Source organism: Maylandia zebra, linkage group LG20 (assembly GCF_041146795.1).
Source record: "Maylandia zebra isolate NMK-2024a linkage group LG20, Mzebra_GT3a, whole genome shotgun sequence".
Lineage (NCBI taxonomy): Eukaryota > Metazoa > Chordata > Actinopteri > Cichliformes > Cichlidae > Maylandia > Maylandia zebra.
In genome coordinates, this window is record NC_135186.1 from 25379154 (window position 1) to 25493337 (window position 114184).

Genomic DNA, 114184 nt, shown 5'->3' on the forward strand with positions numbered 1-114184 from the left:
GTGTGATAATATCTATGCGTAATGTAATAAATCAAACTCTACTAAGTCAACTCAATGCATAACAAGGATGTGTGCTCTGAGCTAGCAAGACTTGCATCATATTGGTGGTCTACTCCACTTCCACCGACACGGTTACATAACGGGCTCTAAACGTGAGCTCATGGTAATTCTCCCAGAGCAAAGAGGGGAAACGTCTCTGCTGCAGAATCCCACGTCTTTCATGTCAAGTGCTGCTTCAAGGGCTTCCACGCAAACACGGTGGATGCACAAGCACCCTCCTTTAATGTCCGGATGCAGTTAGATGAATTAAGAAATGAGCAATAAAGCAAGTGCTTCCTCTTCATTGATTTCTGTCTTTGCGTTGGAGTATGTTAATCTAATCATGGTGATCACGGCCTACAGCATAGAGCACCACTATCATGTAAGAAAAAAATACTGATAATACTGCTGTTACAGTTATAGCAGATTAAGTCAGTAGTTCATTTAATTGAAATTAGTATCTAAAATCTCTGATTTTACAGTTGTGCCATGCTGTGAGCTGTGTGGAAGTGTGTTTGTCGGATTTTAATACAACCAATGTGATCTCACGTGTTATCTAGATGGGAAACACAATATCCTGTTTTCTGCTGATACCCTCTAGTGGTTCATTACAAAAGCTGCTGCACCAGTTATGAGTCATCTGCAAAGGGAGGTGGTGTCTGATGTCACTGCCTCACAGCTGCAAAGAGAAGGCCCAGTGTGCCTCCATGTGGTGAAGCCATGAATGTCACAAAGGGCATTTCATGAATGAAAAACCAGATGACCACAAATCTTCCCTTAAGATCATTTTGCATGCAGAAGACTACTAAATTGAACATCTGTATCTGTTGTTTCATATGTTTCGCATTAAAAATGAAAACAGAAGAATATTTTAACAGTAAACATTTTTTTGCTTATGCTATTTATTTTATTTCCTAATCTGTAAAACGGAATTGCAATCACCCTTTAGCATGCCTTAGTTGCAACAGATATATCTCTGTCAGGAGTAAAGCATGTAATAAAATTCCTCATATATCAGTACAGCACATATGCACCACAGATACCCTAACTGTCATATAAATGTATGAAAATAAAACTGGATGAGCCCACGAAGGCATAAAACAGGATCTGATCGGAGATCATTTTGGGCTGCTGGATAACTGTGTATCAGAGTTCAGGATATTTCATACCATGGGGTTGATATATGTAACAAACCCAGCACCAGCACACAGCAACCTTACTTACTGGAATAAATGAAAAATGAACATGTGAGCCTTTGGAAATATGGAACAATACAGAAGACCATTAGTAGGCTACTGAATTTAAGCTGAAACAGAAGGTCAGCCACAGTAAAAGAAGATGTGTTAGAAAGCATAGTGGCCACCTTGGATTAAAAAAAGTCACACCATGCACAATTTGTGTTGGAAATTGTGCATACCTTGCACTGAAAGCAGACGTATGCTTTTTGTTTAGCACAAGAGGCTGAATGTCTGAAGAACACAGTATGAAGTAGTCCTTTGAATACAATGTCCAAGAAAAACAATGATTTTTAAATGGCACAAAATTATAAGATTAAACGTAACCAAAGAAAAAGATTTGAAGCTTGAGAAATATCGGCAGCAAATCATTGGCCAGATAAAATGAAAACAAATTTGTTAGGATGACATGAGATTGACATGGCCATGGACTACACTGCCTGCATACAGCTGAATCTGATGTGCACAATGTATGTATGAGTGAAAACAGTAGATGGAAGTAGGGGTAAAGGTTTCTACACTCCAAGAATGACAGAAGATTTGAAAACTATGGCCTGGTCATAATTGGATTCACAGTTCAAGACTGAAGTGAAAGGTAGAGTAACAAAACTCTTCCAACAAACAGCAGCTGAAAAGATTAATCTGAGAAGAACGCAAGAACATCTGTCCACATATTTGTCCACTGCTGTCATCCTTTTCCCAGAATACTCAAATATATTATTAAAAAAGAAATACAATTAAAAATATTAGAAAATCAAAGAAATCCAGTAGACTAGGAACACGGATCATTTATTTAAATATATGTGAACATAAAAACCTCTGATGGAAACTATGTTCAGTATTTTTAAAGTTTAAGTTCAGTACCTCTGAAACAAAAAAAAGGACATTTTGCACATACATGTAACAGCTAATTCATGTAAAAGCTGTAGTTTTTAAAAAATGTAAAAGAGTTCATTCATGCTTTAACCACACACAGACCGCATGTTTATTTAAAATAAAATAAAAACCCAATACAGCTTTAATATCATGAGAATTCAGTGCTTTTGGTGATGTCAGGCAACTGCTGATATCATGGGACTGAGGCCTTTGCAGTAAGACTTCTCTCTCACACTCATCTTTCAAAGTGAACAAGTTGCTGGCAGAAGTTGCACTCTGCTAAGGCGGGCGACCTCAGGTCCAAACCCACTTCCTTTCATGTTTCATCAGCCGATCTGTGAAGACAAAGCAACACAACAGATGCACTGACGACTGAGAATTACAGATGCTGGATAACCTTAACGGCTTAAATACTGACCAAATAATCCTATCATAAGCGAGTTTTTTAAACCATTAGCTGGTTCACTATCTGATGAAGCTATAAAGTAATGCCTTTCATCATCTTTGTTACTTAATGGCCAGGCATATTATTGAGCATAAAAGTCAACTTTTCTGCATTTTACACTTCAATATGGTGAGGAGAACTCAACAAAAACAGGATTGGCAACTGAATTGTTAAACTGACACTAAAAAAGTAGTCCATCATCTGGGGAGTGTGGTCTGGCAATGCGCAGCAGCTCCTCTCCTTTACCCACGGCGGGGTAGTCAATCGCCTGAACGTTGATGTTGTCACAAGACATCATAGTGTCACAAACCACAGTGTTCTTCTCTGCATTTCCCACAGTCTTAGTCTCAAATTGAATTTTGAGTGTAAGATGGAACTCATTCTATAAGAGAGATTTACAGAATCTCTCATGGCCCGTTTATTAGGTACACCTTTTGAACTACTTGTAAATGCAAATATGAAATATAATCATATAAGTATAAAAAAAAAATCAAAAGCGAGTCCAACTTGTTACTAGCAAAGTGGGCCTAAGTGTTTAGTGAGTATACGGTAAAAAAACATTATCCAGGCATCAAATGCCTGTTTCAGAACCAACTGTCCTGTCAGCTAAAGATTCCAACAGCATAATGTGCATGAATTTTCTTACTTGGACAAGAATAATGTGGTTTGGACAGTGAACCACAGGAAAGCCAGAATCCATCAGCATCTGTCGAAGCAGCTTGACAGTCGTCTGATGTTTCCTTCTGAGCATCTGGCCTTCTTCACTTTTCAGGATCTTAATGTATTCCCCTGCCAACAGCATGAGGGGCAGAGACTTGGTAGAGAAGAAACCTGCAGCACAACAGGGCACTGTGTCCACCAGGGGCTGGTGCTGGCAATATAGCCACCTAAACAGCTGATTGCCATAGCTGGATATTAAATCCTCTATAAAACCTATGCAGCAGTTGTCAGAAAATGTTTGCTCTCACTGATGAAGTGTCCACTTACAAAGTGTACCAGAGATGATATCCATTTTTTTCATGACTTTATCTGTCTTCAATCCCTCCTCCTCTGGGGCCTTATAATCCTCTAGCATGCAATTCATCCACAAATGTAATAGCACCAAACTTGTGAGCAACGTTGCACATCCCTTCAAGTAGGCACACCGCTCCTGCAGAGAGCACGGCATTGAAAATTAAAATATTTTTATTCATACAAATCAACAGTTTGCATTTATTTATTCATTGCTGACCCTGACGTGTATTAGATGTGTGATTTCACTGAATCCACTTACACAGAGAGTAATAGAAACTTCTAGAAATCCTGTACATTCTAATTAAAAAGAATAGCTGAACATTTTAAAAGCCCAATTAAAGACATTCACACTAAAAGGAGGACCACGTACTTACCATCCATTGAACGGATGGCAACGATTTTTGAAGTGGAGGAGTCCGATTTCTCAAGTAGCTCTTGTAGGCGGTTGGCGTCATTGTGACGATATAAACTTTTTAGCCCAGCTGTTTCTTAAACCCTGAATCACTGACGCATGGTTTCCGGCTTTCGAGTAAATTTCACAACCTTGCAGAATAAACAAAAGAAAGAAAAAAATCTCTCCAATACATTTCAATCAAAATAAGAAAACGTGTAACCATTCAAAGACATTCAACTTTAGGTCACTTATTACATTAGTTTAAGCCAAAATTGAAGTAGCTGGTAGCATCTTTGACAGGGTAAACTATGTAGAGTCATTGGCTACAAAGCAGAGAGTGAACAGCTCTGCTACATCCTTCCAAGGAAGGTCAGGTAGTACATAATGAAGATCCACATGGAAGTTGCTTGTTATTGAAATGTTTGGTGCTCCTCCTGCACTAGCACCATGCTTTTGTACAGCATATCTTCAGAACAGAAGCAGAGAGAGTTTACTGTCCTGAACCCTGAATTATTTTTCTCCATATTTGGTCTAAACAAAATTAACAAGAGCTACAGATGATCAGCGTGAATACTCACATGATAGCCTTGATGATTTTGGGGTGATGGCTCATGCCTAGGTAGTTGTTGCTGCACCACACAGGAACATCTCTCTTTGTGTGAAAAAACTTTGAGTAGTTTTCTGCTATAGGAAACGAGGAGGGAGATCAGTTCATCTTCTTAAAAACTCTATATGTGTGGTCTGGTTTTTTTTGCTTTATATCTTCTTTTTAAAAAACTTGTCATACTGGAATGCAACAGCCGAAAACAAATTGTGGAAGAAGGGTTTTAAACTTCAGATCAGTTTTATTCCCTTTGAAAATAATTGTGCAATAGAAGAATCAGCTTACATCCAGGTAGTGTCAGGTGTGACACTGGAAGATAAGGGTTTTTCTGGCTCCACTGCATTGGCCTTGTGTGCCCTGATAAGATCCACAACTGATAACTTCATGTTCGTTTTTATTATTCAAGTATGGCCCATTCAGCAGTCTTCAAATGCATGACATTCCTCGGGTATGCACATGAACTGTCACTAAACTGTGCATACTCAAAACAATGACCTTTCACCTATTGTTTTTCTGCACCATCTCTGCAGTCAGAAAAGGGTATTTAGAGCCCACAGCCTGAACAGCTGGGGGAGTAAAGTGTCCTGTGGGCAACTTCAATTTACATTTCGGATCTGGAGTCAAAATTTTTTATTACAATCAGATCACTGAACACACACAAAGCTGAAGAGGGCAAGGCTCTGGACAGAGGACTGGAGGCCATGTCAGTCATCACTGGGCAGTTTAGTGCATAACTCACCAGTGATGACCTCCCACACAAGTAGAAGAAAACATTGGGCCCAAAATTTAAGAAAGGGCTATTAGCGGATTACTGCATCCATATGAGGGAGTCTAAAAGAAGAGGTGAAAAAGAAATATTAAAACCCTTGGGGAGAGGCAGGAGGGTAACCAATATATATATATATATATATATATATATATATATATATATATATATATATATATATATATATATATATATATATATATGTGTGTGTGTGTGTGTGTGTGTGTGTGTGTGTGTTTTTTAGGGGTGCAATGATACACAAAATTCACGGTTCGGTTCGATACTTTGGTGTCACAGTTCGATATTTTTTCGATACAAAAAAAAAAAATGTTCATGCCTTTTTAATTTGTCATTTATTAAATTTTCATGGCACATTCTGCACCACATCTCTGTGCGTTCATCATTTGTTTGAAGCCAGCTCACCTCCTGCAACTACCTTTTCGAGAATACGCGCTTCTTTTGTGGTTCGCACTCCTGACATTTCTTTGGAGGTGGAGGAACATCACAGTAATTGCTTAAAGGAGCTTGCTTCTTCGACATCTTTAAGAGTTCTAAACAAATGTCTGTCCTCCTCCTGAAAATCTTATGTACGCAAACACTCGTTGCAACTTCTTATCTTGTGCGCGTTTTTTATTTTGACAGCGAATGCGCACCCGCGGACCACTTATGTGCACCCCTGGTTATATAGCTCGTCATATTGCAGCCACAGAAATTCTTTTGTCCATGAAACCATAAAGCTGCACTTTCTTTTTGCCTTTCAGTCTGATTTGTCATAACGTTTTGTGGTAAGCTTTTCTTTGGCTGTCACTTCTTCACCCTGACCTGTCTTATTTGGCTCAGCAGAACTAAAATATATATCCTGCTGATTTTACACACGCACACATAATGGTCAGCGATTCTCTGCGCGATCAACCTCTCACATGTTTAAGCTTGCTGCGGGAGATTTCACTTGTCATGTTTGCACAGTAAGCTAACGATTGATAAGACCATGTCAGAGGAATTGGTGCGCAAATTATCATCACTCACCAATCAGTGCTGTCGCTCTCTATACACAGTTCGCGCGATTGCAAAGTGAAAGCAAAAAAACAAGCGCAAATTCAAACGCGATTGCAATATGTCACATATTGACAGTGGCTCATCGATGCCAATGACATAATTACCCAGCTACATTTCTGAAAGAATGCAAAAGCATTGACATATATTTTGATTCCTACAATAGCCCGACGGGCAGGGCAGAGATAGATTTTGGTAGCCCGACTGGAAAAATCGCTAGCCCCGGGACGTCGGGCTAGCGATTTTGCGAGCCCTGTATCTGATTGAGGAATCACTCATCTTTGGAAAAGAGAGTTTATTACAGAGAAATGGCTCTTTCCAAAATAAAAGCTATACTATACGCTTCTTCTGGGCTATATTCTCAGCAGCATATTGTAGCGGGTCAGGGCTGTTCGGGGTTCTGTTTGTACAGTTATGTTTTGTTTATGTTGCCATAGTGACAGGTGACGCCCTCTCGCTGCGACGGTGTGTCCTTCCGGGGTCAGGGGGCGCCCTGTGTGTTGTTGCTGTGCGGTTGCCGCGCTGAGCAGTTAGCTAGCGGCAGTGTTCTTCTGCAGATGTCAATAAACGGCTGTGCTCCCTGGCTAGCTCACGGGAAGCAAGCCCAAACGACACCTCCGTCTCCTCCTTGTCTGAGCTCGCCACAATATTAAACATATTAGGTCCCCATAAGGAGAATCATGTGCTAACGGCTGTCTAAATGACTCGGGTAAAGTTTGTAGCATGCATGTTTGTTGTATTTGTCTACTTCCACTTGTCTTTGCACTAGGATGATGTCGGCGTAAATGTGCAGTCATATTCGTTGTGTTCCCACTAGTGCTGTCAGCGTTAATATCGTTGAAATGACCTTGACGCCACAACACGGCAAATCTCCGTTAACGAGCTACCCCTGATCGCGCCGTGCGTGGGGCTAGACGGCCAACACGTTAACGAGCTAACTGCGCTAACACACTAGTTCCCACCCATGTAATTGAGCATTGCGTGGCACATCCAACATACTGTTTTACTTTAGTCCATGACGCGCTTACCTTCAGGGTTATATCGTTATCGGGACAATATAACGATATATTGTTCAGATGAATGCAGATACATATCTGCAACAGCCGGAGTTTCCCACAAAACAGGGTCTTTCATATTGTAAGAGCCATAAAAGGCTCTAGGCTTTAGGCAAATTTTAAAGTTGACTAAAACTGAAAGTAGCTACTGATAAAAACTCCCGTTATCCCACCTTTCAGTTACTTTGATCTTACAAAAATCTGGTTTATCCTGTTGAATTAAAATGGTGTTCTACCAAAATCCAACCACTGACATTACAGGTTAGGTAGCTACAGTGTGTGTGTGGCAAAAGCATGCCCTCTAACAGTCACTCAACAAGTGGAAGATAGTCCTGCAGCCCAATCAGAGGACGTTACGTTTGCTGACGTTTTTTTTAAAGAACGAATAATAGCACACCACAAAAAACGTGGAAAATAATTACGAAAAAATAAGGCAACAGTGTAATATATTCAGAAGAGTTTCAGATATTTTGCTATTTACATTTCTTAACGACAGCACATAGACGCAGCCATATTGGTGCTGGAAAGTCTTGTCTCTAGATGGCCTGGGAATGCAAAGACAGGATTCCATGTGTTATTAAAGCACTCATAATATTTTCATCTGTTTGGTTCGTTTAACAGAACACTTTGTAGGCACTATGAATGATACTTTGTCAAATTAAAAATATGTTCATTACAAAATATGTACGTATCTTTATTTTTTGTTAATTGCTTTTTTTTTTCTATTGGTCTAACATAAGACTATACTTGTTTTAGTAAACTAGTATAATATTTTGTTTAAATTTGTGGAAATAGAGAGCTGAATACATACACACATGACTGTAACGAACACCAAAAACCACAAAACTTTAGGAAGTCTCGCGGTTCCACATTTCAAGCAAAATCGCCTCGTTGCTTGCACTGAACGTAGATCAGCAGTTGTAAAAATCACACACATACGTCAGCAGAATTACATCAGCAGCTGCGCATGTAAATATAAACAAATACTCCAGATTTTGTACAGTATGTATTAGCATAACGGAAAATAATGTTTGCCACTTCATGAAACCTGCAACACTGTGCAGGCTAGAAATATTATTTCTAATTGTCGAAATTAAAACACAGACGGTTAAATATTGTAAGATAAGTACCTACATGATAAATGTTACCGTCTCTGGTCATCCAGTTTGAATTTGCTCAGAAACACCGCTGCAATATGGCGGCGACGAACTCGCGTCTCATAAGGGTGTAGTGATTCGTAGTGCCAGCAGGTGGGGCTATTGCCTTTGGCTTCAATTTACGTCTGTTAAACCAAACGCACTTTTACTAGATTTTGGGTATGAATACTTTTCGTGTGCCTTGAATTAATGTCGTCCTTGAATTCTCACATTTTTCTTTTTTTATATTTTCTTTTATTTTGTCATAACCCTAATAATTTTGAGTTTATGCAAATATGACACACTTCTATGTATCAATCTAAATGTACACAAAGTTACTGTTAGACACAGACCTCACCAAATGGTGTTTCTCTATACGAGATACTCTGCCAGGTCTTTACTGCTGCTTGTTTCGCAGTCTTGCTGTGTTCACTTTGTGTCTTCAATAACTGAAATGCATCCTTTGTTAGGTTGAGATGAAGTGACTGACTTGGTCATTTAAAAACATCACACTTCTTTGGTAGCTTTTGGGTTTCTTTTGTAGTATGCTTCGGATCATTATCTGTTTGCACTGCTCACAGGGTCAGTGTGATCAGCTTTGCAGCATTCGACTGAATCTGAACAGAGTAAAGCCGTGAACAATTGAGAATTCATGCCGCTCCTATCAGCGGTCACATCATCAATAAACAGTGTAGGCCCAATTCTATCACCAGCCATGCCATAAAACTGTCCACCACAGCAAACGTATGATATGGTATGCTTCAGATCTCTTCTAATCATTCGTAGTTGGTTTCATCTATTCACTTTTTTTCCCCAAACTGCAGTTTCTTTTAGTGTCTTTTTTTCCTGGTAAAATCTATTCTGGCCTTGTTTTTGAGTGGAGCCATGAGTTTGCACCTTGTTGTAAACCATTTTTATTTACATTCATGAAGGTCTCTCTCGTAGACATCAACAATGGCTCGGCTACATCCTCATTAGCGTCACTTGGCAAAATGCTGTGACGTTGTTTTTCTTAACCAAGCAAATGATTCAGGGTCATCCACTTTAGTTTTTTTCTGTGGCACTTTTTTTGTTGTTGTGGAGTTCGTCAGTCCATTCATTTTTAATGCATCAGATTGGTCCGCCCTGCATTTTACTTGTATTTAACTTTGTGCTTTTTCAGTTTCATGATTCACATAGATCAACATGTCTTTGAATCTAAGTTCTAGTGAACAGCTACCAAATGAGAGTTCAACCCTTGGAAAAAAAATATCCAGACCTTTTATCTGATAAATTTGCCAGTGGATAATGAAAACAAACAGGCCTTGCCTGGCTGTGAAACTGCTCACCAGTTAATTTTCTAATTACCCTGAAAACAGGGGACTATGTATAAAAGATGGCTGTAATCCATAAACAGCTAATGCATTGCTGTTTTTGAACATCATGAATTAAAGTCTGCACTTTAATCACATCTTGATGGTTAAAAGTCACTGTATTGGTGTAGAGGGAAAGTTACAAAAATAACAATGTTATTGACCACTTACAGAGCTAACTACCAGTTACTACCTCTCAGCAAGAAATCATATCCTTCACAAAAAAAAAAAAAAAGAAGAAAAGAAAAGTAGTGTGTCTGTGAAACTGATTGACCAAAGTCAAGCAGAGAACTGCAAGTTTATTTACATCTTCTTTCTCTGGTGAAGCTCATGACATGAGTGGATTTGAATTTTAATGCACACCATCTACAACAGCTGGAAAGCAGATTATAGGGCAGCAGCATGATTTGCTGTGCCTTTATGAATGAACATCCTCAGATACTGTGCTGCAATTACAAACCACCAAATTGTTTTGAGCACACTTGTGGTTTTTGCATCAGAAGCCTAAGACGTCAGTGGCTATGACGTCCGCAAAGCCTTGCTGGAGAGGGGGGGGGGGGGGGGGGGGGGGGAGGGAGGAATCTACTGTACCACAGTGTGGTTTCACTTTGGAAGTACACACAAACATCTTGGGAATATCAGCAATGCTAATGAAGACAAAGTGGAAACACTCATCAGTGGGATCATGGAGGTTTTAATTACACTTCTCAAACAACTGCATCCAATATACACAAAGAAAGGTGAATAACTATCCAAACACTACAAACTAACAAACTGAAGTTAATACTTTCATTTCTCTGACAATTTACATCTAATACCACTCTTCAGGCTTCAAAGCAACTTCAGCAGTTCACTTACTCATCCACTAAGTGGCAGCATTGAGCTCATATCCAGCCTCCATAGCGCAGCTTGTTGGGCAGGTAGATTTGTGTGAGGAAGTCAGGAGCTATAGCTGTCAAAGACTGTATTTCAGCCTTTACTTTACTTTGCTGCATCAGTTTCATCTACAAAAACAGCAACACACAGTTTTAGTGGGATCAGACAGGAAGCTGTGCAAACAGACAAATCATAGATGCATAACAGACACTCAGCAATGGAAAATAGCTGTTACAAACTTCCAGGAAGCTAACAGTCCTCTCACAAACATTCCTCTACTGTGCGGCACAATATCAAAATGTTCAGTGCGACAGGTTTGCTCTGTGCTTATGGAGAAAATTCAAGGCCTGACCTTTTTATTTATTTATTTTTTAAATTAACAAGTTATATTCATTCATCCAATCAACTTTTTTCTTATTGCTACAACAGAACTGCCAAAAAACATCTCACAGGGTTGGATGAATGTACTGAGGGAGACAAGAGGCAAAGCTTTGAGTTTTGTGGTCAAAGTGGGACAATTTTGTTTGACCAGATCCGGATTCTTGCTCACCAAATTCCGCTTTGCCCTGTCAAAGTTAATCTTTGGTAAGTTGGCTTTCCAAGGTTGAGTTCCACTTAAATTTGCTAGTGTATTTTTTACACACACACACACACACACACACACACACACACACACACACACACACACACACACACACACACACACACACACACACACACACACACACACACACACACACACACACACACACTGTTATAAGTTGGATGCTGTAGGATCCTAAGGCCATGGGCACTGATCTGAACACTTGGAAAGTTGTAGTATCACAACAATCAGCTTATAGAAACTTCAGCTCATAAAGGCATCCAAATGTGTGCAAAGAATTTCAGGAGAAAGATCTCAACAGTTGCAGAGACCAGCGTCAGACTACACTTGGGTTCACAGTGAGAAAGACCTCCACTCCCGTATCTGCCTGTCCAGTTGCAGTACCGCCACAAAGAGTGCAGCTCCACAGTCTCGCAAGACACACAGCGATAACAAACCTGTATTGTGCTCAACTGCTTCTTATTTGTTATGTTTTTGTATTTTTTTTTTGTTGCTCATTTTGTTGTCTGATAAAATAATCAGGCTGCCCACGTGCTCAGTGACCTTGTGGTTTCCCTTAAATGTTTGGGCTCAGTAACACGTAGAGGATCTTGTGGGAATTGTAAGGTGCCATTACGTAAATGCTCATTTGGATAAACAGCTTTTTTTTTTTTTTTCCTCCATTCAGCTAATCAACATGTGGAATTCCTTAGCTGCAGAACTCAAACAGGAACCCTAAAACTGAAGCAGTTATTTAAAAGTATATCAGTCCTGCAGTCACGAAGAATTGTCTGCTTCTTGTCTTACAGTGCTTTATTGTTCTAAAATTGATTACTTTTTAGTTTAACTCTCATGCATGTGTTGCTCAGTATTCTGTGTTTTAAAGAGCGTTTTAGGGACGGGGATTGCAAATTAACTTAACTATAACTATAAATGCTGTGGTGTGTGGCATGGTTCATGTTACATTCTTTCAAATAAACAATAAGCAAACTAAACCCAGAGACTGTAACTAACTGCACCGAAATGTTGTTCTAATTGGGAGAGGAAATGTTTCAGACTTTGGACTGCTTCAGCTTGCTTCTCCCACAAATTAGACCTCTCATTCCTCCAGATTCCTCCAGTCTAAAAATGAGACTTTGTAATATTTTTTTATTTAATGTCATTAATTCTTTTAGTAGTACCATGAGCTTTGGAAGCTTTTGTATATTTGGCTCTTGACAGGCAAGAAACCCCCCCCCCCTAGAAAAAACTGGTTTTTTAAAGAGAATAAAATGTATTGATGTCACACAGGACCATATCTAGATAGAAAAATCCTTCAAAGCTCAGTACCTTTCAGATACCTTTCCTTCCCATCCCACAAATTTCTACAAACAGTTTCATCTATCCTCCTACATAAACTGCAGCACTTTCCTCTTTGGCGTCCTCTTTCACTCACCTCTTTCTGCCACTCTGGTTGGCTGGTTAAATACGGCCTTTCAAGGAGGCTGCAGAGTTTGCTTTCATCTCTCTTGGTAAGTGGGATCAGAGCGTCCTTGGGAACCCGCAACCTAAAAAATAAAATTTAGATTTAAAAACATATATATAAGAGACTTCAGTTCATGGATGTTATCCCTGAAGAATGTTTCGTTCCCTTTTTTTAAACAGACTCCCAGAAAGGAGGTTATGTGTAGGTTCAGCCAAGTAAAAAAAGAAGAAAACAAAAAGAAAGAAAAACCGAATAGACTACAATTTAATGTATGTCAGAAATTTTCTTTCGGCCCAAATTTGTTCAAGGGGGTGTATACTTAAAACTCAATATGTTTTTGCAAAGAGCTCCATGAAGGGGGGAAAAAAAGTGATGGCAACAGCAACAGAAACCAAAACAAACAATCTAAACTTCCCCAGAATATAATCCCAATTAGAGGCAGGAGGAGGAAGTAGGAAGTAGCGAATGCTCAGTCCAAACCTCTGTAGGTCAGAGGGGAGGAGGCCTAGCCACATAACGCTGGGGACGGTCAGACTGTGGGCCTCAAACGACATTGCCTGCGGATAAACCGACGCATACACACCCAGTCACATACACACACATCAAATACACATAGCATGCTTATACAGAAAACAAACACACTGTTAATCAGTGCTGTACTCTCATACCACAGCAAACCCCAACACATGTTTACAATGAAGTTAATGAAACAAGAATGACTACAAAAGCCTCACAAAGGTCAAAAGTGATGCGATTGTCACACAATCGCATAACAGTTTCACTTCATAGCGTGTCTGTTTAATTTTCTAACATGCATGACTGATTCTTTTTATGTAAAGAGGTGCATGATTATAACGTGCTAACACAGAGACACTCAACAGGCTACAGTGGATAATGCAGAGTACAGGAATAACGGCATAACAGGACTCACCACTGATCCATACTTGTAGATGCACATGATTTCAATGCCTGGGAAAATCAGAGGGAGGGACAGAGAGACGCTGCAATCACTTGCATACCAGAGCAATTATCCTCTGTGATGTGATCTTAGAACAAAGTAAAGCATTACATATGTGTCTCGCCACGCAGCGCCAAAAAACTTAGTGGTATGGAGGCTGATGGAAACCGAGCCAACTCCCCCTGGACGACATCACACCAACGGGAATAATAGCTAGACTAGGCACCATGACACAGTGGACAGGTGCTAACTTTTGTTGGCTTAGCGAGACATGCAACCCAGCTGTGTGTGTGTCTGTGTGTGGATCTGAAATGCTGTTAAATGTGTGGGAAAATGCAAAGTATGTCTGACAGCTTAAGTATTCAAGCAGATGAATTATACCATGAGGATCAGCATCCACGAGGGCAAAGATGGGGATGTGCAGCTCATCCCAAAGCCTTTTCACCATCAGCCTGCTGTTCACATCTGGCACACCTTTACCCTGATTCACACAAACACAATGATTAAGTACACAGATTACTAAGACTGCTCTTTCTGAAAGAAGACAACATTCAGATCAAAAGCAGACACAGAAAAATACTGTGATAATGATGCAAGGGGAGATCTTTGTGCAGAAGTCATCATCCAGAAGTCTCTGGAACGTCGCATCCTTCTCGATGATCATGACAAATTTTGCAGATGATACAATATCTGAAAAAGGACAAGGATGACAGCTGCAATGATAGACTTACAATCATGGGACAAAACATGAAAGTAGATTCTTAAATAGATTACAAAGCATACTTTTAATTCCACTGATGTTCGATGAAACTGAGACAGCCTGAAAGCAAAAAAAAAAAGATAAAAAAGAAAATAAATAAAAAAAATTGCACTACTACATGGCATTTAAAAAAAAAAAAGTTTGAGTTTTTCCCCTGCAAAGCAGTCTAAGTGCTTTGTATTGCTAGCTGAATTTACTGTTCATCTTTTTCTTGGAAGAAAACGGTTGTCGTTATGCTGTCTACAATGAAAATTAACCCTTTGGATCTACTGATGGGAATCACATACAGGTTATCTATATTATGGATTTATATTTAGAATTTATTTTAGATTAAATCTTTTAATACTAATAAATGCTAGACAGTGATGTGCAACACTGGGCTTCAGTAGATCAGCTGAAATGTTTTTTTGTGGGACAATGGTTGCCTGTGCCTCTGTGATGCCCATCTCTCATTCAGTGACATTATTGACATAGTGGCTCTAGCTGCTCACAACCCTAGCAGAATAGCGGCAAACAAAGTGTTGACTATCAGTCTGTGGTGCACGTGGCAGGCTTGAGTCATTACTCAATGAGATAATTTCCTGTAATTACTGGCTTTACATTCTATCACTGTAATAAAAAGTTTTAACCCAGTGAGCACGAGGTCGTTAGGATGGCTTTGCTAAATAAGCCAAATGTTTCTCACATTTCCAAAGCTGTAACGTCGAACTAAGCATAGTCCATTTCATGCCTGTCCATCGAGCAACCAGAACCTCATCTTAGTCCTAGTTTAATGAAGGCTTTTAGCCGTATCAAGCATCTATGGCAACATTTCATCCTCGGAGGGCCAGACTATTTTAGAAAAAAGGAAAAGGCTACTATGATTAAATTACATTTTTCTTTGACACACAAATGCAAAGCATTACTGTACTAAATTCCGTAATCACATTACTCTTAAAATTATATTATTGCCTACATTATACAGCTTCTTCAATTATGTGCACAATGGGTGGATAGAAATTAAAACAATGATAGATCAATAAACATTTTTCCTGTGCACTGCAATCAGCTGAGATCAGTTATTAAGCAGAGAGGAGAAAAACAAAATTAAATACAGAGCAGAGAAGGACAGACATTTAGCCATCAGTAAAACAGTAAAAGTCTGTTTGCACGTACAGTATAAACTGAATGCCCTCTGTTGGAATCGACTTAAATAGCAGCTCAGATTTAGTACAGATTCATTAACATAATGCTGCCTTTTACTGACATTTGAGGGGTTATTTAGATTTCACTTTTAAGGGCTGGTTCTGTTCCCTGAGCTGTATTTTGACTATATTTGGTGTATGGTCAGATAATGTCAATATTTTAAAGGCCCCTGGAGAAATTTCATGTATGGTGGTATTAACCTATATAAATAAAAAAGGACACCTGGCTTCCGTAGCTCAGACTTACAGTTACTTTCTTGGGGAGTACAGTAAACCAAAAATCCAGCTATAAATGATGTACTGTTTCTTGTTGCAGTGTCATTTAAAAACAAAAAAACAAAACTGTGGTGTGAATGGCTCAAATCGTAGGTTTGAGCCATTTTATTCAATATTTTATTCAATATTTGTCACACCACAACCCACCAACCCCTGAGTCCCCGTCTTTTTAACTAGGCGGGCGTGATTAAGGATGCCGTGCAGGTGCGTCCGCCCTCCCTGCACGGCACCACAGACCATGCCCCATGACAAAAACAAACACGAAATCAGGCGAAGAAGCATTAAAGTGGTGCTTACAGTTGAGCTGGAGTGGCAGTCAATCCTCGTGCCGTCCTCCTCCATATAACACAGGTCACCTGAGATCAATCCCTTGGATGTGGCCAACTAGCAACAAAGTTACAGATAAGTTACAGAATTTAGCACAAGCCCATATTATCACACACATACAAGGGACGAGCTATTTCAAGCACTGGGCCCTGAATTCAACTTTAATTTTATTTCTCTTTGATCAAAAGAGCTGTTTGTTTTCCACAGGTGTTTCCTGGGACAAGAAGCAGAACAAAAATAAAATACCATCCTAAACTAACATACTTCATCTGTGGGAGCTGAACTAATATCCAAAGGAATTTTTCTACAAGTTTTCAATATCAGGGGTTTGTATTTTCTACCACACAATCATATGAACCGCATCGCCTGCTAACGCAGACATGCACACTCACCACATGTAGTGATCTGCGAGGAACCTTTAGCATGCAGGAGATGTCATCTACGATACTATCAACAGCTTTCTGTGAACCAAAGAGCTTTGTGTTGTTGTAATAGATGTCTCTGTGGAGACAAACACTGTTATGTGAAAAAAAATAAATAAACTGAAATTCAAGCATTCCTATGAAAACCAAGGGTATCTATATGTTGGCTTTAGTAAAGTATGGATTATTTATAAAGAACCTTTTTGTAGCATATGAGTTGCTCTGGACAAGCCTGTAGATGACTGAGAGAATCTTGAGAATCTGGGCTTTGAAGAGAAACACAGATTTGGGGAAAAACAAAACAACTAATTAAACCTTAAACACTACATCAACATATCAGAGATTTAAACAACACATTCTGTATCCATGCCGTAAAACTGATCCCAAAAAGGCAACATGTTACGTCTCTGCCAATTTGTCACCTAAAACTACCTCTGACTTTTACTGACATTTGTGCAGTTTATGCATATGTTCACAACGAATACAAATGAAATCCATATGCACCATACAACTGTGTTAAAGAACTTCAAAAACAGATGTTGCATAACAAATAAAATGAAAAAAACAAACAAACAAACATAACAGTTCATCTTCTCACCAAATTTAGTGACAGATGAAGGGCAGTCGGCCCTAATGGTGGTGACAGACTGTCTTGAACTCATCTGAAGCCCAATGGCACTGTCAAAGCTTCAGTGGGAAGCAATCAAAAAAAGATTTATGATTTCATGATGTAAACAAAGTAACAAAAGAGCCCATTTAAAAAAAAAAAAAAAAAAAAAAAAAAAAAGCATCTGCACAGACTGTGTGCTCCGTTTACAGTAAGTGCTTTCAAACATTAGCTCCCACCTGCAAATTATCTAAAATTCCCCACACCCCGAGGGCTACCTGTAGCACTGTTCCATTTAAAATGGCTGAGCCAGAATGTGATTTAAGCTGTAGCAAGGTTTGATCTATTTGAGATCAGACAGTCCTCTTTGTTCTAAGCATAAGGTCTCCCCATCCTAGTCACATTAAAGCCTCTTGACAAATGCTGTGCTTTTCAATTCCTTATCAGTGTGTCATCTTTTTAGCAGCAGGAAGTTCTTTTAGGTTTTCTCTGAATCAAAGCAGAAGATTTTCATTTCCACCACCTGGTTGACCCCATGGTCAGCTTGAAAAACCCCCATCTAAAAATTCAAACAGAGCAAAAGTCTGCGTTTATCTCTTTAAGGGAAATTAAATAACAATGAAATAATCCTGTGTGGCTTTACACACGATTCCTTTTGGCTTGTGCTATCTCCCAAAGGTCATGTGGCTTAAAATGAATGAGCAATTATATGTGTGGAGGGAAACTTGCCATGCTACAGCATGTTTAAATCAAAATACCTTATGTTGGCCCAGCTGGATCTGTTGGGCAGCGCCAGGACAGGGGCCTCAGCTTTGGACAGACTGGTGACTATTTCCAGGATTATGCTTTCAATTCGGTTTAAAATTTCCTGGCTGGAAATAGAAATACTAAATGAAGTTATAATATCACAAGAAAACTTTTTCCAAACAGACAACCAATTCTACAATTAATGTCAAAGACCAATTGTAGTCTAGGACTGTGATTCTCTTTTATAATAATATGCAACCAGCAGAATTTAGGAAAATCAAAGAAACTGTTTCTGATTTAAATAAATACCTAAATTAGAAGCTACATCACACTGCTGTCAAATGATATAATACCATCTGGCAATGCTGTTCATTGTGAGTACCCTTGGCACCCAGCTTTGAATCACTGTAATTTCTAACCAGATTAATCTAATTGTTACTTCAACCAACTGTGTGTTTAATAATAAATCTTTAGAGGCTAAAAATTCAACTTTCTAAATTCATCATTATTACAAAATTTTACCTATAATGTGAAATGGATAAAAGAAATGTATTTATAAATGGCTAACAAATTAGAGGATAAAGCAACTTAAATTGTCTTATAGAGCCCAATATATCAATGGGGTCGATATAATTACTAATATATTGATTTTGGAATTTTAAATGACCAACTAATAAAAATGTAAAGAGGAAAGAAGAGACAGGAGAAACACCCTTCAGCCATATTATTTCTGTTGATGTTACATATTTTGTTCACCAGAGGGCACTCAGCAGCCTCCCTATTGGCAAAAAACTTGTTTGGAAAGAAACAAACCACCACCAGCTGTGCTGAGGAATTTTTGTGACAATAAAACAAGATTAATTTTAAAACACACTATCATTATTTTAGTAAGAACTATTATTATTATTATTATTAACTAGACATGACAACTGCTAGGAAAATCTGTTTGCTTTAAGTTTCTGAAAGGGGAAAAATATATACTTTTTTAAAATCACTAAATACCTTATTGGTGTTAAAAGTCCTCTAAAGTCCTTTTAAGTGCTTTGGCACTGATTCTATAACTGAACCATCATCGTAAAGTTATTCCCTCATTTGGTATTATGATGATGGTGCTGGAAATCACAATAAGCCAGATTGGTCTAAAATTTCTAGCTCTTCCATTAAGTTGAGCTCTTGTGACTGCAAAGGCCATAGTTAAGTTTGAAATCATTTTCATATTATCAAATCATTCACTGTCATTTTCAGGCTGTAAGAAACGACTCTTATCAAGATGGAAATGTTTCATCACAGGATAAAGGTGATCCCATGGGAGACTTTGGAGGCCATCCGAGTACAGAGAACTTATTGTCTTGTTCAAGCAACTAGTGTGAGATAACTGGAATGTTGTGAGATGGTGTGTTATCCTGCTCGAATCAGCCATTACAAGATAGGGACACTGTAGTCATAAAGGGATGCACATGGTCAGCAAAAATACACACTAAACATTGCTCAGTTGGTACTAACAGCCCTAAAATGTGCCAACAAGTTTTCTCCCACACTATTGCACAACCATCAGTCTGAACCACTGAAACAAGGCAAGAGGAGCGTGTGCCAGTAGCCCCAGCTTCCTCTTCTTAGCTGACAGGAGTGGCGCCCAATCTGGTCTTCTGCTGCTGTTGCCCATCAGCTTCAAGGTTGTGACATGTTGCATATACTGAGCTCCTCTTCTGCACACTTTGGTAGTAACAAGTAGTTAACTGAATTATCCCATTGGTTCAAAGCAGTTCAAAGGCTCTGACTTCTGGCATTAACAAGGTATTTACCCACAGAACTGCTGCTCACTGGATATTTACTTTTTTCAGCACCACTCTCTTTAAACCCTAAAGATGATTGTGTGAAAATATCTCAGACCTACAGACCAGCCTGTCTGACACCAACAACTACACCACATTTAAAGTCACATAATATTCTCTGCATATCCTGATGCTTGACCATGTCTCCGTGCACCACGTTGCTGCCATATCATTGGCCAACTACACATTTTCTTTAATTAGCAGTTGAACAGGTGCACCTAATAAAAGGGCAACTCAGTGTATGATTTTAATCTTGCTAGTTCAACATATTTTGTGCAAAATCTTTTTCTAACGACCACATTTTTAAATACTTCCCGGACACATAATTGTTTCTACAGTAAAGTGTTTCAAGTAGAGTACATGATAAAATCAAATTAACTAACACTACCCATGATTGGCAGACATTTTTACATGTGACTGATTACACTGGGATAATAACAGGGCATAATGACAGGCTATGGTGAATTGGTAAAGTACATAGCTAGCCAACTACGAAACACAATGTCGAGTAAACCCTAGATAAACTGCTCTTTGTGAATATATACACATCAATATGAGTTTAAATATTAAATAGAACCGCAATACCAGTTACATTAAACCGCTTTGGCTCCTCAAAACATCCACAGTCTCTGTGAATACTGTTGCACTACACAGAGAATAAGCTAACATAGCGTAACTGGCTATTAGCCGGTTGGAGTAGATCGGTGTGAACTTACTGGTTGATTTCTTTTTCAGCACGCTGCCAGTCTGTCGTGACTCCCACGTTGATCAACAGTTTTGCATGGAGCTTATCAATTTCAGAACAAAAATGAGCCGCACGGGATTCCATCACGTTACCTGTTACTAGATGTCATTTTATCTACCTGCAAGAAATTCCCGCGTAAGGATGTTTTACGGAAATCTCGCGCGTTTTTGTGTCGATCACGCAGTTCAGACCTGTAGTATTTGTTTTGAATAAATTAATTTGCAACAATTATTCTGCCCTAAGAATTTCTACATGGTATTCAAGCAAAACCGAGCTAATAAATAGATACATTGCTTAAGTAGTAACAAATAGTAATGATAAAGTGATCAATAATAATAAAAGTTTTAAATTAATATGATTTTTGAAAGTAAAATAAAGAAAGAGGTGTCTCCTAACACTGTCACGCCGTTTTTAATGACCGATACTAAAGGTTAAATTGATTGATTGATTGATTGATTGAATCTTTATTTTGAACATGTTGAAAAAGTATAAAAAAAAAATAGAATTAAAAGAGACAAATGAACAAAGCAAACAAAAGGAAAACGAGCAACCACAACTCCAAATAACGTCCATGTTCAAAAAGGAGCAGGAAGAAGCATAAGCTTATTTAATCCCACCCCTTTTCCACTATCTAGTATCAATAGACTACAGAAATACCTCCTTGCAATTACATTATATGTTATGTGTAATTTTTTTTTTTTTTTTAAATAAATAAATAAAAGTGGTGCTGCTTCAGACTAATGTGATTTTGATAAACAGGCAACACTAACATTCTTCAGACTTTTTTAAAAAAAAGTTATTTTTAAAGTGGTCTTAAGCAATAGTTCCCCAGGCTTTCTGAAGGCCTGTTTTTTGTTAGGTCACTTAACAGTGACTTATGAATCATTCAAGCATAAAAACTCACTTATGTCAAGAGGTAGAACAGTGTTGTGCTGACACCTAACAGACATCTTGGCAAAGAGACAATTTTAAACTGTATCTTTAGACACTTTAGATACTTCACACATTGTGAAGTAAATACTTTTCAATTTCTTCTGTTACATTTAGGGAAAATCCAAAAGACAACACGGTTTGAGAGACAGAAAGTACCATTTTTGGACGAACAAGGTGATTTCCAAAGAGCTATTAACTGAAAACATAGAATATCTCAGTACTGCGCGCATTGTGACCTTAATAAATCTGAAGAAACTGGACAAGTGGTGGACAAAAGAAGTGGCAGATCTAAAAATGATCTAGAGCAGAGGAACGGCATGGAGCCATATTCTTAACAAATAGGAAGAAAATAAGATAAGATAAGTCACAGCAGGAGTGGACAGTGCAAAAGTTACATAGCAAAAATTAGAATACAATAAGAATAAAATACTGTACACAAATGTACAGAATAGAATAAAATAAAATACTATATACAGTAGAATAAATAGAATAAAATATACAATAGGATAAAAATAGAATACAAATGCTGTATACAAATGCTGTAGTAAAAATACAACTTTGTCAGTTTCAACTTCTGAAAACTAATGAATCCAATTTATTTATTTATTTTTTTAAAGATGGTTCAACTCATCATCAATATGTATGGAAGAGTTGAAGTCAGAGGTGCCACAGCGCATGTCTGAAGCCATCTGCAAAACAAGGTGTTGGATATCCTGTCAAAATCAATGAAACTATGAATGCAGAAAAGTGTTGTGAGATGTTAATCAACAATGTAATCTGATCTGGAAATTGCATGACACACAAGAACTTTCTTTTTTCCACATGGCAATGATCCCAAACACTGCCAATGCAGTAAAAGCATACCTGGATAGAGAAACACACAGTGGAACACTATGAGTCATGCATTGGCCTCCCCAGAGCCTGGACCTCATCATTATTGAAGCAGTGTGGAAAAAAGGCATCATTTTGATAGAGAACAGAGCAAAAGGCAGCCAACGACCAAAAGGAGCTTCAAGAAGGTCCGTCAAGAAGCCAGAGAACTATTCCTGAATACTATAAATATCATAAGAAAGCTTGCCTAAGAGAGTTCAGGCTGTGTTGAAGAATAAAGGGGGTTGTACCAAATGTTGACTTTCACCTGGTTAGAATTGGGCAAACTATTTTTGCTTTGTAAACTGTATCTCCGTATATGTTTGCACGTTTCAATTAATCCCTTCACCTGTTTCCCATTTTCCTGCCAAAACAAAAAGAAATGAGGGGTGGCTCAGGTCTTTTTGCACATCACTACATAAGCTTAAAACTTATTCCTACCAGTCTTCCCGTTGAAGATAAAGACCAGTGATCCAGTGTGTGTGGGCCAGTTAACACCTCAGTGGTGTAAATTAGGAGGCATATCCTGGTAATCTAGAAAAATCCACATCAGCACCCTATGTGACATTCATAAAGCCGTGTCGCTGAGCTTGCTGCTTTTTGTCCAAAGGTGTGTCGTGTGTGTGTGTGGTTTCCGTAGGGTGGGTGCAAGTTTAATTGGTTGTGGTTAGCGTCTGTGAGAAGCCAAATATATATTGTTTCTGTTAGCCATGTGGAAGTGATTTTTAAATGTAATTTTGATGATGGCTGTGTGCGTAACGATAATACTGGCCAACATGTGTTTTAAGGCTCTCTTAAATGGTACAAATGCTGCTCATTCTTTTGTTAGGAGCTCAGTTTACTATATCAGACAGTTATTGCCTATTTGCAGCTGTTTTAAGCTACAAACATTAAAAAGACATTAAATAAATATGACACCCTGAGGAAATTACACATTTTGCTTCATAAACAACCTTTCAGAACCTGTTTCTGTCTCTTGGTTGCATTGTGCTGCAGTCAAGTCGCTTCATTAAAGCAGAAAAATGTGCTTGGATTTTACAACTATTAGGTCATCAAGAGTCCCCACCTTTCAGAATTGCTGGCAGGCATGCTGCGTGTGTTTGGAGAGGTGCTGTGGTCTTTTTTTTCCACAGTGTGAAGGCCTGCTCAGAGCGTGTGGGAGCCAGGATCTAAAGAGAAGAGGTCCGTGCCCCTGACCTGACCCTGAATATTTTCTAATGTGCAGCTTTACCAATGGTCCCTCTTTCCCCTGAGTGACTTTGACAAGCTGCTTCCGTAGTAATGTCTCTTAATTTCAAAGTAATTGCTATCTCTTAGTGATGAGGAACAACCCCTCACCCAAGCTGAAAAAATGTTAATATGTGGAAGACCACAGGTTGCTGGGGTCCTTTTTCTTCTGTTCCAGAAAGCCTGAGACCCCTGCTGTTCCTTTGGCCCAAGAGAGATTTGTGTCGAGTGTGAGGCCCTAACCTGAGGAGACAGAGTGCAACGAGTCATGTGCTTGTCTCGGGATGAGTGTTTGTGCTGGGCAGGAGGGGGAACATGGGGGAAGTAAGGGGCTGCAGGGTCAGAGGAAAGAAAGGGGGGGCGGCCGCTGCAGGTGAGGGGGATTAGCTGCAGCTAGAGGCCCAAAGAAACTAAATACAGATCTGTCAACCTAATCCTCACAAATAGAAAACAGAACCACCCTCCCTTCACAATCCACATTCAGCTCATCCACCTCTTGCTCTTCTACCCCCCACTACACGCCAATCCTCCCACCTCCCCTCCACTTACTACCTCAGGCTCTGCTGCTCCTCTGTTTCTCATCAATTTTTGGCCAGTCTGTCTATGCTGCCTGCTCTCTAATGGCTCCTCAGACCAGCATCCCCTAAAGAGGGGCTGACTGATCACCCAGGGTCCTCTCTGATTGACAGACCAACATAGCCTTACGGAGTGATGAAAGCAAGAGTCAAAGGGGCAAGGCCTCTCGCTACACAGACAGGAATCTTAATGGGACCTCTGTCGAGAGTTGCTGAAACTGGGTGGACATTTATCAGGCCCACACACCTCAGTAACGGATGCCGATAAGTGTGTGGCTGGATGAGGAAACCAGTGTCAAGCCTGGACTCTGTGCTGATGACACAAGTGACAGGGCGCCTGAGTGATAACATCCTATAAAGGATAAGCTCTACTAAGCTGGGTGTTATAGAAGGCTTAACTAAAACGGTATCTCTGATTGTCAGCAACACCAACTATAACTGATGGGTCTGGCTGGACTGCTGAGAGCTATAAATCAGGTTCAAGCTGCTCTGGTGATCCCAAGTGTGATATCAGCTTGCAGACAAACATGGGGTGGCAGGACATACCAGGTTGAAAGAAAGCAGTGAGTGATGGAGAGGAAAGCTGCAAGGTGCACTATTTCAAATAAGATAATCACATATTCCTCAGTGGAAAATATCTGCAGATCATTTGGATGTGTCACAGTATCATGAAGCTCATTTATACCAAATTAAAGAACGACATAAGGGTTGGGTTGCAATTGCCAGTTCCAAAGTATATGTAACCTATTTGTTATTGCTCAAGTCTAATAAAAGTCCTCTTGAATTTTTATCGCCGTCCTTTTTCATGATTTTTGTACCTGGCAAAACATTACGTTTAGTTGTTAAACATTGAGTTTTGGTTCTTTGGTTGTTGAGCTTTACAATGTGAACTAGTTTGAAGCTGTTTCATATACCCACCCCCCTCTTTTCTTCTGCCTGTCTCACAGCTGTGTCTCATATGTTCATGAGGCCCCTGGAAGTGTGAGACACCAGAAGGGGAACATTTGCAATAGCTCAGCTCCACCTGGTTAGGCTGTTTTAACAGGCCGTCGGTTTGTGCAGCGCACACAGTGGGGTTACGCCAAAAACATAGACGAAGGAGGACAGGACCAGCAGAAGAGGGAGGGGGCATGAGCAAAAAATGTGCCTCCGCCCTCTTGTGTCCTGGCACCCCAGCCCTACACTTCTTTATTTGAAGGTCAGTTTACCTTGAAAAAAAGTTTTACTGTATCGTCTGTTGGTCAACTTGGTCAGACCCCGCCCCTCTTCCACCAAACCTCATCCGCCTCACTGCATGCACAGGTCTTCAAAGGACTACTGCCTGCTGCTCTCTGAGGCAACACATGAAATAAATATTAATCTGACCTCTGACCGCATGCTTTGAGCTCCTAAGCAGTGTTAACCGGGCAGACAGAAAGAGCATCAACTCTTGTCATAGCTAAAAAGAAGTAAAAAGAAAGAAGCACAATATTTTGAAGTGTTACCTGGATGTGAAAGCATTTCCAGGTATATTTCACTGCACCGCTGTGTGGTCTTCTTTGGAGCTTTGCATCATGCTCCAACCTGTTGGAGTGTAGTGGGGAGGTGTTTATTTGCTCAGATCCCCTAAGATCATAATGGAAAGAGCGCATGTGTGTGCAGTCAAAATGCTCCAGGCCAAATGCTGGGTTTTAAAAGAAAAGACCTTTTGAGTTTACCATTATGAGCTCTAATAGAATAAGCCTTGTCATCATGGCTGCACAGCTGTTCAACTCAGCAGAGTTTTCTTCCTGAAAAGACTTACTCAGGTACACTGCATGTCTACGTTTTTCAGCAGCTAAGCAGAAATAATCTGTGCATGTTTTATTTTATTCATTTATTTTTAACATTTTCTTTTACAGGCCCAAACAGATTGTCTCACCATTTGTCCGGCTTGTGTATTTTAGCCAAAATATTCAATTTAGTGGGACACACTTGAGACAAGTTGTGGCTATTCTTTTGGAAGTTTGTATGTGTGTGTGCATTACTGACAGGATATTCAAACACTGTTTGTTCTACTTTTCTACTAGTCCCCCTTGTCAAAGGCCCCTTAGTGCAGCTTACCCTGCCTGGCCTCTGCCTGTGCCCACTGTTTACTGGGACTGTCACCAGACTCATGGAGGCCGAAACAAAGGGGGGTCTGTTCTTATTGTCCTGTCCAGGATTGTCAGCCCTTCTCTGGGCACAAACCGAACTGAGGGCTGGGGGTTGTTTGAAGAGCACTGGGGGCATCTGACCTCACCAGACTTACAGAAAGGGCATGAGAATGAGACAATGAGAAAGTCAAAAGAAAGTGAGAAAGAGAGGAAGATGTATAGCTATAACCCAGAACCTTTCAAGTCCTCTGTCGGAAACTGCTGTTATGTAAACACCTGCAGCCATTAGCTGATTCTATCTGAGGCACCGGATAGAAATGTTTATATGTTACATACTACTGAAAGGCGAGTTAAAAGCAAATAGAGTATTAGATATACAAAATGAGTAGTGGCAGGGTATGTAAGCTTTAATGCTTTAAGCAATGTTGAATTGTCATTGGAAAAAAGAGGAGTGGAACGCCTTTGAAGACAAGAACAACCACATTAAATGGGCAGGAAGGTGAGCTAAGACCCCAAGACATGCTCTACCTCCTTTCCTCCCTTTCCTCTGTTTGCAATCATAGCTTAAGCTGTCTGGCAGCCTCTCTTGCTGTGCCATTGAAGTCTAATTTTATTGTCATAAAAATCACCTGGCAGGCTGTAGCCTGAAGACCCTTTGAAACTCCTCTCTCTGTGCAGTGAGTACTCTCTAGATAAAGCAGTCATTCTCGGGCCATCTGAAGTCCCTCCGCCTGTGTCAGTGAGAGCAAAGCGCACATGAGGGTCAGGAGCGTTCTATTAAAGTGTGGTGTTTAAGAGGTGCTGGTGCCAGGGGGGCAGATGGAGGAATGAAGCAGCTGCCGAACATCTGCACCCCTCCTTTGCAGTCTGAGCCCTGTGCACTGCTGCTTTTGTCACAAACTTCCTGCTCTAGCTTTGGGGATGGAAAACTAGGATATCTTCAGAAATGCAGCGTGAAATGGCAGTTGTGAGGCTGCAGTACAGCCTCTTTGACATCAAAAGATAACAGGCTTTAGAGTCTCAGAGCCACATGACCCAAGGCATTCAGAGAGTGCACCTGCGGATCAGCCAATTAACTATTGTAATGGCAGGACTGCAACTACATGTTGCGACCTCTCCTACAGTAGGGGAGACCGGGGATAGTTGTAACATTTTTGACATTTCTGTCTGTAAATTGGAGCTTGTTTAAGGTAGTGGATTCAAAATGTAATGCAAAGTATTTACATGTCTCTGCTATTAAATAGTGCAGCTATTTTCTCTGCAGCACAATTACCCATTGCATGGTATGGTCTCAAACACGAAGAGTGAAATGTTACAATTAACCCCATAGTCTGGGTTAGTTGTAACATATCCTGGGGTAAAATGTAACACAATGAAATAAGGGTACTAACAAAACATTAACGTGTAATCTTTGTTTATTCAACACATGAATGCACTTAGAGCCATTTATGTAATTATGTGTGTGTGTGACAGAATGCAGAAATCTAACTTTTGAACATATTCCAACCCCCCAAAAAGACAAATTATGGAATTTTCTGCAACTGAATATTTCATTAATTTTGGTTGGTCTTCCTTGAGTTTGGCCTCATTGGCTCAGTGGGCATTATAACCTACAGCTCTTGCACCAATTTTGAACATAACAATGAAGCTGAAAAAATGTAGTTGTTCACCAGCATCGCAATTCCATTACTTTTTATCATGGCTTACCTTGGTGTGGTTTGCAAAGTGCTTCAGAAAGATGAGGAAATCTGTTTCTTGCACCCATCCTGATTTATTTCCACTACCAGTACTTCCTACTGGTCCATCTCTGACACAGAGGTCTGCATAATGTATGTGTGGGAACACAAACAGTGGAGGAATTGTGTTGCCAATGGCATTAACCGCATATAGAAATGCGACCAGTGAACCTCTCTCTGCTGATGTCGTTGCCCCAACTTGTTTAATATAAGTTAAAGTAATAGTGTGGTAAGTTGCAACATCTGCATTATTGTTACAAATAACCCAGACTGTTGCTGTTACAACTGACCCAGACTCCTATAGCCATGAACTAGCTAACATTACAGCCAACGGCTAAAACATTAGCACTAAAGACCTACACAGAATATATCCCCATAGACATACAAATAACATAATTTAAGTTTGATGAGTTTAACTGCAAAGCAGATAATGCTATTACAAATTGAAATAAAGTAGAAAAACTTACTTTTTGGCATACAAATCACTTTTTTTCATGTTAAATTGTCTGTGTTTGACAAAATGTGCTGATTTTTCACATGTGATAGCAGAACTGAATTGGGCATGCACAGGATGAGTCACATCATTTGAAACTTAGCCCTGATTGGAGAAATTGGAAGTGTTACAACTGACCCACGTTACAACTATCCCCGGTCTCCCCTACTGAAGTACTCACTTGCAAAGTCAAATAAGAACTCAATGATTTGAAATCAGCCTTCCATATGTACACTCACCATGAACGGTCTGTTGTGGTTGTCTTAACATCAGTCGTTAGTGAATTATCACGAGCCTACAGGTACTAGGAAATGTGGAAAGCATTGACGAAATGTGGTGTATAATAAACTGAAGCGTCATAATACAAACCCAGTCCTAATCCTTTTCTTATTTGCACATGTAGCCTCAAGGCGTTCTCCTACTGGCAACAAAGCCAGGCTAGCTCTGCTCAATAAGGCAACCATAACATTCTCGCTCTCTCTCCCCCTCCCTCTCTCTCTCTCCCTCTACTCCTCTTTGCAAATAGCGCCTCCTCAAAACTTGTTCTCGTCTCTCCTAGTGAAACCTGTCTGCCTGCAGCCTTCTCTCTGCAGTTGCAGGCTGCACTACAGCTGGTAGAGCTTGACCGCAGGTTGCGCATGAGGTCCACGCGTCCAGGAAAGCAGTCAATAAAAGGACTTTGAAGTGAAGTTGATGTTTCACTCGGCAGCACGTCCCTCAACATGAGGGACCGTAACTGATTTTGGATATTAAACACAGAGTGTCTGCTGCTAAAAGTTTACTAACCATTTTTTTTTTAGAGTTTCAGTGATCCGAATTGGGCGCAATTACGCACTGCGAGCATTATGGCACAGATTTTGGATAAGCGTGCTCCCGTTTTGCTCTTGGTTTGGAGCTACTGCGTCCTGGCAAACACTGCCTTTACGAACTTTACGTTGGACAACGAGTTTCACTCCAGTTTCATCCACCGTCGGCTGAAGAGCCAGGAGCGCAGAGAGATGCAGCGGGAGATCCTGTCGATCTTGGGGCTGCCGCACCGGCCGCGACCCCACCTCCATGGAAAACACAATGCTGCCCCGATGTTCATGCTGGACTTATACAACGCCATGTCTACAGACGGAGACGAGGACAGATACTCCTATCCTTACAAACCCGTCTTCACCACACAGGGTCCACCGATAGCCAGCCTGCAAGACAACAACTTCTTAAACGATGCAGACATGGTCATGAGCTTTGTGAATTTAGGTAGGCACTTTATTTTCTTAAGTCTCCCATCACATTCAATTTTATATAAATCCCCTCCCAGAAAAACAAGACGGTGGAGAATAATAAACACGTCGAAATATTATCAATGTAATCGTTGCTATGCGCGTCACAATAACCCAGGTCTTTTATTTGATTATTAAAATGTAGTACTAGTATGACTGCCTTTATATATTAATTATCAAACACATAGCAAGGACTTTGAAAAAAAGCTTTTTTTAAGGACACATATCTTTGGCTTGACGATTATAAGTGTTGAGAATTTTCATATGTTAATTCGCGTCGGTGTTCTTTTTTTAACAAGGAGATTTAGCACTTTTATTATTGCACTCTGCTTACATCTTACACATTGTTTTTGGGACAAATCAGGCTTTTAGTCATAAGTGTCAAAGGTGGAAGAGCAGAATGACTGTGGTGGTATTTTATCTTCTTACAGCGCTTCACGTAAAGAAACAGCACAAGTATTTTTCTGATGGTACACCTGTGTCCACACAAAGGAGACCAGCACAATAACCACGTTTACATACTGCAGTTATCTAGCTAATACCAGGAGTGGCACATTCCAGTGTCCTTCTCTGTTAAACAGCTGTGCAACCAGCTAATGTTCAGGTGCTGTTCTGTGGATGATGGACCAGCAGCAGCTAACTTGTCAGCCATGTGTTATCTAAAGAATGAGTAAGTCAACAGCAGAATGAGTTCAAAGTGCACTGGGTCCTCCCTTAACTCTAATCTGGAGACATCCCTCACATCACAAATAATGCCAGCCAGTGATGTTAGTGTAGTCACAGTGTGGTTTAATTAGATTCAGTTGTTCACAAAGTGAATAACAATCGCACAGGACATACTTCACATCAATAAAACTGCTTTGTTGAAAGTTGTTTTCTGGCCCAATGTGCTTATCTAATCAAATATGTTTATTGACCTTTTATTGCTGCCAGCAACAGTCAGAGGTTGTAAAGTGTAAATAATCAAAACATTAGCATGTGTTATCAGATTTATGGATTGATAAAAGCATCATTATAATTCAATTTACTTAACAAATTATGTAGTCACAGCAACAGCTCCATTTAGGTTCCAGAAGAGTAGCTTTTACATATCAATCTGGTACCAGACAGACATAGAAATAAATCAAATCTGTAGCAGGCATACGGGTGGTTACGGTTTTTGTCAGCCAATAGATTTTGTTTCTTGACTTTCTGCAAGCAGTGAGACATTTACATTCAATCCTGGAAAGCTCATTGTTGGAGTGTCTTGGCAAGAGAGAGGGAGGTGACACTGGCTCCTCCACTGCACTGTGTAATTACTGTGGGAGCTGCTGCATTGTGACTATTTTTGACAGGCTGTGACACAGATGGATCTGACCACAGAGACTCAAGACACAAGTCAAGGGCCTCACAAAGTCAAGGGCCAAGACGGCACTAAGATGGCGAAAAAGGAGGGAGAAGGGAGCCTTTGGCAGAGTGATAAAGTTGGTCTGTCTATTTTGCAAACATCTTTTTAGCAAAAACCTTTTGCAAGATGGCTTACATCAACTAGGGAGAACTTTTTTTATTTCCTATGTTAACAACAACAAAGTCACACTGCCCTCTTGAAATCTTGTGGCTAATGTAATCACTAATGGCATCTGCTCAGGTTGAGTCTTCCTCACAGCACATATTTAGTGTTCCCTCAAATGACACTCATTTGGATATAAACAGCGCATTCGTGATTTAATCTGCCACGTGTTAAATCTATCAGTAGGGCCTATTGTTAGGCTGGTTCCGTACTCTCATGTGATACCATCAAATAGACATCCTGGTGGCTTTATTCAAAACAGCAGATAATATGCAATTTCGTTACCCTTTACACGAGAGGAAGGGAGGGAGGGAGGGAGGGAGGGAGAGGGAATTCACAGAGAAGAAAGTGATGGCTTTCAAATGGATTGACTATTTCCTCTCCAAATTCCTTCCTTTCCACATTTGCTCGTTGTGGTTTTTGTTTTCTTATTTAGGTTGTCTGAGAGCAAAATGAGTGTAGCTTTTATTTAAAAATTGTCCCTCAAAACTGCATGTCTCCATAGCTACTGAGCCAAGGTACATTAGTCAGACTTTGTACCCTAGGCGCTGCTTCCTGAAAGGCCCGTTTTCATGCACTGTTTGCATTTAAATTTAAGGTCAAATATGTGAAAATGGATCTGATTTTAGAATTGCCATCAAAATCAAAGATCCCTGAGCCACTAGAATTGTCCATATTATGTAGAATGTAAAATAATTGTTCTAGCTCTCGCTCTTCCTTACTGATTGCCACTCAACAGAGCTGATACACTTTGTTGTCAGCTTGTTTGAGTATATGCAGAGACCAATGCAGCCAGCTAGGGTGGGTGTGGGCTTTGGGACAGACCTCAGGCCAGGGAAGTCCTCTCTCTGAGTCACTTCAGTTTAAAAGGCCAGCTGTGTAAATGACTTACAGCATGCATTCAGAATGCATACTGCTGCATGGAGCGCAGCTCACCCAGGTCCTGGGTGTGTGCCGCATATGTACATGTAGCACACCAGAAAATTAGCACACTCACACTGCTGTCATAGCTAAGTAACAATAATGAATTTTACCTGAAATGCCCATTTTCACATTCCCAACCACAGGAAAGGGCCATGACTTGGCTGTCTGCTATTTGCATCCTGGATGACTTAAAGAGAAGCAACATCGTCACCTGTGCTGTGTGTGTGCGCGTGTGTATGTGTGTGTGTGTGTGTGTGTGTGTGTGTGTGAAGAGGGAGGTGAGGGCATAGTCTATTACTGCAAGATGTTTTCATGAGGTGTGTTAGTCACAGCGTTTTTCCTGTTCTCATGCAATCACGGATTAATGTATTCTTATGGGGCTGTGAGTCAATCACAGTGCTACACTAAGGCAATCATTTAGTGGAAGCTACATTTAGCAAATTCATAAGGTTATGATATGGTAGTGTCATGTTATTACTCCAAGTTAAGACCAATTTTATCCTTTGTTTTTCTAATTGCCAGCAATTCTTAAAGTTCTGGCATGTCTCACTGAAATAGGATTTTTTGTTTCACATTTAATAGGTTATGTACCGATACCCTTGAGCTCCACACTATTAACGGGCCATAATCCTTTAATGACTACTTGAAGCCACAGATGGCGCTGTTACCATTTTACAGTTGAAGTTGCGGTAAAAGTTCCTATAATCCTTTTTTGTTTCTGCCTGTAGGGCCTCCCTTTCTCTGATCACATTTTGTTTTCCTCTACCTTCTCTTGCTCTCTCATCCCGGTCCTGTGGATCTGAGACACTTCTGCGACACCTCAGGCTTCGGAGCGGCAGCGGACAGATCTGACGGCTCGCATTAGCCCAAGTGCCTGTTCGGCACCCTCACACCCCTCAGTCCTGCTTTGCGCGCTTCCGCTACTCTGCAGGGGGTATCTCACCCCGGCACCACTCTCCCTAGAGTTAACTACCACTATTTGCACCTCCTTTAGATCCCTATAGAGCTCATTAACTCTAATAACACACCTGGTACCTAAAACCAGATATGCGTAGTCAGTCAAAAGGGGCTGAACAAACAAGACTGGAACACTGCACTAAATTATACAAATTGATACCCTGTAATGATCTGTCTTTTTCTTTATTTTTCGGTTGCTCTCACTCTAACAGTGTTTTAAACACAGAACTGGGAACAAGTAAGTCATACTTTCCGTATGCTAAAAGGAGACTGGTGATGAAAAGTGGAGTGCAAGGGAAGTGTAGCTTGCTCAAGATGTTTATCCTATAAAGAGCAAAGAGAGTTTGATCTCTTGGGTACAGAGTGACTATCCACAGTAGAGCGATTACCACGTTAGGAAACATCCTGCCCACTGGCAGCTACTGATGACATCATGCCTGCGTGATGCATTTATACTGCTGTAGGGTCTGACAGCACTGACTCTCTGGGAAAGGGTCAGCAAAGTTTCATGCTATAACTTACTCACACTTAACGATCATTAACTTGCCACAGCAGGAGTGTGTGCACGGTCACGAACACATGCCTTTGAGCCTTTGCACAAGAAGAAACAGTAACCACAGGAAGAAGAGTCTTTACATTTAAGACTTGTGGTCAAACCAGACGTCTTTTGCTTGAAGGCCATGGAGAGGTTTGAGATTATACTAACAGCAGCTTTGCTGACCTCTTACTCTCACTGCAGCCATAAAACATGTTTGCCCTCTGCACCCATAAACCTTACTTCTGGGTTCTACCTCATGCTTCACTGAGGATCACAAATCTAAGATTTATACAGAATATGTGAGAACCTCGAAGAAACACTGACTGTAAAGACTTTCTTGGTATCTTGATGCATGCTCAATCATTCAGGTAAGACAATCCCAAAAAGCCGAAGCACTACAAAGTGATAAAGTCAGTCTCCAAAGAGGCCGAAGAAGTCACTTGGATGAGTGACGAAACAGTTCTCTCACTGAAAACGTTGCGACCCATTTCCGCCAGAATAAAGTTTTTGGGACTTTCTTGGTACAGTCATTCTCACTTGCTTCTGCTGGTATAGAGCCATGCAGATGTTTTTGTTTTAAAGCAATAATTTGGCTGTTCAGTGAACACGCTTTATCACTTTGTAGTGGACTGTTGGGTAAAAAGATCAATAGCTCGCTGTGAAACATGAAGCAGCAGGGCAGCTGAGACTTGCACTAATTACACCCTGTTTGTTTAATTAATGAAAACAGTGAAGTGTAAAAGCAACATTTTGCTGAGGTTTATTTGCCAATCTATTTCTTCATTGCTCCAGTAGCTTACTGTATACTGTCATCCTCTATCTGACACAACTCCTCCTTAAAACCCTAAAGCTGTCATTTTTACATTTCTGTTTTTGTATGAATAAAACAGCTGGTGAACTTCAGAGATGCTTGTAGTTTTGATGTAGCCAGGCTAAGATGCTGCCCCGTGCTTTAAATCTTTGTACAAAGATAATTTAGCTCTGCCATGGATGTAATATTGATCTTTTTATCAAAATAAAGATGAGACAGCAAACAAATCCAGTTTAAAAAAAAAAGATTCCTTCAATTTGGCTTTGAAATACCCTATATTGAGATTTTTTTTTCTGTATGATGTATAATAGAGGTTAACTGAAATCTTTTTATGTTGCTCACTACATCAAATCACAGTTCATTTTTCAACTACTCATTAACTAAGGAGTGAATCTGAAGAACCTACTCGACAGTGACGGTTCTGAATATTGGAACGTGCAACTTGCATCAGCTCCCTTGTCAAAGGCAATCAGACATTATTGAAAGGTGACTGTGACTATAAAGCAGCCACATCCTAAATCTACAGCAGTCTTTGTTTTGATATAATGTGCTGGAAGACAGGGATAAACTGTAGGGATTAACTATAGGATAAAACAACTCAGAGATGTGGAATTGCAGCCATTCAGTTTCCCCCACTCACCCACTCTTCCCCTCATCCCCCTGTTTTTATGTTCTCTAATTTTGTGACCACAGGAGCCACACCCTCCTCATCCAGCCAAGCCACCCCTTATTATAGACCTCAGGAAAATTCACATACAATACTCATGTTGGCAGAAGGAGAAACTTCTTAAAATTGTCTCCTGCATCACAGTGCAGTGTCTTACGCACGTGCGATGGCCACATTGACACCCTGTTTTTATCAGCTTGTTGTTCATTTGGTGGAATCACAGCCCATTCCTTCTTGAAATAAATAAAATAGCTGTGAGGAAACTCAAGGGAAACTCAGCTGCTTGCCTGAAGAAATAGAAACCTGTGACAGCCAGTTCATGTTCCATGCTTCACAGGCACAATATTTCAGCACTTATCATAAAACCACTTGCGTACATTTGTTGCTTGGCTTTTACAAGCTTTGATTTGGCTGTCGGAGCCTGGTGAGGAATCTGGTCAGTATTATGGGCTTCCGCTAACGCAATCTTCTGCTAGGAGAACTAACACACATTACACAATGCAGCTGGTGACTGGGCAGGGAAGGTGGCTCTAAAATAGTGTTTGAGTTCGCACTCCTGTCACGGCTCCAACATGAAAATTCACAAGCACAAGATGTTCACACAAGGAAAGACAATAAGGAATGAAATGTGTGGCATCTATTTGCGATCCGCCTTTATCCTCATGTTTCTTCTTTCATTTCATTCCTTCTCTCTCTTTCTCTCCCCTCTGCCCTGTCAGTGCCTCAGTGCCATGCAAAGAGCGGTGCATTTGTTTTTGCATCAACAGAGCTATTGGTCCCAGGATCTTTGACTTTGCTCTCGCCCCATCTGCCCTCTCAGCTTCACTGTTTGGTACCTGCTGTCATGGAAGTGCAGGGGAGTGCAGATGCTGCTGCGCACTGATAAGGCAAGGCCAAAGTAACGCAGACGATAGAAAAGTAGGAAAATGTGTGGAAATATTTTTTATTCAGTGGATCAGGTTTTTGCATTTCAATATGCATATTGGGGTTTTAGCCAAAAAGCAAATTATTTCAGTTACTGCAGAATTAGAGCCACATATGGACAAAAGAAATATGCAAGGAAGGAGAGTAAAATTATTAGAAACACTAAAATGAGTGCAGCATTCCTGGCAATGAAGGAGGTCCGTCTATCATTGAGGCAGAGCTAGAACGCCCGCTGCTTAGTACATCTGGGCTTTTTGACCACTCGCCACATCGTCCCACCCGCAGATTGTTTCATCATCTCTCTCAGCGAGTGCCTTAGCCTGGCCAAATGCACAGAGGTTCTGTTATGTACATCCAGATATCATTTCGGACTCCTGGGTTCAACAGGTGAATTTCTTAGATAAGACATTGGGAAAAAAACATAATCTTCCTTGATCTTGTCAGCTGTGTACTCTGTGAAGCTGTTGGAAGCTTATGAGAAAAGAGATTAATTGTCTCCATTTGTGGTATTTATTTACACACTAGACCTTGGTGCAGTACATCAAATTGTGGAGTACATTAAGAGAAATTACCTGAGAGGAAGGCCGGGCTATCTGTACTAGCTATTACATTCCTTTGCTTCTGCTCACTCCCTGTCCAGCAGAAGGCAATAAAACGTGCACTCAATAACACTAATTAGCTCCAGAAACATTCTTTCTGAGCAGGAAAGTGAGCATACGTTGCTCTCCACACTTGTACACATGAAAGTAGATAAATATGCATGTGCTTTTTCATTCACTGGGAGTGTACACAGAAGCGATTACATAAATCTAGAGGAGGAAGAAAGATGTGTTACAGTCACAGTGTCAAGGACAGGCTGCATGCAAAGAGGAAAGACTGGCCTTCAACGCATACTTTGTAGGCCAGACTTTATTCTGGCCCACATGTGAGAAGCCTCCTCAAACACAGCTGGGGAAGAAGCTGTAATAAAGAAAGACAGCGACAAACAAATTCAGCAACTCAAGAATAGATGAAAGGTGGAAATCTCTCTGCTTCTCTCTGCTGTGTTTAATAGAAAAGCATGGAGAAATTAAGGGAAGAGGAAGGGAATGCTATGTTTTGCATTCAGAGAAAGTGTGTGGATGTGTGTGAAAGAGAGATGGGGAGTAGAAAAACATACAAAAGAACTTGAGAAAGTGTTGAAATGTTTTATGTCTGGGAGCACAGGAGGCCTAAACCTCTGGAGATGAGGGGCAGAGTATGAGTTTGGAGACTAAATACCACGCAGCACCTCTGGGACCATAAAACAACAAGTTAATTAATACTAGGAGGCCAGTGGTGATAATCAATACTGTTGATTCAGGAGAATAGGCAGGGAAATTTGGTATCATATGGCCCTGTGTGTAGGACATACTAAAAACTGGGCCAGACGTGATGGTGGAGGTTTAGTTCAGGGGACTTGTTGGACGCCGAAAAGATAAAGTTTCTCTGCACAGCTGCTTTGGCCTGCAGACAGCGGGAAACATCTGTATTAGCCTCAGCACCACGGGCAGCCCACTGTGAAGAGGAATGCAAGGAGCAATAGAGAGAAGGGCGGGGAGGGAATGAATGTGACATATGAGTGTGTATTTAAAAAAGAAATATTGGAGTTCTTCACTTGCTATTACCTGACTTGGCTACTAGCTATAAAACTAGAGCTGCGTGCCTCTGGTGTGACTATAGCGTGACACAACTGCTTCTGAGCGCACAAGTGTGTGACACAGTGTTGTCTGCAAGCCAGAGCCTCTTATATGTCTAAACTAATTCACCAGTTAGTCATTCCTTCCCTTCTCTGGTCTCCATTATCTTGCTCTTAACACACAATATGTGGAGAAGGAACTGTGGCAGCTCCTATGGGAACAGACAGAGGGGCATGAATGGTGCAGGGCCCGGTGGTCCCATATCAAGTCATCGAGGCAACACAGAGGAATATGTACATGGAAGTGCAGGTCTGTGTGGTACTTCTCCATCTCCACAATGAGAGAAAAATTTGTTCGTTTAGTTCTTTTCACATCTGTTTAGTGAGATGTATCACATCTGGTGCTGATTAGCAGCACTAGAACACTTAAAAATTAATATAATTTTTCATTGGCTTGGTATTTATTCACTTTGTAGATGTTTTTGCTACAGCCTCCCTTGTGACTTAGAATAAGAGCTGATTACCATTACTGCTGCTGCTTACATGTCCCGTGATCTATCAGGTTTAGTTCCCACAAAAGCAAGAGAAGAACCCAGCTAATCATATATAAGCATAAAGAATAGGACACAAGTACAGAGAAGGAAGGACAACATACACTCTAGACCTGTGTATTACTGTTCATCTCTATAATATGATAATAACAATAGAGGTCTGAGAGTACATATTTGCACCCAGGCTGAAAATTCCCTCCACATCATGCATGAGATCAGTCCCCAGATCCAGAGATGTATCTGGATCCAGATTAGTTTATAATACTTTCTTGAGAACAAAAACAAGACAGTATTTCCCACATTTTATTCAGTTTCATATGTACTATTTGTTGAAATATGATGCAACATGTCCTGTTTTGCAAAGAACAAAACAAACAAACAAAAAAGGATCTGAATGAAATTCAATCATTGCTAAATCTTTGGCAAAAAAATTCCAGGCAAATTTATTTATTATATTTGAGTAATCCTACTAACAATCAGACAAGGCTAAACTCTTTATTTGTGTTGAAAAGTAACTTTTGTGTATTAATCTTTGACTTATTAATGGACATATGTGGGTTACCCATTTTTAATGGTCAATAAATACTCCTAGTAAGCCAGTTAATATTACTTCCTAATTCAGTTGCATGAGTGCCAGGTTGACATCAGTGCTGAGCTCTCACTATTCAGACTTAAAGCAAGCCAAAGATTTACTCTTGTCCTGCCTCTTGCACAAGACTTTTCCCCCCTGCTTAGAGTTCTTAGTCAGCGTCCTCTTTGGTCTTCTTCAAGCTGTCACAAAGCTCATATTTGGTGGTTTGTGACATAGTGCCTTTGAGCAGTAAGCAGCATGCTTCTTGTGGAAAAATTGTGTCCAATCAGGCAAAGTTACGTAATGCATTTGAGGCCAGAGTGGAAATGAAAAGGGGAGTCACTCTCTTTGACATGTGTTAATGTGGCAGTTACTCATTTTGAAATTGTTATTTTATGGTTAAAAAAGTTATTGAAGTGTAAATCAACAGTGGTCGTGTCTGTTTTTGCTGTTATTAAATATGTAGGTTTTAAATGTGAGTGGGCTTTTTTAAATCCCTTTTTTCTAATGGATAAAAGTCCTTGAGCCCTATGATTTCACAGAGCAGTAATTTACTCAAATGTTAGTCTAACACAAGTAAATTAGTGAGTAAGTGCACTTTCTGGGGACTATTTCAGTTTGATTTATTTATGCAACCAGAAAGGTGTATGTGACATTAAAGCCGTGGCTTTATACAAAGTGCTGAAATAACATATTGTCCTTTTCTTGTGAGCTGGTGGTGGTGGTGGTGGTAGGGGGGCATGTAAATCTATCTCAAAAAGTGTTATAGGAGTCTATGTCTATACACACAATATCTGTTTTAACACAAAGACATGTTGGATTTTTTTTTGGTTTTTTTGATAATTCAAAAAATGTGTTCAGAATGATCCTTTTTTACATTTGATTCTTCTCTCGAGAAAGAATTGCGGTTTTGGCTTAGCACGGGCTAAGATGCTAATACAGTGTTCATGAAAAACCTTCTGGCTGCCAGGTGCATGGTAAACTGAGAGGATGGAGGACTCACTGTCCCTCTGATATCTGTGATGTGTGCTGCTGTGCACGTGTGTGGCCTGCTCTTGTTTCTTGTTAAATGATATGGGATAACCATGCATCATCAGCGTTTTTAGAAAAAGCAATCAGACGTCTTAAGACCAAATGATAAAAGCAGCTCGCTGTGTAAGAGTAAGTGCTTGTGTGTGTGTGTTTGCCTCTTTGCATTTGTGTGTTGTTGCGTCTCTAATTATGGATTACAAAAACCCATAATGATTGTGTTACCGTGCTGTGACGCACAAGACTGTTCACTTCACAGGCAATACTTTGTGATAGTTGTGCGTGTGCAATGGACTATTTTTCTGTTTGTGTGTGTGTGTGTGTCCGTGTTAAGGACTCCGACTGATTTGGACGTTGAAAACTCTGAATGAAGGGTTCACATGGCATCAGAGGGTGTGTTCGCCATGTTTGTGGTGTGTGTTTTTGCGACACAGGTGGGGTGAAGGCTACTCACTTCCTCCCAGAGGAAGTCATAAATGCACTCACTTGGCTTTAACTGTGCCTTGTCCCCTCATCTGACGACTGCTTCCTTTGGAGAGAATTAAAAGAGAGAAAACGGAAGAATTATAGCAGAGGCCTTAGCTGCACTCTGTACGCTGCGTTATATTTTTTTACAGAAATTACACAAATACCAGCACTGAAGAGTGGACATTTGATGTGAGAGGAAAATATTTAGTGTGGGAGTTTTACAGCAGCAGCATCCAACTGCTCTCATAAGCAAAGATAAAGAGCTTTTACAGTAAAGGGGCGGGGTGGCTGCTCAGGGGGGGCTCAAGAACAGGTCTGGCTTTCTCCCCAGAGGGACTGCACCTGCACTGGGCTACAGAAGGAGGGAGAGTTCCCTGGGACAGTAGAAGAATAGGCAGGCTCTAAAATTGTGTGAGAAGGTTCCAGGGTAAATTAGTAACAAGAAGTAATTGTTTCCTGGAATAATAACATTAAAGTGGTAGTCCTTACTTGTTGCATTCCTCATAATATTGCGGGCATGTCCTGTTGTGTGGGGATGTGTCCTAGAAGGTCCTGGAAGATGATACATGATAGTGATGTAGGAATATGAAAGAGAATATATATTTCTTTTTCACACTTCTTTAGAGTTACATAGGAGTCTTTGAACCTCAAATGATCAGAAATGTTAAATTCTTTTACAGCATATGCCTGCAACAAAGGCCCCAAACAGACAGACTTTGCTTTAAGTGGTCAGAGGCCAAAAGTGAGCCATCACTGTGCTGTTATCCAGTGTGCAGTAGAGTCTGAGCTTGAGGTGACCTGCAGGTGGAGAGGTATAAGCAAGCTTGTATGCATGCATGTATTGTCAAAACACAGTATAATGTTGTAATGTTTGACTTCAGGGTGGGAGCTCAATGAAGGCTCTGATGAGAAGAGATAATAAACAAGTGGCACTGCCTAGATCCACTGGTGTTGAATTGATAAAAGCATGTGGTGAAATCCACAAAACCTTGAATTTAAAAAGCTGTACAGCTTTTGAAACCAGTTCAGTGTGTGCCCATATGGAGAACAATGGGAGCCTAAAGCTGCGCCTCACTGAAGAGTAATTAGATCCTTTCTTATACCGAATCATCTCACAGTGCTGCCATTGTACGTTGTCCTTCAGCAACAGGGTTTAATAAAGATAGAAATGAAAGGGGATGTAGGAAAGAGATCCTTGTACTTGTATTATCTATATCGACAGTGTTGGGAAGGTTATTTTTAAAATGTGTTCCACTACAGATTACAGAATACATGCCCCCAAATGTATTTTATAACGTATTCCGTTACGTTACTCAATGAGAGTAACGTATTCTGAATACTTTGGATTACTTAATATATTGTCATGCTTTTTACAGCTACATGAATGTACTATTGCTGTGTGATTTATTGAGGGTTACTCGCCATACCAATACCAACTGGATGTTTAAATCTTAATATAAAATGAGTAACAGTAGGGTGGACATTAGGTAAGGCTGCACTTTTTTGCAGCGATCTCGTATAGAAAACTATTCCGCGTGTATATAAAACAGGTCCGTGGCTCCGAACCGAGGTAAACGGACCTCTGACCAATACGTCGGGTTCCGTGTTGGGCTCGTAGCCAAAAACTAGCTTTACTTTGTTGTGTGGGTTAACTTTGCTAGCAAGAGACAGAGAGAGGTGTTGAAAGGCTGCAGTGGTTATTATTATTATATTTACATGCTTCTAGAGAGAGCATAGCCTAACATATGAAACAGGAAAAGACCGCCGTGTAATCCCTTTATTTCAACAACGTAACTGTATTCTGAATATCACCTTTTTAAACGGTAACTGTAACGGAATACAGTTACTCATATTTTGTATTTTAAATACGTAACGTCGGTACATGTACTCCGTTACGCCCCAACACTATCTATCTATCTATCTATCTATCTATCTATCTATCTATCTATCTATCTATCTATCTATCTATCTATCTACATACTTGTGTATGTTACTTGTGACTTGTATAAGATTTTGGGCACCTTTCTGCTTTGTTGGCTGGAATAGATGCCTAAAATTCTTGTGAGAAACTTACAGTTTTTCTCAGTCGCTTTGGTGCGTTTCTCAGAACACCATTAACATTTGCACAGCAGTTAGTGCATTTCCCAAAACAATTAGTGCAAACTGCAAAACCTAGTGGATAGCCTGCAAAAGCACGTCACATGCACAGAATTGATTATCCATACCTCAAAAGCAAGTATCCATGTCAATGAAACTGTCAGTGCCATCAAAATGAAAAGTCTTGACACCATCTTTATGAACAAGATAGTCAAATGGCATTGTCATGTTTCCACTATGACAGTTTATAATTTCAGTGTTTCCCATTGCAAAAACAATTGGTGACACCTGAAAATGCTGACGACAGCACTATGGCCTACCTGTACAGCCATCTGAAATGTGCAGTAAAGTCACTGTAGATGTTATGGGAGTCTTGGGAGTAACTAAGACACTGAATACGTACGTTTCACATTTCCATTGTGTAGAAGTGTTTGTAATCCTACAGAATTGTGCAAAAGAAAAATATGCTACAGTCACTTGTTCACTGTAGAATACATGTAAACATAAAATCACCCATTTGGTAGAGCCTCCTCATGAGTGACAGCTGTAATTCACCTGAGATCAATTGTTCAATTTCGGAGACATTTCCAAGAACAATGATACAGAAAGGTATAGGATTTGCTTGACAGATGGCCAATATTTGGCATGTGATAACTAGTTCAACAATTTTGTGTGTGATGACTTAAGCAATGGATGTATGACTATTAGTTTTATTGGGAATGACTATTCAGCATCCATAGGTATGATTACTTTTGACTGACATGACATAAGCAAATGGAAATGTCAGAAAGCAGCAGGGAAATGTATGGAAGCAACTGATTCATGTCCAAAATCATTTGCAGTTTGTTCAGAGAGAGGAGAAATTGCTACTATGATGTGCACAAATGACTGAGTGTTGTGGAGGTTGAACTAATAGTTATGAGAATTTCAATTCTGATCTGAGAAACGCACCAAAGCGACTGAGAAAAACTGTAATCCTAACCCTATATTTGAACTTTTGTTAACTATAGGTGACTGACCAAGGGGATACCTGTGTTCTACAAATCAATTTCTCCAAATGTAATGAAGTAATGTACTTAAAGGGGGTCTTTTGAAGCCTATAACAACACATATGAGCTGTTGGAAATTTATCTAACACATAAGTCATCAGAAGAAAGTGTCATTTCACCCACAATCCCACTTTATATCTCGACAGATGAGGACAAATCCTATAACTATGGCGATCCACTGACATTTCCTGTCACCCTCCTCTTTCATTTAAATTAAACACAAGCAAAAAAAAAGCTTTTTTTTAAAAAAAAGTTTCAATATCACTTGAGCCTGACTCAATAATGTATATTTATTATTTTCTTTGATTTCTTTTTGTACATTTGAGTGCATATTTTATATTTGTGTGTATATGCATACATACTTATATGGGTGGGGAACCTGTCTATCAGCTAATAAAGACAAAAGTGGCGGGTGCCTCAGGAGATGATGAGATAAGAAAGGCACTGACCCCTGGGATTTCCTGCTGGGACATGAGATGAGCAAGGTCAGGGAGGTACAGGAGGGGTTGGAAAGCTGGGATGTGAGGATGAGAGAGAACAAGGGGTGGGGAAGGGGTACACCGAACATCAAGCTCCAACTCATGAGAACCAGATGAAGGGCAGACTGGATGACTCTCTGGGGCTATGAAGGGAAGAGAGGGGGAAGAAAGAGGCTCATAAAGCTGTCAGAGTCCGCCCGCATCTCTCTATCACGGCTCAGTGTGTGCCAGATGCATTGCTTTTAGTGCTAGTTCTCATGAATGTTTCAATCATAAGCCAACATGTGTATTGAATAGCTATAGATGTGTTTAATTTGGGGCTGACCCCGAGTCTGACAAGCTATGTCATCTCCTCGCTAATAACTGAGGATGATGGATGGTTTAGGAAAAATGAATTGTAGAAAGTCTGAGCGTAAAAGACATTTGTTGTCTTCCTACTTTGCAAGCATATGTTTTGTTTCCCTGGAAGATGCAACTCAATACCACACGAAAAGCTTTTAAGTTTCATAAAAAAAGTCACATTAGCTCTTTGTGTCTGCCTGTAAAAATTTTGTATCACTGCTAAAGGGGAGAATGCAACATAACTCATGTGAATGGGAAACATTCTTTGAATACATACAGCCTCTTTAAAGATACATTTTTCATATTTTTTTTATGTTTATGTTTTGCAGTGGAGCACGATAAAGAATTCCTACCGGTGCGGCGGCATCATCGAGAGTTCAAATTCGATCTATCACGAATCCCTGAGGGTGAGGCAGTCACTGCTGCCGAATTCCGTATATATAAAGACTTCATCCATGAACGGTATGATAATGAGACCTTCCGTATCAGCATCTACCAGGTGTTGGAGGAACACTCAGACAGGTGAGCATTGGTTTGTGGCTATGTGTTTCAAAAGATTAGTTGGATGCTGAAAAGACAGTTTCAGGGGCTGGACCACACCTCACTTACTAACCTGCCGGTTGTACATTTATAAGCGTCTTCTCCCTACATGCTAGTATATTCTTGTTTCCTTGCCTCACCTTTTCTTTTCTTTTTATTAGTTCTCACCTCCTAGTCCATACAAGGGTTACCTACCCAGGCTTTACCGCTATTCTCTGTCATTGCCTCATCATAACTGGGGTGGGGTCCTTGCCAGTGGAAAAAAAACAACATGGCATCATGATATGTTAATATTTAGTTCAAATCGCTCATCTTCCCAAGAACAGACTTTTAGTCTGACGTTATTTATCAGTAAGAAATGCTTCCTTTTGTTGTAATGTATGTTTCCTGTAGCAAACACTTTGACTGATCTGGGAAAAAAATACAAATAGCAAGAACTATCGCCCTGTCTTATAAAAATGTCCCAGTAAGTAACAGCTTAACAGAGGGGTAGGCCCAGAACCTGAAAACAAATTCAATAAATTCAAGGAAGTCTAGTCATCAATCATTTTATGTCATAGATCTATGCTTTTTCTATTGAGACATGGAAAAACTACCTAAAATTTATAAATGAATTAAAGTTTTAACAACTTATCTTGAAGGCTTTGATACACCTACCAGTAGTTATACATGTAACCCTGGAATGGCCCATATCCAGCTATCTTCAGCCCCTCCTAAAGGTTTCTATTATCCAAAGGGAACAACACCGTCATTTATCCCTTTGCCAAAGACAGGCCCAGGTACATGAATGAACCAGAGCTCTGTGACACATTATCTTCCCAGTCAGAAAATAGGTCGGGATACATGAATGGCCACATGAAGAACAAGGGATTTAGTCTCCAATGGTGAAAGGGCAGAAAGGGTCAGAGTTTACTGCTGAACAATAGGACCGACTTGGATATGCACTGTTTCTCTTTTCACACATTCTTGTCCTCTCTCACAGCTGTACTTTTTGCTCCCTTTCTCTCTTTGGCTTTTTGGCTCTCCCACAAAATTCCAGCCAGTGATGGACCGTGTGTAGTGTATGAAAGGACCCGTCGTTTATAAAGCCATTATTGTCAATTAAGAAAATGAAGTGTTCCCCTGGGCCTCACCAGCTGGAGCCCTCCCCGCCTCCCTTGCCTTACTGTCTGTCTTGCTTCATCTCTCTCTTTGGTTGACTCTGTCACACTCCCTCTCTCCCCTCAACAGCTCTGCTTTGGTCACTTAGCTGCACACGCTGCCACCTTGTCTCTACCTTTAAAAAAAAAAATAGTGCAAGTCAATATCTAATTTTAAGTGAGTTTTCTTGTCCCTTTCAGGGAGTCAGACCTATTTCTGCTGGACTCGAGAGTGATCTGGGCAGCGGAGGAGGGCTGGTTGGTGTTTGATGTAACAGCCACCAGTAACCACTGGGTCCTGAACCCTGGCAGAAATCTGGGTCTACAGCTGGCTCTGGACAGCACAAATGGTCAGGGCAATGAATGTCACAGAAATACACAGAGTGTGATCAAAATGTTTAGTGACTTGGCCCATAAAGAGCAAAAACCTGTCCAGCTTTAAATTTGGCAGCTTTTTCCTTGTGCGCTTGCACTGCTTCCAGTGCTCCTGCTACATTTGGCTCATTCCCCGGAAGTTCTGTTCTGTTCACTGCGAAACTCAAAATTGCGCAAAGAGCTAATATTGAACTTTTGTGTCATACTCACCCAGTCATTACTGGTAAGGAGACTTCAGTGCCTGGCTATGACTGAGAAACTACACAGCGGTCGAAGGGTTTTTTCAAGACGTTCACAGGATGTCATGAATTCGTTTTCCTGAGTCAGAATCTCAACTCAGAGTTTTACTGTAAAGTCCTGAGGTGACTGAGGAAGAACAAAAAACTGCCAATAGTATGAACTGTGGCATGAATCATTATCAGTCACCATAAAATGGAGTGAAAAAGCTGAGTTCAGAAAGAATAGTGTATCTGTTTTAATTTTCTAGAAAGAAAACGAGTTCAAGGGTCACTGATTTAACACAAAGAAAGAGATTCAGTTCAGTGGAAGCCATCAGTCCTGATACGTGCTTGTTCTGACATGTATCAGGACCACTTTAAGTGGTCCACGGGTGTGCCCATAAAAAAACAAATGGGCAGGAAAAAATATTTTGATTGTAACTATATTTACTGTCTGATGGGTATGTGCCAGGTAACTGAGCTAGTGTACTTGTGTAATGTGATTTCCACAGAAATTAATAGCTGTCACTCACAAATTGCTACAGAAAAGGATATGAACAAAGGTACAGAGGCTAGCCAATAAAAAATATATAAAAAATACTAGACTCTGTATATGCAAACTGTAAGATTTGCAAGGGTAAGATGGGTAAGTTTTCATTTATTTGGTCATTAACGCAAATGTCTACTTAGCCAACCACATGGCAGCAACTCAGTGCATTTAGGCATGCATCAGAATTTCCATGGGTCAATGGAAATTCAAATCAAGTATCAGAAGGGAGAAGTAAGGTGATTTAAGTAAGACTTTGAAAATGGCACGTCATTTGTGCCAGACACGCTGGTGTGAGTGTTTCAGAAACCTTTGAGCTACTGGAATTTTCCGCACAACCACCTCTACAGTTTACAGAGAATGAGAAAATACCTTTTTTATGTCAGATGTCAGAGGTAACAGTAAATAACAGCTCAATACAACCAAAGTATGCAGAAGAACAGCTCTGAACACATAAACACATCAAAATTTGAAGCAGATGAACTACTACAGCAGAAGAGGGTGCACCTTAAAATGTCTTCAGAATACAGGTTTCTAATGCAAAAGAGTTTCAGCTATATTTAAGGGTAAACGTTACAAAATAACAAGCTTGCGTGAATAAACAGCATGAATCACAGTACTGTGCAGATGATTAAGGTAAGATGTTGAACACAAATGAAGGTCGGCATTGTATTGCAACAGACAAAGGCCTCCATCATCGCTGTAAAGGTTACAGTCAGATGATTTCTTCCTTGTGCGTGGAAAGATAAATCAAACCCTGCTTCTCATCATTCATCACCACTATCATCCGCCATACCCTCAGCATCATTAGCAGACATGCGGAAAATACAGTGTGCTAACCAAAGGATAACATCTCAGCAGGAGTTTGTCATCGAGAGCCTTAAATGTTTGTCAGCGAAAACTTTATCAACAAACAGTCAGCAGGGAGTGTTTGAGAATATCATCCATCAAAGGATGGCAGGATGTTACATGTTAGGCGAGGAAAACAGACACTATGTAGCCTTCGAGGCGTGCAGTGGGTGTGCTGGTGAGGCCATATCTATGAGTGTGTGTTTGTGTGTTGGATCAGGTATGAAGGGGTTATGGATAAGCGTGTACAGACAGGTTCCTGCGACTTCTCGTCGCCAGCAGCGACCAGAAGCCTTGATTTACCACTGAACAGTGATCAGACACACATTCTTCCATGCGGGAACCAGATAGACACTACTGCAGTGCTTGTACACCCGCAAGCACAAACACACCCACGCAAACACAAGAAGGGAGGCTTTGATGTTCAGCGCTGCGTTTGTTCTTGCTATTTCAGAGGTGGAGAAGGGAGAGGAATTCAGAGAAGAAAGTCACATGTGTAAAACCAAATGCAGCGAAAGTGGTTTCAGTAAGAGCAGTTTATATGCAAAATAAAAACTTAAAAACAGCCACACTAAGCAGGGACATATTTATTTAAATTCAGGAGCTCAGCTTTTCTCATTTGCACACTGATCTGTCTGAACACCTGTTCCACTGTCCTCTCTGTCACCCCCTACAGGAGAGAGTATCAGTCCTCGTACGGCAGGCCTGGTTGGTCGCAGTGGGCCTCAGAATAAACAGCCCTTCATGGTGGCCTTCTTCAAAGCCACTGAGGTGCACCTGCGAAGCATCCGCTCAGCTACAGGAGGGGGCAAACAGCGTAACCCCAACCGCTCGAAAGGGGCAAAAAGCCAAGAGGCGCTTAGAGTGGCCAATGTTGCAGGTAAACACAAAATGTGTTTGTGTTTTATAAACATTCAGCTATGATTTACTCTGGCGTGTTGGGATAACCCCCGGATCCATTTGTCTTTTGTATCCTTAGTGAAGAATTCATGGAATGGGAAATAAATAACTGGTACTCTACAGTTTCATAATAAAAGGGCCAACTCATGCAGCATGCTTATTGAGGCGCTAACACACACACAAGCACGTGCATGTACCGAAATGCAAAAGTACATCCCTTTAATGGATGTGATTCCTGCGATGAATATTCAAGGCCTTTGTTTTGAAGGTGTGAGAGGGCTGTGTTTATGTGAAGCACTGAAACATTAGACTGTAATGCCTGAGCTTCAAATATGCCTCTGCTGTCTTTGTTTATTTACACAAGCATTACAGAGTACTTGGGGCCAAGTTCCCTGCATGGAGGTAAGGCAGCACGGGCTTTTATGGAAGAACACATCTGCAGCTTGCTGTGGGGCAACCCGGGCCACGACACATGGGCTAAATGGGCCTGTTTAGAACTCTGAATAGCAGTGGTCTTAAACTAGATGATGAGAACCAGTCGCTCATCATCATTTCCAATGTGAACCGCTTTCAGGAATTAATGCACCGCAGAGCCCCAGAGGTCACCAGGAGAAGCGAGAGATAGCATTTGATCGAAAACAGACTATTCTTTTCAACACATGGACCGAGTAAAAAGGAAAAAAAAAAAATACATGTTGAAATAAGCGGGAGAAAGGGGAGAGAGAATAAATAAAGTCAAGAGTTGTGAAAATGTGGCTCGGCTACTCTGCGTGCACATCTGCTTCATCCAGTAGAAACTCAAAGCCCGACACAGTGACCTCTGTGCAGCATAGCCCATTCATTTAAGTCAATTAACCAAACTGCTGCTCTAGATGGAGGTGGTTTCTTTTAGTCGTTGTACAAGTGTTGATGTTTTGCATGAGAACATGGTGGCATGTTTAGGTCTGCTCTTTATCATTGCTGCCTAATTGGGGTCTGACGACAGCAAATAGTTACTCGTCTAGCTGAGAAGGATAAAAGCACTTGTGCTGAAGTATAAACTCTATTTTTCTTCCTGTTCTATAGAAAACAGCAGTACTGATCAGAAGCAGGCATGCAAGAAGCATGAGCTCTACGTCAGTTTCAGAGACTTGGGGTGGCAGGTACGGAAACCATTCCTCTTTCTTCGGTCGCCAGAATTGCTTGGCCCAACAGAAACCTAAACCAGACACTGCTGTTTGCTGCTCCTATCCCAGAATCTTGATCAGTGACACAATAAAAGCCCAGAAATACCTTTGTTAGATGAAGTTACTGCTTTATTTGTGTTCTCCCAACACATAGTACAAGATATGGCATAATTAGGCCATATGAAGACAATACTGAAGGGTAACAGAAAACACATTAAACTCCTGTATGCCTTTTATAGAAACAAAGGGTGAAAATATCCAACATATCGAAACAGTATAGCCAAACAAACCTGAATTTCTCCTCCACTCTCAGGACTGGATCATTGCTCCAGAAGGATATGCAGCATACTATTGCGAGGGAGAGTGTGCCTTCCCGTTGAACTCCTACATGAACGCCACAAACCATGCCATTGTGCAAACACTTGTGAGTAACCATAGAACGAGGGGAAAAAATGCAGCAGTCATGTTAAGAGTCTAATCATCTCATCAAATGTCAAGACAATGTAGCCACTGTTGGAACAACTGTGTTTAATTATCCAAAAAGGGCATCATTTTCAGCAGTATCCACGCAAATACCCTTTTTTTCTTCTTCTTCACAACTTCTTTTCCTCCTCCTCTTCCCAGGTTCATTTCATTAACCCAGAGACAGTTCCTAAACCCTGCTGTGCCCCCACGCAGCTCAATGCCATCTCTGTGCTCTACTTCGACGACAGCTCGAACGTCATTCTCAAGAAATACCGCAACATGGTGGTCAGAGCTTGTGGCTGCCACTAGACCATCACCATCCTCGCATGGACACATGCGTACGCACACACTCTTGGGAAAAAAAGGGCTTCCCCCTTGCTGTAATTTAAACATGTTGAGAGTTGGTTACAAAATATACTATGTGCTTTTTTTTTTTTTTTGAAGACTCTCTGTCATTCTCAGATGAACAGATAAACACACACACTCATGTTTGTGCTTTCTACTGTGTATACGATACATTTAAAACAGTGATTGTAATGTATATTCATTCACACCCAACAATCTTTTGTTTATTTCAGTAATTATTCTAATTATTGTAGTTTATACTTTTACTGAGCGAGGGAGGATGAATCTATATTTTTCTTCTATGTACAATACCATGTAAATATTTTGTTTTTTCAAAAACAAAGCAAGTGTATTTATTTTCTGTCACTTGGATTTGTGTTTTTTTTTTCTTCCTTTATGTAAAGCTGCCTACTTCCTTTGTCAGTATGAGTGCACACAAACTCTGAAGAAATGAAAAGAAAACTACTTTTGGCATTAGCATTGAGTTCAAATACGGCACACGGCGCTCTGCCTCAGAAGCATGACACATTTATTTTGTAACAACAATCAGCTGAGCTGTCAGAGAGATGGGGGGAGGAAGAGAGTGGGATCTTTGTATGAAGCATCTTGTTCTGTGTGCTCGACATTTTCAGGTTTATATTTTTCTGCTGTAATACAATCTGTCATATTTAAAAGGTCTATTTATTGAGAGCCGGCTAAGTAACCATGTGCTCCAATGTCTCGACTATGTTTCACTGCTGAACTGGTACAACAATAAAGAGGAGAAAAGCAACAAAGCCACTTTGAGATTTATTGTTTAATCTGGACGGAGAGCAGAACTGTGTCCAAGTCTGAGGAGGACACACGCTGGTATTGAACTGTCTTACACGTTCCTGCACAAATATTTGCTCGGATTGTAGCCTCACCCTTCACCTGCTGACCTGAGATCTGTAAGAAGTTTTTTCCACATTCAAAAGCAAACTAAGAATTTCTCAGGCTTAGTTACTACGTGTGTGTGGGTTTGCATGCCTGTGTCTGTGGTTTACGTATATGAGGTGGATGTGGGTTGTTTTCTGTCGGCGAGTGTGCGTCGATGCTCCCACATGCATTCAAGTACAAAGCACACTGGGTTTACGTGTAAATATTTTGCAGTGGTTGCTGACAGCGGATTTGGGGAAAATGCAGAACGCTTGTGCGCATCGGTGTCAAGCACGCTGCACCGACTTTTACATTTAAACGATGCGATCCGTGACACGAGCTTTTGTTTTCAGATTTCAGATTCAGATTCAGATTCATTAGGACAGCTGTTCATTTAACTACACAGCAGTTTCTGTTTCCAAAGCATTGGAGCTCTTACAGTATATTGAGAACTTTTACTGAAAGGGCTGATGAAAACAAATAAAGAGTTACGTTATGTGCAATTCCCTGCACACCCGAATGAGTGGAGGAAAATTGTTAAAAACAGCTGAGTGGAACTTCTGCACACTTGGTTAAGTGCTGGGTACTTTAAAGAAGTGTAAGGTGATTGTTATAACCCCAGTAGTAATCTGGCTGGATAACTGTATTATGGGATGGTTGAGGTAGCTTTTGTGTGTTCACATAACTACCTGCTGAAGGCTGGACAGTCTGGAAATTTCAGCTTATAATTCCAATATTTCATCTGTGAGAAATATTCTGTAAAATTGTGAATTTGTGTTGACAAGTAAAAATTCTAAAATTCATAAAGTATGTATAACTACAAATACTAACTTGCTGTGCTGGATTGGCTTCCTCTTGGTGCAATTATCATCAAGGGTCAGTTCCTGCAGAGATGGTCAGAATGAGACAGACTTCTGGCTGTTTTCCTGTCAGACACATACCAGTAAGGAGAGTGTTAGGAGCCATATTATCAGCACAAGTTTGATTAAGATTTACTACATGTTTTTAAAAGCTGCATGCCCTCATATATTGCCAATTGATATCATGTTAATGTCTCCATTTGTCTTGGTGTTACCCCTTTGATGTGGAAATCTGAACAAACACTTAGGTACATCTTGCTAGTTCTGGGTTGGACCCGATTTGACTTTCAGAGTAAGGTCCTGGAAACATTCCGCAGAGATTTTAGTCCATACTGGCATGAAAGCATCTCATATTTGATGCAGATTTAATGTGAATCTCCTGTTCCAGCCTATGCCCAAGGTACTCTATTGACTGGGATCCAGTGGCTGTGGAGGGCTTTTTTTCCAGAGTATCTGTGATCGCATTTTCATGTTTACTAAACCAGTTTGACATAACTGGAGCTTCGTAACTGGAGGCATAATGTGTTCAGCTGGAAGCAGCCATAGGGGTTCATTCTAAAGGTATGGACATGGTCAACAACAATACTCCGGTAGGCTATGTTGTTTAAATGATGCTCACTTGGAAATACGGGTCCACCGTGTGCTAAGAAAATATCCCCTAAGCAATGTTTTTTCCCCATCTTCTCAGACAACTAAAATCAGTTTCCTGTTCTTAGCTGCCCAGTGTGATCTTCTGCTGTAGCCCGTCCTCTTCAAAGATTGCCCATCCTCTTCTGATGTATTTTCACACAAAGAACTTTTCGTGACTGGGTATTTTCACATATTTTAAACCATTTTCCCCCATACAGTCATCCCCTGGATGACTGTATGGGGGAAAATCCCAGCAGATCAGCAGTTACTGAAATACTCAAACCAGCCTGTCTGGCACCACCAACAATGCCATAAGACAGGTAACTTACCTTTCTTCCTCATTCTGCTGCTTATTTTGAACTTCAGCTGAACTTAATGCTGAAATGCACTTAGATATTTGTGTTAATGACCAACTGAACATGTATACCTAATGAAGTGGCAGGTAAGTGTTACCCCCCTCCCCTCTGCTATGCTTAGCTTAATAACTGTCAACCAATTTTCAAACTGTCCTGTCTTGCCAGGATCCTGAATTATATATATATTAGTTAATAAACATCTCATATCATTCCTCGGAAGACATTCTGTGTCAAGGTCACATCATCACATGGTTTCAGAGCCACTTCTACAACACTGCACTTCATATCTGCTCTTACAAAGGGGGAAGTATTGTGCTGAACTTTTTTTAACATAAAAATGTGACACTTTTAATCCTGCTTCGCTCCCATATGAACAAATTCTTGTGAATTAAATCTCACCAAGATCATAAGTCCACAAATGATTCACAACAGATTAGATCCTCTTACTGATAGAACTTTAGTGTCTTAGCTCTAGGCATTATAACTGCTTTTCATATACCCATCTTTATAGACCATAGTCATATTAATTTACTATGGCACAATCGTTTGGTTGATCAGGTTCACTCGAAGTTCACGTTGTCGGAACAGGCATTAACCAAGGTTTACAGTGCCCCCTGCTGGGCAAACTAAACAGTGCGTTTGCAAAACGGTGCCAAAAGTCTTCTTTAAAACACCTACGCACCTCACCTTTCATCCAAGTGAACTTTGAATTTTTAGTCTCCGCCCACTCAGTGTCGTTACCCGATGTGAAATAATATCGGTCTTAAGTAAGGAGCATTAAACCCCACATAATAGAGGAGGTTCTTCTGGTGAAAAGAAAAAAAATCCTTACGCCCACATGCTTTCATTTTCACAAGAACGTTTCGGTATGACGGGTACAAGTGTTTGTTAGTATCTCTCTCTCTCTCTCTCTCTCTCTCTGTGTGTGTGTGTGTGTGTGTGTGTGTGTGTGTGTGTGTGTGGTTATTACTCATGTTGTGAGGACCTAAATCCGTTTATACAGTCACATTGTGGCGACTTTTTATAGGGATAAAAGGAAGGCTTAGAGGTCCGACTGGGCTTCATGGGCGGTTATGAGTAAGGTTGGAGTGTATTTCCAATGTAATGTGTTTTAAAACCATGAAAGACACAGCTGTGTCTGTGTTCATTCCCCATTTAGACTCGGTTCTACACAAGTGCTCATTCAGATTCTCCCAGCTAATTAATGAACACCTGTAACTTTTTTTTAGTAGTTTTCTGGTTCTAGTTAGCTGTTTTTACACAATAATGTGTCCTTGGTTGGAGTTTTGTGATCAAATGCATATTTAAATAGTTTACTTTAAACGGTGACTACATATTGACTTCAAAAAGCGGTTTTAAATTTTTACAGTTTTACATTTAAGTCTTTTCCTGAATGCCGTCCGCGTGGCACAGTGAATTCACTCTCTTTCATTCACCTTCCTTTGAAACGAATCTACCTTCGTGGCAGCTCTGCAAGCGAGGGGGGAAACCGAAAGTATCAAATGAGTTAAAGCTTTCGCTTTCGCTTCCAAGAGCCCACTTAATTTTAGTTGCGACTTCTTCATTTAAGCTTGCGGTGAGATCCGTTTGTGTTAAATTGATAAACTTTTAGTCTGTTTTTGGTCTATTGTGCCGTACTTAACATCACATAAGAAGCTCGGACGGCAGCGAGATAAAAAATACTGGTATTTTTCCAGTTTGCAAGGTGGGAACGTGATTAAACTGTGCTGGGTCAACTGTGCACATGTCTCTGACATTTGAAAGTGGAATTTTGTTCTTCTAAGACACAGTATGTTCTGAAGATGGATGACGGGGCTAAGTTGCACCTGAAAGAGTGGCTCATAGTCCAGATAGAGAGTGGGGAATATGAAGGACTTTGCTGGGAGGATGAGAACAAAACTATGTTCAGGATACCGTGGAAGCACGCAGCCAAGAAGGACTACAAACAGACGGAAGATGCGGCGTTGTTCAAGGTCAACATTTTCTAAACTTTTATTTTCCAAAAATGTAAACGTAAAATTTGCCGAAAATACTGTTTGGGGGTGTTTTAAACTGCATAAATAATCGGATCCCAATTTGCCATTGCGTTGAAGTAATTTGGACGATACCCTTATTTCCTGCACTGGTTTATTGTCATAAGAACTTAAACCATAGCAGATGCAAAGGAAATGAGAAAAGATTCATTTCACTGAACATTAGAAGTGGAGGGTGTTTATTTTCGCCAGATTGTTGGACGGTTGCAGATGGTCGCATTAATGAACTGCAAGTCTTTGTTAGGAAGTGTTTTTTTAAATTATTTTTTTTACTTATTTAACTTTAACTATGTGAGAGAAAAAAATTAGTCTACTGATAAAATCCGTTACTTTGCTGTGTTGGCCAGGCCACTATTAGGCCTGGCCAACACAGCAAAGTGCTTTTTAATGGTCACTAGGAGGCAGCCAAGTTTGACTGAACAGAGGCGATATGGACTAAGGTTATATAAACTAGAACTAGGTATAAAATAAATAACTGGAAAAAACAATAAAAAAAAATCACTGAATAAAACTAAAACATAATTTTCAAGAAAGAGAAAAAACCAAGAAACGAAACCTAGTTTCTCACTAAAATACAAATATTCAGTAAAAGTTTGTGTTGAACCATTTTGTAATACAAAATATCCATGTTAAAATCTCAATAAACTAACAGTGTTTGTAACACAAAGTAAACAAAAACTCACAATTTTCAAAAATTAAAAACTGAAACTCAGCTTTGGAAGCAAAATGAAACTGAACAGATTTAAAAGCAAAAGCTGAAAACATAATGAAAAAGAAAAAACGATATTAATACAAAGCTATAATAACTAAACTATATAAGATAACGGTGACTTCACTGGATTTATTCATCTGAAAGTATGTGGTAAACAATATATTTTTATTTACGTATTTATAGCACATAAATAATTATTTTATATCTGTTTCAATAGATGTTTGGTTTATCACTTTATTAATGCAAGTCAACTCAAATTTATTTATATAGCACCAAATCACAACAGCAGTTGCCTCAAGGTGCTTTATATTGTAAGTTAGAGAGAGAGAGAAAATTGCAACAATCCAAGCCCTCCTATGAGCAAGAGCTCTGGCAACAGTGGAAAGGAAAAACTTCCTTTCAACAGGAAGAAACCTCCAGCTTACCCCGGTTAAGGGAGGGATGGCCATCTGCTGCGATGGGTTGGGGATCAGGGGAAGAAGATCGGAAAGACACGCTGTGGAAGAATGCCAGAGGTTAATAATAACTCATGATTAATTGCAGAGTGGTGTATTAACACATAGAGAGTAAAAAAGGTGAGTGAAAAAGAAAAATTGTGCATCATGGGAAGCTCCCAGTAGCCTAGACTTATTGCAATGCAACTAAGGGGGGATTCAGAGTCCCCTGATCCAGTCCTAACTATATTCTTTGTCAAAAAGGAAGGTTTTAAGTATTTTAAGCATATTTATGAAATAATAAACCCAAAAGTCTAAAACTGCTATTTGAAAATATCCCTACTTGTTTTTAAAGCAATTCATTTCAATTTTTCCTCAATGATGGTTTGATGAATTCACACTTTTAATAATTTAATGATAGAAAAGAAGATTAATCAGACACTTGCAGATGATGAAGTGCATCAAAACATGCTTTAAATATGTTGAAGTTTAGAGTTACATTCAGTTTTCTTTCATGCGACCACTTCTAAACATAGATTGTCTCATATTTTAATCTTTGTATTCAGGCTTGGGCTGTGTACAAGGGCAAATATAGGGAGGGCAGGGACAGAGCTGATCCCACCATGTGGAAGACTCGTCTACGCTGTGCACTTAACAAAAGCACAGACTTCCAGGAAGTCCCTGAACGCAACCAGCTAGATATCACGGAGCCATACAAGGTCTATCGCATCCAACATGATAACAGCCAATCCAGGCCAGCAGGTAAAAACCGAGTGTAAGAGTTTCTTATATATATCTTTGATCTATCTACAGTTTTTGAGCTTTTTTTAAAAATAAAAATTATCTTTACTTTACAGGGTATTGCTTTAACTATATAGTACAGTATATGTGAGTATTTTATTTGTGCTAACTTTATCTACTTGTTGCTCTTCTCAGAGTCTATTCAAATAAAGGATCAAGTGATGCACCATGCCAAGAGGTCTCCAAGGACCCCCGCTTATCTGGACAAATTGGTAAACTAACCCATACAGCCAATAATCCCTGGATTAGCAAAATATCTGATAGTGGATTATGCAGTGGACACACTGTAATAATCCTAAAGAAATGAAGAAAAAATCACTTTGCTTTTAAATGGGAATATTACTTCTATTATTTCTTGTTGGCACTTCATTGCAATCGAGTTTTGAACGGAGTTTAAAGAGTTATCGATTATACTATTTTGGATCTTTCCATTTATATTCTTTGCATGATTACGAGTTTAAAATAATCCTCATTTAATTAATCCGGGGTGTTGGTACAGGTACTCAATTTATCTCTGCAAGCTGTTTTATCTTATCTCCTTGTATGTGAACTTTCTTCTGATTGGTTGTCCCTCATAAACAGAAGGTGTGAAGAACACATGTAGGTGTTCTTTGCTCAAAGCCAGAACTGTGTGCTTGAGATAAGTCAGTGAAATATCTGCTTTCACTGACATAATACAGAGCAGTCAAACTGTCTGAAACCAAGAATTTAGAGCAATCTGAAACCTGATGACTACTGCATATGCTGGTCAACTTAATATAAGAAACATCCATGAATATAAATAGATAAAAATGTAAAAAAAAAGTCCCCTTTAAATGTGTATGTGTTCACCACGGTACACAACAGTGTGCACCTCCAATAAGAAGCTTTTGCTGTTATGTTAAAAATGTTACTTACAGTGGGGCAAAAAAGTATTTAGTCAGCCACCGATTGTGCAAGTTCCCCCACTTAAAATGATGACAGAGGTCAGTAATTTGCACCAGAGGTACACTTCAACTGTGAGAGACGGAATGTGAAAAAAAAAATCCATGAATCCACATGGTAGGATTTGTAAAGAATTTATTCGTAAATCAGGGTGGAAAATAAGTATTTGGTCAATAACAAAAATACAACTCAATACTTTGTAACATAACCTTTGTTGGCAATAACAGAGGTCAAACGTTTACTATAGGTCTTTACCAGGTTTGCACACACAGTAGCTGGTATTTTGGCCCATTCCTCCATGCAGATCTTCTCGAGAGCAGTGATGTTTTGGGGCTGTCGCCGAGCAACACGGACTTTCAACTCCCGCCACAGATTTTCTATGGGGTTGAGGTCTGGAGACTGGCTAGGCCACTCCAGGACTTTCAAATGCTTCTTCGGAGCCACTCCTTTGTTGCCCGGGCGGTGTGTTTTGGATCATTGTCATGTTGGAAGACCCAGCCTCATTTCATCTTCAAAGTTCTCACTGATGGAAGGAGGTTTTGGCTCAAAATCTCACGATACATGGCCCCATTCATTCTGTCCTTAACACGGATCAGTCGTCCTGTCCCCTTGGCAGAAAGACAGCCCCATAGCATGATGTTTCCACCCCCATGCTTCACAGTAGGTATGGTGTTCTTGGGATGCAACTCAGTATTCTTCTTCCTCCAAACACGACGAGTTGAGTTTATACCAAAAAGTTCTACTTTGGTTTCATCTGACCACATGACATTCTCCCAATCCTCTGCTGTATCATCCATGTGCTCTCTGGCAAACTTCAGACGGGCCTGGACATGCACTGGCTTCAGCAGCGGAACACGTCTGGCACTGCGGGATTTGATTCCCTGCCGTTGTAGTGTGTTACTGATGGTGACCTTTGTTACTTTGATCCCAGCTCTCTGCAGGTCATTCACCAGGTCCCCCCGTGTGGTTCTGGGATCTTTGCTCACCGTTCTCATGATCATTTTGACCCCACGGGATGAGATCTTGCGTGGAGCCCCAGATCCAGGGAGATTATCAGTGGTCTTGTATGTCTTCCATTTTCTGATGATTGCTCCCACAGTTGATTTTTTCACACCAAGCTGCTTGCCTATTGTAGATTCACTCTTCCCAGTCTGGTGCAGGTCTACAATACTTTTCCTGGTGTCCTTCGAAAGCTCTTTGGTCTTGGCCATGGCGGAGTTTGGAGTCTGACTGTTTGAGGCTGTGGACAGGTGTCTTTTATACAGATGATGAGTTCAAACAGGTGCCATTCATACAGGTAACGAGTGGGGGACAGAAAAGCTTCTTACAGAAGACGTTACAGGTCTGTGAGAGCCAGAGATTTTCCTTGTTTGAGGTGACCAAATACTTATTTTCCACCCTAATTTACGAATAAATTCTTTACAAATCCTACCATGTGAATTCATGGATTTTTTTTCACATTTTGTCTCTCACAGTTGAAGTGTACCTCTGGTGCAAATTACTGACCTCTGTCATCATTTTAAGTGGGGGAACTTGCACAATCGGTGGCTGACTAAATACTTTTTTGCCCCACTGTATAAGCCTCATGCAATGTTTATCTAACCTCGGTTTCTTTTTTTGTAGCCCCCAAATAAAGAAGAATCCTTTCAAGGAGACAAAGAAGAAAAAATATTAACAGGTAAGACTTACATACACAAACTGGTACATCACTATAGAACCATTAAGGATAATCATGACCACAAAGATCAAACGTTTTTTGTAAAAGTGTGCATTTATCCTTGCTAGGTTTCACACATGGGCATGAGATTGTTATGGCATTTGGTCACCTTTGAGCTATTTGAGTGCTTGTTCATTTTCCTATATATGAGTTGACTGCAGTGATACGTTGTCCATGGCCCCATATTGGCCCTTTTCTGTGTTCCCAAATGGTTTGTGAGATGCCGATTGGGTAAACATATGATTTGGGTGAGAAGCTGGCTTACATTGGGATACTGATGCTGTTAACACAGTTATATTTTTGCTGAAGGGGTTCCTGCTGGCTGCAAAAAAAAAAGACGAAGCTCCATAAATCAGTCATTCTCTAAACTTCTTTAGACAGAATTAAATTCCATTTTGAATAGTTTTTTTTTTTGTAGTGCCAGAAGGAGTCTCATATTTCTTTTTGTCAGTGAAGTTGATCAACAACTGTTAGTTAGATTGCTGTCAAATAGTTTTTTCTTTATTTTTGGTCAAACTGGATTGGTAAGATAGTCACTCTTATGTCAAACTGTTTGTTGACATGGGAAAACTGTCTGTTGCAATCAGATGGTTTGATATGCCAACCCTTCTCAGAATTTTACTCAGCTTAAAAATAAAAGCAGCAACGTCGTTTTATGTGTGTTTTTTCTGCTTTAGAAAACCTGATGAGGGAGCACATGTACTGTGAGTTAGTGGAAAAACATCAAAACCCGGCCCCTGCACCTATAGCCTTCTTTCCTACACTTGCTATATCAGGTAAGAGCATTTTTAGGATTATGCACAGACAGGTGAACGTGTTGTTGGCTTTTTCAGCATATGGTCTGGAACACATACTATCTTTTGTGTGTATTTTTTAAAATAGAACTATTTTGTTATATTTTGTAACTCTGTAATTTGTTGTATTATTTAGTTTACTCTAGTTATTGTTCTGGCTTTCTTGGAGCAACTGTGACCACAGAATTTCCTCTGGGATTAATAAAGTATTCTGATTCTTATTCTTATCTTAAAGACTTCCGTATGCAGGTGATGTTGGTGTATCAGGGCCAGATAGTGACGAAAGTGACCACCAGGAGTCCAGATGGGTGTTTTATCCTGCAGGGACATGTTCCTTTGGGAAATGAGAAGATTTACGGACCCTGCACTGCCCAACAGCTTTCTTTCCCTTCCCCGGGCTCTGTATGCCAGCCACCCACTATGGCTGAAGCAATGAATCGCCTTCTTTGTCACCTGGAAAGAGGTGTTCTATTATGGGTGGCCCCAGATGGAGTGTTTATCAAGAGATTCTGCCAGGGCAGAGTGTACTGGAACGGCCCCATGGCCCAACACACCGACAAACCCAACAAACTGGAGCGAGAAAAAACCTTCAAACTGCTTGATATACCCACATTTCTCAATGGTAAGGCAGCTCATGCATACATCACAAATCTTTCCTCCATGCAAACAGGTGTTGTGTTTTTATCATCGATCTGAATATACCAATTATCATCTGCGCAGGTCTCCAGAACTGTCTACAGGGGAGGGGGCCTACACCCTCTTATGAGATTGAGCTCTGCTTTGGAGAGGAATATCCGGACCCCAATGTACCTAAAACCAAGAAGCTGATCATGGCTCAGGTGGGTGGAAAAACTTTACAGATTTACTTACACATTGTCACTGTTTAGCATCTGGTTGTAAATAAAATATCAAATATCCTTTTAATTTTTATTTGATTTGCTCATAAAAACAGGGGATTTAATTAAAAAACGGTTTTCAGTTTCAAATTAAGATTCATATTCTATAAATCTTCTACGCTATGAGTTAAAATGGTGGTCAAATGGCTCCTCCTGTCCATGTGTTGAATCATCCTTGGTCAAGGTATCAAACACCAAGTTACCCCCAGTGCATCCATCAGAGCATAAATGTTAGATAAAAGCACTGGATGAATGAGACTCATAGTGAAAAAGTGCTACTCTATATAAATACCAGTCCAATCCAATCTATGTTCCTTTTACAGTTCAGTGATATGTGACAGTGCATCTGATTGGCTGTCATCACCTTGTATGTTTTTAAAATACCCCACCTGGTAAATATTAACTAAATTTTATGTCAAGCTGAAAAGTCTTTTCCCTTCCAAAGTCAAATCAGGACTTTGGAACATGAAAGCCCGCCGTGCAGCAATAGTAATGTCAACCAGCAGAGGTCCCCATAAGCATATTAATTGTGTATCACAATGTCCTGTTGGTCAGGTGGTTCCCTTGTTTGCAGTGGAGCTATTGCAGAGGTTCAATTTGGCAGAAACTGAAGAGAAGCCTCTGACCATCACCTCCAACACAGCGGGAGAGAAGATGTAGGAGGATGAGGAAAGCTACCGTGCTTCAGGGTAGGCTTGGACAGTGTACAAGTGGATTACTGAAGGTGTGTTTCTTCCCTGTAAAGACACCCGCAGAGCATTACAGTGTTGTCAGCAGAGATGGAGATGTGTTTAAGAAACATATCATTGCAACACTGACCTGTTTGTAATGCATCAAAGTAATTTGCTTTTTATTTCTACCTTTTGTTGACTGTAAAGTGTTACCAAGTGCTCTGCAAACATATTGTTTAACCCAATAAAATGTGCTTCCAAAATACTGTAACATTAAATCTTTATCATGTATCCAATATTGATCTCATATATTTAGAGTAGTACTGCTAAGTAATTTAAATTCATAATGCTTTACAACAAATGGCATGAATAAAGTGACACTTGTAAATAAATCTATAAAGCTTTTTTTCCCTTTATTTCTAGCCAACATCATATAACATTCACAATTTTTAAAAATATACATTTTTTTGTAGCTATAACATTTAAAAAGAAAAATCAAATTTTTGAAAATAAAAAAAAACCACAAACTAAAGTGAGAGAGTGTGCTGAATCAGAGAATACCCGTATCTGAGTTTAAAATACTTTCATCATTTTCCCTGCCTTCAAACATATACAGTACATAAAAAATGAGATGGGAACAAAAGCGTACAGTACACAGGGGTCAAGAGTATTCACAAAGCATCATGTTCCAACGTGTTATTAGCACCATTACTCTTCAGCCATACTGCACTTTTTTACTCTTTCCATCATTCAGTTTTTAATGGAAAAACACCATGAGTGTCGAGGCGATGTGGCACAGACCTGTCTGTGTGGGTGGGATTGTCTGTTACGCAGTTTTCATTAGTGTTCTCCCTTTCTCAGAGATAATGTTAAGAACATATTGGAGAGTAATGCCTTGACGAACAACCGTTTGAAATGACTCCCAGTGATGAGAATAAAAAAAGGCTAAGAGTTGCTCGTACATTCACCTTGCCTGCCCAGGCCGACCCGTAGGCATCGGCTCAGAAGCAAGAAAAGAAGAAGAAAAAGAAAAGAAAAATGCATTGCAAAATTGACGGAGAGATTGCATTAAATCTGTTTAGCATATTTACTGTATATAACACCTGTAATGCAATATATATATAGTCAATTTTTGTTCATGTATATCTGCAATTCTTCAGTAGCATTAACTTTCATAACACTGATTGAAAATACCCTGCAGCAAACACTTTCGGTAAGTAGGTGTGGGGGACAACAACCATTACAAAAACAGAGTGAACACACAAGTGCTTGATTGTCTCACTAAATGTCATCAGTGTTTGTAAGCAGCCATCCAGAGAATCTTCAGCTGCTGCTCCTTTCAGGGCTGTGCTAAGTTAAATATGAGGGATGGAAAGGAAAGGAAAGGGAAAAGGGTGAAAGGAAAGGAAAGGAAAGGAAAGGAAAAGGGGTAATGAAAGGAAAGGAAAAGGGGTAATGAAAGGAAAGAATGGTGGAGGAAGGGGCCTTAATAGAGTTGACTATCATTTGGGCAGCAGTATGGACACCTGCAAACTGTGTTTTCTGTTGTTTATATATATATATGTATTTTTTAAATTTCCTTCCCTGCAACCCTGCCTTGAGGTCTCTCCATTGTTTGTCTTGGTTGGTGCAACAGAGACAAGGAGGGTGTGTATGTGCGCCTGTGTATGTGTAAGTATGCATGTGAGTTCTACTGCCACTTCATTAGCTTGGAGCCATGAGGTAAATCCAGGAGGCTTTCATCAGTTCTGGTTGAGGGAAGGGTGTCTGGGGCAGACCAGCGCCGTTTGCGTGGGCGCTGCTGGTCCTTAGCCAAGGGCTCTCGGGCCAGAGCGCTTGGAGGGGCCGGCACGGTTGGGTGTGGGTGTTGAGGCAGAGGGGGAGGAGGAGGTGGTGGTGGCATCTCCTCCCTGTGCGAACTGCTGGATTCTGCTGCAGCCCTCGAGGGTAGTTGCGTGCGATGGGTCCTGGAGCTGGTACGAGTGTGTGTCCGATGGGTCGGGGTGGGGGTGAGGGCCAAGCAGACATCACCCTCTGTGAGCTGGCGGCAGGGCAGGCTGTACAGCTGTGTGGTTCTCTGGGGACAGCAAGAAGACCAGCCTCTGTCTTGCACAAAGAACGGATACTCCACCAAGACCTTCAGTAACTCCTACACAAAACCACAACATTGTTATAAACTCAAAGAAAAGACAGTGCATGTCTGGCACTTATTATCAATACAGTGACACGTTGGTGTTTAGCGAAATGTATAAACCAACCTATAAAATGCAGCTTTTGACCAGGGAATATCAAAGAAATAGCAACCTACACTATGAATAATCACTAAGTTTGTCCTTTAATATTTTGGCTATCTACTTGAGGATTTATATCTATCAATGTGTGTGTGTGTGTGTGTGTGTGTGTGTGTGTGTGTGTGTGTGTGTGTGTAAGAACATATGTCAAAGCAAAGCTGACCTGAGTGTTGCGGTCTGTGAGATGGACATGCAGGTGACTGAAGCCTTGTGTACTACTGGGGGAAATCTGCAGGACGGTGCAGGTGCTGAGGTGGAATTCTGGGGAGCTATCTGCACTCCTCAGGAAGTCCTCAGTCCTCAGCTCCTCCACCCGCTTCAGTCGCCCGCTGGCTAGCTCAATCAAAGAACCCTTGGTGAAGTGAGGTAGGAGTGCAGGGGGAGATGGGTGATGATGGGAAGGAGACAAATCTCTCCCTCTGTCTCTTTCTCTGTCCCGTCGTCTCTCACGCTCACTGTCTCTTTCTTGGTCTTTGTCATACTGTGATTGCTTCTGTTTTTCTTTATCTGTACTGCGCTCCCTCTCCCTTTGTGTGACCTTGTCTCTTTCTTGGTCTCTGTCCTGGTCTCTTTGTGGCCTGTCATGGCTGTTAGGTAGACCCAGTGGTGAGTGTGGTGAGTTCCTATAGTTGTGCTGTCTGGGGCCTGGCTCCCTGTGCAGGCTGTAAAGACTTGTTCCTGAGGAGCTGTAGAGTGGATAGGTTTGAGCCTGAGGGCTGGAGGGACATGCCGATCCCAAGGAGTAGATGATTTGGGTTTCAGCTGGTGTGGCCCCTAGGTGATCCAATAGTCCCCCTCTACTTGCCCTGGAGTCTGGTCCAAGAGGATGGGGACTGAGAGAAAGCAAATTGGAGCTGGTCTTAACTATTCCAGGCAGATGTCTATCCTGCAGTGAGGAATGTGGCTCAGCGGCCCCCTGAGCTTGAGAGTCTGACAAAAATGGCCCTCCAGAATGGATACGTGTTGTTAGATCCTCCTGCTGTCGCCGTCCACCATTGGCATGGGAGCTGTGTGGACTAATATCAAGCTGGGCTCTGCTGCTATCATTCCCATAGTCTCCTGTGAGCAGAGGCCTAGAGGCTGAGGCAGTCCTGCTGCCTGACCCATCCAGGCCATTGGGCCGCTTTCCCAAGTACCTGGGTCTCACTTCAACTAAGCTTGGTTCTTGGGAGTAGAGAGGGTGGTGGCCAAACAGGTATGATGGGGAAAAGAGAGAGGAGCTATAGTCCCGCCGACCGCTGTTAATATAGGACCACATCTCTCTGGGACTGGCTGGGAAGGGAGTCTTAAAGGATGAAGTAGAGGAGGATGATGGAGAAGGTGGCAGAGAAAGGGGAACCTCCCCTCTGAGCCACCTGGAGTGATGGGGCAGGGATGAGGAAAGAGGATCATCTCTCCAAGCGGGTGATCCTGAGCCCCTCCTTTCGCTGACCTGCCCTGTGAAGAGCGGAAGAGAAACAGTGGGTGAATAGCTTAGGGTCCATGGTATGGGCACAGGGAGGCCTGGTATTGGAGCAGGAAGGGGTGGAGGAGTATGTAGGAGATGCGGGTTCGGATTTGCCTGGACACGGTCCCTTTCACTGGCTTCTCCTCTCCCTATACTGGACCGACTCCGCAGAGGTACAGGGGGTTTAAACTCATCCAGGGGGATGTGGTGTTCTGCTGATCCTTGGCGAGACTCCCTCTTCTTCGGAGGGAGGCACTCTTTGCCGCGGTCAGGGCTGGGATTCATGGGTGGGCTCCAGCGGCAGTGGGGGCCCCCTGTTTATGGGTGTAGGCTAGGTCACATGGGCCTCACGGGAGAAAGAGGGGTGCAGACAGAGGGGAAAGCTGACACACAGCATCACTGTCAGATCACTGTGGATTCTCTTGTGCTGAAGCACCACTCACCTACAGAGAGGATAAAAGAGGACAGAAAACAGAGATAGGTGGGTAAACTTGAGGGAGGGGACCGAGACAGAAGTAAGAGAGATTAAGTGTGAACACTGAAGAGGAACAGTCTGTTAGGTCCTGGCATCAGTTGTAGTTAAGACTTAGCTGTCAGTCTGGTCAGACATACAAACAAACATTCTGCTGTATCAGGCAGATGGAGAGAAATCAGTTGGTGACTCCCTCTTCCAAACTACTTTAAAGAGGTTAGAAATTCCAAGCTTTTCTGATTGCTGTAGCTAATTAGTCATTACCTTTGCAGTGCGGTGGGACTGAAACCACCCAACTTACTCGATTCATTCAAACACATTACTCCCACATGTGGGCTAAAAATACATTTTGCAGCCAGTGAAGTTCAGAGGCAGTGCAGTATGTATGTGTATGAGTGCGCAAAAACACACACGTAGAGCACTCACAGCAGGAGAGTTTTCATCTCTGACTCTCAGGGGATGATTGGAATATGCAGATACGTTTTTGTACCACTTTCATGAACCACCCCCTCGACACCCTCGGGTGCTCTCTTTATTCTATATAAGCCTTACTACTAACACCCCTCCAACCCTTCTCTCTGAGACAAGCACATGGACAGCAACAGACACACAAATACTCCCCTCAGGCAGCTGTACTTACTCCCCCAGTGAAAGGCAAAGCTGGTCACCACCCACCCAAAGCTGACAGAAGCACTGTTGATATTACCACCAGTTGTTGTGGATACAGGGTATATGTCTTTGCATATTAATTATGTGTCACAGCAGGGAATGCAGGGGGAAAATGCGCGTCTGTTTGCGTCCCTGCACGCACGTATGCGATGTTTGTTTGCGTGCATGTGTTATTTTTCTTTTTTCCCTGGAAAAATATGTGAATGTGTTTATTTGTTTAGGTCTTTGTGTGCGTGTGTGTTTGTGTTTGAGTCCTCAAATGTGTCAGAGATTTTGCAGCCTTGTTTCATTCAGTGAGAAGTGCGGGGGAGCTCCTTCAATTCTTCTCCAAATGCTTTAAATGAGCTCTTTTGAAATGATGGCTGCCACGCTCTGAGTCCAGCTGTTCCCTCCGCCGCCACCGCCATCGTTGTTCCCGCCGCACCAGCCCCGCACTCACCCGCAAGTCTGTCTCAACTGCCTACCGACTCCCTGCCGTCTCACCATCCGCCACACTGTCACCATGGCAACTGTATCCACACACACTCACACATCCAGCTGGTTAGAGAGGTTAGATAGGGATACTCCATAGAGAGGCGGGAACACTGTTGCTCATCAAGTGACTTGGTCCAAAAACAGAATAAGTGTTAGAGTGGAGCAAGCTGTTTGTGTATCTGAGTTGAAAACTGAAAACTGGGCAGTGAGAGGAGGGGCTTTCTTTCGTCCCGGATGCCGGCAAGAAAGGTGAAGAAAATTCGTAAATGTTTATAATGCACAATAATTAGGTTAGTAGATGACGCAGATGATGAGGGTCAATGTTAAGTGACTTCTTTTAAGTTATGCTGAAAGCTGGGGGCTAAAAAAAGGCCTTGTGTTTCAAAAAAGATATATTCTGGATATGGGGCCTTAATCAGACGTTACGTAATCTACAGACATTTTCAATGTGCGTTCATCTGAGCTGTTAATATTTACGTTCACAATAATTTGTTAAATTCATTGACTTAAAGTTTTATTGGTTTCTTCAATATGCCAAAAAAGCCTTTTTAGAAAGCAATAAAATAAACCTAAAAACAAACATCAAAATCAACAAAGTATTCAAAGGCTTTCTTATGTTTTTTTTTTCTATAGCAGAATTTCATTAAACAAGCACTTGTCTAGAATCCAGATGTCTTAAATAATAATAAAAAAAATTGGCTTCAGCTTTTGTCCTCATATGACTCTTATACTCTCGCCATCTTGACAGTCATTATGAAAAAGGTTGTCAAAATAGACCGAATATAAACTTGCCAAAAAAAAGTACAAGAAAACAAAGAACACAATTGTACATGTGGAGGAGTTTGCAGAGAAATGTCAGGTTCTAACAGAATACTCCTACACTGTGCAGACATGCACACAGAGAGTTGGAATTTAGCTGGAGCTACTGTTGTTGTAACATTTAAATATATCAAAAGCGTCCGATCAAAGCCATAATGATGTTACATGTTCCTTCCAATTAGGGATTCCTCAGTTTTTTGCATGGCTTTGTAACAATATATGCAATTAATAAATGCAAGTGTGTCTCATTTTCACTACAACTTATAAAATAATCCATAAATGTTCTTTTTATTACATTGAAATGCAAAATGCTTACATTTTCAACTTCTGAACAACTTCAAAATTTGACATGTACATTTGCAGTGCTCTTCCTCGTCCCGCCTTTTCTCTTCACACATTACTCAGGAGTAATGTCCAACATCAGAAAAACAGAACTGCTAAATTTTGGTTGCTACTTTTGCCTACTTTGATATTTCGCCTATTTTTTTTTAAATAAAGAAACATCAAACAATAGTTCCATCATTCTAACTGCAACAAAAACACATGTAATAGGTGCTCTTATCCAAGGAGAAGACAGACAAGTTGATGGAGTTGCAAGTTGTTGTGACTTGATGTCACACTGACCTTACAGCAGGCTAAGCAGACATCCCGGAGTTGGCAGTCATTCATATTGTAGTCCTCCCAGAGGGTCAACCCACTCCTCAGCTCCTTACTGTGCTACACTGCTTCTCCAAAGCACTACAGCCAGTTACAACACCCGTAGATATCAGCAGCTTCCAGCTACACACTGCCTCTGATCTCTGTACGCATGAAATAGCACCAGCGAGCCCACCAAACTGAGGGAAAAAACTGAGAGCCTGCTATCCGTCTGTGTCTGTTGTGTATATGAGTACGTGTGTGTCAAGTGAGTGTGTATATGCTTGTGTGTGCAAAGGGCTGAGGAAATGAGTAATATCTAGCAGTGAGAAACATGTCTGCTATGCAGAGCCACACAGGCAGACCAGTTGCTGCTGCCGCCCACTTGCTTTAATCACTGTGAGGGATACAAACATGCATACACTTATATACACACACGCATACACATATATGTATACATTGTATACATATTTATATTTATATATGTGTGTGTACACTTATATAAATATATATATGCACACACAATCGAGGATGCAGCCCATATAGATTATATACTGCACACCCAATCTTAAATGCATAAAATAAAATAAAAATAAATCAGTAATGAAAATCATTCATCTATACGTGTGAACATATTTCAGAAGACATACTGCCACATTAAAGTAAGGGAGGGATAAAGGGGAGGCAGAGACTGTTGAGAGACAGGGAGGGACGTGGTAGGAGGCTCATCCTACACACACTCTCAGACTTAGGCTTTTGCTGCTGCTTCTGACTCAAAACTAAACCTCACATCCATCAAGCGCGCACACACAAATACACACACACAGACACACACACACAATACTTGTTCTTTTTTGTTTATCTGTAGTTTCATCTGAATTTGTGTCCTTTGTTCTCATCAAAGCACTTTATGGCGAACCTGCTTGTTCAAAGAGCTTTTATGAATACATTTGATTTGACTTCATATGTATGCGCACACACACACACACACACACACACACACACACACACACACACACACACACACACACACACACACTCTCATACTCAAGCTCGTACGCTAACAGGAGCACTGCAGGAGAGCTCTGAATGATTTGCTTCAGTGATTCAGTCGATACAAGTGAAGTGTGTTGGTATAGCGGGTATGGCTTATTAGGACTGTATCGGCGCGAGCAGTGTATTTCATTCACAGCGAGAAATCAAAAACCTGTCAGTGATAAAGCCTTCTGAAAAATAATAAACAGGCCCTGCACTGAAAACGCAATACTATGCAAATAACCCTGTCTGATTCTCGTCAAAGAAACAGGGCCAAACCTCATCTCAAACAAGCTTATGTTAATTATCAGCACAAAATTGCGATTCAGAAACAAGAACATAAAGTGGAGCACAAGAGAAAAAAGGATTTAATGAAGCAATCAAATCATTATTCACAGTTAAGTGAAAAAAAGAAATCTTTCTGTTCCTTTACAGTTCTATAAGCAAACCATTTGTACCCACCAACAGCACATCAGAAGTTAATCTTGTCTAACTTCTCATCTTCAAAGAAATGGAAAGCTAATCAGACAAGTAGGTGTGTGTTCAAAAATCAGCCTAAAGGCCACATTAAAACAATCTCAGAGTCAGGCGGCAACTGCCAAGTGCATCTCCTCTGACATTTAGAAAACATTACTTGTATTTTTTTTTCAAAGTGAAAATGATGTGCATCGAGGTTGTGTGGGCATGAGTGCTGTCTGCTAAAGCAATTGTTAAATTTATGTGGGTTATTTGAGTATCACAATCATATCACAAGAGACTGTAGGTAAATTCATGAGGCGGTGCAGATTAAGAACAACACGGCATATATTAGGACTTTAAATGAAACTAAATTTTACATTAAAAATAAAATAGAAAAAAATATTTTGAAGGTAATTAGATTTTTTTTTATTAGGTAGACTGCTCCACTAGGCCATAATGAATAAAGATAAAATATACCAAGTATAGTAGGAACAAAGGTAGTTCACAAACAGAACATAATTTGCAGTTGTTAAAAAAAGCTGTATTACATTATGTTTATTTTATAATTGTTTCTCACTTGTCTTGCATTTCTTTCCAACCCATTTTTATGACAGCGGGAGCAGTAATTATAACAAGAGCTATGAAGAAATACTCAAAATCCATAGTTTATCTTGCAAAACTATATTTATGGTGATGGACATGGACATAAAATCTGAATCACAAGTCCCTGTGTCGCTGTTTACATAAAAGAAACTTAAATGTAGCTGTGCATTTGCACTTTTTTCTGATCTAGAGCAATAATTAAATATGCACTTTTTTTCTATGGTGTATCACTTTCAACAGTGCAAAGTTACACATTACTGTATGTGGGAGATTGACTGGAATGGATTCGCACTTACGCCTTTACCGCTTGCACTGTAACTTGTTGGCCAATCATTGCAATAGAAAAGAAAGAAAAGAAAAAAGATGAAACGGTTTTATGGCACTGCATATCACAAAGAAGAAGAAAAAAAAAACCCATCGTGGCAGATGCCTGCAGAGGCAGGATAACACATTCCAAAAGATTTGGTTTTTTTCGGCAATGCATTGCAAGGGGACGTATCTGTTGTGATTTGGATGAGAGGCTGTAGCCCGACAGACAGAAATGACAGAAGGCGTATAAAAATCGCTCTGTAATTTACCATAAAGCACTGCACGAACATTTCCACTTATTTTTACATTTTTTAAATATATATTTCCTTTGTGCTAGTCAGTACCGTAGAAGAGTGTGGTATTTCTTGTATGTGTAGCAAAGACATAATAAAAAAAAAGAAAAGAAAAAATAAAATGTACGGAAAATAAGTCTCACAGATTTTGAAAACTGGTTCAATTATTTTGCATATTAAGACTTATTCATTATACTTTACTAATACTACTATAGGTTGCTAATAATTACACATACCATATTACATATAAGTGACATATGTAAGTGACTGACAAGATAGCAAGCAGCAGGCAGTTGTAAATAATGATTTACAAGGGTGTGCCAAGGCCCTTCTAATCAGTTAAAAGAGTGACAAATTGCCTTTCTGATGTGACGAGACGAGATGTGGAGGCTGAACGAATAGTTTTGAAAATTTCAACTTTGAAAAATACACAAAAGCAACCAATTTCTAAAACAATGGCTGATTTACTGTACCTTTATTTCATATATATATATATTTTATTTCAATAAATTGGATGACTATGCAAGATAACTTGCCGCTTAAATAAAAGATTTTAAACTAAAATCAACAAAGCCAGGTCAGTTAGCAGATGCAATACTTTCATATTGGGAAAAAAAAAAAGGAAATAATTTAAATGTTCAGGTGTAAATAAAATCATATGAACACAGTCAGCTTTTATATGAAACACTATTCAGTATTTGATAGACATTTACACGTAATAGCCCAGTCATAGTGAAAGAAATAGGACTGGGTTCATCACTGGGTATTTACTATGACAGAGGTATAGAAATGACTGTTGTCTTCTACTTATGTAGCACGCTTTGAAATTCAAGCAAATTCAAACGTATATATACAAATATTAACACAACAAACACACACTGCGTGTTAATCATTTATGGTACTATGATAGCACTAAGGCGTTTGGTGTACTCTTCCTCAGTCTCTTCTGTTTCTGCTTGTCTCACTCTCTAGCTTTGCACTATTTAATCTGTCCATCTCACACACACACACCTACACACACACACACACACACACACGGGGTCAGGCCAAGACGAGAAAGGTCAGATGAGTCAGACTACATCCAACAAACCGTAGCAGGAGTGTAAAGTACCATGAGGGGTTAAAGACCTCTACAGTTGAGGATTTAGAGAGCATGGGACATTTTACTTTTTTTTACATTTTTTTTAAGAAAATGACATTTAGTGTGGGGGTTCCCCACCCCCAACCAACCCCCACCTCTCCCTCATCCTCATGTGTAGCCTTGTATTAAGTATCCGATCACGTTTCAGGCTGGGTAGAAGATCTATGATGGACGTCTGATGCAGCAGAAATTTGTTGCTGAATGTAACAGATCAGAACAAAGGGAAGAGAAGAGGAGACAAGAGAAGAAGATGTGGGGGGGAGAGGAAGAGAGAGAGAGAGAGAGCGAGAGAGAGAGACTTTATATTTATATAAACTTTGTTTTGATTTGCACCCACCATTCCCTTTAAGTCAAGCACTGGACAGGCAATGGGATGGTTTTTAATGGATTAAAACCACACCATCACATCGCAACTGATCCACTGGATCCCCTTTGCTGTAGGGGTCAAGCGTCTTGATTAATTTGTAGACCAGTTAGCAAACATTCTCATTCGTTATAATTTTCTCATTTATTAGGATGAGCTGTGGTGGTAGAGTAAGGTTGAGGTGTGGGATGGGAGGGGTGGGTTGTGGGGGGGAGTACTACTAGCTTTGTGCAGCAGATTACTCTACAAAAAGCCAGGCTAAGCTGATAAAAGGACACGGTGATACGGGCTTGTTGGGCAAAACGCCAGGTCAGCCTTCAGGGCACTGACCCATTCTTCAGCAGGATGAGCCAGCAGCCCTGCCCGCAGCAGGTTCATCATAATGAAGATCAGATTATGGCTCAGGAGTTACTATTAACACCCCTACACACACACACACACACACACACACACACACACACACACACACACACACACACACACGCACACACGGCAGGCTCCATGTACACAAAAACGTGCATGCAAAGAGTCATAAGACTGATTCTTTGTTCACTTATGACAGCTGTGTACACCTCATAGCTGCATAAAGTAATAAATATATTGCTATTTTTTTTTGTATGAATAAGATCAACAGTCCAGCAAAAATAAACATCACATATAAACTCCTAAACATGACAACTGAAAATACAACTGCTGAAGATTGCAAGAGCAGAGTTAATAGGAGGAGAGTATGGCAGACTACAATGTGAAGTCTGTAATGTATTGCTGAGTTAATCCCTGTGAATCCTAACTGGTACGGCCTAAGGCAGGCTTAGTATAGTTCTGGGAGGAAATCCCCCTATGTAGTGGTACAGGCCATTAGCCCCTAGGGTATAAATAGGGCAGCTATTGCTCCTTAAGCTGGCTTTTACGCAATATCAGTTAAAAATATGACTTGACTAATTACATGCAGGTCAGCCAGTCAGCAGAAGCAAAAAATTCTCCACCTCATGCTCCTCTTTCTTTGACCGTGGTGGCCTGCTGCTGTCTGTCTCTCTTTACTTCTGTAAATACTTCAGTGTGCACTTCACATACAAGTGTGCACACATGGGTCAGCGCGAAACAACTTGACAGGTATTCTGCAAATCTTGTGGCTGACATTCTCTGGGGCGGGTGTCATGCAATTGTCATTCATTGACATTTAAAGCGTCTGCTGATGGAAGTTTCATTTTTGCATTTTTCCATTGTCTCAGTGTGATCATTTGCCTATAATGTAGCATCTACACCACATATGCTTTCAACCACCAAGTACTTAGTTTGGTTTCAATTTCTAGGCATCAAATAGTTCACAAAGATATAAAAACACACAAAACAAACACCAACTGACTAGTGTTTGTCAGATGAAAACAATTCTTATGCAATAGCAGTGATGTCACGTATTGCAGATGCACAGTCATGCTTTGGTATTTTCCATCATGGGCCTCACAGGCTCCTTTTTCTTTTAACTTAGATCTCCAACTTCTTATGTACATTCTCTCACAGGTAGAACAGTCAGAGTTTTGGAATTTGTGAATTAGTGACATGATTAACCCGACTCAGAGCCCTTCATCCAAGCCGTACTCTCACACTATGAAATCATCAGCTTACGAGCGGGGTGGAGGCGGGAGAATAGGGGAAAGCCAAAGGGAGGGTGATGAAGTCTGATGGGGTGAAAAGAGCTTGAAAGGGAGAGGACAAGTGTCTGTGTGTGTGCGTGTGTGTGGCTGAAGAGGAGGGGGATTACTTTTCATTCCAAAGTTTTGTTGTTTTTGGCATTGTCCCCTGGCGACTGCCACTCAAACTGGGTTTCTGTTGGTTGTCTGGTTTAGCAGCAAAAATGTCAGCAAGCTGTAAGCAAACATAGTGATGACATCTCCATGGAGAGAGCATGGCCAGGTCTCCTGTTGGTAGCTTAAGTGCCATTCATTTTCAGAGAGACTGTCTAGACTGGCTTCACATATACTGTCTAGAGTACCTTTATCCCTGCTGGTATTCAAGGCAACATTGCTATACACTGCCATTATTGCTATTGCTGTACAACCCCTCCCACACCAAATCTGCCAACCAGCCACACACGGTCACAGTCATTTACTCAACACATGCTTATTCAGTTTGTTATAGAGGGTGCTGCAAATTATATCGAAATATGATTGAGTGGGCTTAATGCTTCGTTTCAAAATGAATACAAGGAAAGTCCCAAATCCACTTGAGAGAGAACCTTTATCACCCATCAATTTGATGATGTCTGCTCATAAAAAGAAGATAAATTAAATTAGTGAAAGATGCTTTGATGAGTTATTTTAATATTCTCCAAGACCAAAGGGGGGAAAAAAGAGACGAAATGAGTAGGAAGAGTGCTCGGATAGAAAAGGTAATATACATCCCACTTTCGGATAGGGTTTAAGGTCACTATTGATACAGGATGTATCAGATGTTACACCTTCAGTACAATGACACCAAAGCCAATACTGTGCATTCTATTGTTTGTGCACACCGGGTCTGTCTGAGGGAGCAATTTTACTTGCACGGGCTTCAGCAGGCAGAACGGCAGGCTTGGCTAAAAAACTGTGGGTGTTATTGGTGGGTGGCCCGGTTGAAAGGTCACTGACCCCTATTGTAGATGAAGTGTGGAGGAGTAGGAGAACATACTGCTTGATCATACACAACGGTTAGCATGTCAAGGCCAAGGAAAACGATCTGTATATATACAAAGAGCAAGAACAGACTTGGATAACCGGCAGATTAAATATGTAAGTTTGCTTTTGACCACACACATACACTGGTTTATAAGCATATACATATCTTCAGTTAACATAAAAAATAAGCAGATTCAAATGGAGATTCATCGATGAAATGCCACTCCCTGCACCTTCATCTCTTAGGACACACTGATCAACAGGTGTGCTGTCACCTTAAAGCAGTCTGGCACAGTGTCAACTGTATTCAAACACTTGCCTGTGTTTGGGATTATTCATCACACACTCCTGGCTCCTCTGCTGAGCTCCCAAGCCAATTCTCATACCATTCCAATTGTGGGAGTGCTGATCTTGGAACAGCAGACATGCAAGTCCCTTTGACTGACTAAAAATGGCACAAATGAAGAACTACTTCATAATGAAATAAAGTTCACAGAATAATTACCTAATGTCGCAGCTTCTCTTTTCACTATGCCTCCTAAATTAGACGCTGTATGAGTTTATAGTAGGACAGCACTAAGGTGACTCCCTGTCCATTCCTTGAGAGGACATGCAAGACTGGCAAAGACACGCAAGCTTTTGTATGCCAATAGGTGTGACTTGGAGTGACAATGAGGGTGATTATTCCTCACACATCGTGCCTGAATGTTTTCTTGCCTTCTAAGTTCCTGAAAATAAACTTGTTAAACAAAATTAAAAAGAAAATGAACGCATAAATGAGGTTACGTGGAGTTAGGTAAACTCAGACACTTGCTAAAATACTGCATCCACGATGCGCTTCACTGTGTTCAAGACAGAATTTTCCCCTTTTAAATTCAGCCTTAAAAGTGACTCATATATATGAGCAACATATGATTTCTTTAATCATGTCTCTGCATGAATTTACACTTCATTCTGTAAGTTTTCCCTTTTTGTGCCTTTCACTTTCAGTCTCCTTACCCCACCCACTCTATGTCTTCCTCTCCGTCTTTCCCTCTCACTCATCTGGGTAGCTGTTTGAGAGCATACACTCAACGTGGGTGGGAGTGCTAGAGTAGAGTATATGACTGTTAACACAAGGTGCAGGGTGTGTGTGTGTGTGTGTGTCTGCCTGTCTGCGTGGTGCTGTAGGTGGAGAGGCACAGCAGGGCGTGAAGGAGCGCTGTGATAATGACAGGCCATGCATTATATAACATGCAGATTGCATAAGGAGAAGATTATTTTGGGTCCAGATATTGAGGATGTATAAGTAATTTTTTTCTTTTTTACGTGGGTGTATAGCACTATGCGCACCTCTAAGTGCACGGATGTGCGTTTGTGTTGAAATGTTCTGAAATGTACTCACTTTTGTGGTTTCTTTCGAGGAGTGTGTGGGTGTTAAGTAAACTAAAGTGTATTATGTGTTTGTAAGAAGGGGGCATGAATGTTTTCAGATTTCTTTCATAGCTATCTGCATATCAAAACAAGTATGTGGGAATGTTGGCACATTTGTGTACAGTGTGCATAAGGGTGTCTTTATTGCAAGCTCCCACTCATTATCACTTTTAGACTTCAGAGAGATCCACTTGGAGGAAAAAAAAGGGTTGAGTCTCCCTGTTGGGTGAAAACCTTGTAACTTCCAGTTTTGATGATTTTCGTGTTTGAGCTTGTGTTAAAAGAACACGCGCTCCTCTGTGGACTGCACAAGTTTTATGACTCTCTCACAGTCACTCAGTCACAAGGTTATGGTCCTGCAGGATGTGCTGTTTGGAGTCACAGAAGTGTGGCAGCACAGATACAGTCTCCGTGTGCCACTGCCTCGTCTGTGCGCCTCGCTCCATGCATGAGTGTGCCCCTGTAAAAATAGACCTCTTAAAGGGCCAGCAGCCACTCAACCCTCTCCCACAAGAGGCCTGTTCTCCTCTGCATGGTGACAGTACTCTAAGAAACATGGCATGGGAGAACATGCTGTATTTCTAATTCAGCCCACAGAGAAAAGTTGTATTTCTCTTTCCCAAAATATATATAGAACCATCGCTACATTCAGTTTGCCTTTACATCATTCATAAGGGCACATCTCTGTACACTGGAGTATATCATAGAGCCGTAGGCTTTGACTTGTTAAGTTGCTATAACACAAAATAAACACGGGAGATCTGGGTTTTGAAAACACCCATTTACAACTAGAGCCCTGCTCTGGCATGAACCTGCACTGATACACCAGAGGATCCCTGCTTCAAATTGCAAATGACAAATTCAAAGCAACGATTGCACCTTGTAGATGAAACTCACGTTCCTTTCAGAAACAAGCATCTCTCAAAGCAATCACACTGAGACATAAGACTTCCTGTACACTCCAGCAAATCACCCTCATAATTGAAGTAAGTAAATTAAGTCGATGGGGACAAATGTTATATGCTTCCCTTCAATCACATCTGTAGCTGAGAATTGCTTGAACCTGTGAAATGTTCCTTTATGCAGCATATGGGATGTCACCACAACAGAAGGACAGTGCTTGATGTAGCAGAAATAGATACACAGAAATGATAACTGTGCACACTGGTGGAGTATGAGTCTCCCTCTATCTCTATCTCGAATGGGAAAGAAATGAGGAGGGAGCAGTCAATAATGGAACTACAAACGGGCTCACATGTTCTGTGCTTCCAAGAGGAAAACACAGAAACAGAAAAAATCGAAGTCTTTGACTAAGTAGACTTTTGAAGTTAATTAAAAAAAATAAAAGGGACTTTATAAGTTCTTCCAGTGAATAATTATAAAGCATCTCTTACACTGCTTGAATAGGAACTTAGATCACAGATGCCTAATGCACCTGCCTTTGATTGCATGAGCTCTTTCCTAGACTTGTCCCCAACATCTGCAAATCTTTTCCCCCCTCTACTCCTCCTCCATCATTCCCTTTCTAAATTTTCCCCCACATGGGCTAACCCCACCCTCACCAATATTATACCCATCCCTCCCAATTTAAGTGGGCTCCTCGAGGGCCCCCTTGCTATCTCTGGACCAAGGCTATTTAAGCCCACTGCTCTAATTCTGAAAGCCCTGATCTGCCGTCTGAGGCTGAGTGATGAACCTCCACCTCTCTCACTCTGTCTGACTCCATCTTTCTCACACACTCCTCTCTGGATCAGTCACACTCTCCCTCTTGTTCACACGCTCTCTGTTATTCTCTTCCACGCACACAAACACCCACACACATAGGTGCTGACTTACATGAGTCTGTACAACATGCTCATTCACATGCACGCACACACAAACAATTGAAACACATTTTCTAGCTATAATCAGATTAGCTTACTCTCAGAATACATGCACCTACAGTAACTCATGAACCAGTTTTTTCGGGGCAATCGAATCACACAGCCCAGTCTGTTTATCCTGTCACTCGAAGTTGCCAACACACCTGTGCTCTCTCTCTCATACACACACGCGCGCACTCAGAGGAGGAAGCAGTGTGGTCACATACCTTGCCGGGTGCCTTTGCGTAGCAGGTATCAGAGAGTTTACTCATTGGATCAGGCGGCAGCAGGCACGTAGGAATATCCAGTTTTGACACTGCGAGTCTCTTCCTCCTCTCTACTGCTCAGCCTTCCCTCCCTTCATCCTATTCCTGCCTCTCCTCCTTCTCACTTTCTAAACGCCTCTTTGCTCTCTCTCTCTCTCTCTGAGTGAGTGTGCTCTCTGTCTCTCTCTTGCTTGATCTCTCCAACCCCCTCCTTCCCTCTCTCTCTCCTTCTCTCTTTCTATCTCCTTGCTAGCACACACCTTGTATATATCTCACTGTTATAACTTCAGTCTACAGTCATCCCCTCAGTAAGTCTCTCTGACACACAGCAACATTTAATAACTTTTTCTTTCCCCTGCCTAACATGCTCTCTGTCACTCTCTCCCTCGCTGGGAGTGTATAATTAGACAGAGCTCAGTGGTAATACAGTCAGGCTCATTGTGGGAGCCTTAGCGTTGCTGCTCATGTTTGGCTGATAGCCCAGTGGCTTCACTCATTAACCTCCCTCGAGCTGCAGAATGGACCGGCCCACAAGCTGTGCTATTTGCTGCAACACCTCAGCCTCTTAGCCCATCAGCCAATCACAGTCAGCGTGGACAATAGAAAAGGTGTGCTTGCTGGGCACACAGTACTTGTAGGTGAGACAGCTAAACATAATCACTAAGTATTGACATGCTGTGACAGATGAAGTGTAATACCAGCTGTCCAGATCTGACACACTGAGAATTTCGTCATAGTCATAACAAGTCAGTTCTCTTTTTAGCGTAATCACTTGTTCATGATCTGCGTGCAGTGCCATCATGTGCTTTTCTTTCAAGCGTGAAACCACAAAAGACCACTCACACGTCTTATTGCAAAATCACTGAGGTATGGGAATGTCCTGTGTGATGTAGCAATAAGTCATATGCTTTTCTTTACTGTACTGTGTGCTCCACTTCCCATAACATATGACTTGGCATAAGTCCTTGAAGGGTGGTTTCTTTAACACAATGTGACAGCTGTGTAGGATCAACATCAGCAGTTTCCCATCAATTGAATGCCAGTAAAATCACGAGATCTTTGGTTCAAACAGAACTAATAACTAAACATTTCCCTATAGAAACTTTAAGGTAGTTCAAACAATTGCCGTTCCAACTCTTTTCTTTAATCATTAAATTACATTTTGCACTCTAAGGACAACTAAACAAGGTTTGGGAGCATAGGTTTGTGTTGACTGACATTCTGGTGGGAAGCTTCTTGTTATGAGGTTAATTTCTGTTAACTCTTGACTGCGCTGAATGATTAAATACAACTTAAGAGTTCTAATGTATGATCTGCATGCTTTTATTTAACAGTGAAAGTAAACAGAGCTCAAGACTCACTTATTTGTGATCACAAGCTTCCCTGATTGATCAATAATGCATAGTTTCTGTTTAGATTACAGACTGTGTTCTATTTGTGTTATTGTCTTTTCTTCTGTCACGTCTATAATGACCCTGGCCATCGAAAATGATGAATAATCATTGTTGATTATGATCTTATGATTGCTTCCCAGAGGCACTATAACAGCTGCAGAGAAGCTCATACACCTAAAAGTTAGATACCTAAAAGTTTTTCTCGAAAATAATAACTTAATTTGTGGATATACTGAATACATTGCATTTTTGTTAACCACACCACCAATCACTCTTTCCTGCTGATCATATGATGACCTCTTAAAACAAAAAAAAGCAGAACAGCACAGAGAGGCTGGGTATCCGACAGGCAAAACGATCTCCCTTGTAAATGGTGAATGACTAACATTCAGCTCTGTAAAGGGCCTTTAGAAAAGTGCAGCCATCTTTAAAACTATCAACATGTTTCAAGAAGAAATTTTAGGCAAAGATAAGATAAACCATCTCACCCCCACAAAATTACAGCTACATCACAGTGTTATAACCCCCGTAGATAAAATTCTAGGCTATATCCTTCACCTTTAGGTTTTGAATACCATCAAACGCAACCTTTGAATATCAACTGACGTAAAAATGTCTACATATGCTCGAAGCGATTTATTTTTGTTCTGTCAGCTGAACATCTCCACTGAACATAAAAATTGAATATCTAAGTTATTTCAGCAAAGGTCATCAGTGATTTCATGTCGAGCAAGCATTATCTCTTGAAAGTTTCTGTTTGACTGGAGCCCAGGAGTAGGAGGGAGATTGTGATCAAACAACCAGAGAGAGTGGGAGGGTGTGACTACAGCACTAATCGAGAGATCACATGGCTTGTGTGTGTCTGTGTGCTCATAATCGTGCATGTATCTTTCGCTCTTGTGATCATTAGGCACTGTGTCAGTAAAACGTCTTAGTATCGTTTCCTCTCTCCTTCTCTCTCTCCCAGTCTCACTTCTGCATTTACAATACAACATCCTTTAAGCACTGGTGTAAATAGAACTGGGAAAAAACACTAGTCTTATCACTGAGTCAACATTCAAAAATGAAGGTTACGGAAAAAGCCAACAACTCCATTTTGGCTTGAACTTGAATATATGCTCTGTTAAAACATCAGTTCATTGACAAAAATGCTGACTCAGAACGACAGTAATGACAAATCACTTTAAGAGCACAGAAAATAATGTAGCCACATTGAATTTGTAGTGTTCAAGTGTTCAAGTGCATTAATAAACAAATGACTAATTTGTGAGGTGTGGTGGTGTTACGTGTAAAGTGCAGTCAATGTGATGTAGGGCGTTTCACAATGTGTTAAAGGGATTAACTTCCTAGAGCGTAAACAGACAAGCACAAATGCCAATACACTGATCAGAGGCTGTCACAAAGTCAAATATACCTCGAGAAGCCCATAATAGCAAGGGAATAGGTTTCTGGGTGAAATCTGACCCGTCTACCCTTAAATCAGGCAAATCGATTTAGCACTTTGCCATATAACAGTGTTTGATTGTAACCGGGCCCACAGATCTCTGTGGAGAAACTGCAAAGGATTACAAAAGGCTAAGCCATTAAGAAAAAAAGGAGGTTTTTATAAGTGAGGCAGTACCTTAAACCAGTAATGGGGGAATCTTTTACAGTAATTTGGAATCAAACCAACAGTGAAGCAGCCAATCACATGGCAGTGAGACACAATCTTGCGAGTCTTGACTACACACTCAGTGGTGACAAAGCCATAGTGAGACAATTTCACAACTCTGCGTTTTTGTGACATGCTACAGTTTTGGGTACTGTATGCATGTGTGTGCTTGTAAGTCTATAGTTTGCATGAGCACACCCCATGTTTGCGTGTGTGTGTGTGTGTGTGTGTGTGTGAGAGAGAGAAAGTGACTCACCCCGTGTCAGTTACTCCTCTACTAAAGTGTCCTTTCCTTTTTTACTTCACACCTCTCCAGTTCGCTATTTTTGGGCCATGTTAGCAGAACTAGTAGTATACAGAATCTCTCTCTTTCTCTCATACACACACACACACACACACACACACACACAGAAATAGATACACTCACACTACAACATGCAAAACCCATTGGGAGTGTTTTGGAAGAGTGAGAGGAGACGTGCATCTTTTATGGTGAGCTGCAATAATAGCTGATTCGGTAGAGCCGACAAAAATATCCAGGGTTACTCGCAAAGTGAAAAATATCGTATTGCATAAGATGCTGAAAGGACCTGACCACGTAAATGCAACAGTAGCTCTCTCCCTCAAAGGCACGCACACCCATTCTTTTATACACACACAAGCATGGGCTCACATAGACACTCACAAATGCACACAATGATGTCCTAATAGTGTCCTGCAGGCAGGCGGGCAGAGGAGGGCCGGGATAGAGAAACTGGAGCTGAGGCAGAGTGCTGACTCAGGGAACAAACCAGTGAGAGAGAGAGAGAGAGAGAAAGTGTGTAGGCTATGTGTGTGTGTGTGTATGTTCGTGTGTGTAAGAGAGACAGAGACAGAGAGGAGGACATTGTGCTACATAACGGCCTCTCGACTTGTGTATGCAAACCAGATTGTCCCGACCACCGCTCTTCTCACTATAAATTGTTTTACCAACCACTTTGAGGTTAAGGCCAAGGCTCCTGACTGCCGTGATAGCAGAACCCAGAAAACCAAAGTCTTACACTTGTAAGAATTCCATTGAGAAAAAAAGGAGAAGTAAAAAAGAAGAAGTTTTAGTCTCTGTCCCTTTAGTTGTATTATATCACTCCTGGTTTTGTCTGCTGAGTAAATGCTACGAGAAGTTTCCACTATGCTTTATTCACAACTTCAAGGAAAATTTGCTTCGACTTGGACTTTTTATTCCTACATTTAGCTTTTATTTCATTAGTTAACCATCTGGGCAATCTGGCATTACAGTCGTATAAATTGCAAGTCAGATGATCAGACGATCAGGTGGTTAGACACATTTTCATCAAAGTATAAATAAACACAAGAAATCAAAAGCAGTCACTTAATTAACTAAAACTGTATATTAAACAGCAGAAAAGATTACATTAACTGGTGGTTCATTTTGCTGTACATTTATTACAACATACATGACTTGAGTTTTCATAAGTAAGAAGGATTTTTAACTTTTTTAGAAGCAATTGCACATATTTAGATCCATATGTGTGTGTGCGTGCACACGTGTGTGTGTGCATATGACCATGAGGTATGTGTGGTTATGCGAGTGTGCATGTGTAATGCAATGTAGATAGACTGCTCTAAACACAAGAGTAGCAAGTCAGCAACATCCAGGTGGTTTTGGTTTACCCTCAGATTTCACTCCCCCATTGCTCTCTCTCTCTCTCTCTCTCTCTCACTTACCCACTCTTTCTTCCTTTGCTTTCTCGCTTTCTCCTTCCCTCACTTCCCTTGTTGTCTACCATTTGTCTTTCCTGCTTGATTATTTGTCCTTTCACTCTGGCTAAAAATATTTCCTGCTCTGTCACTATAACAAATCACCTTAGAGGAAATTTGCTTCCAGCAGTTTGATACAGCAGCAATGCCATCAGCTCCACCCCCACCCCCTCTACGCACACATGCCATACGCATTGGAGCATAATGGTGTCAGTGGATTAGTATTTGTGACTGAGGCCTGATATAAAAAGTATGTTGGTGTGCTTGTTAGGCAAACAGGTGTGGGAACCTCGAGAGGCTGACTGAGCTGTTAGAGGGTTGACAATGTAGGTGCAATAGTTACACTGGGTCACAGCAGTTGGAGAGCTGAAGTAACAAATACCGTCTCACTTGCGCACACACAGACAGGGTTGCACCTGTGCTTTGCTGTTCCAGATAGCAGGAATATATATTGTGTGAGAGAACCACGGAGTGGAATGATGCAGACAAAGAAAATATGTGAGAGCAAACATCCACAAGGGTACGTGTGAAAATAGGTTTCTACATAGGAGAGAGAAAGAAAAAGAGGGAGTGTGAAAAAGAGTGGGGTTGACTGGCCACTCTTGTGACTCGTAAGAAAATTAAATAAACAACAACTTCTCACTCCTGCTTTCACACTTGATGTGCAACTCAACCGAGTCTGTCGGAGACGAAGTAAGGTGTCACTGTTTGGTGCTCAGGAGAAATTTCCTTCTTGTTTCCCGTTCCCATGGCAACTGTGTGGTGACCCACGGTGACCTCCGACAGCTGGAGAGGGACGGAGGTGAAGCCATCATTTAGCACAAGTCAGTGAAAGAATATTACTGCATTCATCTCCCTGATGAAGTCAATAACCAGCCTTGATAATAAAGATACATTGTTTCTCTACAGATCAAGTGATCAGAGAACAAAGCACATGAACCTCTAGACTATAACTCATGAGTCACTTAGTGGGTATGCCTGCAAATGTGATCAGTACATTATTTTACTTTAAATATTTATTTTTTCTCAGTGTGTTTGTTACATTCATGCGTTAAGATTTCTTGTCTGTTTGTCCAGCAAAGGGAGGGGGTGAAAGCCTATCCACTTTCAAGGTTTGACATCCGATTGTTCAGTCTGACGCCACTAGCCGTGTCTGGGTCTTAACTCCGCTGCAGGTCCATATATCAAACGATCACTATGGCATTACTGAGAGTTGAAAAACTGTCTAAAGTCTTTCATCTTTAATAAAATGATTAGCGTTCTGCTCTACCGGGTGTAACAATTGAGTTTAACATCCAGGCATCCATGAAAACGGAATTTATGACATTTAACAGAGTTAGAAGTTAGCAGGGAGTTAGCTCGCTAGCTTCTATCTAAATACAATATAGCATGTCCTGACTGCGGGGTTTTGGAAACAAATTAAAACGTACAGCTCTGCTATCACTTCCAGCATAAATGAAGACAGAAAACTAAACAGCAGTGACGTTTGTAGGGTTACTGAAGTTGGGCTAGCTGGTATATAATGATGTGCTACGTGACCGCTAGCGACACAGCTATGTTAGCATAATATAAACAAGCTAACTTTTTTCCACTCGATAAAAGTTAACGTGAGTGTTCTCGGTGGTCAGAAACGAATGTAATCGCATGGCAGGATGCTGTAAAAGGACCAAACTTCAGCCAGGAGAACAACTGAGATAATCCATCCACAATACGATGTTAGTCATTCATATACTGCTGCATGGGCTGGGCTGTAGTTACATCCTAAGGTTTTAAAAACTGAGCTTAAATAAATGATTAGCGGTAATAAAAGCAGAGGGAGGTCAACAGGGATCACTGACTGTTTTAGGAGCTTTTTGAGATCAAACAGAAGAAAATACATAACATTAAACATGTTAACAACACAAAAGCCATATTAAACGCAGACTACTTTAGACCCGGAAGTAGGATTCGTCACGTCATCACTGAACAACCGGATAGTTAGTCATTCCAGGGCCCAAATACCACTTTTAGTACCCACCCAGTGAACAGGGTTAAAACAGTAGTATGATGGTAAACATCTGCCAACAGATGTTTTTCTAAAATACAACAGAGATCCAATGAGACAAAACTAGAACTATTATTTGGAATATTGCTATAAAATAACTAATTTGTGTACTAAACTGTTGTGAACATATACATACTAACTTTATCCAAAGATGTCCTATGCCAGCTAATTCATATTGAACAAACTCCTCAAGCTTTGTGTGGTTTTTCTTTGTAGCTTTCTGCACCATCATTTCAGCATTCTTATACTGATAACTGCACTGTTTTTGTGCTACAAGAGAAATAATTTCTGTTACTCAAAAAAGTGTCTTCACAAATTCACAACTCATAAATAACTCATGTTGTAGAGGGTATAGCAGCCACGGCAGTTGTCTGACTTGAACATTATATATAATATTATATAATATTACATATTTGGATTTTTTTTCAAAATGTATAACATTTTATATATACCATTTAATATTTCAAAATAATGTTTTGACTTTTTTCTCAAAATGATCAGTAATATTTTTTCTAAATGTCATTGTAATACTTTGTCATACATTGATCAATATAGTCATTATAGACAAAGCACAGTATCTAGATATCCATGAAAAGAGGATTTTCAGGGCTGAAAGGCGTAATAGTATCAATGAACTAATTAGTTACAGTAGACATCTAAAAGTGATATTCTGTGCTCTTGTTGAGTTAGTTCTAACATGGCCGTCCGACTGCGGTCTGGAGTGTGGGGCCTCCCTGCTACTGCGGAGTCGGGGCGGTCTGCCTCTCCCCACCGCAGGGAAAAGGGTAACACCACCTGGGTCTGGGTGCAGTTCCCCCCTCCAGGGGCAAGGGTACCTAGACCTGGTTCGTAGAGTACGCTTGGGGAGTGTGATCGTGTGTACAGCGTCTCTTTATGTCTGTCTCCACGTTGGTTGAGTGTGGAGTAAGTGCATATGAGAGCATGAGGGTGGGAATGGATGTTTGTTTCTGTGTGTGCCTGTATGTCTGTGTCTATATGTCAGGTTGGGTATCAGACGCCACCTCTCTGGGGACATCTCAGGCCCTCCAAGGTTTGGAGGCCTATCTCCCCCCACCACCACTTCCCCTGCCAGTGGCGGACTCCCTCAGGTGTCGGTGCGTTGGTGGTTCTTTGTGTCTGGGGATGGGCGTCCAGGTACACACCGGCTCACTCCTTGGCGGCCGCTTATCGGGGCCTGGAGCCTGGGGCTCGCTCGGGCCACTTCGGAGGTGGGGTGCCCCCGGCCTCTCGGCCTGGGGCTCGGTCACTCAGGCACGGCTGGCTGCCGGCGGAGCTCACGGGCGCTGCAACTCCCCCTGGCTTCTGCTCCGCGGCTGCTGAGTGAGCCCTCATCTGGGACTCTCCTCAGCTCTTTCTGGGACAGTGGCGCGGCTGCCCCTCTGTTGGTCTTCCTTGGTCTCTTGTGTTCTGAGGGCCTCTGGATGTCTGGAGTTTTGATCTCCTCCATACCTGCTTCATGCCCTGGAGGACGGGGCTGTGGCCGCCCCACACCCTCTAGCAGATCATTACATGAAGGAACCTTTTAAAAAAACAAGCGCGTCCATGCTCACAGGTGTACACACGGGTGATCACACACACAAACTACACCCTTTTTGGCTCCTACCTCAAAGCACACTGTGTTCTGTTGATCTTATGTGCTGCACAATAATGTTTAATATTTAGTATTTACTGTCATATTCCCATATATCATTGTGATGTTGTTTATTCTATTACTCGTTCTCTTCTGCTTGCTTTCTTTTTTCTTTCTCAACAGGTGATCCAGGTGATCGATAAATGCATTTTCTTTTTCTTTTTTCTTTTTTTTTTCTTTTTCTGCCCATTCTGTTGGTTTTTGTTTTTTGCCCTTCTCCCCTGTCCCTCTTCTCAGCTGTTTCTCTTTCTTTCTCCCCTTCTTTCCCCCAGTCAAGTCTGTCCCGTATTCAGCAAGTGAAAATAAAATAAACAATAAAAGGTGAATCAAATGGACCATTATGGCAAGGCTGGGATGGTCAATTTGGTAAAGTAAATCCGTTGGGCATCTTTCTTTGCCTTTAGACAATAATTCTGATGGTAAAAGAGCCAAACGGGACAGGCAAAAAAAAAAAAAAAAGAGTTAGTTCTAACAAATTATCTAAAAATGTGCATGGGGTTCAAACAAAACTGAAGTTTGCTACCTGCCTAACATTTGCCTTAAAACTCTGCTTGCTAGCTTAGTTGCTATCCAAAGAGTTATTCAAATTACAGATGCATTTGAGAAGTTTCAACATACAGGTTAAAATGTTCTGAACAACAGTACATGTTGAGGATTTATCAGTGAGGTAAAGCACGAACAAGTTACAGATGGGCAGAGGCAAGTGGCATAATATGACAGAAAGAAGACAGAAAACAAAACTGCAGCTAATGTGTTAGCCAACCACAACAAGATTAGCAGTTATTATTTGCTGCTCTAAGCCTACTGTAATCTTTAAGATGAAACAAACTAACTCTATGAAGTCCTCTGAAAAACTAACTGGTGCTTCCATACAAATTAACAAAAGTAGCAGCCAGGTGCTACCCAAGAGCCACATCTCAAACTCTACAACACATGCAAAAAAAGACTGAACAAGTATGACTTGTTTTGAAGGACTGCTTTGCAAAGTTGCAGCTGAACAAAACAGAAAATCTATAACCTATTCAGTGGTCTAACAATCCAACAGTATAACAACGTCCTTTGTATACACAAAACCAAGGTGATGATTCTGGTCACATTTGGTGAAAGCCAAACACAGCATATCAGCATAAACTTATCATAACAATTGCTAAGCACAGTGTGTAGCAGGGTGATGATTTGAGTTTGTTTTGCAGCTATAGGACACGTACACCTTGTAGTCATCGAGTCAACCATGAGCTCCCCTCTATGTCAAAGTATTAAAGAGTCAAATGTGAGGCCATCTATCTAACAGCTACATGGCTGAAAATGGGTCATGACCAATGTTCCCTCTAAGCTGCGCACATGCTGGCACGGTCTCTGCGCACAAAAAATCTGCATTGCGCACAACGATGCCACCTTCTCCCATAGTCCAGCCAATAATACCATTCACATTCATATATATGCAGCTAATCAACGTCATTGACAGGCTATGACAGTGTCCTTATGTGCCAATACCAGTGTTTTAGCTAGCAAAGCGGCGTGGCTGATGTGGAGTTAAGCCACGTTAATGACAACGTGTACAACTATTGGAGATGTTAGCAGGACAGACGGAAGAATTGACGGAAAAAGTGTGGACTTTATACAAGTTTTTAAATTGTGTTGATAGGCAACGTAAAACCAGAGTTATGATAAAAAAAATATGCAATGTTTGGTTTTCTTCCTGAATACTATCGTTTTTTGTATTTACTGCGGGAAGAAACGGTAAAAACGGCGTTTTACAAGGAAAACGCTTGAAAGCACTCTCTGCATGTGAGCAAAAACAAAACCAAAAAACCCCCACCCTTTCCTATTGGTCGAAAAATGTACCATGTCGACCAATCAAAAAATGATATGGCAGCATGGCATTTAGTTGTTTAGGGACGGGGAAGTTTTAGGAGTGAGGGCGGTGTTTTGAGATGTGAGAGATTTGCGATGTTTAGCGCAAATCTTGTGTAGTTAGTGTGCAGTGTAGTCAATATTTTTGTTGTGTGTGTCAGAACAGGCGACTACTGTCAGTGCGCCCCAGGGCGGCTGTGGCTACATTGTAACTTGCCATCACCAGTGTGTGAATGTGTGTGTTAATGGGTGGATGACTGAACGTGTAAAGCGCTTTGGGGTCCTTAGGGACTAAGTAAAGCGCTATACAAATACAGGCAATTTATCAATTACTGAATGTTACAGGTGTTACAGGAGTGATACATCTCCTGTTGTCAGGCCTGCAGGTATCAGGCTGTTGTTCTTCTTTATCTCATAGTGGACAGAAATTATTTTTTGAAGTGGCACAAATAATTTGTGTGGCATCAGATTTGATGCAGAACAGCTGATTGTTCTGTAGATAGTTTGAAATGTTTATTTAAAAAAAAACGCCTTGGCTGCACTTTTAGGTAAACAGCTGCAAAAAACTTTGTTGTTTGCATAACTCTGTTACTTTTTTGAAGAAGTAACTATATAATTAATTGCCCATTGGTCATTATATACTGTATTTTGCAGACAGAGAGTTACAGGACTCGCTCCAAGACCACAGACTCATACTCATAATACAAGTCAGAGCTTTATATAAAAAAATAAAAATAAAAAAAAAAGAGAAGAGAAGAAGAAGAAAGTTTTGTTTTCAAATTTGGAGTTCAAGTTATTTTTACTTCCAATAGTGTTAACATGCTACACAGGTCATGAACAAGATTTTTTTTACATTTTCATTGTAAGTGGGCTAAAGCAGTTAATTAAAAGTAGTCTAACATAAATGTAAATGCTGTAATTTGATTATTTTAATAAACCATGTAACTTAGATGGATTCGATGCTGGCGTGACCACAGTGCACACGTCTGCTGTTGCTCACAGGGGTCGCTCAGGGAGTTTGTGTGTTCGCTCAGACACATGAAAAATTAGAGGGAACATTGATCATGACCCTAAAAACATAAAATCAATTCTAAAAGAGAATGGCTGAGAAAAAAAAAATCAAGGTGTTGGACTTGTCCAGTCAAAGTCCAGGCCTCCACCTGACTGACATACTGAGATGGCTGTTAAGAGTGTTGTTCATAAACAAACAACCCCAAACCTGAAAATTCCTCTTCTGTGATTTTAGAGATTGATAAACTGATGCAGAAAATGTTTACTTCAAGTTACTGCTGCTAAAGGCGGTTCTACAAACTACCAAATTATGGGGTGAACTTAGTTTTTCACAGGAATGTATAGAGCCTTGTAAAAACATTCAGTAAAAAGCAGGTGCCAGCAAACTCTGTAGAGCCTTGAACCTAGAAATTATGTCACTATATTATTACTTAACCAGTGGACACCACCAGACACTGGGCTAAACAGAGGATACAATCAGGTTGCAGAAAATCAGACAATAATTGATGGTCCCATCAACACCTTAGGTAAATATATAATCACCAGAAAACCTAATATGAGTGTTACTGAACTTTGGAGGAAACCAGCACAAACCCTTATGGGCACATGGAAACATTTAAGCTCCATCCTACCAGCAGCTTTAAACTCAGAACCTTCTTGGTATTGGCAGCTCCAGTGTTTTAAAGTATCTGCCTGTATGAAGTAAATTTAGGAAACGTGTGATATGTAGCAGCTGTGATTGCAAAGCTGATATAGTTTTCATCTTGTGGGTCTATAGAGTATGTCTGTCATCTACTGTAGCAGACAAACATTCATGTGCCTGTGGACAGATCTTTTTTTCAACACTGTCTCTTCAAGATTTGTTGCTTGAAAATTTACTGTTGCCGTGGCTGTTGTAATCCCATTGCAATGGTCTCTAATTTTTCACTTAATTTCTTTGAGTGTATGTGTGTGTGTATAAAAGGGCAAACCACAGCCCTGCTACCTGTATTTCAGCAGGCCCTGTTGTCTCATTATCAGAGTGACATTTGCGCAGTCCTATGGAGCCATCTGGATGCGTCCCACACACATGTGAGAGAAACCAGCCTGGGTTTGGATCTGACTCACATCAAACAGCCTCTCTGCCCACACACACACACACACACACACAAAGAGAAACACACACACTAACACACACACTAAGACACAGACACCAAATACAGACGGCACAAACAGAGCTGTTTCCAGAAGCTAATATCTGACATTTAACGACTAGTGAGGCCACGGAGTGATGCTTTGCGCTTACTTTTCAAACATAGCACTGAAAGCTCGCTGAAAACATCTGTATATAAAACTACGGACAGCTACGAAGAGAAGACAGTACTTCTCCTCTTAATTGCACTGAAATCACATTGAATGTGATTTCAAATGTGTATCTGCGTATGCATTTCTATGTGTGGGACAGTCCCGTGGATTTAAACTGAATAAAAGTGCCACAGGTTGGAGTTGTGAAACTATCAAAGACTAAATGGCACAGAAAAAAAATGCACAGAGGTAATGTGCGGCTTGATTGTCCAGGAAAGCCCCGGTACCTGAATTTGATCAAAGCTATTGCTTTACTTTTAGTTTCTACATGACAAAAAATACTGAATGTCAGAGACTATGGTATCGATGAAAGCAACACATCAAAGAGTTCTGAAAATGTATTCACAAATAATTTCTGCCAGCAGCTACAATCAACCCCAGTTCGTTATAATACAAATGTAGTTTTTGTGTTAATGTTTTTAAAATTCTAAATTCCTAGAATCACAACTAAATTTATCTCAGAAAATCTGTTTGTGGTCTGCTATGTGTAACATACACTGTAGTAACTAGGAGTAACAAGGATAGACAAAATGCAGTGTGACTCAAACACAGAAAAGACCGGAGAGCGTGTGTGAACTCTAAAATGCTGCATCTTAACCAATTTTATATCCTGGTTTCATAGCGAGCTGTAACCTACCGAGGGAACGCTATTACTGTTGCTCGACATTTGTGAAAAGGCACAATGCAGTTTCGCTATGACTGTGTCAGTGCAATGAGCCATAGAAAAACACAAGTGCACACACGAGTGAACCAAGACGCTGTAAAAGTTCGTGTTTGGAGTTGTTATTGAATCAAATGCTACTGGTTTAGTGTTTGAGGTTCATGCACATTGAAGGATTTTCTGCCCAGTGTTCTCTGTGCAGTCCTAGGCCTCCAAACTCCATTACCTGAGCAGCTATGTGCATGCAGGTTGCAGAATACCACTGTGATATTCAATGATGTGCTAAAGCTCTGCCGCATGCGAGGTAGGCCTCTTTCTTCCCCTTCATCTTTCTCTCTCTCTTTCCATCCTACCTTCTCTCATCTATAATTGATTGCTCCCACCGTACCAACTTCATTTGCTGGCTGTGAAAAATGAATGAGACAAGGACTGGAGACTTTTTTTTCCTCTCTGCTGGTTTGATACCCGATTAGCCATTTACAGTGTACGTGTGCCTTCCGTGACCAGGCTCGGGATTCCCAACCTGTACCAAATACTGATGAGATTCTGCCAAGAAAGCTGCTCTGCCGCAAGCAAAATAAATAAACACGTGAAGTTAGCCTGCTAAATATCATTATTCAATACAAACATCATTTCTCATCAAGCGAGAGATATATAGTAAATGGAAAATCATGATTTTTCAGAACATGATTAAAGCATATGAGGTGTGAATTATTGAGCTGTTGCATGGAGATTAACCTTGTGACTTATGGTGAATGCATAATTCTCAGTATAGCAATCTCACGTTTTCAAAGCACTTTTCACGCATACAAACACACGACATACAGTACCTTGCACACATTTAGACACTTTCAAATACACATGCAAACCCTCACGCACAAACTGTTCTCTGGCACAGCGAGATGTGCTCCTCTGAGGTGCACACCATGTGATGCACATTCTGCTTACCTCCTCTACACAGCTCAATGGACTTTCAAGCTGTGTCCAACACACACTCGCTCACCCAACCAGGATTATTAATAGCGTGTTTCACTTCCACAATGCGCCAGAGAATTTCAAATGAAGCAGTTCAGAGCTGAGGAGCCGAAGATGACATTACTGTGATGTGAGGGGTAAAGTTACAAGAGGAGCTGGCATGAATGGCATGCCCTCCCCGCTGAACCTTCCCACCTACTATCCCAAGCACATTCCCACACACATATCCTCATTCATGAAAAAAAAATTGGCCTGCGCAGACGCGCACAAAAACAGAGCCACATTTTACCAGTCTGCTAATGGTGAAAGTTGCATTGGACAGAAGGGGCTTGGTGTGGGCAGCAGAGGGCTGACAACACAGCAGCTGTTCGACTTTCTGCAACCTGATGGAGTGAGTGCATGTTTGTTTTTGGGAGTGATGATGATGATAGTTATGGCGGCACTGAGATAATGTGGATGTGCAGGCAGACGGCGATGAAGAGAAGGTGGAGGTTGAGAATGAGGAGCTCTATTGTCATTCAATCTTCAGTCTGGCGCTTAAATGTCTGAAAATCAGAAAAATCATTCTCTATGCATTTACATCTCTCACTCCGCTCACCTCTCTGTCTGTTTCTTTCTATGGCCACAAATCTACACATTAAAAGGGACAACCCTAACACAGCCTAACCCTGAGTGTCTGTCTGAACCTTATAAAGGCAGAGACTGTCTGAGTCTGAATAAGTCTTGATCTGCAGAGGTAGATACACAGTGTAGAGGTACAGTTATAAAGAGAGATGGAGAACGGTTCGCGAGAGAAAAGCCTAAGAACACAAGAGAGCGAGAGTGCGTGAGAATGAGAGATGTACTGTAGGGAGCTGGAGGGAGATGGAGAGAGAAAGTAGGAGAGACGGAGGGAGAATAGATGAGCATGAGAGTGTGTGAGAGAGATAAATAGAGACAGAGTGAGCAGGAGGAGGGGGAGAGTGTAAACAGCAGAAGGTTCACTGGGTTCAGTGTGCAGTAGAAGAGCTGAAAGATGGGCGTCAGAACTCGAAGCCCAGGGGGCTGGATAGTGGTGCGTGACTCACATACTCATGCATACATTCACACACTCACATACATGCACATGTATGCAGACAAGTGTTCTGTGATAAGAAATCTCCACTAGCTTGTTTTTATTTTCAAATCAGTCATTCGACACACCACTGACACCAACTTTCTATGGCCCAAAAAAATTCTAATTCACTTGTTTGCAATAAATAAGTGTGAATATTTTAAGAATATTTTTCTGCTATTATTCAGAATTCACAAATGTAATCTGCTTTCTAATCTAGGCATCACAAAACTGGCAGACTATACCGTTGATTGTTTTTGTCCATATATGTGTGTGTTTTGACTTACAACATGCATAATATCACACAAATATGGTCTGACATTTCCACAGATGAAAAACACTAAATACAATTGGCCTTTATACTCACAGGTCATCCAAACCACTTTACTGTGCAGCATTCCTTTTTTATCTTGCAATGAGTAATGTCCTCAAGAAAATACTAAGTTCACTGTTGTATATCGGTGGCAAGGATCAGAATGATGAGTCAATCCGATACTGTCAGTCACCCAGTCCAAGTTACTGGTTTTCTCCACATGAGTCACAACATCTCATTTAGACACTGAAAAAAACATGGCATGCCCTTGCAAAACTACACCACTACACATTTTAAACTTAACTGAGTAAACTAGAGCTTAAATACATGCCCCGAGCTGTGGAGAGTCAAAGCACAACTAAGGAATGTGATATTATATTAAGCTGGCGGCTGTCAGGAAGTTTTAATGACATAACAGGTAAATATACTGCATCTGTCAGATCTCCTGCTGGCAAGGACAGAGGGTATTGAGTGCTGTGGTTGTATATATAATGCATTGCTGCTTTCAAAGAAGCTGTCACTCACTGTATTGCATTCATCGCAAAGTCTGGCAAGACAAAGCTGTTTCACACAAAAGGTTGTGCATCTCACAGCTGAAGCAAGCTCAATCCTAACGACTGTCTCGTCTCACAATGGCTAATTAACACCTTGACAGAGCTGCGTGCTCCTCTTTCTGAGAACAAAGGCACTGCTACTGTCGCCTCTGTCCTGTCACATGTAGCAAACAGCACCTAGATAATGTCTAACAGCGAGGCTCCGAGGCACAAGTTGGAACACTGGCAGGCAGGTGTGCACATTCGTGGATGTGGCACTTGGATGTCTGTTGCCATGGTGACCCCCAGAATATCCCCACACAGCACAATGTGATATTTTTAATAAAGTTTGAGGCCTTTGCCTTTACTGTCTGGTGTAGCTGTGAAGATTTAAAGTGAAGATGTGAACTTTTTTTCCTTTTCTTTTCTTTCTTCTTTTTTTGCTCTGTTGCTGAGGCGCCGTAGCTGCACGCATTGTTCACCTGAGAAAATCCAACAACTTATGTTAGCGGGCTCATAGCTTATTGCTCCATCAAAGTAAAACATGAATGCAAAGGGAATACTAAGTAGTGACCATGAAAACTGTGTGTGTAGATGTGACTATATGTGTTTGTGACTCTGAATGTGTGTGTGCAAATTTGTATATTTACCACACTATGACTCACAAACCACATCAGAGACTATGCTGCAGAAAACTGAGACAACACAGTTTCAAAGAGGAAGCCAGCACTGATAAAGCTGAAAGAGCAACAAGCACAACACACACACACACATACACACTCATGAACACGCGCTCAAGAACACCATGAACACTGACTGGAAATCCCCTTTTCTTCACCTGAATGAATTAAACCTGTGAGTATCTACAATGACAAACAAAAAACATAATGCGATTATAATTTTTCTTTATTTCCCAAAGACACTACATCAACAGTAAATGAACGCTACTCACATTTGATCTGTTGTTGGTGGCGATAACAGCAAATCTGACAAATACTTTCCCACACAATCAGTCCAAATTTCAACTTTTTTGATTTCCTGAATTTGGCATTAGTTGCACTTGGTAATTTTTTTGAGGAATGGTGCCGTGAGCTGCAAAACGAATCTCTTGAAGTGTGAACTAATATGAGCTGTAATGCACAATCTTCACCAGCAGATGTCAATACTGACTTAAAAATTAGGTACTGGAAGTTGTTGACAAGTATAGCAATGTACTCTCAAGTGGATGAGGCCTTGGATTATAGGATGAAAGCAAAAAAGTACCCTTGCAGCTTTGTAAGAGTTACTGTAAGTCCCCAAAGTTCAACTGTAACAGGACACTGCTGAGTTGGAGCGCTTTCTGTTATACATCTAAATAGATTGTCTGTTGAAAAATAAGGAGGATTTCAGAGTTCATGGGCAAAGAGCACCATTAAATAATATCTTATTACTCTTCTCCTTACATGGCCTACAATGAGTTTTACATGGCATTTGGTTTTAGACTGGAATGACCACGTACAGCAGAAGCCTATTAGATGCCTTTTATTGAGGAAGGGGGAGTCAGGACCTGCAAGAACCCATAATGCTAAGTGCCAATTAACCCTCTCCCCAGCACAAATGTGCATTTCAACAATCATTTTAGGTAGTGTTTCTGTTTTTAATGAACTTCTTATCCTGTGTGTGACTGTATCTTTATAAGTTATTACATAAATATGTATACTGCAGTGGCTCTGTGGTGTAGTGTTTAACACATTTGCCTTAGACGTAAAAGGCACGCGGTTTGATTGAGCAGACATAAACCCAGCCTCAATAGTCACAGGCCAGTGTACACTCAGTGCTAGTCCAAAGCCCGCATACATGCAGTGGGAAAGGTTATTCCAGGGAGGGCATCCAGTGATCTGCGCCAAATCAAAATATGTCTTGCAACCCTTTGGGGAAATAAGGGAGCAGTTGAAAGTACAGAGATATTGAGATATGTACACTCCCCTCGTGATAAGGGTCAAAAAAATAATTTTACTGGATTTATTCAAAGCAAAACAATGTTTACAATTTCAAGATTATACTAAATCAAAGAGGAAGTTTTAGGAACTATCAGGAAACAAGGTATGTTTTGTTAGTATTAATCTAATATAAAGGAACTAACTATCTAAAACATTATGCATTTCAATAGTGTTTGGGTTGGGATATTTACATCAATTTAAATTGTATTAAAAAAATAATGATTAAGTTAAATTAAATCAAATCAAATCAAATTCTGACAACAGGTTCTAAGCAACAGATCCATCCATTGTAGGAATCTACAACAGTGGACAGGACCGAAGTTGCCCCAGAAGCAATCCACCACATAGTAGCAGGATGTAAGATGCAAGCTGGACCACTGTACACTCAGAGGCACAACCAAATGGCTGAGATAGTGTACATATGCAGCACAGGAACATCCATGCTGCATGTGACCTATAATCTTCCTGATGGGAGACATCACCAACTGTGGTTGAGAACAATAGGACCAAGGTCCTGAAGGAGTTCAAGTTCAAGACAGACAAGTAGTTTCTGGCTTAGCCAACCAGACATAGTCGTGGTTGTTTTCTTTGAAAATTCCAGGAACATCAGACACCCCCCCTGTCCAGAAGAGTGTCCTGGGAAGAGCCAACATACTGCGCAGAACCCCCAGACAAGTGATGTAAAAGAAAATACTAATCTACTCCACACCTGACCAAACACTGATTACTGAGCTTGAGATAAATAGTGTCCTAGGCAAAACGTAAAAGAATAATTCCCAGTGGAACATGCAAGTCACACCTTTGCTTTGTCATGCATGACTGCAGTTTCTTAATGTCTGAAGTGGGTACTGTGGTTCACAAAACACCATTTGTATGCTCCATACTGAAATCAAAAATCTACTGAATAATGTTGTCTTAATATTTTTGAGTCAGTCATTCTCTTTTTTGCTTTGCTTTTTAAAAAAAGATTACAGTTAATTACATTTGTCAATAATAAAACACAAAACTATGCTAAACAAGGATCACTGAAACTGGAGGTTTTTGAACTTGGTATACCCATTAATATTGTGTAAAAACATTATATTCCTTCTGATCCCGATGGCTCCCCATAGTAACCACAATGCTGTAACCCACTATCACACCCTTCAAGCCACACACACACACCACCCTGCAACACAACAGAGTATGTCTGACAGACCGAGCAAGAGAGTGTGTGTGTCTCTGTGTGTGTGTGTGAAACACCGAGAGGCAGCCAAGATGAGAGTGTCAAGCAGTGAGAGGGAAAACCTAGAAAATACAGCTTGGGTGATCAAAAAGGGGGGAGAGGAAGAGTCAGCAAACATAGCAGGAAAGTGCAAAAAAGGAGCAAAGACAGATAAAGTACAATGTGAATGTTAGACCTTCAATAACGCCCGCACCAAAGCCAGGAGATGTAATGGTTAGATGACCACCCACTACAAACACACCAGCGCACACCACCGTCCTGGAGCCTTTACAGGAGGGGACAAGACAAATTCAAACACCTTCAAAGCTAAAGGCTCTTCAACCAGTCCCACACCATCGAACCATGTCGTCTGCTGGGTCAACTAACCTCAACAAGTGCCAGGCATTGGCTGCTCCTGGGTGGGTCCGGGATGGGCGTGAGGTTCTGGGGGCACTCCGTCTCTGGGCTGGGGCCCTTGCCGGGCCTCGGGGGCTTGGGTCCTGGTTGGTGTGTTGCCGGGGTTGTGGGCGGGTGGGTGCATGGGGGCCCAGCCCTGGCGCAGGGTGCCGCCGGTGCGTCGAGCCACCCGGGGGGCTCTTCAACTGGTGGGGGAGATTGCCACATCTTGCAGGAGCTTTCCACTCTTCAGGAACTCTCTCTGCAGGAGGGGGAGATACAGGAGAGGTGGAGGAACATCTCAGCCTGGGTGTCTATTGTCTTATGTAGTCTGGAAGATGAGTGGATGGTGGGGTGGGTGCAGTTTTCTCTGTGGTGGGGTTGGGTGGACTGTCCCGGGCTCTGTGTGGCCGGGGGGCGCTGCTGCACTGGGCCTCGGTCTGGATGGGCCTGGGCCCCCTTTCCCTGGCGGGTCGCGGAGTATGGGGGTGCCTACTGGGGTCAGCGGGGGAGCTGGCCCCAGGGAGGGGTCACTTGCCCCTCCCTTCCTTCCCTCCCCATCTCCAGCTGCCTCTCTCTTCCCGCTTCACCACAACCACCCACACATGCAGGGCCTTGGAGTAGGGGTATGTCACCAGGGTGCAGACGAGGCTACCCCCCCCGTCCCCTTCTGGCTGCCTCTGCCTCAATTTTATCCCACAACTTAGACATTCACATTACTCACACTCTCATTACACATACATATAGGATCTTGGGGGTGGGCACGATACACGGAATCCAAATTACCATCAGGGTGTACAACCTCACCCCTGGCGTCGTTGCCCACCTCTCAATTTTAAATACACGTAGACATTGAGGGCTAGCAGGAGGGACTATGCGCTTACCTGCTGCTCTCTGGCAGGTAGCTCCATGCCCTCCTGGGTTTTAAATGCACCTTAGAACACACATGCATCAACACTACAATGAGCGGGTGGAGGGAGGTTTGGAGTCTTCTCTCACCCCCATTCTCTGCGGCCTGCTGGAGCGGGGGGGCTAGGAGGAGGAGTTGGCCGTCCGACTGCGGTCTGGAGTGTGGGGCCTCCCTGCTGCTGCGGAGTCGGGGCGGTCTGCCTCTCCCCACCGCAGGGAAAAGGGTAACACCACCTGGGTCTGGGTGCAGTTCCCCCCTCCAGGGGCAAGGGTACCTAGACCCGGTTCGTAGAGTACGCTTGGGGAGTGTGATCGTGTGTACAGCGTCTCTTTATGTCTGTCTCCACGTTGGTTGAGTGTGGAGTAAGTGCATATGAGAGCATGAGGGTGGGAATGGATGTTTGTTTCTGTGTGTGCCTGTATGTCTGTGTCTATATGTCAGGTTGGGTGTCAGGCGCCACCTCTCTGGGGACATCTCAGGCCGTCCAAGGTTTGGAGGCCTATCTCCCCCCACCACCACTTCCCCTGCCAGTGGCGGACTCCCTCAGACATCGGTGCGTTGGTGGTTCTTTGTGTCTGGGGATGGGCGTCCAGGTACACACCGGCTCACTCCTTGGCGGCCGCTTATCGGGGCCTGGAGCCTGGGGCTTGCTCGGGCCACTTCGGAGGTGGGGTGCCCCCGGCCTCTAGGCCTGGGGCTCGGTCACTCAGGCACGGCTGGCTGCCGGCGGAGCTCACGGGCGCGTCACTGCAACTCCCCCTGGCTTCTGCTCCGCGGCTGCTGAGTGAGCCCTCATCTGGGACTCTCCTCAGCTCTTTCTGGGACAGTGGCGCGGTTGCCCCTCTGTTGGTCTTCCTTGGTCTCTTGTGTTCTGGGGGCCTCTGGATGTCTGGAGTTTTGATCTCCTCCATACCTGCTTCATGCCCTGGAGGACGGGGCTGTGGCCCCCCCACACCCTCTAGCAGATCATTACATGAAGGAACCTTTTAAAAAAACAAGCGCGTCCATGCTCACAGGTGTACACACGGGTGATCACACCCACAAACTACACCCTTTTTGGCTCCTACCTCCTACCTCACATAAGATCTGTTGATCTTATGTGCTGCACAATAATGTTTAATTTTTAGTATTTAATAATAATAATAATAATGGATTGGATTTATATAGCGCTTTTCAAGGCACCCAAAGCGCTTCACAATGCCACTATTCATTCACTCTCACATTCACACACTGGTGGAGGCAAGCTACGGTTGTAGCCACAGCTGCCCTGGGGCAGACTGACAGAAGCGAGGCTGCCATATCGCGCCATCGGCCCCTCTGTCATATTCCCATATATCATTGTGATCAGAGATGGGCAGTAACGCGTTACAAGTAACGCGTTACTGTAATCTGATTACTTTTTTCAAGTAACGAGTAAAGTAAGAGATTACTATTGCAAAATCGGTAATTAGATTACCGTTACTTTCCCGTAGGAACGCTGCGTTACTGCGTTACTAAAACCGTGATTTTTTTGCGAGAACGTCTCATGACAGTGATGTAAGCGAGTGCACCGTTGGTGACAACAGCTGTGTGCAGATCAACAATGGATCACATATCGATTGTGGGAGAGAGTATGAGCGTGCAGCGTTTAAAGCGTGGAAGTACTGACCTTATTTTGAGTTTGATTCCATAAAAAGTGACAAAAACATTAGCGTCTGTTGTGCGTGAGAAGAAAACTTTTTACAGTGAAAAAAACCCCTAAACTTCCAAGCAAGCACCGAGTGTGCAACAACATAATGCATTTTTTTCTTCTCTGCCCGTTCTGTTGGTTTTTGTCTTTTGCCCTTCTCCCCCGTCCCTCTTCTCAGCTGTTTCTCTTCCCCTCTTTCTTTCTCCCCTTCTTTCCCCCAGTCAAGTCTATCCCGTATTCAGTAAATGAAAATAAAATAAACAATAAAAGGTGAACCAAATGGACCATTACGGCAAGGCTGGGATGGTCAATTTGGTAAAGTAAATCCGTTGGGCATCTTTCTTTGCCTTTAGACAACAATTCTGATGGCAAAAGAGCCAAACGGGACAGGCAAAAAAAAAATAAATAAAAAAAAAAAATGGGAAACTCACAGAGAAACTGGCGGATTCTTCCACTGACCGCGGCACACCTGCACCAGGGTAAACCTCCGCCTACCGCAGTCCTGCTTTACAGGTGAAAATAGAGCAACAGGACCGCTGAGTCTTTGACTTTATTTATTTTCTGCTGTGTTTTACTTGCATCTATTTGAAAGAGTGAGTGTAAACACAAAAAATATTTTATTTTATCGGCTGGAATGTGTAGAAAATAGGTTTAAATGTTAAACTAATTTATTCAAGTCAGAGAATGTTGCATATAATTAAATTTTTGCTTGGTGCATAAAGTTAAAAGATTAAAACTGATAAAACAAGTTAAAAAAAAGACACTTTTCCATTTGATTACATTTTGTATGATGGATTATGTAGAAAAAATAGAATTGGGCTGAAAGATCTATCGCTTTATCACCTCTTCAGGTTGTAAATCGTGTTTTTAAAAAGTAACTAAGTAACTAAGTAACTAAGTAATTATTTACTTTTGAAAATAAGTAATCAGTAAAGTAACGGGATTGCTTTTTTGGGGAAGTAATCAGTAATTAGTTACTGATTACTTTTTTCAAGTAACTTGACCAACACTAATTGTGATGTTGTTTATTCTATTACTCTTGTTCTCTTCTTCTTGTTTTCTTTTTTCTTTCTCAACAGGTGACCCAGGTGATCGATATATGCATTTTCTTTTTCTTTTTTTTTTTTTCTGCCCGTTCTGTTGGTTTTTGTTTTTTGCCCTTCTCCCCTGTCCCTCTTCTCAGCTGTTTCTCTTTCCCTCTTTCTTTCTCCCCTTCTTTTCCCCAGTCAAGTCTGTCCCGTATTCAGCAAGTGAAAATAAAATAAACAATAAAAGGTGAATCAAATGGACCATTATGGCAAGGCTGGGATGGTCAATTTGGTAAAGTAAATCCGTTGGGCATCTTTCTTTGCCTTTAGACAATAATTCTGATGGCAAAAGAGCCAAACGGGACAGGCAAAAAAAAGAAAAAAAAAACGAAAAAAAAAAACAAGTGCCAGGCATGTAAGTTAATGAGTTAACAGAAATGTAGTTAGAAAAACAAAGCCGTAAACAGACCTGCAGTGCATAACTTTATGACCCACACTGGAAATTACTCTGCAGAGTAGCTTTAGTATTGTAGCTCTTTTTCAATTTACGAGGGTAATTTAACAAATTGCTTTCAAGAGCACCTTTCAGAATATTCCAGGCAATGAAAGTCTTAATATACAACTGCACTGAGATTTCTAATTTCCTCCTAGTGCAACAGTCTTACATGACTCACAACCCAACATCCAGAGCCTCAAAATATATTTGACATCTCCTTCACATGACATCTTTCATTTAGCATCATTAGGCTCTTTTATAAGACAGCAAAACAACATACACTCTACTTTGTTAATGTTTCTTCCACTAGACATAGTAGGTAGGAGATGCATGTTCTGTTAGCTTTATTTAAAGACTGGTACTGAAACCAGGTAATAAATTATTACCCATGATTCATTCCTCAGTTTATACAATCCCACTTTTCCTTTCTGCTAAATGAGCTGGACAGCCTTGACAGAAGTACAACATGAGTAACGCTGATGTTGTTTAGTCACAGTGAAAGGATAGGAACTACTTCTTAGAGTCTGACAAAGAATTTCTTCTTATAGAAACAGGAAAGATCTGCTGACTCTGATTTACTTTCTGGGGAAACACAGTTTACTTTCTAATTGAACCAGTGTAATGTTAAAGTGTCCACAGAATAATGTGCTTCATTAATGTGTGCTTTAAATAATTCTTTAATTGGGTGGGATTGTGTATGGGTAGTACTGTACACAGACCGATTAATACATATGTATGTGTCTACTAAAAGCACAGTTCAAGTACGAGCATCTGGCATGGTTGAAGGTCATCTTTGTTTTCAGCTGGGATGAAGTGCTGTAATGGCTCTGGGAATAGGAACAGACTGGGAATAGAAAATCTGATCAGACATGTAGAGAGCAGGTGGCCAGAGGAGTTTTATAATACTTTGCACAAAAAGTATGGAAATTTGTCTTTGGTCAATTATTTCTTTGTTATAACAATTTACCTTGGCAATAAATCTTATATTCATTGAAAGACTTTTTATTTCTTTTAAATAATCCAATAATCACTGGAGTAAATCTCAATACAGATGAAATTCTTCAACCAGTAGCAATCCCATGTCACTGCAGTCTGGGACCAAACTATCTTCCAAGATGATTACTCTCACCCCCACATTGCAGGTTTATCAGAGACTAACTCCAGAATTTGGGAGTGGACAGGAAGGAATGACCTGCATGCAGTCCTAACCTTACTCCCATTGAATAATTGTGGGATCAGCTTAGGTTTGCTGTTCATGCCAGAGTGACCAACACAACCACATTGGCAGACTTGAGAAAATACTGGTTGAAGAATATTATGGTATCCCACTGGAATATTTGACCAAGCTTGTTATCTGCAAAAAGAGGTGCTGGTTCTTCCACATGTTACAGTTAGACTAACTGCCAACATTTCTTGTTTCTTCCTATTCAATCATCCAATAAACAACACCAAACAAGAGTCAACAGCATAATAGGCTGTTTGGCATTAACAGAAAAGATTTGATAAGTTTGTCATGGTCACAATCGACATACTCAAGTCTGCTGCTCAACCCACAAAGACATTTTCCTTACAAATGTGAAGCAATTTAAGGGGAAATAATCGACCAAACACAAATTACCTTAGTTTTTGTGCTAAGTTGCATATAACCACAAGACAGGAGCCTTAACATGAGAGAGAACTAATGAAGAGTTGCATATACTTAGTATAACTTTGTGTAATAACGTACTGCCAATAAAGTATTCTGTAATCTAGGCTTCAGGCTGTGCTTCCTATATTACAACATAAGCTAGTATGTTGGCACTAGGTGTTATAGTAAGAGGTGGAACAACATAATATAAATGACAAGTCCTCATGCACTATCTGCCACATAGCTGTGTGTTTATGGGAATATGAGGCTGCATACTGCTGAAAAGATAGATGGCCATGCAGTGGGACTATCGTACTAGCTCTCTCACAGACATAAAAACCCAATCTTGATTAACTGAAAACGGTAAGATGATCATGGGATTTCTTTCCACTTGCCACAAGGAGATTACATGTTACATCATGTGACTCATTAGTTCAACAGGAACGTTTGCTTCCTGCTTTCAGTGCAGTGTCAAGGACTCTTGATATACAGCTGAACCATTACATTAACGCAGATCCATATATTTACAGATGAATGATTTTTATTACAGAAAATATGCTTATAAGACATGCTTGTAAAGTATCTAATAAGAAAAACCAAGTAGTGCAGATAATCCGAAGCAAAAGAGCAGAAGAGGCCACTGCTTCAGACCCCGGTGATCAGAGGATCAAAAGGATGACAAAAAAAAAAAATCATGTACTTCAGCTTAATTGTCACCTCTGGCCCTGGAACTCCCACAGCCAGAAGCTCAGAAACTCAAACACCACCAATATGTCTTGTGTTCATTACAGACGAGATCAACATCAAAGCAAGAATTAAAATGTTTGACAGAAAAAGAATCTAAGATGGAAAATATTTCAAAATCAATGCAAATGCCATTATTTCTCTGCAATGTCAGGGAACAAAAGCTCTGCATATTTGTATTTGTCAGAATGAGGTACAGCTGAGTTTAGCAGACCCAAAAGAAGCCCCTTATCCTACAAAGGTTATAGTCACTTCATACCAAGGATAATACACAGCAGACCCAGGCTGGAGAACCACAATTGGCTTTCTTTTAAAAAAAACAAAACAAACTTACTTTGTTACTCTTTTTTTTCTGTCTGTCATGAAAATCCTGCATGCATTTACACATATTGCAAACAAACCAGTGAACTAATTCATCATGCAGCAGGAGTCCAGTGTAGGGTGTGCAGATGGAGGATGACACAAGCATTTACTTTACTTTAAGTCAGTTTGTCAGGTAAATTATTAGCTTCTCTGTCACTAGTTAGATTGAACTCATTACTCATGTTGCAATACCTTGACCAACATGCAGATTAGTCAAAGATTTTAAATACCTCATCAAAACTGTCCTTTTCAGGCTCTTCTATTGATAGTTGAGAAATGAGGCTGGAAAATCCTGCAAATTTTTCATTCACATTATCTAATGTTTTGGAGAAAACAGGCTAACAGCGCACGCATACAGGGCAGTGCAAAAGTTTCAAGCGTCCACTTCTTTCTTTATATTTTGCTTCTAAGGAGCCAAACTTGTCATTTTTATAGCTGTCTTAACCAGTAGTTCTCCAGGCTTTCTAAGTGTCACTAACGTCTGTGTGGTAGGTTGGAGATTGGACCCAAAAGCAGACTCACGGAAGCAGGATATGAACTCTGAACACTGACCAATGAATCAATCAAACATAAAAAAGCCACCAAATGTAACCCAAAGATGTCAAACTCACTGAAAAATCAGTGGCAACATGTGGTGTTGGGGATCTTGCCAAAACTGACAGAGTTATGGCCATAGAAAAGTGAAGTGAGGTTTGATCCACCATGCAATATCACCCTGAAAGTGTCTGACTGGCAACAATAGACAATCGTCCCAAATACGCTCCTGATGTAGTAAAAGCATACGTGGAAAAACACAGTGACGCACTATCGGTGATAGATTGGCCTCCCATGAAGCCAGTCCTAAACATTATTGAAGCAGTGTGGAAATCTCTTATCAGCATCCAAAACTTGCTTTGAAATGTCCTTCAAGAAGACGGGAAATCTATTTCTGCTGCTTAAAAAATAAGCAAGCTTGCCTAACAGAGTTTAGACTCTGTTGAAGAATGAAAGTGATCATATCAGTTATTGATTTTCAGGCTCATTAAAATTCAGTTTTGACTTATATACTCCATTTCCATTTACAGTCCACATATTTTAAGAACCTGGTGTACCTAATTCCATTTCCTATCCAAATATAAATAAGTGATGGAATGGCAAAGAAAAAACATGTTGAAATGTGTTTTTCTGCTTTGATGTGAAATTCAAATTATACCATCTCTAGCCAATTAGCATACTGTCTACCCAACTCTAACCCAGACTCCATTTCTAATGAATAACTCCTATTATAGAGCACTATGGATAGCAGCAATAAATATGGCAAATTAATCTTGAACCCACATACTGGAAGCCTTGTATTTCTCCTTTTAATCAATTCTCTGAATTTTATTTTCTTTGTTGCTGAGGGTTAGGGTTTATTTTTTGTTGATTTAGTAAGTCTTATCTATGTGATGTGTCTTTTATAACATATATCAATGTAGAGCAGTGTCTGTGGGATAAAATATTTTCCCTCAATAAACAGACTGTACATAGTTACCTTTGTACAAAGACTGGTCACCCACTGATATTCAAATCTCCTTGAACATCAGTGGGTGGTGGAAGCAGGTGAGGGGTAAAACATATCTGGTTAGCTAAACAGCTATTTGAGGTTCAGCAGAAGTTAATGTCTTGTGTGAAAAAAGCGGGATGGATCTGCTTAGCTAAAAGAAGACAACAACATTGCTTGGTGTTTATTTATAAGGCTGTATTTTGTTTAATTCAATTTAAGCACATTAGTTATAATGTCAGGTCAAAGGACTTTTTATCATAAGTTGTACATCTTATTCAAACTGAACTCTGAAAAAAACTATATTTAAATACTGTATTTGGTAACTACTAATAGAAAGACTATGTGTAAAATGTGAATACAACCGAAACTGAAATGCTGCTCAGCAGTCCAAGTTCTTTAGTTTTGATAAATGCAGTATGTGGTTTAGCACTGTCTTGCTCACAAAGGTAAAGGCCTTTAGTAAAAAATAATAACCCCTGTCAAAGGCAAGGGATTCCCCTCTAGAAGCTATGAACTCCATCAAGGTCTCACACATAAGATGGCAATAATGCAATCTTAGCCAATTTGCATGGAGCCCTCCTACACATCTTCCACAGCAGTGTGGAAGGAAACTCAGAGATTATCCGGATGAGTCAACTTTTTACATACATGTTTCTCTCCCACTGTGATGGCATGCAACACATGGTAAGCTCCACACCTCACCACCAGTTGATTCACTTTAGTTTAATTTACAGTCACTACTTTAAAATATTATACTTATTGTTCAATATTGTTTCTTTATTAAATGTGTGTATTTTTCCATCACACCATCCACTGTTTATATGGCGTGCACACATATTAACCTTGCAAGGTCAAAGTTCTGTTTTATGTTATATTAATACATCTTTCTTTGTTTGAGTTACCTGGGGGTTGGCTTCTTCTCCTGTCTGGCGAAAGTTGTTGCAAAGGGCTGGGAGACCTGAAGTACCACAGACAGCCTAATTGGATAGCACCACATGCTTCATCGCCTGGGGGGTGTTTCATGTTTATTTAATAGTTTTGTATTAGTTGGTTATATGGCAGCCATCTTGTTTTCCCCGTGTGTGTCATTTGGTTTAGCTAAACCAGTATTTAAGTTCCCCCCTGTGTCATTTCAGCAGGTCAGTTTATCTTATGTTTGTTTGAGGTTTTGGTAATAATTCTCTTGAGTTTAGTCTATTGAGTTGACCGCTTTTATTGGGCTGCCTGTTTAAGTTTTGGCTTTGTGAAATATATTTTCATATTTTTGGGTCAATAAAACACCCTTTTTGAATTAAAACACCTGTGTCCTTTATGCTTTACTGCTTGGTCCCTGACAATTGGTGGCAGCAGTATGAGATCATCCAGTATTGGACACAGATCTTTATTTCTTTTTCTTTTTTTCTTTCTTCTGTTTTTCCCCATGCGGAAGAAGAATGCATCGTGGTGGCAAGAATGAAAAGAAAAAGGGATCTGCTCAGCAAATGAGCAAAAAGTTTGGAAACCACCTTTCTAGATCTGGCCACCCAGTCAGTCTGAGTGAATGGGGTCGAAGGGCCTTTGTCGGGGAGGTGACCAAAAATCTGATGGTCACTCTGATAGAGCTCCAGGATGCTCGGTGGAGCTCTAAACACATGTAGACACTTGCTGAACCTGTGACCTAAACTGACAATTTTCTGCTCCCATTTTAGCGCTCACTTTTCAGTATACTGAATTCTACAATTAATTCTGTAAGGGTTAGGTTTATCTACAGTATCAAAAGTGAGGGTGCATTATCTTCCTCATTTTCATTTAATTATTAATAATCCACATGGCATAAAATGCTTAAAAATTTGTTTTTTAACACCCTGCCCTCTCCTCATCATTCCCAGCACGGGGAATGGGCAGCCTTCATTAAGAGTGTGCTTCCTGATGCACACTTGTGCATGATCATTTTGATAGATACAGTGTTACATCTGACAGTGACTAGTTTTTTTTAACAGCTGTTCGTAATCAAAATATTCTTAACCGTGTATTGATGCATGCTCAATCATCCAGGTAAGTAAATCTCAGAAGGTTGATTCTGTTCATCTGAACGTGGCGTTTTCAGTGGGAGACTTCTTCAGTCTCAGCTGACTGCAGGTTTCCCCAAACCTATAAACAGTACATTTGCACAATGACTGAAACCAACACCACTGTATGAACAATGGGCTGTGAGGTCAGTTCCTTGATCATTAATATGCAAATTCTCATGACCATTGATCAACAACTACTGATCAAAGCCCATTAATCAAAGACCACTGATCAATGGCTACAAGTACCAATCACAGAGAGTTGGGGAATAGCTGCATCACAGCATATGTATATACAGTATATGTATATATATATGTATGTGTATATATATATATATATATATATATGTGTGTGTATGTATAACACCCAGCATGCCCCTGCGGGCGGTTTATCCTTCAAGCTCGGGTCCTCTACCAGAGGCGTGGGAGCTTGAGGGTCCTGCGCAGTATCTTAGCTGTTCCCAGGACTGCGCTCTTCTGGACAGAGATCTCCGATGTTGTTCCCGGGATCTGCTGGAGCCACTCGCCTAGTTTGGGAGTCACCGCACCTAGTGCTCCGATTACCACGGGGACCACTGTTACCTTCACCCTCCACATCCTCTCAAGCTCTTCTCTGAGCCCTTGGTATTTCTCCAGCTTCTCGTGTTCCTTCTTCCTGATATTGCTGTCATTCGGAACCGCTACATCGATCACTACGGCCGTCTTCTTCTGTTTGTCTACCACCACTATGTCCGGTTGGTTAGCCACCACCATTTTGTCCGTCTGTATCTGGAAGTCCCACAGGATCTTAGCTCGGTCATTCTCCACCACCCTTGGGGGCGGACTTCCAGGTTATACTCGGCACAGATGTTCCTGTACACTATGTCGGCCACTTGGTTATGGCGTTCCATGTATGCCTTGCCTGCTAGCATCTTGCACCCTGCTGTTATGTGCTGGATTGTCTCTGGGGCATCTTTACACAGCCTGCACCTGGGGTCTTGCCTGGTGTGATAGACCCCAGCCTCTATGGATCTTGTGCTCAGAGCTTGTTCTTGTGCTGCCATGATTAGTGCCTCTGTGCTGTCTTTCAGTCCAGCTTTGTCCAGCCACTGGTAGGATTTCTGGATATCAGCCACCTCCTCTATCTGCCGGTGGTACATACCGTGCAGGGCCCTGTCCTTCCATGATGGTTCCTCGTCTCCCTCCTCTTTCTTGGGTTTCTGCTGCCTGAGGTATTCACTGAGCACTCGGTCAGTTGGGGCCATCTTCCCAATGTATTCTTGGATGTTCGTTGTCTCATCCTGGACTGTGGTGCTGACACTCACCAGTCCCCGGCCCCCTTCCTTCCGCTTAGCGTACAGCCTCAGGGTGCTGGACTTGGGGTGAAACCCTCCATGCATGGTAAGGAGCTTTCTTGTCTTTATGTCAGTGGCTTCTATCTCCTCCTTTGGCCAGCCTATTACCCCAGCAGGGTACCTGATCACGGGCAGGGCGTACGTGTTGATGGCCCGGATCTTGTTCTTACCATTCAGCTGACTCCTCAGGACTTGCCTGACCCTCTGCAGGTACTTGGTGGTTGCAGCTTTTCTAGCGGCCTCTTCATGGTTCCCATTCGCCTGCGGGATCCCCAAGTACTTGTAACTGTCCTCTATGTCTGCAATGTTGCCTTCTGGTAGTTCAATCCCCTCAGTTCTGACTACCTTCCCTCTCTTTGTTACCATTCGACTACACTTCTCCAGTCCGAACGACATTCCAATGTCATTGCTGTATAGCCTGGTAGTGTGGATCAGTGAATCGATGTCTCGTTCACTCTTGGCATACAGCTTGATGTCATCCATGTACAGGAAGTGGCTGACAACTGCTCCGTTCCGTAGTCGGTATCCGTAGCCAGTCTTGTTAATGATCTCACTGAGGGGGTTCAGGCCTATGCAGAACAGCAGTGGGTACAGAGCATCTCCTTGGTAGATCCCGCACTTGATGGTGACTTGTGCTATGGGCTTGGAGTTGGCCTCTAGTGTTGTACGCCACATCCCCATTGAGTTCCTGATGAAGGCTCTTAGGGTCCCATTGATCTTGTACAATTCTAGGCATTCCAGTATCCAGCTGTGGGGCATTGAGTCATAGGCCTTCTTGTAATCAATCCAGGCAGTGCACAGGTTGGTCAGTCTGGTCTTGCAGTCTCGGCTGATTGTTCTGTCTACCAGTAGCTGGTGTTTTGCGCCTCTGGTATTCTTGCCAATTCCTTTCTGTGTCCCGCTCATGTATTGACCCATGTGCCTGTTCATCTTAGCCGATATGATGCCTGACAGGAGCTTCCATGTAGTACTGAGGCAGGTTATTGGTCGGTAGTTGGAGGGGACCGGTCCCTTCTTGGGGTCCTTGGGGATCAGGACCGTCCGGCCTTCAGTTAGCCATTCCGGGTGTCTCTCGTTAACTAGCAGCTGGTTCATTTGTGCTGCCAGACGCTCGTGGAGTGCAGTCAGCTTCTTCAGCCAATAGGCGTGAACCATGTCGGGCCCTGGTGCTGTCCAACTCTTCATACTGGAGACCCTTTCTTGGATATCTGCCACTGTGATGGTTACTGGACCCTGTTCAGGGAGGTCGCTGTGGTCTGCCCTCAGATCCTCTAGCCACTGAGCATTGCCGTTATGGGTTGCATCCTTCTCCCATATGCTCTTCCAGTATTGCTCCGTCTCCAGCCTTGGTGGTGCTGTTCTCTTATTGTTCCCTTGCCACTGAGAGTACACCTTTGCTGGTTCTGTGGAGAACAGCTGGTTTATTCTCCTGCCTTCTATCTCTCTGGTGTACCTCCTCAAGCGGCTGGCCAAGGCTGTGAGTCTTTGCTTGGCAGTTTCCAAGGCCTCAGGTATGGACAGCTTGCTGTATTTCTTAGGCACCTTATTCGTCGCACCTTTCTGCAACTCCGTTAGTTGGCTAACCTCTCTCCGTGCTACTTTGATCTTGCCCTCTAGCCTCCTTCTCCATGGAGGGTACTGCCCCTTGTGGCTGTTCAACTTGTAGCCAAGCATCTCACTGATCACTGCTGCCGTATTGTAGATCAGCTTGTTAGTGTCGGTAATTGTGGTTGTAGGTATTGCCCGTAGTGCTGCATTAACATCATCTAGCAGACCTTCTGAGGGTACTTCACGTAATCTTGGTAACCGGCTACGGGGGATCCAGGTTTCAAGCTTGGCCATGATCCTATTTTTCAGGTCAGTTCCTCTCGCACTCAACGATCCTTCTCCTATCGCACTTGGGGCTATGTACCCAATCTCGGGTGGGGGTGATGATATCTCCCCCCTGACCTGGCGTCCTGACTCCTCCTTGCCGTAGCATTTGTGTTGTACCTCGTCAATCTCTAGCTGTGAGAGCAGTCCCTTCTTTCGAATGTTGGAACACTGAGCTACTAGTTGTTTCGCCGTCATTGTGGATGTTGGGTATCGAAGAATCCATAGGTCCCTCATCCTATTCATGTAGCCCCTTCCGCCGGGGTTACTTGCGTAGTAGCATTCCAACAACGCCCTGTTTTCGTCCCTTGCCCACCGATGCCTTCTTGTTTTATATATATATATATATATATATATATATATATATAAAACAACAAAAAAACACCCAGCACGCCCCTGCGGGCGGTTTATCCTACTGGAACAAGAAGGCATCGGTGGGCAAGAGACAAAAACAGGGCGTTGTTGGAATGCTATAAAAAAAAAAAACACCCAGCACACCCCTGCGGGTGGTTTATTCTTCAAGCTCGGGTCCTCTACCAGAGGCGTGGGAGCTTGAGGGTCCTGAGAGACATACATTATATTACAGGCTTATATTACAAACCTGTAATGTAATTTATCCTCATATCTGCACCAATATACTATGAATTGGAT

At 41.2% G+C, this 114184-nt stretch overlaps 5 protein-coding genes across 16 annotated transcripts; 2 read left to right on the forward strand and 3 right to left on the reverse strand.

Annotated features, from left to right (window-relative positions):
- Positions 1 to 2049: 2049 nt before the first annotated feature.
- Positions 2050 to 8696, reverse strand: LOC101469253 (5-aminolevulinate synthase, non-specific, mitochondrial-like). Of its 9 annotated transcripts, none has more exons than XM_076878671.1 (7): positions 7455 to 7957; positions 5347 to 5438; positions 4582 to 4684; positions 3984 to 4152; positions 3583 to 3745; positions 3242 to 3426; positions 2050 to 2485 (listed from the first exon to the last, which is right to left on the reverse strand). In XM_076878671.1, exons 4-7 carry the CDS (start codon positions 4062 to 4064, stop codon positions 2477 to 2479), a joined length of 438 nt encoding a protein of 145 aa, XP_076734786.1. In that variant the 5' UTR covers positions 4065 to 4152; positions 4582 to 4684; positions 5347 to 5438; positions 7455 to 7957; the 3' UTR covers positions 2050 to 2476. The 9 variants fall into 9 exon arrangements, 8 of the variants coding, with proteins under 8 accessions (XP_076734786.1, XP_076734784.1, XP_076734787.1 ...); XM_076878669.1 differs by having other exon boundaries at positions 4582 to 4687; XR_013095011.1 differs by lacking the exon at positions 5347 to 5438 and having other exon boundaries at positions 3242 to 3490; positions 4582 to 4687; positions 7455 to 7995.
- Positions 8697 to 10643: 1947 nt separating this feature from the next.
- Positions 10644 to 20915, reverse strand: spo11 (SPO11 initiator of meiotic double stranded breaks). 2 transcript variants are annotated; one of them, XM_014412753.3, is made up of 13 exons: positions 20723 to 20915; positions 18186 to 18299; positions 17419 to 17507; positions 17020 to 17086; positions 16791 to 16914; positions 16369 to 16455; positions 14635 to 14671; positions 14432 to 14541; positions 14233 to 14332; positions 13825 to 13862; positions 13374 to 13450; positions 12864 to 12975; positions 10644 to 10973 (listed from the first exon to the last, which is right to left on the reverse strand). In XM_014412753.3, the coding sequence occupies exons 1-13, from the start codon at positions 20833 to 20835 to the stop codon at positions 10854 to 10856; spliced, it is 1188 nt and encodes a 395-aa protein (XP_014268239.1). In that variant the 5' UTR covers positions 20836 to 20915; the 3' UTR covers positions 10644 to 10853. The 2 variants fall into 2 exon arrangements, with proteins under 2 accessions (XP_014268239.1, XP_004546242.1); XM_004546185.4 differs by having other exon boundaries at positions 16791 to 16899; positions 20723 to 20913.
- An 8350-nt stretch (positions 20916 to 29265) lies between these two features.
- bmp7b (bone morphogenetic protein 7b) lies at positions 29266 to 51900 on the forward strand. The gene is made up of 7 exons (XM_004546186.2): positions 29266 to 29944; positions 44910 to 45102; positions 46461 to 46609; positions 48925 to 49128; positions 50214 to 50290; positions 50628 to 50738; positions 50939 to 51900. The coding sequence occupies exons 1-7, from the start codon at positions 29545 to 29547 to the stop codon at positions 51086 to 51088; spliced, it is 1284 nt and encodes a 427-aa protein (XP_004546243.1). The 5' UTR covers positions 29266 to 29544; the 3' UTR covers positions 51089 to 51900.
- Positions 51901 to 55387: 3487 nt separating this feature from the next.
- On the forward strand, positions 55388 to 63241 carry irf10 (interferon regulatory factor 10). The gene is made up of 8 exons (XM_014412805.2): positions 55388 to 55840; positions 57613 to 57808; positions 57983 to 58059; positions 60395 to 60449; positions 61166 to 61264; positions 61518 to 61904; positions 62003 to 62121; positions 62734 to 63241. The coding sequence occupies exons 1-8, from the start codon at positions 55670 to 55672 to the stop codon at positions 62836 to 62838; spliced, it is 1209 nt and encodes a 402-aa protein (XP_014268291.1). The 5' UTR covers positions 55388 to 55669; the 3' UTR covers positions 62839 to 63241.
- A 4-nt stretch (positions 63242 to 63245) lies between these two features.
- Positions 63246 to 80450, reverse strand: zmp:0000000926 (uncharacterized). Of its 3 annotated transcripts, none has more exons than XM_004546189.6 (3): positions 80018 to 80450; positions 65304 to 67030; positions 63246 to 64998 (listed from the first exon to the last, which is right to left on the reverse strand). In XM_004546189.6, exons 2-3 carry the CDS (start codon positions 66870 to 66872, stop codon positions 64540 to 64542), a joined length of 2028 nt encoding a protein of 675 aa, XP_004546246.1. In that variant the 5' UTR covers positions 66873 to 67030; positions 80018 to 80450; the 3' UTR covers positions 63246 to 64539. The 3 variants fall into 3 exon arrangements, with proteins under 3 accessions (XP_004546246.1, XP_076734331.1, XP_004546247.1); XM_076878216.1 differs by lacking the exon at positions 80018 to 80450 and adding an exon at positions 69651 to 70015; XM_004546190.2 differs by lacking the exon at positions 80018 to 80450 and adding an exon at positions 69646 to 70015.
- Positions 80451 to 114184: the final 33734 nt, after the last annotated feature.

Coding starts and splice junctions, on each gene's coding strand:
- LOC101469253 (XM_076878672.1), bottom strand. CDS start 4,064: ATGACGCCAACCGCCTACAAGAGCTACTTGAGAAATCGGACTCCTCCA. Junction 3,746..3,983: donor TGCCATCCGTTCAATGGATG/GTAAGTACGTGG, acceptor TGCTCTCTGCAG/GAGCGGTGTGCCTACTTGAA. Junction 3,427..3,582: donor TATCATCTCTGGTACACTTT/GTAAGTGGACAC, acceptor GTTGTGCTGCAG/GTTTCTTCTCTACCAAGTCT.
- spo11 (XM_014412753.3), bottom strand. CDS start 20,835: ATGGAATCCCGTGCGGCTCATTTTTGTTCTGAAATTGATAAGCTCCAT. Junction 12,976..13,373: donor CTCCCCTCTGACCTACAGAG/GTTTGGACTGAG, acceptor TTTATTTTTTAG/GTTGCGGGTTCCCAAGGACG. Junction 10,974..12,863: donor AACCAGAGTGGCAGAAAGAG/GTGAGTGAAAGA, acceptor CTGTTTTTGTAG/ATGAAACTGATGCAGCAAAG.
- bmp7b (XM_004546186.2), top strand. CDS start 29,545: ATGGCACAGATTTTGGATAAGCGTGCTCCCGTTTTGCTCTTGGTTTGG. Junction 46,610..48,924: donor GGCTCTGGACAGCACAAATG/GTCAGGGCAATG, acceptor CACCCCCTACAG/GAGAGAGTATCAGTCCTCGT. Junction 49,129..50,213: donor TAGAGTGGCCAATGTTGCAG/GTAAACACAAAA, acceptor CCTGTTCTATAG/AAAACAGCAGTACTGATCAG.
- irf10 (XM_014412805.2), top strand. CDS start 55,670: ATGGATGACGGGGCTAAGTTGCACCTGAAAGAGTGGCTCATAGTCCAG. Junction 58,060..60,394: donor CCGCTTATCTGGACAAATTG/GTAAACTAACCC, acceptor CTTTTTTTGTAG/CCCCCAAATAAAGAAGAATC. Junction 62,122..62,733: donor AGAAGCTGATCATGGCTCAG/GTGGGTGGAAAA, acceptor CCTGTTGGTCAG/GTGGTTCCCTTGTTTGCAGT.
- zmp:0000000926 (XM_004546189.6), bottom strand. CDS start 66,872: ATGAATCCCAGCCCTGACCGCGGCAAAGAGTGCCTCCCTCCGAAGAAG. Junction 64,999..65,303: donor TCACAGACCGCAACACTCAG/GTCAGCTTTGCT, acceptor GGTTTTGTGTAG/GAGTTACTGAAGGTCTTGGT.